Here is a 138582-nt window from a genome sequence, read left to right as displayed (position 1 = left end):
TATAATACTTGGAACTATTTCGTCTCAGGGTGTTAAAAGCGTTGAAGTAAACGAGCCTCTAAAGCCAAAAAAGATCAAAGTTTCTAGCAGTAGGAAGAGAAAGAATGCACCTGCGATCAAGAAAAAGATAACTGGGACAAATACTGATCATTATATGAGGCTTGTATTCGAGATGCTGGATGAAATGGACAAGTTTCCAGAAATGGAAAGCTTCTACATTATTATGGATAATGCTACTATCCATAGACTTGGAGACGGTATTGATGGAACGATAGAACGAAGGGGATATAGAATCATTCACCTTCTCCTGTATTCTCCTGAACTAAACTCAATTGAGCAGCCCTGGGCTTTACTCAAAAGCGAAGCCAATTCAGCAATATCGAGGACTTAAATACAAGAATACGTAAAGCAGTCAAGATAGTCCTGTTGATATTCTTCAAAATATTATTAGACACTCTGTTGGAAGGTTCCAAAAATACTTAAAGGCAACCTTTAACAATCAGAGTGCAACTTCAGCAAAGCCACTGATTAGACATTACGAAACCGTTGGTTTGAGTACCGCCGTTTGGCACTGGCAACACTGTACTCCATTTTGGCGATCGAAATATTTTTTTTTTTTTTTTTTTTTTTTTTTTTTTTGCAACCAAAACAATAGCATAGTATGAATTTACTTAACAAACTTGATCACCATTTATATCGAGTTCGGCAGCAATACTCTGGTTCACTTTTTGGTATTTTCCGTCTTCAAGCTTTTACATACCTTCAAATAAGATCAAATGGGTTTGAACATTTTCTTTGCCTCGAGGAGAACAAAGCTAGAAGTATACAAAGCCTGTATCACATTTGGTCTAAGAGATATCAGTGCTACAAAAATGTAAGTTTTGTTGCCCTTTCAGTTTGAAGTAGCTGCGACTTCCTTACACCAAAATAATGATTGCTTCAAGTAAAAATATATGAATGTACCAAAGCTAATTTTGCTTTGTGATATTTTATTACATCATTTCTTGCCCTGATCAGTTCTGGATGATAAAGGTAGCTAAAAATCTCTCTGGGCTCGAGGGTAAAAATGCTGTGGCTGAGAGGATAGTGGAACAAGTGTTATGTATATAGTTGTGGGGACCTAGACAGCCATTCAAGCAGTTACTTTCCAGGATTTGTTGGTGGCGGTGGCTCTATTTGGTGATATAAGTAGTCGAGTTCCTGCAAGGTAGTACAGATTATGGGCCATCTGGACATCCAAAATAGTTTTTTATGACAGGAGCGTGGTTTACGATTAGATAGCTTATTGAAAAGGAAAGATAGGGGATCAATTGTAGTCCCCGGTGTCTACAGGCGGTGATGTATGTCGAGGCAGTAGATAGTACGCTGTTTTATAAAGAGCTGCGATAGGTGGCGAAGACGAGGAGGCACTTTATAATCGGATAGCTAACCAAAACGCCAGCGTATACATCGGTTTCTTTCAATTTGTGACGTCTGCAACAAGAGGATTGGATCTAAAGAAAGATTAGGACGGCACAGAGAGAGAAGGCTATAGTTGCGCGTAGCACCCCGCTGTTCCAAGTTTTCTTATAAAAATTGTAGACGTATGCTCTTTAATAGTCGTTTGTCTAGAGAGTTAATATATTTTGTACATCATTTCCACAGCGGTTCAATTCCATCTACTCTATTTTCAGGAATGAATGTTCATTCCAATTAAAAAATCCTCAAGGTCAGAAAAAATATTTACACTGTTTCTTTCTTACACTTTAAATCATACTAAACATCAAGAGTTATAACCAGCATCAGTAATACTGTCGAAAAAGACCTTCTAATTTGCGGATAGTACAGGGTATTCATGAACGTGGAGGACTGTTTACTCTGGAGTGTGGACTCCTATATTTTGCTTTAGAAAGGAGAGACTAGCTTGATTTATGTTTGCTGCGTTTTCGTGGTGAGCTTTTGCTACACGGCATCTTTGTATAGGCTTGGATACCAATCGCACAAACCTCATTCGGTCAACTTTATCTATCAATAACTAGAGCTATGCTTCTACTTACTATGGTCCTTATCAAAAATATAATACTTCTACTTGTTTCAATTGGCTATACATTACTTTACGGAATAAGAATTTTTTTTATTGCCTCGATATATTCTTAACCCAAAAATGACTCAAAGATAACCCAAATTCAATCAAATAAAGCATTTATATGTGGATTCAAGTAACAAATGTATTCTAAGTATGACTCTTGAGAGTAGTCTTAAAGCTCTTCTTGGAGAATAGCAAAGGAAATGAGAGTACTGTTAGAGCCAGTGGCAATCCATTTATGGCTCACTTTGAATTTGAAGAAGAAAAGACAACGACGCGTACTTACACACATAGCTACTACCGTGAAAGATTTGAAGCTTTTCTTGCACATTTCTTCATGATGTCCTTATGTAAGAAGCTCCTTTTCGAAGAAGAGTTCATGCATACATTTAAGATGTTTCTGTTCGTTAATGCAACTTATTGAAATGTATCAGCTGTGTTGAATTTCATTTTTATTGACCTTTTATCTAGATATAAAAAATGTTAACATATGAATAGATAAATGTCGAATAAGAACGTTGCTATTTGTGTAATGCAAAACGTGGCCTCTTTTGCTTGTATCAAACAAAAGCATATTGAAAATTCTCTGTATTCTTCCTTGAACTATTATGATCTTTTTATAGGAGTACGAATAAAATTCTTTTTACATTTGCATAAAAAGTACTCTATATGTCCAAAGTAAAATAAAGAAGAATTTAGATATAAAGCCACTAACACTATAATAAGTTTGTTGGTGGACTTTGTCTTTCAGATTAGCAAGGAATGTGGATCTTTTGCTCGCAGTCGTGTCATATTCTGATTGTATTTGCTAGACGTATCTTATCTGAGCTGTTTAGCTCCATGCCGATAGTAACTAGAAGTACTTATATGAAGCCCAACATCTCTACTGAGCATCCTGATACAAAGTTGCGCCTATCTAGTAGGTACCGTGTCCGGAATCAACGACCTTGCTATTTTGAGATAACTACTCAACTGGCTTTCGTAGCCTCTAAATTTCGCCGTTCTCTATTTTAGAAAGAAAATATACTCACTCATCATTGACAAGCAACAAAAAGTACAGAAAGGCATGTGAGGATCAATTTATTAAAAAAAAAAAAAAGAAAAAGAAAAAATCAAGCAACTTATTTAAAAACATGCCATTGAAGCACTATATGTGAAAATTAAAAATACAAAGGATGTCTGCTTACTGTTTCCTTGCTATAGATATTATAATATTTCTTATTATCAAGCTTAAACCATCCATACTTGTCAGCCGCACCTTCTTCAACCTTCTCTTGCTCTGGTTACTCTGCCAACGTATTTGTCTCATCGGTGAATATTGGAGTTGGAGGAGGAGGGCCAAAGCACAGGAGTGGCACTGCTGAGATTTGGTCTCGAGGAGGAGTATACCAGGTACAGCGAAGCCAGATAAGCTTATCATTGATAACAGGCATTTTTTGTCGATTAAAAGAGACTTCTGCAGTGTGTCTTCTTCCTTGCTTTGATTATTTTGTCTGCAACTAATTGAACCTCTTTTTTCATTGTCATTAGTTGGGTTAAGGCTTCTGGTAGGCTAAAAAGATCATCAAATCTATGCGGTATGCTAAATGTATATCTATGTTTTGTAACGTACAAACCATTGACAGCAAGATGCATGGTGGAGAGAGCACAGGAGAAGCCAGTTATTTGTATCATATACGACATGGCTTCATCATTCGTGTTTTTTAGATTGTTGACTAATCCGTCAATTGTATCTTTACACTCTCGAAGCAGCTTTGCATTATCTTTGATTGCTTTGTTGTCGTCGCTCTTCTTGGCGCATTCGACAACAGCAACATCAATTTCTTCTTCTTCTATTTCTACTACAAGCCTTATATCAATCTTGAACCCGTGTACTGACTTTGCCTGGGGGTATTGTTCCTTCTTGCTTTCAGTAGAATATGCATTTTCACCTTCGCCAGTGATAACATATACTATGCCATTAGGTAGGAAGAGCTGCTCAAATATAGAAGACCAAATTAAACGCAAGTACTCGTTTTCTCGGATAATCTTTTCATTACAATGCAGTAGATAACTATGACTGTCCATGATTTTGAGAATATGCTTTATGATCTTATAAATTGTTGCTTTTATTTTACCTGACTTGCTGTACTTCTGCTTCAACTTATCTAAGTATTCAACAACACGTTCATAATCATTTGAGAGGTTCAATGAATTCTGCACAATATTAATTGTATTGCAAATATCGTCGCCAAGTACATATAGTTTGATTCCAAGTTTTCTTTCAAAATAAGCGTTGATATAATCCCATTAATCTGCAGTAAAGGTTGATCTTTGCCAGCCAAAATACTGGTCTGTCAGATCGAGGACTGAGGAGAAGCCAGCAGATATGATTTTTATTTGCCTCGATGTGAGGTCTCCAGGATCCAAAGCAAACGTCTCGTGGCACTTTACAGCCTTTCTTTTTATGATTGTTGCCAAAGAGATATCCGAATCAGGCACAGTAATACCATCATACTCGATTTGCTCAACTTCTTTATCAATGTCTTTTTTTTCTTTGAGGGCTTGGAGGAGGAGGAGAAACTACAGTAGCCGCTCTATTTAAGGGTATTTTCTATTTATGGATGTATTTCTAAAGAACGGCATAGGTCCCCAGCATAAATACCACTATACCACTATTTTATTTAAGGGTGCAAACCAAATATTTTTACCACTAAATAGAAAAATTTTTATAAGTAATAGTTTTTTGGAGTACTCCAACAATAAATTTTTTACTTTGTAAAATAAGATCAACCTGTTTACTCTTTTGAATTATTTAATTCAGCCAATCTCATCCGAATTCGGCGATGTAATTTACGATTAAGATCGTCCAAAGGAACTTCGTACATGAGAATAGCTTCATAGGCTTATCTCAACCGTTTTTTATACTCTACTATATCGACACACTGCTTATCTTGCTCTGTATTATCATTTTCTTACATTTCATCTACGCTGCATTCTGCTGTTTCTTCATCATTAGTAGTGCTTGTTGTATAACATACTATCATCTAGCTTTCATCTGCTTCAAGGTTCAACTGGCTAACATCAGTAACTTTGTTGCCAAAGTTCCTGGGGAGATCTGGGAGCACTCCATTTATTGTTTCTGGTTTTACTTCAAGACATGCATTAGCTAGAGAAAACATAGCCTGAGCTTGATCCATTTTGTAAACATTCGGATTATCCAACTTTTTACTGATATACAGACACAAAGCACGGTCGTACTGCTGGGCTCGGAAATATGCCTTAAAGTTGGCAATAATTCCTGTGTATACAAAATATTAATGAGAAAACTGTAAAACAAAAAGACATATTATATAGCATTTTGTCAACAAATAATAGGGTACCTGCATCAAGAACATGTAGCTTGCTAGTCGTGTTTGCTAGGAGAAATATAAATTTGATATTGTTGAGCGGAATTCTTATTTTATGAACGGATGCATTATCCAAAAGAAGAGCAATTTTTCGATTCTTCTTCCAAAGGCAACATTTAACTTTTTCACATATGTTGTCATCCAAGCATTAGTAGAATAATGATATTCAACTTCATGTTTTTTTTTCCAACTGCAGTCATGGATAACAAATTAGCTCTTGCTTTAAAACATTGGGGCTCTTGTCTTGTGCGATAATAATTGATTGCTGGTAATATAAGCCTGTTTCATCAAAGCTCATGATATCTGTAGGATCATATGGCCCAAGGAGTTCTGCTATCTTCCTCAATTCGTTCTGAATGTTTTCAGAAGTGATGTCTACCGAGGCACTTTCACTATGCATTGGCTTGTATTTTACTCCAATTCGCTTAAAAAGTTTGGAGAGCCATCCAGAAGAAAATGAAATTTCATTTTCAGGGATTCTATACTTTACTCAAGCAACATGTCTTACATATCGAAAGATTGAGTCTCGACTGACTGGCAGATTGTTATTGTTCATGTCTGCAACGAACTTTACTACTTCATCATCAAGTTGAGGATAGTGTGTTGTTTTTAGACTTTTGCCATTATTGACAACATTACCCATTCACCTAATTCTGTTTTATTAAGCTGGCCAGTAGCATTTTGATCTAAAAACTCAATTTTTTGAGAAAGAAAGGCGTACAGGTTTATTATTAGACATTTTTTATAGATAGAACCTAAACAAAGAAAATAACTTTATTATGTGATATATTTATTCCCATCAAAATTATTTTGAGTCTACGGCTCGTATATTATCCTTCCAGCAACTTTGATCAAGTCTTAAGCAAGTTTTGATTTGTTAATGGCCTTACACAATTACCAAAACTATACCAACCGACAGTGGCCTATGTGGAAACATGTTGTACAAACATGTCTATAATGTAGCTACAATACATATTAAGTGTGTTCAATTTTTTAACAGCTACGAATTTCGATTTAAGGGTAGATATTCCAAAAATTTTGGCCACCCTTAAATAGAGCGGCTACTGTAGCCTGTTTCCTTTTGTGGGTAGACCTGTTAATTGCCTTTTCTTCAAGGATGGCTTGGGTCTTCCTGACATACGATTTGTGGTCAAGCGAAGTTATCTTTAAACTTGAAGAGTGCTTCTCCCAGAATGTGGAGATTACATAATTCTTCTTTTTTATGAGACTTATCATTGTAGTCGTCTTGTTATTTACTTCAGATACATGAATTAAAGCTGCTTGACAAGTTCCAAATCTTTCATGATATTTGTTGTCGCTATCTTCCTATCTATTGTCGGTTCTTCCTCCACCAGTTTCATGTAGTGGCCAATGACACTCCAGTCGTTGATAGTCTGGTTTACCTGATATGCTATATAGTTTATGTTAGAACGTGTGCTATTTCTTTTCTTCTTCTTCTCCCTGGGCCTTACTAGATAAATTGAGCTTGTCTTCGACACTCTTCCAAGTAATCTCTTTACTGATGTTAGCCATAGTTGCGTGTATGTATAAACTTGAATGAGGAAGGCAAAGATAAAGAGTATTTTATTCACAAAAAAATCAAGGTTTTAATTAATCAAGATTAATTCAATGGTTTTATTTAATAATAGATGTCTGGAGTTTATATATTTTCACAGTGTAGATGTTAATACAGTGTTTAAGCACTTGCTCCTCATTCACCAGTCTATTTTAATTGGTGTACATACATATTAGTAAGTCTATATATCCATATAGCCACACTATTAATCGTTAATAATGCCTGATTGCTATACAATGATTATCTTTGGAGCACAACAATTGTTATCTTTATCATTACCTTACCAGTGTTCTGTTCATTATCTGCCCTTAGGGCATATTCCTTAATTGCAAACAAAACCCTTAATTTAATAAGATGGATTATAATTCACATTCCTCATAATAGTATAAATATCCACTTATTTTATTAATAAAAACATCAGCCAACTATCAAGTATTATTCTCTTTATTAGACTGTCCATCTATTTCTATATTTACTTATTTTTGGCTCGTTCTTATTTATCAACTTATTTATCCAGAGAATAAAAGGAATAAGAGAGGGCAAGGCTCGATAAAGAGATTGTTTTTATTTAATAAGAAAATGATACTCTATTTATACTTTTCATACACCGATAATATTTCATGTCATGGATTAATAATTAATGAATATGATATAACTGACGACAAATAGGTAGGAGTTACGTGTTCTTCCATTGTTATATTTGCCATCATAAGCACTTATTCATAGAATACTCGTTATATGATTGACTGCGATTGATTGTGATTTAGTCCCTGGATTTAATATAATTTAACCGTGCAGATACGCAGCATTTTATCCTTAATGAAGATTATCCGAATTAACCTGTAGCCTATCTATTGAATATATTTTACATGTAGCTTATTAATACTGTTTTCATATCGAGTTATGAATGATGGATACATCATGAACTATTGTAAGTCCTAATTGCAGTTTACAACTTCAAGCCCTTAACGCTACCCTCTCTTGTCCTCTTTTAGCTGTCTATCTAAGCTTCTTAGTTCCTATCTGGTTCTTTCTTTCTCTCTCTCTTTCTCTCCTCTCTGGCTTGACAAAACAACACATTGCAACCAGAGCATAGCGGAGATTGTAGCCCATCAAACTCAAAAGAATAATTGAAGCTATCTGTTTGCAATTCTCTATGCTAATATCCTTCATATTGCTATAACTTGCTATTCATATACTTGCATCACTCTTAACCATTATATTCTTTGATAAAAAAAAAAGGAAAACACAGTATGTGTGAGTAATTCTAAACACCGTTCATCTTTATCTTCAAAATAAATAACTTTTTTGGAATTATTCGTTCCCTATATTTGCGCACAAACTAAGAACTGTTCTTTTCAACTATTAGGGGCGTTAACCAGGTACTGGAGCGTAGAAACGAGGGGAAAAAAGCGGGAAAAGAGAAATATGTCACGTGATTAAAGCAGCAGGCGTTTTTTATTAAAGGTCAAAATATAACGAAGGTCCTGTGGTGTAATGGTTAAACACTGCATTTGGGCAACTACTTGTATTCCGAGTTCGAATCTCGGCAGGACCGTTCCTTTTTTCTACTTTTGAATGTATCCCGCCTTTCATTCTACTTTTGGTATGTTACATCGTACTTCTTTTGGCTATTCAGATGCAATCTAGCAACCGCAGTCTTCAACACATATTCAAACTAATAGAATCACTACCGCAGCACATAAAAATAATACACATACTCCTCTATTTTGGTTAAATAAAAAAGGCCAATCTTTAACTAATCATTAATTACTGTATTTCATTTAAATTTCATAAAGAGAACTCTCTATGATCAACCGCAACAATTGTCGGAAATTAGACATAATTTAAAGTTTAGGGGCTGTGCCATCCAACTTGTTTTTATCTTACGTATATTGTGAGCTTTAATTTGTTAAATGGTTTTGATATTGGATATATTTTTAGTTATTAACTAGGCTTAGCTTTTTTTTTTTGATAAACTGCCTTAAATACTTTAATTTTGAGCTTAAAAGATGCTTTATGTAAGATGATTATAGCAAAGGTTATCTAGTTTTCATCTCATAGCTTTATATTAAATATATATTAATGCATAATATACTACAGATATAAATTTAAATACTAAATAAGTTGGGTATATATTTATATAGCGTATATTAAAAGACATATAATGTGTATTAAATCACCATGCACTCGCTTTTCAAATGTTTAATTATTTTTCTTTTTGCATGAATCAATTCATACTCTTTTAGTCGGATTTTGGTTATTGTTCCTTTTTTTTTTTTTGCTTTACTGAATCAACAAGGTCAAGATTAACAAACTTCCTCAAGAGATACTAGAGATAGTCTTTCAAAGCCTTAAGAAAAGTGAAGCTCTAAGGTGTAAGCTAGTATGTTTAGGTGATACTCTCTCGGTACACAATATTCATTTGATGAGCTTCTGATTACAGACGATCACCATCTTGAAAGCTTTTTGAATTTAAAAAGCAGTTTCAAAAAACATTTGTTAAATCCTAAAGATCATAACTGCAAATTAATATTTCAGAACTTATCTACGCATAGACTATCCAAGTACTATATCTTACATTATCATGACAATTTCACGATCTATGAGTTTTTTGCTACAATTATCTGATTTATATGGAGAACCCACAAGCATCAGTTCTTTTAACAGACTCCTCTCTTAGATGAAATTACCATCCACCAAATCCAGAAAGAACTAGTGAATCTATCTGCTTGCAATTCTCTATGCCAATATCTTTTATACTGCTATAATTCACTGTTTATACGTTTAAACATTTATTTTATTTACAAATAATATTAAATACCAACTGGGCGCACAATAATTTGGTTTTCATCGATTTCGCCCGGGTCAGACCAAGAAATGAATGGAAGCTAAAAACCCCTTATAGGATCAAGGGTAAAAATTTTAGGGAGGAGAGAAACGGTGGCAAGTGTAAGAGACATTAATGAGAGAAAATGGGAAGCCAATCAAGGAATCTTTGTCCAAGATGAGGTGGCGGAGAAGGCGGAACTTTTTCTTGGAATGAAGTAGAGGATGCTTTCTTTCTCATATGCATTTGATTCTACATACCCTTAGTCCAATCTAGTCAATGCAGACGTAAGAGGATTTTTTAACACAGCTTCAATATGTAAATTACATTTGAGAACAAACGCATATGAGCTAAGCTATTGTGATCTTGTTGTGTATTGACATCAGCACTGGTAGAGAGTCTCATTTTATCTGAGACAGCAACAGTAAAGTTATGCAATCATTAATTAACTGGTTGCAATGAAAAGTCTAATGCTTTTTAATCAATTTATGAATCATTCTGTTATGTATAGGACTAGTTGATTGCAAAAAAAAAGAAAAAAAGAATAGAAAGTCTTGAGAATATGTCTGTTGATTTAACAGTTATTACAGAGATTTAGCTATTCCTTTTCGCTTAATCTTTTACTTTCTGTTTGCCTTACTCTTTAATCCAAAGACAATATAGAAGGCCGACTCAATACACTGTACTATTGGGGGTTCAGCTTTTTCGACTTTAAAATGAGGTATAGCTAAAGAGAAAAAACACATAAAAAATCCCTATCAGTATTTGGTTATGAACTGCTGTAAAAAGGGAGGTAGAAATAAGCTTTTCACTCACTGATACTAAATTACTTGTCCATAGAATTACAAAAAGCAACCATCTGTTTCTTTTCTTCTCGTTTTTTTCTTATAATAATAATGAACACATTTCGTTCACGCCCTCAGTACACTTTCTCTTATCTGCCTTCCTATCAACAAGTCTTGATGGAGCCTCCACCACCTGTTTATGTAAAGGCTTCTTCAAAACGACTTAAATGTTACGGACGGCCCTATATATCCGATGAAGACCAGCGCAGATGGTATCATGAAAGACAGCAAGAGCGTCTTTTATATGAAGAGGAAGAACTTACACCAAATCCTCGATACTATTTAAAAGCTACTTTATGGATAGTTCTTGTTGTATGTTGCTTATTCCTTTTAGACAAGTATCTTCGTTCCGAATATAAAAGGTTTTGAATCCTTTATTTTATAATAATAAAAAAAAAACATTACCGCAAATGAATTTGCATTTCATGCTACATAATATTGCAACCTGCTATAGCTGCTGTTGTGCTTATAGGATCTGCTCCTCCAAACCCTGCAGACATAAAATTAGCAGCAGTTCCTACAGGATCCACACCAGAATTCATAAATGTGTTTGCCATTGTGTTTAATGTGTCATTTCCGAATTGTCCATTCAAAGTGTTTAAAATGTCCGAGGTTGGATCATATCCAAACTGGGACGGATCGAATGACGTTTGCTGACTCATATAGCTGGTAGGGTCGATGTTATAGTCTGACGCATTGAATTGGAAACCATTACTACCTGTACTATCTGAGGGTGAGTAATTACTAAAAGTAGGGGATGCTGTATCACTCGAACTACTCATGCTGCCCATATCAAACTGATGGTGCTGCTGCTGCTGCTGTAAGTGTTGTGCTTGTTGTTGTATTTGCTGTAAAAATTGTTGATTCTGCTGTTGCTGTTGTTTTATTATGTTTTGCCAATAGTCATCGCTACCAAACTGGTTCAAGTATGATTGATTCTGTTGAAATTGCTGCTGCTGCTGCTGCTGCTGCTGCTGATGCTGTGTGTAGGAGCTTTGATTATACGGAGAAGAGCTATTATAAAATGAAGGCTGTGGCATACCTTGGAAGCTGGCTGGACGATGACTTGGTTGATAGGGATGATTTACGTTATGAGTATGGGAATTAAAAGGTGGTATTGTGGAAGCTCGTTTATTCTGTGGTCTTTGGTGTTGCTGATGCTGCTTCATCTTCTGTTGCTGTTCTTTAATATGACTTGTTTCAATCTTTTTTACATAGTTTGTCAAAAGTTCATTTTGTTCCACCAGTGAATAATTCACAAATTTATTTGTCACCAACATGACATCGTTATCTGGTACTTTAACACCTGCTCCTTGTTCATAGCTCATTAAGAGCGTCCTTCGAAAACTGGCATTTTCTGCTATTTTAAAGTAGGTATCCGTTGACAAAAGATTGAAAACGATTGCATATCGTGCATTAGGTGTATAAAGATACTTTTTGATGACTCTCATCATTTGAAGATCGGCACTTTGGATACTTTCCAAATTTAAGGTGACAATGAAGCAAATGATATAGGGAGCAGCCAAAAAATTTAACTGTCGAATGAGATCACTCACATTTTGTTTCGTCGTATTTTCATTTACTGAATCATATAGACGATGGGCATCTGTAATATGATAAATCCCGCTATCCGTTGTCAATTCAACTATCCTTGCCTGTTGTCGGTGTGGGCCAAACGTGAAGGCGTGTACGGTTCTTGTGCTAAATGCTTGTGATAAAGTGGATTTACCAACCCCAGCATTACCAACCAATATTATATTAACCTTTGGCTTTGGACAGCTCATGTTAAAAAAGAAAAGTAGAGAGAAAAAAGAGATGAAGTCCTGTATAAAAAAAAGAGGCGCAAGATGAAATATCAATTTATTCTTTGCGTAACAGAGAGCATGGGATCATTTTAAGAATATAAAAAAGGTATTTTTTGTTTTAGGTTTCTCCTTTACTGATTCATTATCAACTCTTCCTTTCTTTTAATAACAAGGCTTTAAAAGAGTGTACAGAACAAGGCATTATATAACAAAACATATCGTCAGTCGGAGAGGTATAATATGTTACTTTGATTGCTGTTTTAAGTAGTTTTTGTTTTCCCTGGAATACAATTCTGACTTTGATTTATCAGTCAAATGGTAGGAAATTCGATCGCCCATTTTTCAGGAGCAGGAACTTGAAACAAATAAGCAGATAAAAAAGAAATACGTATTATGCAAGCAAATCATCTTTATAGCATCTCCTAGGACGCATTTTTATGTAACATAATAAAAGATATTATAATGATGTGAGTTTAATAATTTAATTACGTCTATTTAATTCAATCTGTGCTCTTCAAGAGTTCAATTTAATATTATACGTTTTTAGGTATAGGTTGAGTTTCAACTCCATAATGGTCAAGAGCCAGAGCTTCAATTTGCTCGACGACTTCACTGCCCAAAGCGTTGCGCTTACGTTGCATGTCTTTTGGCTATATTCAATGATTTTAAAAAAAAACCTTTTTTTTTTTTTTTTTTTAATACTTACATTCATTTTCATCCAAGGATGATCCTGTAAAAATGATTTAGTCCTTTACTAAAAATAAATACCAAAAAACTAAGCTTACCAATATCTCATCACATTTAATTCTTTTCATGGGATCTACTGTCAATAACCTTTTAATGAGTGCTATGGCTATAAATAAGTATTAGTCCCAACTACCATGGACAGATTTTTCTACATTTAACCTTGTGGAGAAATATCGTCCCAATAAGGTGACTGAAAACTATACATTCCCTGTAGAATTTGTTCTTTCATTGAGGGTCCTATTTCATCTAGTAGATATTAGCATAAAAGAAGAAATTCTAAATATTAGTGTTTACCGCCAAAAGGAGGGTATCCGCATAAACAAATGAAAAGTGTGACGCCCAAACTCCACAGATCGCATTCCACTCCATAAGAACGCGTCTCAGTTGGTCTCAGTATTTCAGGAGCAACTTTTTTAAAAGAGGTTAATGAATATCATAATACACTTTTTATGCAACAACTACCATAGTTTGGAGTTCCACACTGGCTATCCAATCCTTTTCCTTTTGGTAAAATCTTTGCTAATCCAAAATCAGAAATTTTGACATGCAGTTTCTCTCTACTCGCCAATAAAACTATAGCAAATTTTGTTCTTAAAAAATAGGCAAGTAAGGAAGTAGAAATGTATCTTACTATTTTCTGGTTTTAAATCTCTATGAGCAATGCCATTGTTATGAATCCACTATAAAACTGAATTATATCCTGCTATTTTATATTTCTTTTTGTATATCCAACCTGAATCGCTTTGAATAATTGCCAAAATATAAACCGTGTTTCATCTTCTGTTAATTTATGTTTGTCTGTAACAAAGTTGAACAGATCACCGTCACGAACACTACAGAGTTTTGTTAAAGGTGTTGTTTATAATTATGTATCAACAATAAATTTACTATTCTAATACTATAAACATTTGCTTGTGTTCATTATATATTCTATCGATCCCTACAATACCAGGCTTTTATACTATATTAGAAACCTATCTTTTCAGCTTGTTCAATTCTTACATGACGCTGCATGGACATCATGACAACTATTTCATCAATTACTGATTTTAATAACCTTGGTCTACCAACAAGCCTTGACTTATCAATGATTTTAATGGCCACAATTTTGCCATCCTTTTTCGGTTTGGCGCAAAATACAGAAGCAAAATTTCCTCTTCCGAGAAAGCCTTGTATGTCATAATCATCCTGACATATCTAATATAAAGAAAGATAAGTCATTATGTTTTCTTTGTAGGAATCTTCTATTACATTTGCGTTATAAACACTTGGGAATAAGATGCGGTAAACTATACATGATGTGTTGAATTAAAACGCGTTTCTAAATTAATTTTTTTTTATAAAAAAAAAAAAGCTTACATGAGTGCCGTATATCATTATCTTTCAAGTGTTCATACATGATTAATTGAATGATATCGCCTGATCTTAAAAGACGACGTTGATTTGTCCCCACCAGTTCCTTATTCACATATGTTCCATTCGAACTAGATAAGACATGCAAAATAAAGCTTATATTTTAATTGATGAGTTTTATTAAACTTACCTTAAGTCCTGAATAAATATTCTAATACCTTTTGCTTTTGCATTGGCACCTGTTTCCTTAAGTAAAATTGTTAGATAGGCGATTGCGGACTTTATATTGTATACCATGTATATCAAACAGTGTTTTTTACTAATCTTTTCTTGGTCAAAGCTATATCGAAAGTTAAGAAAGAAAGAGCATTTGATTTAAGCTCATACCAAATGTCACAATCTGATCTTCTTCCTAATAAATATCCTTTTCTTTCATGTTCTTCTGATTTTTTGACTAAATATTTTGATTCATATTTTGGCGTTAGACTTTGTAGATAGGCCCAAGCCTCTAAGTGACTTTCCCAGTCAGGAGCAATGGGCTTAAATGTCTCTGATACTTGTTGTGTAGCTGAATATTGACTTGAGTCTTTCATTGCTTATAAAAAAAAAAGGGGGGGGGGAATGTATTTTATTAAAAGGGGGGAGAAAGAAAAAAGTGAAAAAAATTGATTTTTTTTGACAACAAATCTTCATTGGCGTTCGTGTAATGCAGTCACATTAAACTGTATTTTGGTTTTTAAAAAAAAATCAAGAGTAAAGAACAAAACAAAGGAGTATGATTCCTCTTATTAACAATGAAGACTCTTGTGGAACATCTTGTTTACTTGTATTCCGCAAAAAAAAATGAGTTTTTTTTTTGTATAGCGTTTGGACTATTTACACCTCCGCAAGCATTGTTACCCCTCTTCTTTTAATGATTTGAAAAAGCTCTCTTTCTTTACGTCAAGCATTGAATGTTTACATACAATTTATCTTTCAGGCTTTCTCTTTTTCATTTTTTTTTTTGCTGGTAACAAAAATTACTCATCTTTTGAGAAATCTATTTGGGATTTTTTTCGGCAAATCTCAATTTTTCCTTCAATAATTTAAAATACCGCGTTCAACAATCATGAATGGTATGCGTGAGTTGATCCCTTTCAATTACTTGATAAAATCTTTATTATTATTCTTGTTTTAATAGTGTTATAGTAGTCCGATTTGTAATTGGCTATATTGTACCTCACAATCATCAAGTTCAATGCATTTTTAAATTCTTTTTTATCTGTACTTGATTTTATGTGGTTAAGTATTATTTATAATTTGCTTAAACAATATATCAAAAAAGAAAAGCTAAAATATCAACATATAGCATTTTGTCACTGATTCCCATCACAGTGTATTGAAATTAGAGCGCATATGTATTTATCTCGGTCAAAAGTTAAGGAATTTAAAGAATGCCATATCAAAGACATTTTATTTTTTAAAAAAAAATAATGATATACTAAGGGAAAACTGTTGTATTTAAAAGGGTAGTCAAAATGTGACATTCGTTAGGGTACTTCTTGAGATTAGTAATGTTTCATCAAATTATTCAGGGGCATTTTGTCACTGGTATTGATGAAAATTTCATCTTTAAAAGTTCATAACATTCACTAATCTTTTTTTTCAAATTTATTAAAGTAATTTTAAATGTGATAATCAAACAGTAGTGATTATCATACACAAGACATATTTACCCTAAAAATAAAAAGTTAATAACAAGTATGATTTTAATAATGGAAAAAAGAAAAAGGGCTCAGTGTAACTATGACTAAATAATAAAACTAACAGTACGCCCGGTCCACCAGAACGGTTGACCTGAATATAAGCGTTATAGTACATTGGGATAAAGCTATCATCATCACCCTTTTTTTTTTCTCCCATAAAATATGAAATACTTACTTTTTTTTTACAACAAAAAGAGAGAGAGTAAAAATAAAAATAAAAAGAATAGTAAATGATTCTTGTTTTATCTTGTAAAAAAAAAAAAAATTATTTTTTGTGACCATTTAAATTTTCAAAGCGAGCTCCTTGTCAATGTCTATTAACCTCAATTTTAATTCATCTACTTGCTTTAACTTTTCTTGTAAAGTAGCCAATTCCTTTTCAACAGACTGCAATTGTTCTTTGGTACCAATAGTTTCCCATTCCCATTCACCATTATTCCCTGTAAGACGTAATAAGAAGGTATGGTATTTAAATAATGCAGGACGGTGTGATATAGTGATGAGTGCTATTATTTAATTAGTATGCCATTGGTATGCGTATTTCATTATCTTACTAATGCCCATATCTTTAGCATGAGAGTACATGAGCCCTTCTACATCGGTAGATACAGCACTTGTACATTCATCTAATACTGCGAATTTAGGGTGATGATAGAATAGACGAGCCATACCAATCTTTTCTAAACATGTTAATCTTTTTTCTTTCTTATTTTTCCATTAGACTACTTTACTCTTTGCTTTTCACCACCAGAGAAAACATCTTTCCATTCTTTCACTGTTTCCCAGCCACCTTCTCTATCTGGAATGTAAGCTAAATGAACAATCTTGAGGATATCCATCAATTCATCCTCCGTACGACCTGCTTGGATCATGTCGCTCTTTGTATGAGGATAGATGACTCTAGAGAAGAAAATAAGTCACTGATTGAGTCTATCTTCTTTGTTTTCTTACTGATCACGCAATGTACCAAGACTTAAATAAGGTCTTTGTGGAATGTAAAATATATCACGATCAACAGGTCTGGTTAATGTACCCTCTACACAAAAAGATAAATAACCCACTTAAAAATACATAAATCTGCAATACCAAACACGGGCCATAAAGAAGCAATGACTCTAGCGACCGCTGTCTTTCCTACACCATTGGGACCCGTGATCAACAAATGCTCTCCTGGATTGACCTTGACGTTCAAATCACTAACAAGCACTTCACCCACACGTCCGGGAGCGGGTGTCACAATCGGAACATGGTCAAATTGGATGCGATGATCATAGGCAACCTGACCTTGAATACGTGAAAGCGAGTATTTCTGATCAGGGGAATCGTATTGATCATCGCGAAGGGCATGAAGAACAGAGAGTAGATTATAGACACGAGAGGTATAACCTGCCAATTCTGCTAATTCCTTATAAGAATACATCATACGACCACCAGCATCAGCCAAGGATAACATCAATCGTTTGTTGGTAATGAACCCTTTAGTTCTTGATCCAACAGGATCGTCATCTCCTCCTGCAGAAACAGTATTGCTGACAAGATGTGGTGTAAAGACAGGGATGGCACACATGAATAGACCAAATGCACTCCATGCATATTTGATTAAAAAGTCTTCAAACATGTTGTATCCTATACGTATTTTATAAATTGAATTGATATGCTTAATTAATTTAAGGTAAGTCTTGTTTAAGATTGAATGTTCCAAGTCAGCACCATTATAAAAAGCAATCTCTTCGGCATTGGTGATTAAACGAGTATGAGCCGCGCGGAAATCACCCTGAAGGAAATAAGGTATAAAAAGAAAGATACAGTCATCATCATCACATACTTACTTCCAATTTGGCTTCAATCGCAGCCAGTTTACCAAAGGATGGAGTAACTGCACGCAATAACCTTGCGGTAATTATATAATTCACAGTGAGACCAACAAATCCAGTGAAGCCAATAGATTTTGTGAGTTGATAATTGAAAATGATAGTATCGAGAATAGGTTTAGCGAGATTGGAATAAAGAGAAGATAATGTCTCGCAAAATTTAGCTACATCTGTAGTAATAAACCTATATACAATAATCAGTCATCCATCTTGTTCATCTGTCGAATATACTTTACTGGTCTGCACCTTGAATTCGATTATCAAGATTGAGTACTTTATAAAATGTCTTTTCTTTATCAAGATAAAGGTTATGAATATAATTTGTTAACCTTGTTCTAAATCCAATTGATAACTTGGATTGTAAATATCGAATCTAAAAAAATAAAAAGAATGAGTACAGTATAAAATCATCCCTATTTTAAATGATTACCATGCTGTTGGTATAAGTAGCAGGTATAGCAATAGCAAACCAATAGATGAGACCCGTTAAAAACCTCTTGCCGTGTCCATTGACCTATTATGCTACTAGTTAATATACCTGATATATCAGCTTATTTTACTTACCAAATCTTTTACAATTCTACCATCCAATCTAGCGACGACAACACTTAGATATGTTCTCAAGACTAAGAATATAGAGTGTAAAATGAGCAATAAGACTTCCTTTGTGTACCAATTTGGAAATAATATAGTTGCTATGGATTCCAGTTGTTGTAAGAATTGTTTATTCACTCCCAATTTTTGTTGTTGTTGTCTGTCCATCACTGGAAATAAATCATCCTTTGTTTTCTTTTCTCGCTTTATATCAACATAATGCCTTTTTATTTCATATAAACTTATGATGATTATAGTCAATAAACTTGTACTGAGAACTTTGTTTTTTCTAAACCATGAAAGACTGTCAAGTGGTTTAGAAAACGTATGCATATTGTATAAAGAAAAGAGAAAGAGAGAAAAAAGGAGAAAAAACAAATAAATAATTTTTTATTTTCACATGAAATTTTAACGCATGTGATAATATTGTCTTCTTAAAGCTGCATCTCAAACAATAGTTGATTTATTCCCATTTGAGAGTAAGCTTCTTTAAATGTGCACCCTTCTGCCTTGTCATGATCACAACTCTTTTTATAAAGAAATAAGGCCAAGAATTCCATCATAAGCTAACAAATATCAACTAATAATGTCATGACAGCTGAGTCAATACTTGTCAGTGAATAATATAATCAATAATATCAAGCCTACACCCTCCCCCACTATAATAGAAATTATGTGGTCGCAACATCAATATGTTTTTTTTTTTTTTTTTTTTTCAAAGAGCGGTTTAGATTTCTGTGTCTTTACTAACATTGCTCAGGAACCACCACAAATGTCGATAGCAACGGATTTGAATGCGAGAATGCAAGATGTTGTAACTCTTGCAAAAATGGTTACAAAACAATCGAGTCACTACTGTGACTATAACAGTGAACAAAATTACTCTTTGTTTATTATAAGCAACTAGAGTTCTTTAATGCTGCAAAATCTGGATTACCGTGCGCTCAGCTAAGTCTTAAATAAAAAAAATTTAGTCGTAACACACGTCTATTTTATATTTTCTTTCTTTTAATTATTATTAAGATGACACGAGCCACTGAAGCATTCATAGCTGGTGCTATTGCAATTATTATTTATTTTATTCTCTTTTTTGGTTTTGTACCTTTGCCTGAAATTGTTCAAGATAAAATTGTCCCTGTGGTAAGTATTTTGTTAATGAAAACCATCTTTTCTTATTCTTGACCAATTTATTTATTAGCTTCCTTGGTGGGTACTAATGACATTTGGTTGCTACTGTCTCAATAATATTGGCTATGCTTTATATACCTTCCGCGATTGTCCTGAAGCTTACCATGAACTGATGAGTGTAGGTCAAAGCAATAATGATTTATATGCTCATCTAAATGCATTTTCTCTAATTTAGGAAATACAACAAGCTAAATCAGATTTATCAGCTAAAGGCATTCAATTTTAACATTCTTTAGGAATGCAAATCTATGACACGCACATGTACACAAAATAAACACCCTTGTTTTACATTTTAAAAGACTTTAATTTTTTATAAAGAAAAATTACTTAAGCAGAGGCTTCAGCTTGAGCACGGGGAGCACGAGGACCACGGTTGTCACGACGACCACGACGGACATCAGCTTGAGCAGCAATGGGGTTAGTGACTTGAACACCAGGAAGGTTTTCAAAGTTGATAGCCTTCAAGAGCTCCTTAGTCTCAGGGTCAACTTCGATAGCAGAAGTGTCCAAAGCAGAGAATTCGGGAACGTAGTTGTCACGACGTTCACGTTCTTCTTCTTGCAACTTGAAGGAGATACCGCGGACGGGACCACGAGAGATACGCTTCATCAAGTGGGTGGTGAAACCAGCAATCTTGTTACGAAGACGCTTGGATTGAATGATGGTGACTTCGTCAAGGATCTTCTTGTTGACTTGGAAGTCGAGAGTGAGACGAGGATAGTACTTTTCAATGACAACACGAGAAGCCTTCTTGACAGTCTTGGTTCTACATTAAAAAAAAAAGTTAATTCCTTCCATCCACATCTATCCACGTATCATCCTCATTACCTAACACGACCCTATATACAATTCATCCGTTAATCAATCAATGTTCATATCCGTACGAGTGCATTAACTTACCATTGTGAATTAAATCTAAAAAGAGGAGGATTTATTCAATTGAAGTCTCTCCTTGTGCTTTCTACCTTCTCTCATGGAGCGATGCTTCAATATCAATTTCCGGACCGGACTTGGTGCATTGCGGAATCAGGATACACAATAGATCCAATTTGCATAAAAATAATACATGCATTGTTTATATATGTTTTCTATTTCTTTAATTTTATTCAAGATTCTATATAAATACAAATGAGCTGATCTACAATAAGAGACATGTGGGCTCTTGCACTATAGAAGAGCATTTACAGTAATCAAAGAGATAATAGTTATAACAATGAAACCAAAAGAAAAAGGAGCTGCCAATGTCGCAATCGAGATAGCTCGAATCTCAGGTGTTGTGCTAGCAATCATCGAAGCAGTGCTTGAGGAAGCAGAACGTGAAGTGGTAATAATTCGACTAGATGAATTAGAGGTGATTGATGGTGCGGCTGTAGACAAGATAGCTGAGGCAATAGATGAAGCGGTAGTAGATGGAGTGGTGATTGATGAAATGACAAGGCTGTCAAGAGGCGATGTAGTTATACTACTAGATATCGTATTAGAGGCTGCTGATGACGTCGAAGATAAGTGGATTGATAAAGTAGTATTCTTAGAAATCTCTACTGTTGTTCCAGAAGACTAATAAAACACAACCTTATGAGCTTTATATATATATATCGTAAGCTACATACACATGGTCTGGCTGTACAAACACAGTATGGTTTTCCAATGTTAAGGTTATCACAGTCCTTATTTAGAGTAATTAGTTCATAAGGGGTTCGTATTAAAGGAGTTTTTACCTGTTGAGCAGTGTGATGAAGGTCAGGATTCTGATTTTAGACAGTTAAAATCCTACAACTATTATGAATTTTTAGCTTACCATAGCATAAAAATCAGTCTCTGTGATTTGAAACTGGGTTGCTACTGATGCACAAGTGTCATTTACAGCAACTATTATAAATTGTATTAATTGATGTTGTTTGGCTCTTTTTGATATATTTACTGATGTGAGTTTGAAAACATCCATTAATAGACTCAGTAAAGACTTGATGTATTAAATTATAATAAATAGTTGCAAATAAAATAAATCTCATTGTAGTTTGAAAAAGAGAAAAAGACAAAAATAAAGAGAGTAAACGAGATTTTCGCTGATTTCTACTGTTGTACATTCCCTCGTGTATTTAAGATTTCAGTTACTCAAACAGGATTTTGCTTTTGACATGAGCAGTATAGAGTCAGATTTATTTTATTTCATTAAATGACATATAAATGAGTAAAAAAAGATTTCTTCTATTTGTTCATTGTGTGTGTGTATATGTGTGTGTGACTAAATAGAAAAGAGGTAACTAAGTTTTGCCTTGAGTTGTCATTCAGGAGGTGTAACGTTGTACTTGGTAACACAATTTTGTTTTGCCAATTGAGATAGTTTACTAACAATTCTCTTCTTCTAATCACCAATTAAAACTTATATTGGCATAATTAATACCGATACGAAAGATATTTGCACCTTACTTGAATTCTTAAATACCTTATTCTTGAGCTTGGACAAGAGTCTATCCTATAATTCTACTGCTAATTTGGAGCCTTCTGCAAGCACTATTTAATCAAAAGCTCATAGACCAAACTTGCTAGTATCTGTAAAAAATCCAGCGTTCATCTTTCAAGTGATAAACAGCTCCAAGCTCCTTACATGGTTTCATGATAGATACCGTGTTACCTTAAACTAACATGTTGTAGATGTTAACAGCCCAATAGCCAATATCTGTACTTGGTTTCAGGAACCAAATTTGATTATTTAGCCATAAAAGACTCACAATGATGCTCAATTCGATGAAATGCGTTTATAGAAACACCGAGTGTTTTCTTCACTCTAAAAGCATAAATATTTACTCTTTTTATTCATCACATCCTGCATTCTTTTCTCTAGTATTTCACGAGCTCTTTCCGCTTTGACTTTCCGTCTTGTTTCATCTTCCAGCTCCTTTTTCCTTTGCTCAATTTCAATTTGTGCCATTTCTAATTTTTTACTTGACAAGGCTTGCTGTTCTAATAAGCCATCGATCTCTTGCTGCTGCTGCTGAATCTTGATTTCAAGATGGGCTAAGCTATCCTCCCTGATGGAGATGGGCGTTTTGTTACGATCTGGTTCTGGGCTTGTAGGAGGTAAAGGGGGGATAGGTTGAGAGGGTGGATTGGATGGAGGAGGAAGTACACCTGTAGAAGACGGCCGTCTAACATCAACAGGAATCACCGTATCAAATGAATCCCTGTCTTTGCTGCGTGGATGGGAAGAAACTGAGCTTGCTCTTGCTGACCTTGGTCGACTGCAAAGTTCGACAGAATGTTGACTATTTCTTTGGCTGCTGATAGTACTTAGGGTTATAATATCTCTCTCTAATATTTGTATTTGCTGACGCTGTATTGCCATTTGCGACTCTGTATTTGCCATGACAGATTTAAGATTTGAGTTCTCCATAGAAAGTCGCTTGATGATCTCTTCTTGTTCGATCTTTTCTTGTATAACGGCTAAATTGGCGTCGCCATAAGTTGAGACAATACTGCAACCGCTGTTTCGTCTTGTCATATTTCTTTCGGTGCTGTCATTGAGTTGCTGATGTAGTAACCTGGTAGCTGATTGCAAGCAAGTGATGGTCTCTGTTTGCTGATCAATGACGGTCTTCATTGACTTGATCTCGTTTAACGCACGTTCATAACTTGTCTCAAATTCCTTTTTCTCTACTTGCTTTTGATCCATGATCCTCTCGAGCTCTCGTTCGAGTTTCTGAATCATACCCGAGGTATCTTGCTCTTTGAGAAGCTCTCGGCTGATGTTGAGTTCCTTTTGCAACTCGTCCTTTTCTTGTTCGAGGTTGGTACATTGAACTGTCTGCGATTCCAATGCTTGTTGTGTCTTTTCAGAAAGTTGCAAGTGCTGCTTCCACTGATGATAAAATCGATCTCTCTGTGACCTCAAGAGTTCAATTTGCTCAATATCCTCATTTCTGTTATTGTTGCCATTATGATCAAGCTTCTTGATGAGCTCCTGCTTTCTCCAATCAATCTTGATAAGCTCCAGCTCCTCCAGAGCCTTTTCTGTATGACGATCATTCTTAAGCAATCTTCCTTCGACAATAGAAAACATTTGTGTCAACTGATGTCGATCCAAACTCAAGTTATCCAAATCGCGAATGAGGTTTCTTAGTCCATCCTCAAGTTGAGCTCGGCGCCTCTCCGCTTCTTGCCAATTCTCCTCCAAGACACCAACCAACTCATCCTGTGCACACTGGACTGACATAAGATGTTCCACAAGATTTGTGTGCGCTTGATGTCTAACCACCAACTCTTGCTCAACATGTGCATTACGTTCTTTGGTGGTGATTAACTGGTTTTGAAGTTCTTCCACTTGTCGATTAAGATCCAGTATGTCGTCATCAGGAATAGTCAGATGTGTATAATTAGAAATGGACGAGAATGTTGAATGGTCCTTTGGATCGGGCTCTCCTAAAGAAGAAACAGGAGATGTTGATCTGTCATGGTAAAGTTCTTGTGTTGTCTTTAAAATTGTTTGGCGCAAAAAGCTGTCTACTTTTGACGATATCTTTTTCGAGTTGGATATGACTTCAAGCATATATTGTACCGAGTAAATGTCCTTAAGATGGCCAATAGAGACTAATAGTGTGGTTGCGGTTTCCTTTGGAAATATGTCATTTGGAAATGAGTTTGGTGGACTACCAGAGATATCTAATATGTTGAGTTGGTATTGTTTATTATCTTGTTTGATAAGAATAGAAAATAAAGAGATAGCCGATAGATTATGATGGGTTAAACCAAGCTTATGAAATCTATACTATGTAAGAACCACTGTTATACAACATGTATTATACTTACTTGATCAGATCATTGATGGTTGCTATTTCTGGTGCTTCATTATCAAGTATATTATGAATAGTATGATTTAATATGTCAATGTATTTTACGTGTATTTCAGATGTGCTGTCAAATAAATTAGATAAAGCCAAGATGAGTTTGGTTTTCAACAAATCATTCGCATCTAACGAAGGTTCCTTTTTTGGTACTTTAGTGTAACTAATATCAGAAGAAGGAGAAATTATGAACTCACATAAATAATAATGCTAGAGTTTTGCCCTGTTACAGAAACGAGGGTTAAGACAAGGGCAGTAATAAAACATGAAATATACCTTTTAATAATTCTCTTATAAATTTATCCATAAAATAACAACTGTCAGATGGATCCTCAAGTACATAATCAAACATATAAATTGGTACAGTTGGTAAAGAAGGTAAAATGACTTGTGTGTCATTTATTTTAACCACATTATTATCATTATTTGATGAAAGTGGTGATAAACGTAATCCTATTTTAATGATATATTAATAACAAAAGCTATAGCAATAATAAAAATATTACCAATTTGTAAATTATTTGTCATTTTATGTAAAGAGAACAATGGAGAGAAAAGAAGAAGAAAGAGCGTAAAAGAAAAAGAGATTTTTTTTTCTATTTTAAAAATGGAAATGTAACCAAATCCAACAATTAAAGATTTTTTTTTTAATATTGTTTGCATTGTACTAAATCATTGTAACCCCTTTTAAAGTCATATTTGGGAAATGATTTGTGTCTTAATTTATTTCCCAAGAAGGAATAGCTCTAATACTGAAAACGTGTTATTGTTCTGGTCAATAGTGATTATGTCTTCTTTTTATTAATAGTATTTTGTATGAATAATTATTATTATTTAGTAGTAGATGATTTCCAAAACATCCATGATTTACGTGACTTCAATTTCTTTTCTGGTTTCTTTTCTTCTAAACTAGGTACAGGAGGTGGAGCCACAGTATTTGCCTAAGTGTGGATGTTATAAAAAAGAGCCTTTTTTTCTCTTTCTTTTTTACCTTTTCTCCGCTTCCACGTTTAAATAAGCTCACAATCTGTGATTTTCTTCTTGTCAAGTTCTTTTGTGACATTATACTTTTACTTCTCTTTACAACAGATTTGCTTCCTTCTGAAGCCGTACTTGACATGACAGTAGAACTTGCTGTCAACACACTGTTAGATTCCTTGATGGATGATTTCCTTTCAACAAGTTGAGAAGCACTGGGCTCGATCGTGTTCTTGCCTTCTTCCTTTAATATCTTCTTTTCTTGGTTACTTTCTTTTTCAGATATAGCCTCTTCTTCCTTCTTTTCAGTAGAAGGAGCATTGTCTGCTAAATTAGATTCTTTAGCTTGAGCTGATCCGACGTCTTTAGTCAGGACTTGCTCTGTCTTGATTTTTTCGTCTGCAGACTTTGATTGTTCAGTTTGAACTGATTCAGTCTTGATATCATTGATCTCGGCTAGATTGGGATTGGCTTCATCTTCTTCAAGACTTTCAAGCTCGATTGGTCCAGATTTAGTTTCTTCAACCTTGTCTTCAGCCTTGGCTTCTTTTGTCTCAATCGCTTCGGCTTGAGCCGCTTGGCATTTAGCTTCATGTTCAACTTCTTCAGATTTCTCGTCTTCAACCTTGGTTTCTTCGTATTCAACTGGCTTATTGTCGTTTGCCTTTTGGAGATTGACGACTGTCTCAGACTTGTCTTGTTCTTCTATTTCTTCAGATTCAGTTAATTGTGGCTCTCTGGTTTCCTCCTTGACTTCTTCGACCTTGTCATTTTCAACTGTTTGTTTTGGCGTTTCAGATTCGATCAATTCAGGTTTATCTTCTTCAACATTGGGATCAGTCAGCTCGATTGGTTTTAACACTTTCGTATCTTCAGGTTCAATTATTTCAGCTTTCTTTATCTCTTTAGACAATTGATGCTTTATTTCTTCCGTTTTGAGATTTTCAGATTCAATTGATTCAGTTTGCTCGGTATTTTGAGGTTTAGCTGCTTCAGGCTTGGATATCTCAGCCTGGGGTTCATCTGTTTTTTGAGTTGCTGGTTCTTCTAAATGCTTGACTTTTTCGATCGTTTCGATCAATTGACTTTCACTTTCTTCTTTAGCAATCTCGTTGGTTATCTTGATTTCCTCGTGAGATATTTCTGTCTGTTCCTCTTGGTTTTTATCTAGCGCCTCTTTTGACTTGCATTCTTTGGTCACCTCGCTTGGCGCGATGGCTTCAGGAACAGAGGTTGTGATGGACGCGTTATCTAAGGTCAATTGTTCGGTTGAAGGATGATTGGAAATAGGAGGTGTCGACTTTTTTGCGTTATTCTTGCGATTATTTTTATTCTTTTTACTTCCACCGTTTTTCTTAGCCATGACTTTATGTGTGAGAAAAGAAGAAGAAAAAAAAAAAAAAAAGTAAAATAGTACTATTTTAAGGAGGAAGAGTAACACAGGATATTGTTCATTTTCAAATGTGTGTAACATCGTTTTTTGTTTCCCGTTTTATTGATATTCACATCACTTTTGTTTCCAAAATTAGCTATGTTGAGATATTCACAGTCGTATAATTAAGCTAAATTGGCTTATTTAACCTTATAAATTAAATGAAAATCAACCTTCTGATGAATTAGGTTCAATATTCATTGATGTCTTCTGCTCACTGATCCAATGAGCTAATTACAAGCTTAAGCGATTTTGGTTGTCTCTAGTATAATGAATTCCATCATCATAAATACCAATACTTTGATGGTTACATTTTGGATATTAGCTGTTTCGCCTGAAATTTAGTCTTTATGGATCATAAATTCTATAGTCAATCGCTTTTCTCAAAATTGGGTAATGGTTTGACCTCTTCATGTTGCGACTCCTGCTCTACTCTGAGAATCTACAACACTTCTTTCTGCGGTGTCTTGAGGAATGGAGGGTATGGACAGATGTTTTCAATTCTTTTAGTCCACTTCTTTGTTTTTTTTCCCAAGAAGATGTATGTCCACTGATTTCTAGACTCTCAGCTGCTGTGTTTTCTCGATTATCTGGAGATCTACCTTTGATGGCTTTCGTTTCGTTGATAAACAAGTTACTAGTATTATATCGCATTGCCACTCTCAAAAGGGATAGATTCAACCTTGATTAGTATCCTCAGTCGACAATACTTGTTCTTTTTGGTTCATACCATCCTCAGACGTGCGACTGCTTTTTAAACAACTAAAATGTTGTACTAAAGATTGACTTCATGTGAAAAAAAAGTTTATAGACTGCTTCCGGAAAATAAAGTCGCACCTGGTGAAAAGCAATATTGAACTTTGTTTAGAGTGAATGATCTTTTTTTTCACATGAAGTCAATCTTTAGTGTTATCAAGATGCGCCTAAAGATTGATGAAGTTGTATTATTATTGTTCCCTTGAGGGACCATGTTCATTATTTAAGCTCAAACACAATAAAGTACAGAATTACTATTGTAAAGAGGTACTATCTCTCCTCTCACGTATGACAAATCTTTTTTAAATAACAGTGTACATGCATGTATTAGAAAGTTTTCACAAATCCTGTCCTTTCTTTAATTAAATAATACGATAAACATCATAGTAAATATGAAGTCTTTATATGAATAGCATACATGTCTTTAATGGTTGTCTAAATGGCTAATAGACGCGTAAGTTTATACGAGTCATAACCATCATAAAAAGTCTAGACATGTCTTTTGAAAAAGAAGGAGATGAATGTATTAAAAATTGATGATTTATCGTCTAGTTTATGTATTTGTAGGACCTCTTAAAAAGAAAAAGGGGCCTAATTTCCAGACTGTGCTATCTAATGCCTTCAAGATTGATTGTTATCTTTCATTATTATCAAACAGGGTTTTTTCTTTTAAAAATACTCTTATAGAGCACAAGCAGACAAGTACATGGATCACGATTTGTATCATGATTTTGCAGAGAAAGAAGACTTTTACAACAGATTTTTTTTTTTTTTTTTTTGTAGAACACGGGTGATGTCCTGTGTTCAATAAAGAATAACAATCTTCACTTTTCTTCACATCAGCATAGTTTCTCTGTAAAGTACATGTATGCTTTGAAGAAAAAGCGACAAAGTGAAGAGAAAGCAAAGAATGTCTTTACTATGCTTGTTATTTGTAAAGGATGCCAAAGAAAAAGAGAGCCTGAGCATTCCCTCTGAATGATTCACAAAATATTAGAAAAAAAGAGTAGAGTGGCTAAATTCTTCCCGCCCCCTTTTTTTTTTTTTTTTTTTTCCAAGACCGGAATGATCGAATGTGGCTTATGTACCCTTTTGAGACAAAGGGCCATTGAAGGTGAGTCATAATTTCTTTTTTCTTTTTTTGTAACTTTTTTTTTGTTTTTGCAATGTCCCTTACAGTCGAACAAAAATATGACTTGATTACTCGCAATCTTCAAGAGGTGCTTGGTGCTGACGATTTAAAAAAAATATTGACTGAACGTGATTTAAAAATGTACTGGGGTACTGCACCCACTGGTCGTCCTCATATTGGTTACTTTGTTCCCATGTCAAAGATTGCTGACTTTTTGTCTGCTGGTGTTGAAGTAAATAAGACGAATAGGTTGATGATTGTATGCTAATGTTTATTAGATGACTGTCCTTTTGGCTGACCTTCACGCCTTTTTGGATAACATGAAAGCACCTTTAGAACTTGTTCAACACCGAGTCAAATATTATGAACAGATGATCAAGACCGTCTTGTCCTCTCTCGGTGTGCCTATCGAAAAACTCAAGTTCGTGATCGGTTCCAGCTATGAACTCAGTAAAGAATATACAATGGATAACTTTCGCCTTTGCGCCATGGTGACCGAACATGATGCTAAAAAGGCAGGTGCTGAAGTTGTCAAGCAAGTTGCTTCACCTCTTTTGTCAGGCCTCTTGTATCCAGGCATGCAAGCTTTGGATGAAGAATACCTGAAGGTAGATGCACAATTTGGTGGTGTTGATCAACGCAAGATTTTCATCTTGGCCGAGAAATATATGCCTCAATTGGGTTACAAGAAGCGTATTCACTTGATGAATCCTATGGTTCCTGGTTTGGCAGGTTCCAAGATGTCTGCTTCTGATCCTGATTCCAAGATTGATTTTTTGGATAGTGCAAAAGATGTACAAAAGAAGATTAAAAAGGCCTTTTGTGAAGAGGGAAATATTGAGGAAAACGGTATCTTGTCCTTTGTGAAGTCTGTTTGGTTCCCCCTCAAGTCACTGAATGGTAACAAACCTACGTTCACTGCCATTCGTCCTGAACAATATGGTGGTAACATGGTCTATGATAACTATGAAGATTTAGAAAAAGATTTTGCTGACAAAAAGGTGCACCCGGGTGATTTGAAGGCTGGTGTGATTGCTGCTATTAACGAATTATTAGAACCTGTGCGTAAAGCTTGGGAAGACCCAGAACTCAAGAAATTGGTAGAATTGGCCTACCCTGCACCTAAACCTGCTGAAAAGGTCAACCCAAAAAAGGAAAAGAAAGAAAAGAAGAAAGCTGAAAGAGCTGCTGCATTGGCTGCTAAGGCTGCTGCTATCGAAAATGGTGAAGCACCTGCTCAAGCAGAAGAAAAGAAGGAAGAATAAATATTTTTTTCAAGAGTATTTAAAAAGAACAAAAAAAAGTCTTTATTATTCTTGCTACTTGCAGTCAATGAATAAGGATTGGATTTAGAAATGAGCATTTATATTTTAGGAAATTTAAAGCTCAAAGGGATTGAGATAAACAGCGGCATAAACAATTAAAGCGCGCGCATATGAAAAAGTGTGTCTACAGGCTGCAAAGAAGAAGGAAAAAAAAAAAAAAAAAAAAAAGGGGGTGGGGGTGGGGATGGGATTACTGGCTGCAGTTTTGTTGATTACCTTTTTTTTTGCAACACTAAAGATCTGGTCGCGTAAGATTACATCTACCTGCGTCTATAACCAAACAAACTGTCATTATTAAAAAAAAAGGGGGGAAATAAAGATGAATCAAGAAGGAAAAAGTTTATTGTTATAGGTTGCAGTAAGGAATCTATGAAAAGAGAAAAAAAAATTTTAAAAAAGAGTGGTTGAAATGATATCATTTATAAACATCGAGTGCAAAAAAAAGGGGGAAAAAAGAGCAAGGAATAAGCTCATAGAATATAGGAGTGATTATTAATTGTTGTACAATTTATTGATTAATTGTTATTCACTTGTTTATAAGAGGAGTCAAATTCATCACCTTTGTTGATCTTGCTTCTTTACATTGATAACAAAAGGATCACATGAGTCCCCTCACTTCTTAAAACTACATTTTACATGTACTTTTGTTTTTTCACACAAACTAATGACAATAAAACAATTTTTTTTTTCTTTTTTATTTTGTTTAAAAAAGTTTTTTTTTTGTTTTTTTTTGTTTTTTGTAGTACAGGAAAAAAGGAGAATCATTTGTTTATTTTTTATTTTTATTTTTTAATTTAAACAAACAAAGTAAAGAGAGAAAAAAAAAAGACTTTAAAAATAATACCCGGTAAGAATGCTTAGCTTTTGAATATTCCTTATTTCCTATGTGATCATGCTTTATTCTTTCATATTTAATCAATACTTTTCTAGACTCTTTTTATTCTCTTTCATTTCCTTCATTGTCATTTTAAACCTTTTCAATGCTCTTTAAACGGCGCTTTAACTCGGCTTTATGCATTCTTTTGTACCACGACTTTTTTACACTCTTTAAGGATTTTTGTTTCAAAATAAAAGCAAAGAAACAAGATTGTAAAGCATGAAAATAATAAAATTAAAATAGACAAAGTGAGAGAATAGTTAATAAAAGAAATAAATAAAAATAAAAAAAAACAAAACAAAAAAAGAAGAGAAACCCATAGACTCGGATATATACTATAAAATGTATCATTTCCCCTTTTTTTTTTTTTTTTTTTTCTTCTTCTTCTTTATTTAACACCCCTTTTAATTTCCCTTTCTTCTCCTTGTTTCGCTTTTTCTTCTCTCTTTTCTTCTTTAATCATACTTTATACAAGCAAAATGTTTAGTCCATCTCCTTTAAAAAGAGAATTTGAAGATGATTCTGATATAATGTCATTAGACCAATGTCAATTTTCACCTTATTCAGCTTACATGGAAGAGATGAATAATAATGCTTATAAAAGAGCACGTCATCATAATTGGACCCTTGATCATTTATGTACACTTCCATACAGTCCATTAGCAACAGTTGATTTACAGGTAATTGTGAATATCAACAAGTGTTCATATCTAATCATTCTATAGTCTATATTTAATTTATCTAATTTTCAATTATTATCACAAGAAAAGAAAGATGAACTTTGTCAACTATTACCTATCGTAGACACTACTCCTCAATCAAGTACCTTAACCGTATCTCCTTCACTTTTTTCAAAACAAGAAAATCCAATCTTTTGGAGTACTCTATCAGAATGGCAAACATTATTAAGTCAAGGTGAACTCATCATTGATCAACCAGAAACAGCATTACAGTTAAAACCAAAATCAAAAGTGAAGAAATCTAAAATGGCTTATCCTAAAGTAAATAAAGTCCTTTAAAGAAAGAGAAAGCTAATCATGAATATAGGATGATAGTTTTGAATCTTATTGGGGTGAACTAATAGATAAAGAAAAGGCACATAATGTAGCAGGGTAAATTAGAAATAAACAAAAGAAATAACGCTCAATAAACTGACTCTTTTTACTAGAGATTCTAAAAATATCACATTAAAAGATATGTGTCGTAAAGGATTAATACGAGAAGAAGATGTTATTGTCTATAAGCGTAACTTTAGTGCATCTAAAACTGTAGTTTGTAAATCCATGACAGTCGTCAAGGCAAGTGGTCTATCAGGTATCTCCATTCAGCTAGATGGCGAAATCTTTCAGGATTTTGAAACACCGACTGCTTTAGAAACCAAAATATTAGATCATCACGGTAAAGTGGCCAAAGATAAACGTCCTAATGGAAACGCATTCAAGAGTATCCGACTGATTCGTGCAGGGAAAGATTTGGGAAGATTGTTTGATATTCGTAAAGATAGTTTTGAAGAATTGTAGATTATGTACACATGTTTAATAACACAAATGTTAATAAATTTTGATATACGCGCACATGTATTTTTTTTTTTTTTTTTTTTATTTCAAAACACTATATTACTGCTTCTACAAACACACAAAAGATTCTTTTATTATTGTTTTGCTTCCATATCGATCACAATAAAACATTGTCGACAGTCTCTCTTTCTTGTAATCATACAATGGATTGCTGCATATTGAGTGCCTTTGACTCTATTTTTTCACTTTGCCCCTATCTCTTGCAAATCTCAACTTGCTATTTCAAAGTACAAAGCATCATGATTCACTTATAAAGTAGATGAATGAAATACAAATTCTTGTTTTCTTTTCTTATTTTCACTTTTTCTTTTCCACAAGTTCACTGATATCAAATGGTTGTGAGTGGCCAACATGATTTTACATTTACAACATCCTGTCGAAATCAATCGATAAATAGCCAAGACTCGCGCAAAAAAATAAAAAGTCATTAAAAAAATTTCCACCAAGCTCTTGTGGACGATAGACTGCCCTTTTCAAAGAACAGTCGTATGATAACGACAGTGATTGAGTACAATGATAGAGTAATCTGAAGTTGAACAAGGTAATAGAGTCGGTTGATCGGAGCTCATATGAAGCGGATCTATTTGGATTTACCAATTCGTTGAAGGAAATACGCCAAGTGATGGGATGAATAAGGCACCTGCTATTAGCGTCGGTCCAAACTAGAAATAGTACGCATCCAGTGAACACGATCATATCTAGTCATGAGCACCAACTTATCATCGTTTCAAGTAAATCCAAAAAGGAACAATAAAAAACCATTCATGTTCTTTCTGGCACAATCCATTCAATCCAGTCTACAGAGAACATGTCTTTGCACTGCCAAACACGTCGGGATTCTTCCCAAATAGTAACAAAGTCATTCTTACCAACAAAAAGAGAGGGCAAAGTTATTTTATTCGTACTTCAGCATTATGCATTCAAATAATGAAATAACAATGTTTTTATTATACATTTTTCCTTTTACACCGATGTTGAAGACTTGAGACTGCTTTCAATATCAGCAACGACCATTTCAGTCACCAACTCATCAAAGGTGACCTTACGTTTCCAGCCCAATTCGGTATTAGCCTTTGTAGGATCACCCAACAAGAGATCAACTTCAGCAGGACGAAAGTACTTGGGGTCGATACGCACACGAACCTTACCAGTCTCGGCATCTTTACCAATCTCATTCACACCTTCACCTTCCCAAACGATCGTACGTCCAGTGACCTTGAAGGCTTTTTCAACAAAACTTCTTACAGTATGTGTTTCACCTGTAGCCAAGACAAAGTCTTGAGGCTTTTCTTGCTGGAGCATGAGCCACATGCCTTCAACATAATCACGGGCATGTCCCCAATCACGCTTGGCATCAATATTACCCAAGTAAAGACAGTCTTGACGACCTAAATGGATATCAGCTACAGCACGCGTGATCTTGCGAGTAACAAAGGTACGACCACGACGAGGTGATTCGTGGTTGAAGAGGATACCGTTACAGGTATACATCTCGTACGATTCACGGTAATTGACCACAATCCAGTAACCATAGAGCTTGGCGACACCGTAAGGAGAACGAGGATAGAAGGGTGTGGTTTCCTTTTGAGGTGTTTCGACAACTTTACCGTAAAGTTCAGAGGTAGAGGCTTGGTAGAAGCGAACTCGATCAGTTAAACCACACGTACGAATGGCGTCCAAGAGACGAAGTGTGCCGAGAGCATCAACATCACCAGTATATTCGGACATGTCAAAGGACACTTTGACATGAGATTGAGCTGCTAAATTGTAGATTTCGGTAGGTAAGACTTTAGACACAATATGAACCAAGCAAGTAGAATCGGTCAAATCACCATAGTGAAGGAAGAACTTGACACCTAATAATAAAAATTTAATACTCATCAGATGAGGTCCTTTTTGTTTGGTCATTACCGGTTTCGTGTCTATCTCTGTAAATATGTTCAATACGGCCTGTGTTGAAAGAAGAAGATCTGCGAATAATACCATGCACTTCGTATCCCTTTTCTAGTAAGAACTCAGTGAGGTAAGAGCCATCTTGACCAGTAACACCTACATTGAATTAACGTAAATAAACAAGATGGAAATTCTTTATGTTTATTACCTGTGACAAGAGCAACTTTACGTGCTCTATATTCTTCAGGAGACATAGTTTTAGCTAAGCTCAAGGATTCAGCGCTGGCAATGACACTTTCAGACATACTTCAAGATGGAGAAGAGAAAGAAGCGGAACTGTGATTTGGTTCTTTTTTTTCGCTTTTTAACTCAAAATAAATAACCAACCAATAAAAAAACTTGCGAATATTATTTCAAACTGATTGGCTAAAGAAAATTGGTGATTTATTATTAACAAAGTAAAGAACTTATACTCATTTCTATCCTTGTACGAGAAGATATTCCATGTGTATGTCTCATGGACGATCCAAAGAGACTATATCTAGATTCACTCTTTGCCGCTGACGCTGCTGAGCTAAGTGTACTATTTGAAGTCTGTAAGAAATATTGTGCAGGATGCATCACTTTAGAAGATAAAGTGACTCGATTGAATAAAGGACTGAACTTGTTTGAATTGATCGGACAATTGGTTCCAGGCGCTGTGTTAAGCTTTGGTGCCCTAAACGACGACGGTGGAGATGGCTGTTCTTGTTTAGACTTAGACTCTTGGAGGTTGGTTACTGTGGTATGTGTGAGCCAATCATCTTCAATATGTGTAACATTAACCATTGGTAAGTCGTCGGCTACTTGGTTTATTGCTGGAGGAGTAACAGGGTATGACATTGGGGAAAATACAGCAATAGGATTTATGTAATCTAGCACTATCTGGACAGACTCTTCTATTGTATTGCTTTGCTCCTGGTTATACTGACACCTTCGAAAGTTAGCAACAATGTATTGCTTAGATAATGTTGTTTGATCAAAAAGGTCAGCACCTAGGCCACCTCCAATATAAGTGACAACTTCATACAGCTCATATCCACCTAAACTCGTCTTAATATTTATCATGTCTGAATATATTTTTGATCCTCGAGCAATCTGTATCAATGTCGCTTCATCAGCAGTATTAAACATTGATGATGTACTTTTTTCAGTGATCAGGGCACCGCTACTGTTTGATACCTCCATGATATGTTCGAGATGTTGGCGGTGTAGTTTTGATAGGCGATTTGCATCACTAGGTAAGATAAATTCATACAAAGAGTGGTGTGCAAGTTCTTGCGGATAATATCCCCAAAGTGAGTATACTTCTTTAGACACTGTCACACAGCATATTTCCATGGACAAAACCATGCTGATAAGCTCATTGTTTTCCTGCTGTTGCTTCAGTACTGGTACAAAATCGGATCCGTTAATCAAATCTGTATTAAATAGCTCAAGTCTATCCATCATAATCTTGGGTTGCTTTTGTTGAAAGCCCGAGTATATAAGTGGCATGTCACTAAGAGTCTGTTCAGATGTATGCACTTTCTCAAGATTTATATCTTCATTCAATTGCGGGTTTCTTTGAAATGATTCATATATAGGAGGCATAGTTTGATTTACTTTATGCTGATCTGATATTGTGTTGTCATAAATAATTTGATTGCTATAGTCATTGTTTGTATATAACTTTTGCCCTTGTCCTTTTGGTCTACCTCTCTTTCTCTGCGATATGTCCTTGCAAGTATTTGCCTTGTTTTGAGAAACACATCGTTTGCATGGTCGAGAAACTAGATCACAAAATTTATTAATCCATATATTACATAACTTCCACTCGCTTTTCTGTTACCATCACAAGCTGCATGTGCCGCTTTACAGTTAATACCTGTGATAATGATATCTTAATATGGAAATCTATGATTTTTTATACAATTACATGCGCTAAGAACATTTGAACGGAATCTTCTTTTTTTAACACCTTTGTTGCGTTTAGGCAATCCTATCACATGTACTTGATCAACACAAGTACTTAATTTTCCAAATGAAACACAATTTACACACGGACGGGAACGTTCTAAAGCCAATAATAAGATTTCTCGTACTAATAAATAAATAAATAAAAAATACCATAACAAGGTAAATTTGCTATTGTACAATTTACACCTAATTTATAATTCAATTAAATAAAATCAAAACAAGTCTTTTATCAATTACAAGCATTCAAATCTTTTGGTGTCAAAAAAGGAGCATCAGTTACAATGGATGACATCGATTGCTTGTTCTAAAAAAAAAATACAGAAAATCAGTGTAAATAAACAAGCCTGTGAACAATACTGGAAAAACTGGAAAAACTGGAAAAACTAGAAAAACTAGAATAATACATGTAAATGGAAGTGCCCAGTTTCCTTTGAACCAATAATTTTATTGCTTCAATTTGAATTGTTCCAATTGTTAAGTAGTATATGTTGATAGACAAGTTTATTTGAACTGGATTGAATTTATTGTTGCCTTTTTTTTAATAACGCTCCAAATTATACGTTTTGCCTTGCTATGAATACATATACTTTATCTTTAAAATAAAAAGAAGATGCTTTAACTTCTTTTAAATTTTTCAAACAACTAATTCATTTATATGACCGGGCATGGCTCTTTCGCATTGTTGTATAATGGTAATAGCAATTGAAAAAGAGGTAGAAACAAGAATAAAGAAACAGTTTGGTTACTTTTTGAGAATGATCTTTATTTCAGTTTAAGTTAAAGTATTTTTTTTAAGGACAAACTTTATTATATTAAAATTGCAAAATTTATAGTCAAGAGGATGTTGAGATGACAGTTATCATCTGAGGGATCTTCCAACTTTTCGTATTAATCAAGTAAATCTGGATTGAGTGTGTCGAGATGCTTCTGGACTAGCTTGATAACATCAGGAAGAGCAAAGCGAGAATCAGAGAAGGTGAAGGATCAGTGAGAAGACCAAATTGCAAGTAGGGTGCAGGCAAAGAACTAAAATGAGGATGTATTTTCGTAGATGGGTTTGACTGTTGGCATATTGAGCGAAAAGATTGCGCTGTGAAGAGCTGGTTAACTAAATGGAGTGTCGATATATGTGTCCCAGATATATTCCCATATTGGATGTTTGTGATGGCATGAGTAAACAAAATGGGTGGAGCTTTCAGCGGTTGAGGAACAGATCTGACAAACCAGGTCGGCAAAGACTGACGGAAGAATATTGTGCAGGGCTGAACGACAGGGGAGTTTATCGTGCAATAGGCGGTACCAAACATCGCGCGCTTTAAGCGGGATACCTTCCGTCCAAAACATATTCCATTGACGTCGAGATATAGTTGGATTAAAAATGGGCAAGGCATAATGTGGAGATAGTACAGATCTTAGGCGAGCAGTGGTCATTTTGACAGAGAAAAGAACGGGTGGTTCCAGGCCCTCTAGAAATGGAGTAAAGTCTATAGTACCCACCAGGACACAGAGTGTAGAGTTGTGAGGTATTACGTAGTTGCGCAGAAAGAAGGGTTTGAGTCAGATATCATTTTTTTCAAGGGCTTTGAAAAACCTATCGATCAGAAACGGAAAAGAGGTGGTGTCCTTACGACGTTTTTGCAGAGGCAACCTCGGTGAGAATCAAAGAAAAAAACATCAGATACTTGAATTTTGCTCCAACTACGAAGACTTAGTGTTTAGGAAAGGGGGAGTTTTAGGTAAAAGTAGTATAACAACAAAGATAAAGAAATACTGTTAGAACTTGGTATCTCTTTATTAAGTTAAGATTGTTGTATAATGGTTTAAGTAGTAAAAGAAAAGGTAAAAACAAAGATCAAGAAACAGTTTGGGTACTTTTTGAGACTGATCTTTATTTCAGTTTAAGTTAAAGTAAAAATTATTCTAATTGAAGGCAGGTATTTATATCTTATTGAGTGAGTGGCTTGATATCTTCTATTGTTATCGTTCTTCTAATCTTCAGGTACTTTAGCAAGTGTTATCTATAATTATGATTATGAAAACTTTTCATTTGTTCTTTTGTATGTCTGTCATAGATTATCTTTTATTCTGGGAATTCCTCACTGAATTGAATAACGTTATTTTACGCGTTATTTCAATTATGTGAAAGATTAGCAATATTCCTGACATTGGATTGGATTTGGTTATTTTAGTTGATACGTCTTCTTATCAAAGAACTCTCATGAATGCAATACATATTCTAAAAGAACATGTTTAATTGGAATTGATTGTATGATCTTATTTAAATAAACTTGTATTTTATTTTATTTTAATTATGATCTTGTATTAAGACTTATATTTATTAATGTCAACTACAATCAGTTACTGTTCTACAACAAAGATAACTAAGATTGAATATGATAAATTCTACATGTAAAAAGTGAGAGTATTTATAGACATGATACGGATAAAGAATTAGGACAGGTTTATGATCAATTCGACAGAATAGATGATTACTATTTCTAATTATTAGTTTAGCCTGTTCCTAGCTTGTATTGTCAATTATGCTATTGGGATGGTTTCAGATAACTCTGGACGTAGGACTATTTAGGAGACGGTACGGATGAATATAAAATCCTCTAGTTCCGTGATTGGATATTATGGCTAATAATAATATCTCAGTCAGGATAAATGTTTTCATGATTAAAGATGATCCGGTAAGTAATTGTCATTCCTTATTCAACATGCTCATATCATCAATAAACTATGTTATGTTCTGGCAAGGTAATTATCAAAATAACAAAGATAAACCAAAAGAATACTTTTTGAGACTGAACTTTATTTAAGACAATCTTAATTGTTAAAAAGAAAACATTACAAAGTCTACTATTTATATTCTTCTATCAATTGGCGGGTAAATGAGTAGTTATGAGCGTAGATCCAATCATTGACACGTTTGATTGAATAGTGATCACTGAATCGATTATGAAAATTTTTAATTCGTTGTTTTTATAGATCTTATTGTTCTTTAACTGATCTGGGAGAGTTGTCCCGTCTTCATTGAGAGGAAAGATATATTTATATGAAATGCCTCCAGTCAGATCAAAGTTGACTAGGTACCTGATCCATTATTATTCATTTACAGAAATGATGAATAGTGAAGATCATGACTTATTTAGTGTTCATGTATACTTCATAAAATGAATCTAATAGTGATAGTTTTATATAAAAAGAAGAAGAATATATTTTATTTAATAAAGATTTAAATTATTATCTTTTATCAATTTTAATATACTTCTTTTAGTTGTGATTATTCAATGTCCGTTATGATCAGACTCTGTTCTACAACAAACTATATTACAACCATGTCATCTTATTTGACTATGTGAAGTTAATATGAATAAAGCTTAATATAAAAATCTAATCAAGGTCTTTTATTGATCTGTGCTGGGAATAATGTTATAAATGATTCCAAAGTTATGTCAACATATTATTTAGGATCATATGAGAATCCTTTTACTAAAATAAAGTGACTATAATCTTATGTATTCTTGTCAGGATTAATTATAGATCCGTACACAATATTAGAATCCCTTAACATTCTTTAGTTGAGAGCTTAATAAGTCGAGTTAATTCTTTTATTAAATTACATTCCTCATAATAGTATAAATACCCATAATCTTTATTAAATAAACATCAGTCAATTATCAAGTATTATTCTCTCTATTAGACTGTCCGTCTATTCCTGTCTTTACTTATCTTTGTCTCGTTCTTACTTATCAACTATCGTAAGTCCTATTTGCAGTTCACACCTTCAAGCCCTTAACGCCACCTTCTCTTGTCCTCTTGTAGTTGTCTATCCAAGCTTCTTAGTTCCTGTCCGGTTCTTTCTCTCTCTCTCTCTCCTCTCTGGCTTGACAAAACAACTTCATTACAATTCTTAACAGTTGGACCAGTCGAAATTGTAGTACTTCATAGTATCACGAAGCGTAGTGTTCAAAATATGCTGGTAAATACCCGAGTTCAAGTTTCCATCGTAAATTTAGCAAGCATATCCTGGTCCTTCAGAGATTATACAACACCAGGACATCAATTTGCTAGCTTCATGCTGGATTACAAAATGCAGGTCATGATGTTGAAAAAGGTCACTTGGCCGTTTCCAATAGTGATCAGCATCATCAAAGCCCTATACGCTGAGCTTGGTCTCATTAAAGTACACTGTTTGCTGTCAGTCACTCATTGCCTAATCCTGATGCTCCTTATTCCATTTTAACTGATGCTACGTATGCACTTTTGTCTGAAATGGCTTCTTTTTTTCTATCAGAAAATGGAACTCCATTGATTTCAGTACGTTAATTTCTGACTGGTATGAGATATCATAGCCGAATCCAAACAGCTCCCGGTATACCTCTTTGGAAGTCTTTAGAACCCCTTCCATGACTTTTCTTTTGATTAACCGCTTCGTCACTTTGGAGACTACTGTAGGTCTACAACCTGTGCTCACTGTCCTGCTTGAAAACAACGTTATAAAGTATCTACTAACAGTTGATTCGTGTAATCTAGTCTCCTTAGCAATATCATATTTTGATGTGGATCCGGTTAATGTCTGTTTGAGATCGTTTACTTTCTCCTCTGACAGTGATTTACGCATGCAATTGACGAGAGGGTAAAAAAGAGAAATAATTTAAACAAAGGAATATAAAATTTGAAATAAAGGAATTGTAAGCACTCTTAAATACAGATAGCATTCTAATCACGTCAAAAGTGATAAAAATTATGATGACAATCAGTTGGGTCGTATTAAAATTCATTATTTCAAACATATGCAAACAGTAAAAAATACCGCATGTTTAACATACTACCTTTAGCAGTATCAAAATCCACCAATAACCATTGCCCATATCCGAAAATTGACGAATAAATGCACTTTCTATTGTGGCACTGATAGTCAAAGTTTGAGATAGTTTGGTGCAGTATCCATGGACAAGCAGCTGTAAAACATGAATTTTGCAATTCCTTGCAGCATTTTTTTGACCTATGATTTATCCAAGAATAAAAAGGAACAAGAGAGGACGAGACTCGATAAAGAGATTGTTTTATTTAATAAGAAAATTGTACTCTATTTATACTTTTCATACAAGGATAATATCTCATGTCATGGATTAATAATTAATGAGTATGATATAACTAATGACAAATAGATAAGGGCTACGTGTTCTTCTATTGTTATATTTGTCATAGAATACTCATATATGATTGACTGCGGCTGACTGTGATTTAGTTCCTGGATTTAATATAGTTTAACCGTGCAATTACGCAGCATCTTATCCTTGATGAAGATTATCCGAATTAACCTGTAGCCTATCTATTGGATATATTTTACATGTACAGTAGCGGACAAAACTGGTGCACAAAACTTTTTTTCAGCTTTTAACTACCATTACTTGCTCATGGTGATTGTAATAGCTATGAAAATATATTAGAAGGAAGATATACTAGCCATTGTAATTTACGTGTATTCCTAGCATGACATTGTTAAAACTGAGCGAAGAGCATGCTTTTCATTTATAAAAATCTATATTTTCAAAAAACCGCAAAAGTGGCTAAAATCTAAGACTTTGTATAATCATCTCACCTCTTGATATTATCGAATATTCTTCTTGGCATATGCTAGTAGTATGTGTGTACATCATTTTTAATAAAAGAGCCCAGCTCTTTAACTATTCTTTTCCAAAGATCATCTATCCTTTTTGGTCTAGTGTCGTATCTGTTGTAGAACAGAGTCTGATCATAACGGACATTGAATAATCACAACTAAAAGAAGTATATTAAAATTGATAAAAGATAATAATTTAAATCTTTATTAAATAAAATATATTCTTCTTCTTTTTATATAAAACTATCACTATTAGATTCATTTTATGAAGTATACATGAACACTAAATAAGTCATGATCTTCACTATTCATCATTTCTGTAAATGAATAATAATGGATCAGGTACCTAGTCAACTTTGATCTGACTGGAGGCATTTCATATAAATATATCTTTCCTCTCAATGAAGACGGGACAACTCTCCCAGATCAGTTAAAGAACAATAAGATCTATAAAAACAACGAATTAAAAATTTTCATAATCGATTCAGTGATCACTATTCAATCAAACGTGTCAATGATTGGATCTACGCTCATAACTACTCATTTACCCGCCAATTGATAGAAGAATATAAATAGTAGACTTTGTAATGTTTTCTTTTTAACAATTAAGATTGTCTTAAATAAAGTTCAGTCTCAAAAAGTATTCTTTTGGTTTATCTTTGTTATTTCTTTTACTTTACCAGAACATAACAGTATCGTCATAGCTTTGCCTTCAATTGCCACCGAGTATGCTTAAGAAGAATTAGGCCGGGATTAGTTGCGACTAACGTCTTAGCACAGAAGCCCTGTTATCAAATATTGAGTTTGTGGCATGCCTTGGCTTGTGCTTTGTGTCATTGTCATGCTGAAACGAGAGATTACGATATTTTAGACCATTATACCCTAGGCTTTTGTGGTATGTAGTAAGCAAAATACATGTGTATACCTATGACTTTATTACAGCATAGTATACTTGACACAAATATCCTGGTCCTCAATATCTAATACAGCCTTAAAATGTAACGGAGCAACCAGCATGCTTCATTGTTTGATCATCGTGAAAAGATCGCTAAGGTTGCTCGACGTGCTTTCAATATTAATGTATACTATCTGCACTCATAACATTCATGTTTTTTTTATTGCTAAATATGATGGACTTCCAGCCCTCTATAGTACGCGATGGTTTGTCGTGATACCACTTTCATCTCTTTTTCTGGCTTATACAGATAATGAAAATCTTCAATTCCTTAGTTCCAGACTCAAAATCTAGCTTCCTACAGTGCCTTCTGACTGACAGTTTGCTAATACTGTATCCTAAGGACCTCAAAAAGAGCTGAGCATCAGAAGCTGTGCGTAAAGGTCCTTATCGAAACTTTAGGCGGATGATTGCATTAGTTATTTTGCTGACTACGACCGGTCGACTACCACGGTCACAAGCCTTGATGTTTTTTTCTTCCTTTCTTATCCTGTTGATTGTCCATTTGGAGATTCTTGCTACCCTAAAAAGATCTGCTGCCGTACGAACTAAGTGTATTCGAAATCACAGAGCTTCGCTTTTACAGTTGCTTATTTTCTTAAGCATATAAGGCTAGTACTTTGTCATAGTGAATAGGGTGAAAACAAAAGGGGAAATTCAATGGGAAATACAAAATAAGCATGGGTTTATGTATTTTTCAAGAGCTACTAAAGCTCACTAATATACTGTGAAATCTGAAAGCAAACGGGAGAGATATGAGGAAAATTGAAGGAAGGCTAGACAAGTACTATATTTTTGGCGAAAATTGAAATATTCAAAAAATCACTAAAAATGACCTTATGCCTGAGGGATGTCCAACACAGTTCCCGTTTACATACAGTCATTGCAGAAAGTAAAGTCGCTGATTTTGAGTTTAATGTCGTGCAAAAAAAAATTGGGTGCAACAACAAAGTCGGTTGATCCAGCAATGAAGTCGTGATGAACTTTGTCTATTTTTACTTGTCGCTTAGTCATTACCTGATAAAATTCTTGGCATTTTATTTGGGTATAAATTAGTGACAACTCTTTATTCTTTTAATTCTTTTTCTTTTTTGCAATTTATTTTACAGACATTTGAGATGAGTATGCAATTTTTGTACGAAGATGGGTAGGGACATGTTGTAGATGAGCATGGAGTTGAGCCTATGGATCTTGTTGTTGACGAGGAGTTGTTCGCTATCGAGACCCTTAGTTCTCGTACACAATTCCTTAAGAATAAACCTCCAGAAACACTTTCCAATCCTGAACTGCATGCAGCTGCAGTTGAGGAGAACAGTGAAGATGTTGATATGGAGTTATGCAGTAAGCGACGCTATACAGTTTACTCTGAAGACGAGAAAACTCGTTTTTTTCATTTATTTTTCAGTAAATGCTTGAGTGCTTCAGCCGCTGCGAGACAGTTAGGTATTCATGTTCGTGCAGCCCAGAGATGGGTTAAACGTTATTACGAAGATCCTGAAAGCATTTTCGAAAAAAAGAAAAAATCAGGTCGACATCGTATTCTTAGGGAAGAGCATAAGCAATGTCTTTTAGAATATATTGATCAGAATCCTTCTGCCGTTTTAATTGAAATAATGGAATATTTACTGCAGAACTTTGCAGATCTCACCGTTTCACGTAGTACTGTTTATAACTTCATGACAACTCAATGTAATCTATCCATTAAGCAAGCACAATTCCAGCCTGTCGAAAGAAACAGCGAAGAAAAGATTCAGCAAAGGTATGATTGGGTGCAAAAGTGGCAGCAAACTGACTTGGACTTCACAACAAACTGCGTCTTTCTTGATGAATCAGCCTTTCATATCAATTTGAAACTAGGCATGGCTTGGTCAAGGAAGGGAACTCCTGCAATAGTAACAGTGCCAACAACTAAAGCGAATTCAACATCGATTTTAGGTGCAATATCTGCCACCGGCTTAATTAATGTTAGTCTGAGAGTTCCAAAACGTATCAAAAAGAGAAAGCTTGGGCATGACACTAACCGTTATAGTATAGGAACGGTGACAGGGCATTATCTAAGCTTTTTAAAAGCGACTCTTGACGAAATGGACAAGTATCCAGAAATGAAGGGTCATTATCTCGTCATGGATAATGCCCCTATTCATAGCTCAACAGATATTGGAAAGTACATTCACTCTCGAGGATATCGATATGTCTATCTTCCTCCATATTCTCCTGAACTGAATCCAATTGAGCAATTCTGGTCAGTTGTTAAGAGTAAAATTAAACGGAACAAGTTCCTTGAAAAAGAATCGTTAATGACTAGGATTAGTGAAGCGTGTGACAGTCTACATTTTAGCAATTTCAAAGGCTTTGTTTCTCATTCGGCAAAATGCTTTAGAAGGTGTCTTAACAAGGAACGGCTGTGAAAGTTTCACCGTTCCATCGAGTAAAAAAAAAAACCAAGTTTGATCCTCCCATCAACAGTCGCAAACTCCCATCAACAGGCGCAAACTTTCGTTTTTTTTTTATAAGCATTTTCCATCGTAAAGAGTGAGCAACGGTCAGCCTGTAACATAAGTGGCCAGCCTGTAACATAAGCGACCAATCTGTAACAAAAGCGGTGAGGTAAAATGCGGGTGCTGCGGGTTAAGGGAGAATAAACCGGCCAATAGGAATGCTTGTCTGATTTCACGGTAACATTCAACGACTTCTGTTTTCAATCAACACACTTTTTTTTTCTTACCAACATGGAGCCGTTCATCACCAAAGGACGAGCATCGTGCATGGTATTAGGAGAAGCAGTTACCGAATCAAACAGACTGAAATGCAAAGCCATTATTGAAGAGACTCCTTTCCAAGTGGTGTACACAATTGCTGAGGGCAAAATGAGACCTGTTGCCGTTGGGAAACAGGTTGTTGAATGCGGTCCATTTACGTACCAAAAATATCCTGTAACTCCTCCATCCTCTCCAACGCTGTCTTCTATTGATATCGATGAAGCAGAGTTAACAGGTAGATTGCTCGAAATAAAAAGAATTTAAATTGATGTATTAGTTTCTCAACTTTTTTTTTCGCTTTGTTTTCTTAGAAACGTCTGATTCGGATAATTCGATTGATTCCAGTAAGTTTTTTTTATTTTGGTCAGGGTGCGATAGACTAAAATTGAAATGTTTTATTCCATATATTAGGCATCAAGCTCACTAAGGATAGTGTTCTTGACTTCTTTGCTTGTATTGCCTCGAAGACAAAGCCGGTTGCCAATGAGGAGCAGTTTATTTACAGAAATTGGTCAATGGAAGAACTAGTTGACTTGCTCAGTGGATATCTGACAAACGTCGAAAGCAACAATTTAAAAACAAAAGTTGCCGACTGGTTAGCAAAAAATGGCCGTTTTGGTCGTTCAACGATGTGTAGGGCTGGTGCCGCGACTGTCCGGATGAGAAGTTTATGGGTGCTCAAAGAGGAACATCGACGTAAATGACCTGACTGTAATATTTACCTTTACGACAATAATCCCTATTTTTTTTAGGTGATGCTTTGAACAAAGTCTTTAATACACTCTCCTACAGGAAAAAGGTGCGCGAGACAAGTGGTAACTGGCTTACAGTTGGGTACTGTCGCAAATCAAAATGCAACGTCTCACATGAACAACGAGTAAAACTGATCCAACGCATGGTGGAAATCCTGAAAGTGAAATGTCTTTGTGAAAAGGTGTATGTATCCCCCATTTGCTCTGCCAGCTCACTCTTGCTTGAGCGTGATTTCAGCAACAACACTGCAACTGTGATGGACAAAATTAAGTACAAAGATAGTCATTTTCAAGGTAAATCATCAAAAGACAGGGTGCTGCCTTCATATCTCATAAAAAATTCCTAGACTTTGTCATGCTTGCCAAGTCATCAAGTGCGAATATCAGATTAGTCATCCTTGATTATGCTGGACTCACAACCAACCCCGAGGATCTTCTAAAGCTCATCAGGTATACATCAATTATCTTGCATTTGATATTCAGAGGAGTATTGATTTTTTTTCATGGTGTGTGTGTGTCGTGTTTGGTCATTAATGATGTCTTTATTCATTATTTTATTACTGATCTCAGTCCAGCCTACGTCAGACTATACAATTAATAGTCAGACGATATAATCCAGGGTTCATTCTAAATTATTAGTTCCTCTCCTTTTTTTACTCAATAAATAGTAGTTGTTAGCTATTGACTTCCTAATGTTTTCATATTATACAGTGAGCGACAAAACTGTCCCAATGTTTTGTAGTTTTCTCTTTTATGGCCTGTAGCGTTATGGTTATCAGATTAATTTATGGCTTGTTGTATATCATTCGATAGCCAAAGTCTTGTAGAAGTAAACAGCATATAGCAAAGACCGATTAAAGTGCCGCAAGTGGAGATAGAGGGGATGGAAAACAAGCGGTGCATTGGGACAGTTTTGTCGCATTCTCAAAAAAATATAAAATGGTTTATTTATTTGATATTAATAGTCAGTCCAGCGTCCTTTGTTCTTGATACATTGCTTTATACGCTTAGGCATTGATTCTATAACCTTTTGACACTCTTCTGGCTTCATTAAGTCGTACCAAACTTTAGTTACTCGTTCGTATAATTCATTCATGCCTTTTGGTGCTGTTTCATAATCATTCAGCCTTCTCTTTAACAATGACCACATATTTTCAATTGGATTGAGGTCAGGGGACTGTGCAGGCCACTCCAGGATGTTGTAGAACTGCTGTTTAAGATATTTTCTACTAATTTGATCGAATGCTTAGTATCATTCTCATGTTAAAAAATCATCTGCTGACGTTCCAATTCTAATTTATCGATGTTAAACTCGGTAGTACGCTCCAATTCATCTTCCAAAATCTCTCTGTACAATTCTTTATCCATATTACCATTGACCTTGCACATCCAACCGACTCCTGCATAGGTAATGGCGCTCCACAGCATAATACTGCCTCCACCATGCTTAACAGTCATCTTGACATGATGAGATTTCAAGCTTTCCCCTGATCGGATCCAAGCCCAGGTGCGTCCATCTGAATTGTGTTATAGGTAGACATAATAAAATAATAAATTATGCTATAAACCAAACATCTCCAACACTAGCATAGTTGAATCATAAAGATCTGACGATGAATTATATCATAAAGAGTAATGAATGTCTTGCATATATAATACCAACTTGTTATAGTAATGAGTCTTTGCATAATCTCTTTTATGATCCAATGTATTAAGTTGCATTGAGACTATGTATGTCAGAATAGAATATTGTTTTTCTTGCATAGTAACTTTATTGATCTAAACGAATGATTGAGAAATAATCCTATCGATAATCCGATTGGTGCCTTAATAGCTCCTGTTGTCTCCATTATTAGGTTTCAGTCTTTCTGTACTTATTTAGTAACCGAGTTTACTCAAACCCAATAACCATTCAGGAACAAAATACAAGTGCCGTCTTAAACAACGATTCCATGGATGACTATTTATAAATGCAACACTAGTAGCTTAGAACAACGATTTATAATATAATTATACAAGATAAGATTCCATGGAACAAGATATGATGACAATGCCCCAATCCATAATGAAACATCAAGAAAGAACCAATTGATTTAACTCAATCGTCCCCATGAATTATCATTCAAAAGAATATAAATATCCCACCTAAATCCTGATTGAAAAAAGGATAACTTTTAACTTGGATATAATCAAGAATAAAAAGTATCTCAAAGTAATTATCGTTTTGGTGCTTTTTTATTTCTTTTTATCTTCGTTTATTACAAGGTCGTCCGCCAGTATTATCGGGTCTTTGGATATTCCATTTTTTGCAATATCGATGAACAGTGGCTTTAGAGAGAGTCAAGCGATCAGCAATTTCTTCATAAGACAAATCGGTATCTAGCAGCACTCTCAAATCATTTTGAGTGTCTTGGGAAATAGAGCGAGTCATTTTTAATAAAGATTGGGTTGAAAATGTTAAATGAAAAAGGACAAAATTTGTTACGCGTTTATTAATAAAATAACGTGTTTATATACTTGTTTTTTTAATAAATGCAAAGCAGAATACTTATCTCCTGGCTTCATGTACATTGCATAAATGAAAAATGAGGTTTGCGTAATTGTTATTGGTATTTATGTTTTTTTGAATGGAGTTAAAAAACCGTTTCAGTGCACCGACTGTAGTAATTTTATAAGGTTTAGTGAGCAAATATTGAAAAAGTAATACTATCTCTATATTTTATGATACACCAGGACTAGTGCTTCCATATGATGTATAAAATATAGCATTTTACTAAGTATATCGGTAGTAGTGGTAGCAAAACCATATTTAGGAAGAACACTGAAACGGTTTTTTAACTCACTGTAGATACATTGAATAAGAAATTGAAATTAGCAAACAAAGGTAAATGAATTAACACATTTCTAATTGACATCTCAGTTAGATTTTTTTTTCTTGGTTGAAAAAAAACATTTCCAATTTCAGTGCAATTTCTAAAACCGCTTTCTAAAACCCAAAGTAAATCTTTGTATACTGTTTAGGATAGGGGGGTTTTAGGTAAAAGTAGTATAACAACAAAGATAAAGAAATACTGTTAGAACTTGGTATCTCTTTATTAAGTTAAGATAACTAAGATTGAATATGATAAAAAATAATTCTACATGTAAAAAGTGAGAGTATTTATAGACATGATACGGATAAAGAATTAGGACAGATTTATGATCAATTCGACAGAATAGATGATTACTATTTCTAATTATTAGTTTAGCCTGTTCCTAGCTTGTATTGTCAATTATGCTATTGGGATGGTTTCAGATAACTCTGGATGTAGGACTATTTAGGAGACGGTACGGATGAATATAAAATCCTCTAGTTCCGTGATTGGATATTATGGCTAATAATAATATCTCAGTTAGGACAAATGTTTACATGACTTAATGATGATCCGGTAAGTAATTGTCATTCCTTATTCAACATGCTCATATCATCAATAAACTATATTACAACCATGCCATATTATTTGACTATGTGAAGTTAATATGAATAAAGCTTAATATAAAAATCTAATCAAAGTCTTTTATTGATCTGTGCTGGGAATAATGTTATAAATGACTCCAAGTTATGTCAACATACTATTCAGGATCATATCCGATTCCTTTTACTAACATAAAGTGACTATAATCTTATGTATCCTTAACATTATCCTCCACCAGATTCAACAACGCCTTGTTGATTCGGCATAAAGGTGAATAGGTATGCGTTATGAAATGTCTAATCAATTTGGTAGATCATTTTCATGTTAAATTGTGGGGTAATTTACCGTGACTATCTTTGTCCGTGATCTTTTTTTTTTTTTTTTTTTTTTATATATATTATTATTTTTTCTCCTTGTTAAGCCTTCTCTTTAACAATCTTTCTTCTCTACTAAGCTTTGTAGGAAGAGTTCTTTTCTTTGTCTCAACAGAGTGTACTTTTTTCTCATCACTCACTTTAGGTGTGGAACTTCTATTGGACTCATTGTATTTGGAATTGGAGGATGCTTTATTTACAAGTTGTTCAGCTCTCTCATGTTCCAACTTTTTCAGTTCGTCTTGTTTATCCCAATATTTCTGTATGATAGTTGGGTCTGTGAAATCACCAGCCTTTTGCCATGTGTTAGCACGTTCGCCATAACCAGCCCATTTTACCAAATACTCTCTATTGCCAGAAGGTCCACGATGATCTCTAATGGCTTCAAGCTCATAGTATTCATCTTCAATGTTAGACTCATCTATATGCACTATTTTCAATTCAGACGGCGTATAGTTACGATGCATTAATTCATTCTGCTCATCTTTTAATTCATATGATCCTCCTTTGTTCTTTCGAACCACTGTATAAGGTCCTTCGTATAGTGGTGCAAGTTTCCCACTTCTACTATTTAGTCTAACCATTACATGTGTTCCACTGGGGATATTTACAAGTATATTTTTATCATTGTATCTCTTACTGTACTCCTCATTAATCTTTTGGGTTCTTTCATTTATGGCAGGAAATATAACATTTTCCATGTAATTGACTCGTTCTTCAAGCTCTTTGATGGTCATTACATCTTTAGGGAGTGGATACTTTTCTTTGTTTGTATAGTCGTCAGGTAAGTTTACTCTGCGAGCATACATGAGCGAGAATGGAGAGCTTAGTGATTTATTTTTTATGTATCTGTTCATACAGAGTTGCACAATTGGAAGATAATGATCCCAATCTCTACTATTGGATTGTACCATCTGGACAATTGGCACTTCAGGCCACGATGGATAAATCATGATATTTACGGTTCAATCGGTGCTATAACTACATTCCAAATATGGAAATATATATTTTTGGCCATTGCGCATTGATTGGTACCATTTTCGTTTTCCAATTCCGACTATTTGTTGTAGATATCTGCGCTTGAAAATAGGCGGTATGCAATTTTTTTGGGCACGCTCTATATCAATGACTTCTTCACAGATTTTAGTAAGACTTTGAACATTTGTGTAACTATATGGTCCAACAATAGGCGTTATAACTTTGCTAAAATATCTGTATTTGATGAAGAGAAATATGTTAAAAACAGCAATAAAAAAATAAAAATGTCGGAGATTTTGTCGGATATTTTGCACAAATACTTTAATCAGTTAGAACTTATGGTATGCAAATTTTTACTAAAAACCATCGAATAGAAACAATTTTATGTGACCCTTAAATTTATAGCATGTCTGCACTTTTTTTATGATTGCGGAGCGAATATTTGCTTTCACACTCCGATATTTTGGGAAATGACTTATCCAATAGTACGCTATATTGGGTAAAAGTTTGAATGGAATCTGAAAAATTGAATTTTGGAGCTCATCTGGCACTGTAAGCATCTGATTTCCTCAGCTTGCCCTCATTTACTTTTGTGAAGGATTAGCAATCGCCAACTCCTTTGTATGTTTCTTGAATTCTAACATTACTGATGTATGGCAGTTATATGAAACATCGATATGGCCGCCAAAATTTTTGCAACCGATTTAGGGTTCTTAGCGTATATGCTATAACAAGGATTTCTTGCAAAGTGGCATCATCCACTGTCCGAGTATGCATACCAAATGGAAGCTTATTTCTAAGCATCTTTTGATGAATGTAATATAGATACTAAGTTTTTTAACTAAATAACATCATTGATATTATGTAAGAATCACATTGCTTCCTCGATTCTTAAAATATCGTTATTTCTTCATTATGGTTCAAACATTAGTCGTAAAAAAACTAATTGTAATTGTTAAGATAATAGAAAACAAGAGGTAAAAACAAAAATAAAGAAACAGTTTGTGAACGTTTCGAGTCTGATCTTTATTTCAGTTTAAGTTAAAGTAAAAATTATTCTAATTGAAGGCAGATATTTATATCTTATTGAGTGAATGGCTTGATATCTTGTATTGTAAACGTTCTTCTACTCTTTCAGGTGCTTTATCAAGTGTCATCTCTATTTATGATTATGAAAACTTTTCATTTGTTCTTTTGTATGTCTGTCATAGATTATCTTTTATTCTGGGAATTCCTCACTGAATTGAATAACGTTATTTTACGCGTTATTTCAATTATGTGAAAGATTAGCAATATTCCTGACATTGGATTGGATTTGGTTATTTTAGTTGATACGTCTTCTTATCAAAGAACTCTCATGAATACAATACATATTCTAAAAGAACTTGTTTAATTGGAATTGATTGTATGATCTTATTTAAATAAACTTGAATTTATTTTATTTTAATTATGATCTTGTATTAAGACTTATATTTATCAACGTTAACTACAATCAGTTACTGTTCTACAACAGTAATAACCTATATACTGTTATATAATATCGTGATATTATTCTTGAATATCATTTAAAAATATTAATGCTTATCGTTTTTATAATGTTTTGTTGATTACAAATCTATTCTTAGTTAAATTTTAAATGTTCTAATAAAATGTGTTATTCTCATTATAATTTGAATTAAAAAAAAAAACTGTAAATTATTTTTTATTGGATTTGGTACATTTCTTTGCTACTTTTTTTGTTTTTCGATGTGTGTTTATAGTTCATAGTGTTATGTTCTGGTAAAGGTAATAACAAAGATAAACCAAAAGAATACTTTTTGAGACTGAACTTTATTTAAGACAATCTTAATTGTTAAAAAGAAATCATTACAAAGTCTACTATTTATATTCTTCTATCAGTTGGCGGGTAAATGAGTAGTTATGAGCGTAGATCCAATCATTGACACATTTGATTGAAGAATAATCACTGAATCGATTATGAAAATTTTTAATTCGTTGTTTTATAGATCTTATTATTCTTTAACTGATCTGGGAGAGTTGTCCCGTCTTCATTGAGAGGAAAGATATACTTATATGAAATGCCTCCAGTCAGATCAAAGTTGACTAGGTACCTGATCCATTATTATTCATTTACAGAAATGATGAATAGTAAAGATCATGACTTATTTAGTATTCATGTTTACTCTGTAGAATGAATCTAATAGTGGTAGTTTTATATAAAAAAGAAGAAGAATATATTTTATTTAATAAAGATTTAAATTATTATCTTTTATCAATTTTAATATACTTCTTTTAGTTGTGATTATTCAATGTCCGTTATGATCAGACTCTGTTTTACAACACATAGTAGGTGCAGTGAAAAAATCACAACAGTGAGTACTTTTTAGGCAAAGAAAAATTATAATTAAGCAAGAGCACATGATAATAGCGCTTTTGCTTTGCAAATTAAAGTTAGCATATAGTTATGCTGCTATTTAAGGTTGTCTTTCTGTAAGTGAGTTAATTTGAGTTAAGTTTGCTTGTAAAGCTTGATTTAAGGTTGTGATTGCCTTGTAAGTTGTTGTTTTATATAGAGTTTAAGCAGATGTTTGATAAGTAGTGACCACCAGATCTTATGTGTAAGATCAATACGATGTTTCTTGATAAAAGTTAAAGTAGAGTAAAAAGTTTAGGTAAACAGGGACTTTTTTGTTAAAGTTTGTTATTTACTGCGTAAAAACATATGATTTATTTAAACTGACCAACAATTTCTTCACAAAAAGATGGGATATATACATATGTATAATTTTTTTTTTCTTTTTTGCTTTTCTTATTTTTTTGACCATTTTTATATTTTCAACATTTTTTGTCTTTTTAACATTTTTTATAATCTTTTATCTTTTAATTTTTTCTATTGCTATTTTTTGTTGGTTTGTGTTTTGAGTTGAGTGTTTTATAGAAGTTTTTTTTGAAATTTTGAAAGAAAGATACTGTAGCGACCACCAGATCTTTTATTTAAAATCAAATAAAGGTAAAGATAAAGAAAAATAAAGGGATCAGGAACTTTTTATGAGAAGGTTGCCTGTTTATTGAATAAAATATATAAAATAAAAATGTGAGTAGAACTGTACTGTCCTTTTTCTTCATCTAAATAGTTGGGATATTTATATTGTTAATTTTTTTTCTCTTTTTGACTTTTTTCATTTTCTTGACTTTTTCACTTTTTTGACCTTTCACATTTTCTTGACTTTTTTCATTTTTTGACTTCTTTGTTACACCATTTTTTTTGACTTCTTTATCACAACATCAAGCCTCAAAAAGAAGTTCTTGTGACCTACAAAAACATTTCAGCTCTAAAATAAATAAAAGGGAAAACTTAATTCGTTATCGCAAAAGTATAAAATGGTCATTGGGTGGATTGAACTCGTGACATCAAGATTCAAATGAGCCATATTTCCAATTAAGCTATTTTGTAATTTCTGAACAAAAGTGGTTTATAAACATCCTATGGACTTCCATAAATATTTTGAAGACACTGCAAATAATGTAGGGGCTTTGACGTAGAATTTTAACAGACCTATCAATCATCAATCCGGAGATTTTATAATTTTTTTATGAGAAACCATTATATCTTGCTGTATTGCACTTTTTTTAATTTTGAAAAAAGATTTAGGTGCGAAAAAAATAAAGAAATTTATTGATATTTTTGTTTTTTTTTGTAGGGTAAGTATTCATAGAGTTATTCATGTTTTAAAAAAGCGTCTTTTTTTTTCAAATGATCTTTTTTTGGAAAGCCTGTTCCCCTCTATCGTTTAAAGACCGATGTCTTCTTTTTTTTTATTTTGCTCAGAAAAATACATATTAGGAAGGCAGTCTGTGGTTTTTAGCTTAGATCATTAGAAATGTGTAACAGAAAGTAACAAAATAGTCGTGTTTGGGAAAAAAAAAGACTTGGTTAAAAAAAAAGACTTGGTAAAAAAAAAAAGACTTGGTAAAAAAAAAGATTTGGTAAAAAAAAGTTTAAGTAAAAAACAGTTTAAGTAAAAAAACAGTTTAAGTAAAAAAAAACAGGGTCTAGCAATAGAAAGTTCATTGTTCAAATGAATACAATAATCTAAGAGCGAATATACTTTATAGAAATGCAAATACTTTTACATTATAAAAAAAGAATACGTGTATATTCTAAAAGAATAAAAAAATAAAGAAGCTCTGCTGACATTTTGTTACAAGGCAGTTATAATTAACAAATACATACAAAACTTTTTGTTTATCAAATAAATATATTGCTTTATTATTTTTTATGACAAATATTGTAAAAGAATATATGCTTTTAAGCTTATACTAGTTTATTACTTACTTTATGTTTGCACATGTGCGTAATTTGCCATTAGCCATTAGCCATTAGCCATTAAAGATGTGGGGCAATGACAACTTTCTTTACCAAAAAGAACTTTTTAGCAACAGGCAACAATATAAGTCTGTTATTCTTATAGTTTCTTTAAGTTGGAAAGAACAACTTTGCTCATGAGGTTCATGTTCGTCATCCGAATGTGTCCCATTAGGAATTTCTAATGTAAAAAAAAAAGGACATTAGTTTTAGTCACTATTTTTTTTTCTTATAAACTTACATTTGGCCAGTGCTTGGTCTTTTCTTTTTATCTTCTTTAATTTTGGCATCTAGCCTATTCCATGAAACAAAACTAGGGAGAAAAAAAAAGTTATTTTACTGCCTTATTTCATTGTTTAAGCACCGACTGTTTTTGCAAATTTAGTATTCCTTTTTTATCAGGCACGTTTTTTTTTCTTCCTTATTTCTTTACAAAATACTAAATTCTTTAAAATGAACAACATGAACAACACCAAAATCGCCTGCACTTGTACCGAATGCAGCATGCATCCCGGTGGATTTAGAAGACTCACCAAAAGAACTGTTCTTAGCCATAAGCGTTTAGACAGAATCAGAGGAAGAGGTTTTAGTTTTATTTTTTTTGTATAAAGGCACTCGTGTTAATGTAAAAAAAAAAAAAAATAGAGTCTGGAAGACAATCAACCGAAGTCATGCAACAATCAGCAGCCATCCATGAAACCGAAAGTGAGCATACCACCTTTGAAGGTATATTTTCAGTCAACAAAGCATTTTATATTAGAAAGATTTTATTTATTGAAGTGTATTTTGCAACTTGTTAGACCACATGAATGTTGATGGAGAGGAGGAATTGAGCCACGAAGATCAGCTCAAGCATCTTTTGGTGCTTTACGTGGTTCTTTTCCAAGCAAAGCACCTCTCTGTGCAAGCTGGTGAAGAGTTATTAGCCTTTCTTTCTTTCTTTGTTCGTGCTCTTGGCCATGGCATGGAGATTCCAACAAAGATCTCCACAGCTCGTGCCATGGTCAACTACTCGTCTGCCATCAGTGGTGTCTCCCGTTTTCTTGTCTGTTCCCTCTGCAGAAGCGTGTACACCATGGGAAGTTTGCATGCCCGACAATGCTCCTACGTCAGGTTTGCAAACAACCCTCACCGCCAAGAACAACCATGTGGTAATCCTCTTTATGTTGGAAGCACCGTCAAGCCTGCCCTTGAATATCCTTACAACTCAACTTTGGAAACCTTAAAGAAGTTTTTTGCTCGTCCTGCCTTCGAGTTTCAAATTGAGCAGTGGAGAAGTAGATCGGTGGAAGAGGATGTTCTTTACGACATTTATGATGGTAGAGTTTGGGGCCAGCTTGCTGACTCAAATGCTCAGCCATTTGTCAACAAAGAAAGGTCGCTGATGGTGTCGTTGAATGTGGACTGGTTCCAGCCTAGTGACGGTATGCACTACTCTTGTGGTGGTGTATACCTAACTATCAACAATCTCCCTAGAAGTTCGAGGATGAAGACTTCCAACATTATCCTCGTTGGCATGATTCCTGGTCCTGGCGAACCCACGGATGACCAAATTCAAAACTTCTTGCGGCCAATGGTGGATGAGTTGATTGTCCTGTACGATGGTGCGGTTATACCCACCTATCAATGCCCAAATGGTGTGCTTGTTCGTGTTGCTTTAATGTCAGTCAACTGTGACATACCTGCAGCACGTAAAGTAGCCGGGTTTATGGGGCAGTCAGCTCATAAGGCTTGTAACAAATGCTCAACTGTCTTTCCAAGAATCAGTACTGGCGCCAATTCATCCAAGCCTGATTTCTCCAACTTTGATGATGAGCATTGGGTAATGAGGGACAGCACCCAGCAAAGACGAGAGGCGTATGACTGGCTGAACGCGACCCATATCACCCAGCAAAAGGCATTGCAGACAAGTACGGGGAGTAAATGGAGCGAGCTTCATCGACTTTGCTATTTTGATGTGGTAAGATTGACAACTGTGGATCCAATGCACAACTTGTTCCTTGGTACACCAAAGAGGATGATTGAAGTTTGGGAAAGCCGTGGTTTGCTTACAGTAAATGATTTCAAGGCAATGGCTGATGAATCAAATTCAATTCTCATTCCTTCTCAATACTGCAAGATCCCTAGATGTATGTAACAAATATAAAAAACTTTAATTTATGTTCAAGCTAACAATTTTTTTTTTTAAAAAAAAAAGCCAAGGTTGAAAGTTCTTTCAGCAATATGAAATCTGACGAGTGGAGAACGTGGTGTGTTGTGCTTTCGCCTTTTCTCTTGAAACAAAAGCTGACAAGAGAGCACTTCGATGTTTGGATGCAGTATGTTGAAGCTGTGAAGTTGGTCACCGGCCCCTTGATTACAGTTGAAGACATAGAATGGGCGCATTCACTTTTTAAGAATTTTGGAAGTCATGTGTTCAATTGTATGGAAAACTCTATGACAACCCCAAATATGCATATGCACATGCATCTGAAGGAATGCTTTTTGGACTTTGGTCCTTCTTATGCCTTTTGGCTTTATGGTTTCGAACGCCTTAATGGTAATATAAAAAATATTAATATTAATTTCAAGACAGGCTTCGAAACAACCTATGCCATTATGTTTACACAAAATGTTCATACGCAAGACCTCATACATTCATTACATTCATTCATTAACACAAACAACGAAGATATGCTCCTATTGGTGAAATCGATAGAAGAGATAGGCGGGGTTACGAGTGACGAGAGTGGTTTAACGCCATTTGACTACTCTCGTTTCATAGACGGGCCTAGTTTATTCAATTCGACGATCACTGGTAGTGAGCCTCTACCACCATCATCCTTTCCTTTAAAATTCAACAAGAAAACAGAACTTATATGCCATGAGCATTGTGATGCTTTAAAAAATTACTATATGAACACCTATGCACCTATGATAACAAATACATACATTGATACCACCATACACTCATTCAAAAAAATCACTTTGCTTGGACAGCTTTATCAGCCAGCAAGTGCAAATTCATTATCATCATCACCATCATCATTCATTCAGGCCATTGTCGACAATCAACTGCGCATTGGTCAAATATCATATTTTTTTACTCATTCATTTGGTAACAACACTCATTACTTTGCATTTGTCAATTGGTACAGTCATGCGTCCCAACATTTCCCCTCCTTTGATGGTACTGGCATCCAAGTGTGGAAGAACCAGTATGAACCTGTGTCAAGACAAAACATACTTCCGATTCATCGCATTTACAATCCTGTTGCTGTCAAGCCTTACATTGACAATCATATTCTCACTCTCTCTCTTCCAAGAAAGATTTATATGTAGCAAATATGAAAAACAATTCAATCATTTATCATTATTTTTATCATTATCATTATTATTATTTTATATATTTTACTAAAGAATCATTCAATAGACTAGTTTTTTTTTAACAAATGTTTATTCAATTTGATAAGAGGCAACAAAACAAGAAACAAAAAAAAAAGGAAACAAAAAAGCGGATGCCTATGGCATTGGGTTCGCAGCAGCAGAGGAGGAAGGACCAGAAACAGAAGTGGGGAAGCCAAGAGCAGGGGAAGAAAAAGCCCAGGAAGGGTAGTACTCATGATCAAGTTTATCTGGGAACTCCATTTCAACATATTGTACTCTTCTTCTAATTGTTGGTGGAGCTCCCTTTTTCTTTAGTAGTTCTCTGTGCCCTTTCTGGAGCTCTTTGTGGAATTCCACTACCTGTAGGCAATTAAGGTATATTAGAAAATGAGATTTATTGATATGTCATACTTACTCTTTCACTTCTGAATGATGGCCGTTTGACAATAAACGTACGGCCATCTTCATCTTCTGGGCCATTCTCCTCATCAGAGGTCCAATCAACCGTCAAGATCTTTTCGGCAAATGGGAACCGTGCTTGGTATGCAGCTGCGTTAGCGTTGTAAGCAACCCTCCTGTTAAGGAGTTTCTATTATAAAGTATTGATGTAAGTATTATAGGCATTTTATATTACAATTTTTAAATATCAAGTACTTACTGCATTTACGCGGCTGCGGCAGGCTGACGTTGGTGTCGTCACAGCTTTCCCATTTGCCTTATCCACCATGTAATAGAACTTGCTTCTAATCATGGTGAATACTTGCGAATCAGTCAGGCCATTGAAGCGTTGGTGCTTCCTGACTTCATCGCGCAACAGATTTTTTACTTTTCTGTTGGCCTTGTCGGTGATGGACTTGAGTGTATCAAACTTGATGCCACGGCCAACCAAGTATTCACGGTAATGATCAGCTATGTGATCCTATAATGTAAGTAAGAAACAAAGTTATTAAATTGTATTTGCTAATTGATACTTTAATTTTAAACTTACACTACACTGCTTTTTGATCCTGTTGATCTCAGCCACATCAACATACTGCTGCCCTTGCTGTGGCTGTTGAACTGGGTGCTGCTGCTGCTGCTGCTGCAGTTGTTGCTGTTGCCACATTTGAGCAAAAAACTGCATTTGGGCAGCCATCATCTCTGGTGTGAGAGCAGAGGCTGCTCCAACGGCCTCTGCACCAGTATGGCTGCCAAAGCTTGCAACGGAAGCAGACACAGGGACAGGAGCGGACACGGGAACAGGAAAAGGAACAGAAGCAGAAGCAGAAGCGGAAACAGGAGCAGAAGAAAGAGAAGAAGAAGGAACAACAGTGGATGATGATCCAGCAATATTTGAAGAAACTCTTGCCCTTTTGGGGGCATTGCTGGGAACGTTGATGGGAGTGGCGACGCGTCTGGACATTTTTTAAAATAAAGTATAAAGAGGGGAAAAAAAAGAAAAACGTCCTACATTGTTTTTTTTTTATATTCTTTAGTTTAGTTTGTACTCTTTCTTTTTTTTTTTTAAAAAAAAAAACTATTGGGGTTGAAGATGTTAAATTTAAATGAAGAATAAGTCTAACAATATATAAACAAGCTTTTTGAATATTTTAATAGCTGTTCTAATTTCAGAAATGGTGTTAGAATGAGCTTTCATGGTTATTAGATTTGACTGATGCTGAATAGTTGTAACACTAGTAAAATGAGGCTATAAAAAAAGTATTTTTTTTTCCCTTTTTTCTTTTTTTTTTTTTTTTAAAAAAAAAAACAATCTTCATAAAAGGTAAGTTCTTCATATTATATATACTATATTCCTGCTCTAATGGTGCTTTTACTTTAGTAAAATAATATCGGTTGCTTTCTTGATGTTTGAAATGGTCTTTATAAAGTCTTTTTCCCAGGATTATCGTTGCTTCCTTTACTTGTTGGTATAAGCTTAACTAGTGTCTTTTTTTTTTCTTTTTTTTTCCTGTTCCATCTAAAGCAAGGTACTATTACTTTTACTATATACTCGATTGCTAATAGCTATTATAGATGCGTGTTGCTTCCCTTTTCTTTACTTATTGGTATAAGCTTAGCTAGCTTTGTTTTTTCTGAACCCATCTAAAGCAAGGTACTATTACTTCTATTACATAACCTATATAGCTAATAATTATCATAGATACATGCTGCTTCCTTTTTTATTTGTTGGTATAAGCTTAGCTAGTCTTCTGGCCTATCTAAAGAAAGGTACTATTACTTCTACTACGTATACTCAATAGCTAATAATTATTATAGATACGTGCTACTTTGCTTTGGCCTTTACTATTTCTTTCTCGCCCTTGCTTTGGTTCTTGAGTACTGATGTCTTTCCTTCTTTTGCTTTGAGTGCTCAAGCCCTTGAATCCTTGAATCTTTGAATCCTTGTGTCTTTGCATCCTTGAGCTTGGCTTTTTTTTTTTTTTTTTTCTCATGAGAACCTTTTGAGTTCCACGAGATTAATTGATGTATTTTTAGATTAGATGATGCTATTTTGGTGACAATAGGTAAGTCAAATAAGCTTTTAAAGCACTACAAGCAAAGAAATACTCTATATTGTTATTATTATTTTATTTGAATAAAAAAAAAGCTATTTTTATAAACCAAATCCCTATTTTTTTGTGTATATAAAGCAATATAAGTGGTTCATAAAGAAGTATATAAAGCAATATGAGTGGTCGATAAAGAAGTTTATAAGGCAATATGAGTGGTTTATAAAGATCAAAAAGACAAATAAAGCATTGATTTGAAAAGTATCATTGGTCCCCAATTTTTTTCTGACGTAGAAAAGACTATGAAAAGCAGCTACCAAGATAGACGTCCTCGCACATTAAGGATTAAATCTACTTAGAACTCTGAATTATCACTCCCGTCAGTATCTGCATTAGCAAAACGCAGAATAAATAATAGAATCATAGGTCAATAAACGGTGCAGATGTTGACGTCGGCATAAATATGCATTCAATCACAGATTTTCATATCGCTGAACATAAAAGCATATACCTAACAATTAACGGTTCGCAGAGTTTGCACGATTATTTCCAGTGAGACCGTTAAACATGTTTGAAAATATTATATGGTGCTTACTGTTTTTGAAAATTACCGATGTACCAAATGATATAAAACTAACTGGGAACAAAGGTGCTTCACATAAGAAACGCCCCATTATTCTAGACTAAATCGGGAAATATTCGGAACTTCAAAAATTAAACAGCGCCATTCGATTCTGCTTGCCTTATAACCTTAGTTTCTATTTTTGGATTGTTATTCTAGCTCCGCTATAGCTATAGATATTATGATTTATCCATCGTGGCCTGAAGTGCCAATCACCCGTACCATCTTTCTCAATGTATTCAATGCAATTTTTACACTAGCTTCAGCACTTCCATTACCTTGTGGATGATATGCAGTAGAGTATCTACGGTCTATTCCAAGGTTTTTTGATAGACTTGTCATTAAAGCATTTCTGAATTCAGTTCCATTGTCACTTTGGATGATTCGTGGAAATCCATAATCTCCAAAGATACTAATTAGCTGTTTTGCAATGGTATCTGATTGTTTGTTTTTTAAAGCCCTGATTACAACGTATTTTGTACAAATGTCTGTGACAACTAATAAGAACAAGTAACCCTCATCCGTCACTGGAAGTGGTCCTGCAAGATCAATAGCTATGTGATCAAACGGTCTATTAGCCATAACGTTAGTCAAAGGGTGGTAGCCTCTCTTGCTAATGTTATGTTTCTGACATTCGGTACAGGAACTCATAATACTCTTTGCTTCATCATAAATATTAGTCCAATGCATGCCTCGACTATGAATGTCTCTGACTATTGCTTGGTATCCGTAATGTCCAAAGGAATGTGTTTCTCTAAGTATAGCGTCTCTCTCTTCTTCAGGAGGAGTCATGTAATCGGTACGTTCATTTTTCGTTTCTACCAATTTTGTAGCAAGAACATTAATAATTTTGTCTCTGCTATATTTCTTTCTTTTAGCAATAACTCTTTTCTTGTTACGGTTATTTAATTTGCTTGGCACATTATCCTCCACCAGTTTGTAGCTATCCTGTAAAGGTGGATACAAACGGCTTAACATGTCAGGAAGCTTATTCAATATACCAGGGATATGGACTACATCAAAATCAAAGTCAAGAAGTGTCTCAATCCAGCCGATCATCATAGGATTGGCAATTTTCTGGGTATGTAGATAAACTAAGGCTTTATGATCACTATAAACGGTAAAGTGTCTGCCCCATAAGAATTTCCTGAATTTGTTGAGTGCTAATACGATTGCATACAACTCTCTTTTAGTTGTACTCCAACGTCTTTGCGAGGGTGTCAACGAAGAGGAGATAAAACTGATATACTTGTCACGATCATGTTCATCTTTTTGATAAAGAACTGCCGCAACACCATATAACGATGCATCTGTAGCCACAAAAAATTTTTTATTTAAGTTGGGATAATGCAAAATCATGTCTGACTGCAAGATCTTTTTTAAAGCATAGAAACTGTTTGTTTGCTCATCAGTCCACAACTCTTCCACATTGGCAGCGTTACTCAATCTTGTGATTGGTTCAGCTACTCTGGAAATCATTGGGATGTATTCTCTAAAATAGTTGATCAAACCCATAAATTGTTGGATTTGCTTATTACTTTTATTAGGAAGTGGCCAATTTTCAACATTTGTTAGCTTTTTACGATCCACTTTAGTGCCTGTCGTATTTACAACAAAGCCTAAAAGTCGAACTGATTGTTGAAACCATACACATTTTTCTGGATTTATTATTAAATTCACAGAGGTCAGCTTATCAATCACCAATTTCACATCTTTTGCATGCTGTTCATAGCTATCACTAGCAATAATACAGTCATCAACAAAGTTTTGTACACAGTCGATCCCATCAAATAGGGTTGCTAAGCACTTTTGGAATTGGGAAGTTAGCATTTTTACTCCAAAACATCCTTTAATGAAAGAATATTGGGCATTGTTATGTGTGAAGGTCAATTTATGCACATCTTCAGGTGCAACTTTGAATCGATGGTATGCATTAGACAAATCAAGTGTTGTAAACACCTTTTTACCAGCCAGGTTATCGAAAATATCTCTAATCAATGGAACAGGATAATTAAAACTAGGAGGTAAAATTTTATTCAGCAGTCTCACATCCAAGCACACACGATGATTAACAATTTCACCAGCTTTGTTTCTCTTAGGAACGAGAAGGAGTGGACTATTAAAAGATGTGTTGATTTTGGACTTGATAATGGTACCAGTCTCCAACCATTCTTTTATTTGCTTTTCTAATACTGGTCTTAAAGCGTGCGGAATTGGATATTGCCGTCTATAAGCCGTAGCGCCTTCTTTAGTGGGAAGGTGGATAATGGACTCAGGCATTGGACATGAAGATTCAATAGGAATACTCTGGTTCTTATCAATGGCCTCTTTAATTATTTTGAAAAATTCTGCCCTTTGATTGGAAGTACCAGCTGGCGAATTATCAGGCTCATGTTTATTTTCACGATCAATATTGATATTATCTAGGATTAGATTATCATTGGCTGTAGTATCAGAGTGTGAGTGTTCACCATCAAGTTTAAATGCTACACCAGTTAAACCAATATTCATTTTAGGCAAGATATCAGTTCCAAGAAGAATATCAAATTCGAATTCTTTGTTAAACTTCATTACTTCTAATGAATGTTTAAACTGAATACCATTTGCGTATTTAAATTGCAACGGATCAGTTATACCAATTCGAGATATTTCATTATTATGAGACAAAAAATTATAGGAACCAGTAATTTTGTTAACTTTATTGATTTTTAGCTTTTTATTTAAAGAAATGACATCAATGAAACTTGCATCGCTTCCAGTATCAATCAAACCAATAAGTTTTATGTTCTCTATAAAGATAGGAGTCAATAAGTTAAATGCACTGTTATCATTACATGCTTTATTCTTGTTTTTACTTGGATACTTACAATCGTAACTCAAGTCCTCCATCATCACCTCGACTTCAGCAGTGGCCTTGTCAATTTGACTCTCTTCTTGTTTCTCTACCTTGGAAACAGCAAGAACTCTTCTAGGCTCATCCTTTTTGCATACATGGCCTTTGAACCATGGTTGGTGGCACTTGTAACAATTGTTTTCTTTTTTCTCCGTATTCTTCTCAGCTCTATTCTTCAGGCTGTAACAATCCTTGGAGTTATGAGTGCCATTCTTTCCATGATGGGAACAGAAGAAAGACTTGGCCAACTTGTTTGCCTTGATAGGCTTGCTAATGCGATGCTTGTTTGCAAGCCCATGATCTACACCTTCTTGCTTCTTTACCCGATTTGCACCAGGAATCATAGCAGTGGCTTCAGCATACAGACTGTTATCATCACCAAGGACATCACGTCCCACTTGCGATAAGTACTCGACAGTCCAATTGTGTGGTCTGCTTCGTTTTCCTTCCACTCTTGTCACAGTCATTCGGATGATAGTTTGGACAGGTAGCGTCAACGATGCCAAAAAACGATCAGCGATACGTGGATCATCCTTAGGAAGTCCCGCATAAAAAACAGCTTGCAGAAATTTCTTAGAGTAATCACTAATAGATTCCTTGCTGCTCATCGTCATCGTAAAAACCAAGTCATTGTAATAGCTACTTGACATGCTTGATCCATGATGACCTACGAATGCTTGTCTTGCTTCGGACCAATTACGACATCTCTTAAGCTCGGTCTCTACCCAGGCATTGTCACTGTAAGGTAAACAAAGTGGTAAAAACTTTTTCCAAACATGCTCAACACTCTGATATGAGGAACCCTCAATGATGTTTTCAAATTTTGTCAAGAAGTGCTCCACAGATTCAAAAACCTCTTCATTTGGAAAGGGTCTGATAACACTGGTAGCCAACTGAAACTTAGGCAAATCCCTATGAGACAAGGAAAGCCCAGCAGAAACCGCATTGCTACCTCCAGTGGGGTTTTGATGCATGTCAAGTTTCTTGTAAAAGGATTGACATTCCAACATTGCTGCAATTCTGCGCTTTGTTTTGTCTATTCCTCGAAGTGCTTCATCAATGGCTGCATCATCACCTGAAGCCCTTACATGACAAAACATCTTCAATTGCTCATCCATCTCACTGCGCAGTTGCGTGAGGTTAATGGCAACATTGTCCTTCTTCTTGTTTGACACCACAGAAGAAGATACAAAATCGGAACCAGAATCAACCACCATAGCGGAATCATCTTGAATAGACATACCAGCAGAAGACAAAGAAGAACCTTCATTGAAGTCTTGAGAGTAATCATTGGAATCATTTGCTGCGCCCATAGAATTCATTTCAGCAGTATTAGCACCAGAGTTTTCAACAGTAGAATTCATTTGCAAGTAATTAACAGTAAAAAATGTTTAGGATAGGGGGGTTTTAGGTAAAAGTAGTATAACAACAAAGATAAAGAAATACTGTTAGAACTTGGTATCTCTTTATTAAGTTAAGATAACTAAGATTGAATATGATAAAAAATAATTCTACATGTAAAAAGTGAGAGTATTTATAGACATGATACGGATAAAGAATTAGGACAGATTTATGATCAATTCGACAGAATAGATGATTACTATTTCTAATTATTAGTTTAGCCTGTTCCTAGCTTGTATTGTCAATTATGCTATTGGGATGGTTTCAGATAACTCTGGATGTAGGACTATTTAGGAGACGGTACGGATGAATATAAAATCCTCTAGTTCCGTGATTGGATATTATGGCTAATAATAATATCTCAGTTAGGACAAATGTTTACATGACTTAATGATGATCCGGTAAGTAATTGTCATTCCTTATTCAACATGCTCATATCATCAATAAACTATATTACAACCATGCCATATTATTTGACTATGTGAAGTTAATATGAATAAAGCTTAATATAAAAATCTAATCAAAGTCTTTTATTGATCTGTTCTGAGAATAATGTTATAAATGATTCCAAGTTATGTCAACATACTATTCAGGATCATATCCGATTCCTTTTACTAACATAAAGTGACTATAATCTTATGTATCCTTAACATATACTCTATGAATAAAACAAGGATCCTGTATGTAGGCTTTGTTCAACTTAAGGCAATTTGTAAAAGTAGGTATTCGTTTGAAATGTCATTTTTAACATTCTTTTTTTTTAACATGCAAGTAATTCCAACATTGCTTTTTTTCACATGCAAGTAATTCCGACATTGCAATTCTCTAATTTCAACATTACTTTTTTTTTTTTTTTTTCTAAATCTCTTAAGATGCACTATTTTATTTCTTTAACAATAGCTCTTTTTTATAGTCTCTGCTATAAGGAATCTCAAAACATGTAAATTCGTTTGATGTTAATAATTATTGTTTCTTTTTGCAGTTAAAAGTAAAAATGACTACCAAACCCATTCCTCCTTATTTTCTGCTTAGCTTTAGTCGTTTAAACATTGCCTTATCATCTGTGGTAGAAGTTATTTTCCTTGGGGTCAAAAAAAGGAAAATTGAATTTCTTTTTTTTTTTCTTTTTTCCTTGGTCATTTTTATTTTATCTCTTATTTAACATGTGGAGTTATTACTTCCTATGATATATTCTGTTGTTCCAATTGTAATCAATTAATTTTACTCTTCGTTGGATAAAATCATTGAGCCTATGTTCCCTTTCGCAACTTAAGAAATGTTGTTCTTTATCTTTTCAGTGTAAACAAACAATTTTTTTTATCTTTTTTTTTGGGTACATAAACTAAGCATACTTTTCTTTTTTCTTTTTTCTTTTTTTGCAGTATAGCAAATTCAGTATGCTTGATAAGAGAACGTCGCAACTCAAATAGTTATATGTCCGAGCTTACAATCCAATAGATATACTTTATTGGCCTTTGTTGAAATTAAAAAATCATACACTGGTTTTGAAAATTTTTCATTTTCCCAATTTAAAAGTTGCCATGGATTCATGTAGTACAAAAGAGACAAAAAATTTTTTACAAGAAATACAATTTCATTTTATTCAGTATGCAGAGTGTAAACATATATACAGTAGGTCAAAAAACTGCTGCAAGGAATCCATTTTTCTTGGTTTTTGTAGCGCACATCCTGTTACAATGGCACAAACTGCCTCTGTTCCCACATAGTAAATCTTCTACATGTCTTGAAAAATCCGAAAGAGTTTAAGCCCTATTGGATAAGTATTGAAGGAAGTATGAGATGCGCAATTTGAAAATTTGGAAAAACGAAAATTTGAACGGAATGAATTTATTTATTAATATTTAGTTGAACCTCCTTTTCTATTAATAATCTCTTGAGTTCTTCTCAAAATGTTATCTACATGCCTTTGGCAAAGTTATTTATCGAAGTCAATTCATATTTCATCAACTCGTTCCCAAAGCACATCTGTGTTCTTTGCTCTACGTTCGTAATAATTGAGCTACAACTTCAATGGATGCCATACGTGCTCGATTGAATTTAAGTCCGGGCTCTGAGCTGGCCAATCGTTAATATAGCTCTCTTGGTTACTACATAACTAGGCCATTGTAAATTATGCCTTGTGCTTTGGGTCATTGTCATGCTAAAATTAAATGTTGGACCAGTCGAAATTGTAGTACTTCATAGTACCACAAAGCGTAGTGTTCAAAATATGCTGGTAAACACCCGAGTACAACTTTCCATCGTAAATTCAGCAAGCATATTCTGGTCCTTCAGAGGTTATACAACACCAGAACATCAATTTGCTAGCTTCATGCTGAATTACAAAATCCAGGTCATGATGTTGAAAAAGGTCACTTGGCCTTTTCCGATAGTGATTATCACCATCAAAGCCCTATACGTTGATCTTGGTTTCATTAAAGTAAACGATTTGTTGTCAGTCAACCATTGCCCAATCCTGATGCTCCTTGTTCCATTTCAACTGATGCTACGTATGCACTTTTGTCTGAAATGGCTCCTTTTTTTCTATCAGAAAATGGAACTCCATTGATTTCAGTACGTTAATTTCTGACTGGTATGAGATATCGTAGCCAAATCCAACAGGCTCCCGGTATACCTCTTTGGGAGTCTTTAAAACCCGTTCAATGACTTTTCTTTTGATTAACCGCTTCGTCACTTTGGAGACTACTGTAGGTCTACAACCTGTGCTCACTGTCCTGCTTGAAAACAACGTTATAAAGTATCTACTAACAGTTGATTCATGTAATCCAGTCTCCTTAGAAGACTAATCCAAATTAACAGGTTAAGGCTTCATATTTAATATAATTAATTATATGTAATATAAATATTATATTTTACATTTTATGAATTAAAAAATTGAATTTACATACACTACCTCAAAAAATTGTTCATTTTGAACCGCCTTTTACACATTTCGTACTGAATCTGCTTCGCATAATCTCCAATCAGCACTCAGCACAAACCATTATGAAGCACTGTTTCTCAGCTATTTACTACACCGTAAGCATATCACGTGCTATGCGTAAAGGCTGGAAAATATCCAATCGAAAATCAAAATCAAAATGAACAATTTTTTGGGTTTTTTTGAATATGAACTAAATTTACGCCTATATTCCCAAATAACATAGGACTAACTCGTGACTGCTATCATAATTTTTACCCGTGACTACTTCTGCTATTCCAAGGCAGCCCTGGTCGATTTTGGGTTTTTTTGTTTTCCCATTGTAATCTCTCATTGCTCCATCTCGACATTTCAAGTAATGGTAAATTGCGAAATTTCAGAAACCCAACGAAATGCAATTATTTCTGCTTTAAGAAGAGGAAAGTCGTACGATGCTATCAGCAACGAGTTACATGTTTCTAAAGGGTCTATTTCGAACATTGCGAAAGAAGTAGACCATCACTCCGTATGCAAAGCAGGTCAACCCAAGAAACTTAACATATACGACGCGCGCCTTGTCTTGCGCAGGTTCAATGCTGGTGTGTACAAGACCGGAGAGCACGCTGCCAGAGACTTAAGTGGCTTAGGTTCGGATATTTGCAGCCAGACCGTGCGAAACCTTCTTAAAAGCTCCAAATTTAAATCTCGACGAAAACCAACAGCTCTTCCTTTAACGCGTTCTGCCAAAAAGGCACGCCTTCAGTTTGCCAAGCAGTATAAGGATTGGACAGAGGAAGCCTGGAAAGGAGTAGTCTTTAGCGACGAAACAAAAATCAATCGCTTTGGTTCAGATGGTAAACAATAGACTTGAGTACAGGAAGGAAGGCCTCTGCAGGATCACAACTCCAACCAAACTTATAAGCATAGAGGCGATAGTACACTAATTTGGAGCTGTTTGACAGCAAACGGAGTTGGATATATCGCTCAAGTGCTCGGAGGCTTAGATTCAGAGCTGTATTGCAAGATTATGACGGGGGATATGCTCCCTTGATTAGAAGAATACGATATGTTAAATGATGACATTATATTTCAACATGATAACGATCCAAAGCATACATCTAGATTAACACAAAAATGGTTCGTAGATACTAAGGTACAGCTACTGAATTGGCCAGTATATTCACCTGACTTAAATCCTATAGAAAACTTATGGGATTACTTAAAAGTCCGGCTGTATGCTTATGAAACTGCACCCTTAAGTATGAAAGAACTATTTGAACGGGTTGCAGATATTTGGTACAATGAAATTACAAAGGAATACTGCGAGCAGTTAGTATGCAGCACGCCGCGAAGATTACAACTTGTTCTGAAAGAAAAGGGTGGCGAGATTAATTATTAGCTAATAAAATAAAAAATGCCGACAAAAACCCAAAAAATTGTTCATTTTGATTTTGATTTTTGATTGGATATTTTCCAGCATTTACGCATAGCACGTGATATGCTTACAGTGTAGTAAATAGCTGAGAAGCAGTGTTTCATAATGGTTTGTGCTGAGCGCTGATTGGGGATTATACGAAGCAGATTCAGTACGAAATGTGTAAAAGGCGGTTCAAAATGAACAATTTTTTGAGGTAGTGTAAATAAAATAAGAACTACAAAAAGAAGATACACTGTATTAATTCTATATTGTATACAATGTTGATTTTTGTCATTCTATGTTTATACTTTTTGTATATATAGTGTAGTAATACTAAATGCTTTGGATTTATGGGGCGATAAAACAAAGATATACCGGGCAATCGTTGAATGATGTCCTCACCATACGTTAGTATTTATTACATGGCCATCTATGTATACAAATTGGACTTTTGTAGAATTTGTATATTATATTATTTAAAATATAAAAATAAAAAAAATAAAAAAATTATAATAAAACCCGTTCCATGAAACTCTTTATAGCGCTGTGGAGAGTATCATGTGGTCATTGTATATGTTGTATATATACTATGATAACAAAATTAATTATCAAGTTTTAGCTTAATATTGAATGAAGGCCGTTAGATTGTTGTGTAATTATATTAATTTAATTATCTGTTCCCATACAAGTCCATAAGGACTATTTTTTTTTTATTTTTAAATAATCACGTGATATATTAAATTTATTTCACAAAATTGAATTTATAATATAAAATAAAAATAACATAATAAAACATAACTAAACATGGATTCAGATATAGATATTATGGATGAATATGTCAACAAAAACGATGAAAACATTATACAATATAGAAAAGATTTAAAAATAGAAATTAATAAGCTAATTTTGAATGAATGGAGTTTTTTAAGTGAGGATTGGAAAAAAATTATGAATAAATATAAACATAGGACTGAATTAAAAAATGTAAAAAACATTACAGAAATTAAAAATGAACTAGTAAATAAATTAGGTTATATTTCAGTATTCTTCTTTCTTAACGTTTTGTATACAAATAAAGAATACCCTGGTCCATTCCTTGAAGTTGAAAAGGGATTATTACTTTTATACCAATTAACATCAGGTTTTACATCTAAAAATATTAAAAAATATATGCCACATACTACATTTTATGCAGTTTATAAAGAGTTTTGGATCAAGAATTATGAAAATTTAAATAAATACGTAAATTATTGTTTACTAAATATGTTTAGCAATATGAAAATAAGGATATTATCTGCATTAATAAAAAACCCTAAACACTTTAAAAATATAACACTAATGCTTGATGGTCATGATACAACAATAGAATACGATAAACCTGATATTGACAAACAAAAAAGATGGAGTTACAAATTAAAGTCGTCTGGTATAAGAACACAGGTATTATGTGATGTTAATGAAATGATTATAAATATATCAAAAAGTGAACTTTGTGGTATTACTAGCGATGGAGGTATGTTTTTAAACATGAAATTATATAATAAAATCAAAGAACAAGATTGTGTTGCTCTCGATGGAGGTTATACATTATTTATTAAACAATTTGAAGAATTATGTAAAAATAAAAATATCAATTTAAATGACAAGAATTTCTTTTATCCAATAAGAAAAGAAAATGGTATTGCATTAAATGCACAAGAGGAACATTATAATAAAGTATTTGGGAGTTTTAGGTCCATTGTAGAAAATCAATTTAAAGATTTATATAATAAATTTAAACGTTTTAGTAATAATAATTCCATATTAAAAACAGACGATATAAAATATATTAATTTACAATTAAAAGTTGTATTTTTATTAAAGAATATTCAAAATTTTTCTGATAAATTTAATATAATAACCCAAGAGCAACACAAATTATGGATAAATGAAAACTTTGATTTTCCTAATGATTTAAGATTAATAGATATTGTATATACAAATCAAATGGAACAAATAGGGAAACTAAAAGATTTGGATAAAATACAAAAAGAATTTTTAAGAATAGATATTAGCTATGACAATAATAATATGTTAATTGATGAAGATGAAAATGATAAGGTTATTAATAATAATACTACTGGTATTGAAAGTGACATAGATTTTCCTGAATATATAAATCCAACTAAAAAAAGAAAAAAGAAATCTAAAAGTAAAAAAAATAATTTAAATATTTATAATATAAGAAATGTAAATAAAGATGAAAATATATACGAAGTAGAAAAGATATTAAATCATAAGATTGAAAACAAAAAATATATATTTTATGTTAAATGGAAAAATTATGGTGATATAGATAATACTTGGGTTAACGAACAGGATTTTAATCAAAAAGATATTATTATGGAATATTTTAATGAAAAAAATATATTATACAATGGATAACAAAATATAATATAATATATAAATTTTAAACTATAATAAATATCATTATATTATGTATAGAATATAATTAATAGTAATAGATTATTCATCTTAGCAATATCATATTTTGATGTGGATCCGGTTAATGTCTGTTTGAGATCGTTTACTTTCTCCTCTGACAGTGATTTATGCATGCAATTGACGAGAGGCTAAAAACGAGAAATAATTTAAACAAGGGAATATAAAATTTAAAATAAAGGAATTGTAAGCACTCTTAAATACAGATAACATTCTAATCACGTCAAAAGTGAGAAAAATTGTGATGGCAACCGGTTGGGTTGTATTAAAATTCATTATTTCAAACATATGTAAACAAGTAAAAAATACCGGATGTTTAAAATACTACCTTTAGCAGTATCAAATTCCACCAATAAACATTGCCCATATCCGATAATCGACGAATAAACGCACTTTCTATTGAGGTACAAACAGTCAAAGTTTGAGATAGTTTGGTGCAGTATCCATGGACAAGCAGCTGTAAAACATGAATTTTGCAATTCCTTGCAGCAGTTTTTTGACCTACTGTATATCTTTACAGATATAGTATATACTTTTTTCTAGCTTTTTTTTGGTACAAAAATTACATCTCTATTCTGAAAATTCAATTTCGTATTATTTTACACGATGTTCCACTGTTAAAATACCCGATGTATAATAATTTAGAATATAGGGTTTGGGTGCAGTGCACGTGATTAAATGCAGGACGAAGAGATGGATTTAGCCACATATCACAAACTGAGACAATTGGTACTTAGGTGTTATAATATTACTGATTACGATATGTATTGTTGTTGCTCTACTGCTGCACGTAGTGATTGATTTGAATATAGCAATAATTCCACCAATTCCTTCTGAGTATATTATTGTAGTATATTCGTCAAAAATAATCTCTTCCTTCAGATTAAGTCAGCAAACTTCTTCACGAGTAGTAATAGAATAAAAGTAGTAATTAGGGATTGTTCAGTTAAAATATATAATAAAGATTATATATAAATTTAATGAACGTGAACACAAAGGATCGAGACAATAAGTATTTGCTTGTTACAATAATCCAAAAATGGAATTAAGGTTTAAGTTTATATAAAATAAAGTTAAGGATAAAAACGCCCCCTTCTCATCAATCTTCCATTCAGCACAACTTATAAGCACACCTCTGCACTCAGCAACGTGATGACGTCGGCAACATCTATCCCAAGGCGCACTCCACCTACTATACCAATTCACAAAACTGATATGTGTGTTTTCCCCAACTATGTTTACCTTGAATAATACGACTTTCAATTGATAGTATGGGAACCTCTTTAGGCAGTAAGACTTTTAAAAGCGTAAAGTAAGTATATAAAAAAAAAGGGAAGAAGACTGTATCTCGTTTATTATTATCACATCAACACTATTTATAATAAAACTCTTTTTGACATTCCGTTACTTCTTGTTCTTCTAGAACAATTGAGTTCTCGATCTTGTATATATTTAGACACCATAGAATCTTCATATCTAACTTGTCTTACGGGAACTCTAATATCTTTCGCGTCTGAGCTAAAGGGGCGATCTGTGTAACTTGACACTATTTCCCAATACAGCCACAAAAGCACCAAACAATAAGAAAATATTACCCGGTCCGCACAACAACAATCCGAGCCGCAAAACACGTGATTAAATACAGGACGAAGAGACGGATTTAGCCACATATCACGTACTCCCCCCCTAGACTCTTCTTCCTCTTTTAATTGCGTTTCCACCAAAAACGCTGGATTTTTCTTTGTATTTAACCAACTTCTAAATTGCTCCGTAGCAGCAGCAGCAACCACATCAGGCACCATGTGTTTAACATCATTATTAAACAATTTCAAACGATCCCCATTCACAGCGTGTTTCAACCTGAGACTATTCTTGCCAACTAATAAGTATGTCCCGTTCTTATTCACTTGCGACACCGTATACGGACCCAACCATTTATCTGATAACTTTGTTGAAGGTGTAGTATCACGCAACAAGACTTTCTCTCCAACTTCAAAACTTTTCCGATATACCACCCGTTTATCGTACCTTTTCTTTGCTTTAAGTTTATTTTCATCCGACTTCTCCCTTGCTATTTTTCTGACCTCTGCCATTTTGTCTTGAATCTTGATCACCCGATCTTTAAGAGCTTCCATCTCTTCTCCAAGCACAAAATCTTCCTTAGGTGCTACCCAAACAGCAGGAGTTCTTAATTCATAACCAAACAACAGATACCCTGGGCTATAACCAGTAGAGCTATTCACCGTTGACCTGAGAACCATCAAAGCAGCGTCCAAATACTTGTCCCATTGAAGTATATCATCATTATCACGCGCAATTTTAGACATCGTTTGCACCAGTGATTGATTTAATCTTTCGCACATGCCATTTACTTGTGGTCTATAGCTAGTAGTCATGATGTTCTTGCAACCAATTTGACGGAGGAAGTAATGTACATAGGACGATATAAAATTAGCTCCCCTGTCAGACAAGATATACTGAGGTACACCAAAATTTTTAACAATAGCACTAAAGAAAAATTCTGCAGTAGTTTCTTCATCAATATCCTGAACGCACATCGCCATAGGCCATCTTGTTAAATAATCAACCGCAGTCAATATATAACGATTTCCCTTTTCTGTGGGTTGCAACGGCCCCACTGCATCAACACCAACCATAAAGAAAGGATGAAGAGGAGTCTTCATAATCACACCAGGATTAGACCTAACTGCCTTGATCCTAGCACAAAACTGACAAGCCTCACAAGAGTGTACTACTGCCGTAACCAACTTTCTGCATTCAGAAACCACATAGTATTTGTTAACCTTTGTCTATAGTATTTCAGTATACCAAAAATGACCCTCTTGGGTGTATCCTTTTAACCCACTTCTAACGCGTCGGCTTTCGTGATGTAATCTTCTACCTGTTCTCTTTTTCCAACAAGGAACCATCATCAGACCGACACCACTTCTTTGCTTGATACCTTATACGTTGCGCCGTCTTCTTATCACAATCTTCAGGCAGCGAACCATCAGCCAAATAGTGATAGATAGTCAGAAACCAAGCGAAACTAATAGCCATTATATTTGATACCAAACGCAGAAACATACGATTAAAGACCAAATCTTGTAAGCAGAAAGGATATTGAACTTTAAAAGGACCCAATTACTCTTCTTTTATAGCAACAGTAAACTTTATTATTTATCACCCTTTTCCAAAGTAAAAAGCGAAGTAAAATTTTTTTGTAAAGAGAGATAAAGATGTAAAAGTAAAGATAAAAAGATAAGTAAAAGAAGATGAAAAGTAAAAAGATTTAAAGCAATTCACGATATAAAAAGTTTTTCCAAAATAATCTTCATCAATTATTACAGCATTCAATCACCACGAGTAACACCAGCAGCAAAAACCATTTTCTCATCATTCTTCGATTCATTAGCAACCGATCCATTTTCATATCCCACCACCGATTGATCACTATCCTCCTTACTACAGATTCTAGACAACGCATCCGCAGGATTACATTTACCCGGACGATAACGCACTTCATAGTCATAATCTAACAAAGCAGCAGCCCATCTTGACAACTTAGGCGTAATACGACTTGGCTTGAAAATGTACACCAGACTCGAATGGTCAGTGATCAATACAAAAGGTCGCCCTTTCAGGTAATGTTTGTAGTGAGTAACACCCCAAACAACAGCCAGAGCCTCCAAATGCGTAATCGCATAGTTCACTTCACTTCCACGCAGACTTCTAGAAGCATAGGATAACACCCGCTCATTCGCCATGGTTTCAGCATCATCCACTTGAGACAGGATCGCACCCAGACCTTTCAAGCTAGCATCCACAGAGAGCACTTGGATCTTCTTTCGATCAGGGTAGGATAATATTGGCGTTTGGGTAAGAGCTTTGATAAACTGATCAAATGACGATTGTTGGTCTGGACCCCAGCTAAAAGGCACTGTTTTCTTTAATAAACGCGTCAAAGGTTCAGCCATCGTAGCGTACCCAGGGACATACTTGCGATAGTACCCGGTCAGACCCAGAAAAGAACGAACATCATCCACACCAGCAGGAGTTTCAAACATCTTCACCTTGTTGATGTTATGATCACTAGGCAGTACACCATCAGCAGTAATGACATGACCCAGATACTCGACTTGACTTTCTCCAAACTTACACTTCTTGCGCTTCAACTTAAGATTCGCTTTCGCACATGCTTCTAACAACAGAGACAAATGGTAACGATGCTCTTCTACAGATTTTGAATACACCAAAATATCATCCAAGAAGATCAGCACAAAGTCACCCACGTATTTCGACAGAATCGAATGCATCATTCTTTGGTATTGACTGCACCCAGTAGTAATCCCGAAAGGTAATACATTAAAAGAAAAGGTCCCTCGCTTAGTGACAAACCCAGTCCTTTCTGCATGCTCTTCATTTAGCGGAAGTTGATGATAGCCTGACGTACAATCTAGAGTAGAGAAGATCGTAGCACCACCTACAGAGTCCAACAATTCATCGATATGAGGAAGAGGGTACGCGTCTTGTTTGACCATCTTGTTCAATTTACGATAATCGATCACCAAACGCAACGACCCATCCTTCTTTGGTATGAAGAAACAAGGGCTAGCCCAAAGACCATTAGATGGCTTGATTATATTTAGATCCAGCATTTCTTGTAAGTATTGATCTAGGACTTCTTCTTCTTGCCAGCTGATCCTAAAAGGTTTCGTTCTAATAGGAGTCGCGCCATCTACCAGCGGAAGATCCATTTTATACCCAGTGACACGACCCAGACCAGAGACCTCAGAAAAACATTCCTTGTATTTTTCTACTACATCTGCTAATTCAGGTAAAACACCAATAGTAATATTATCAGCATTATACTTAAATTCTTCTTCCAACGCTTCACCATCTGGAATCAACACATCTTCATAAGCATCCACATGATTTTGACTATTTTGCACCATATAGACCCGGCGATCATCATCAGAACCCACCGTAGCTTTAATTGACGCACTCGCATCCAACACCGAAGGAAGCATAACATTTGAATTCAATAGCGACCGATCCTTGATATGAGACGTGTAACCCTGCAATTTAACCATCCCAGTTGTCGTAGGTATTTTAACCACGGAATTAATTAAATCCAGTTCGATACCATAGGCTTGAAACCACGTAATCCCCAGCAGACACAGATCAGTATTACCCGAATCATGGATACACATGTGCTCCGGACGTATCTTACCCGCGATGCATATGGGCACATCACTTACAATTGGACTGTCATCACCTTGCTTATTCTCCAGACCAGTCAACGCCAAAGTATCACCATTAGGTCTTAGACCCAAAGAAGCTGCCAACGCTTTCCCAATGACACTAACGCTTGCACCAGTATCAAAAATAGCCACCACCGACTTGCCATTAATATTTACCACTCCCTTCAAGGGAGAACCTTGCTTCATCTGATTTAGACTGTAAGGATAATGATAGACAGAAACACCATCATCCCAATCTTCACTAAAGTTTACGCTATCATTCGAACCATCTGAAAGCGAAAATGTAGACTGCCAGTCAGAATCGTCATTAGAAACCAAGTCATCACCAGAAACAATGCTAGAATCACTACCATAACCGTCTTGATCCACCACATTGATCACCATAGGAACAGCACTAGAATTTTCTTCGATCCTACGCCCCTTTGTAGCTACCTTTTCGTTCGATCTAAGGGATGCTTGCTTTTCTCGTAAGAAACGAATGCCATCGATGACATCTCTTTGAATACCACGATCCATAGCAATTAGACCCGCTACAGACAGACCAGCATTCGTGCCATCCAGCACCTCCCAGACGTTTCCTTTTTTTTTAATTTTGACAGGTAAACGACGAGCTTTCCCACGTGTACGTTTCTTGACCACCCTTTTAACCGTAGGTCCACCTTGAAGACCAGGCAATGTACCCATTTGAGTGTTTGAAGGAACACCACCACCAACGGGAGCACCAACAACCACAGGAACACCAGCACCAAAAGGTTGACTTGACGACGTAGCTTGTTGCAAACCTGAGTACACTTGACCCGTACCCGCCACTGGTCGTTTATCCACATGGGCATCTGAAGCAGAGACCGAAGGAGGAGTATCCATTCTTCTTTTGGACACGTACACCTCAGCCAAACCATCACCACTATCTTGGCAGATTGTGTCCACCAAGTTGACGTCACCAAAATTTTGAGGATTTTGATTAATTTTATGAGCGTCAGTCACCTCTTTTACTGACGCTCCAGGCCTTTTCCCTGGTTCACAGGAATAGCATTAGACCCAGTAGCCGGCGTTTGATTTATGGCCCCACCGTTTTGGTTCTCCAAGAACTTAGGACATTCAAACTTGCGATGACCTTCTTCGTCACAAAAGAAACAGACCAAACCTCGACGAACTGGCTTAGGGTTTACAACCTGAGGAGCAACCCTCTCTTGACCCATGACAACATTGCTCAATTGCACCAAGTTAATCCGCAATTGTTCTAGCCTTTCAGCCAAAGATGAGACGGTCGATGAAGAGGAGTTCCAGCCATGCTGAGAACCAACATTATCATTCTCCACAATAGTACCATTACTAAAGCCACGAGTACCCATCACGCCATTAGCACCATACTTTGCTAAACTTCTTTCAATCTGTTTAGCCTTCTTTTTGGCAGCAGAAAACGTGTTGGGAGTTTCATCCTTTTCAACTTCAAACGCAATAGCAGGATTTATAGCACCCAAAAACGTTCTGACCTGGAAAGCATCACTCATCGAACCCAGAAGACCAAAGAGTTCCTCCATTTTCAGGGCCACATCGTCGATACTGTCCTGAGGACCTTGCTTCATAGTTTGAAGTTGACGCCACCACTTGTCTTCCTGGTCCACCATATACTGTTTCTTGAACAGCTCAGAAAACTCTTTCCAAGATTCAGACTTAGAACCAACGACATTCCACCAGGTTTCAGCTTTCTCTACAAGGTGATCACCCACAATGAAAAGAATTTCTTTGTCTGATAACTTTGCAGTAGCTTTTAAACGCGACATTCGGTTTAACCAAGTGTAAGCTTCCGTACAGATATCACCACCTGGATATTTGGTATAACCAGAGAAGCTCTTAGGCTCATTAACATAACGCATCATCTTGTTTCCCTGTTGACTTTCACCTGTCAACGCACCGGAAAAGACTTGATTCTCTTGATTTAAGCTTGACATTTTAATATAACCTTGAATATACATCACCGATTAATATACTTTATCTGGTAGGCCGGACCACTTGATATGTGTGTTTTCCCCAACTATGTTTACCTTGAATAATACGACTTTCAATTGATAGTATGGGAACCTCTTTAGGCAGTAAGACTTTTAAAAGCGTAAAGTAAGTATATAAAAAAAAAGGGAAGAAGACTGTATCTCGTTTATTATTATCACATCAACACTATTTATAATAAAACTCTTTTTGACATTCCGTTACTTCTTGTTCTTCTAGAACAATTGAGTTCTCGATCTTGTATATATTTAGACACCATAGAATCTTCATATCTAACTTGTCTTACGGGAACTCTAATATCTTTCGCGTCTGAGCTAAAGGGGCGATCTGTGTAACTTGACACTATTTCCCAATACAGCCACAAAAGCACCAAACAATAAGAAAATATTACCCGGTCCGCACAACAACAATCCGAGCCGCAAAACACGTGATTAAATACAGGACGAAGAGACGGATTTAGCCACATATCAAAACATCCTCGCCTTCTTGGCTCAGATGGCAGAGCGTCTGCCTAGTAAGCAGAAGGTCGCCAGTTCGATTCTGGCAGAAGGCATTCCGTTTCTTCTCACCTTGTGTGAAAGCTTTTCAAGTACTTTTTGTCATGTTGTGACGCCGTGAATATGTCATATCTTTTTATTCTATATATGGATATTTGTGTTGCTTTCCTTTTAATGAAGTTCATGTTCAACAAGTTACAAGCTATGACTCACAAGAGAGTTGTTTATATTCAATATCAACATGACTCATGAATTATGACAATACTTGTATATACCTCAGTTCTGTAAAGTAATATAAATAGACCCAATAATTATTAGAAATAAAAGGACAATTATCTACTACTTAATCTTTAAGACCATATACTTATATTTCCTTTTACATACATTACTATAAAGAACACGACAATTGGTAGCATCTGTTGTAAACATTCCAATTGCAACAGAATTTATTTATGTCAAGTAGCAAGCCAACAATATCGCAAGAACAAAGAATTTTTGAAATAGAAGAAAGAGTTTACAGATTACTAGCACCGGAATTCAGAACTAAATACCTTGCTTACAGAAAAGTGCCAACATACCCTGAAGATCAAAGAATCAATTACGGAAGAAAAACAGCAGAATATTTTGAGACAATAGCAAGCAAATTCGCATCAGATTTTATACTTAATAACAACAGACAACTTATTATAGAAGAAGATATTAATTTAGAAGAATCGCCTATGAGCTACAACAACAATATTAACATGGAAAACTTAGCACAGCTGATCGCGTCAGCAATAAGCTCAGCAATGCCAAAAAACACAGAGAGCACAAACAGCCATATCCGGATCCCAATTCCCTCGACATATGCTGGAGATAGAAATGCTGCAACAATCAACATTTGGGTACAAGAAGTAGAACGATATTTGCAATTTTACAATGTACCCAGCAATCAATGGATTCCGTACGCAGTCACCCTTATGAGAGACAGAGCCCAAAAATGGTGGAACCGACTAACAGAAAAGAATGAACAATCAACTACTTGGGAAAGATTTAAATTAGATATAGAATATGCTTTCAAACCCTCCTACTCTCAACAATCTGCAAGAGATAGATTAGCTAACGTCAAACAATCGTCATCGGTTATTGAATATGTAGATGCTTTCCAAGACATTTTACTAGACCTCCCAAATATTTCAGATGATGAATCCTTGGATAGATTTGTTAGAGGATTGAAAGACAATGTTAGAATTCATGTATTGACTAAAGAACCTCGAACACTAGAAGAAGCTAGTAAATTCGCTATTGCATTTGAAAGCGCACAACAAATAGGGATAATACCTGCAAAAATCCAACAAGATAGATATGTCAATGATCCTATGGATTTGTCTGTATTGTTACATCAACTCAATGCAATGGTAGCCTCTAACAAAGACAACAACAATTTTCAACAAAACAGACAGAACAATGGATATGCAAGACGATCTACTATAATTTGTCATTGGTGCAATAAACCTGGACATATGGTAGCTGATTGTAGAACAAGAATACGTGATATCAAAGAATTTGAACAGTCAAGAATAAGACAAAACCGACAATACAAGCGAACAAGGCCATTTCGGAACTAACTAGTCAACAATATTGATTCTATGGAGCTTCACACAAGTAATAATGATACTTTACCTAAACGAAATAGTGATTGCTCTTTTGATAGTGTTAATAAAGATTCTTTAATTGACCTTTCCCCTTATTCTTTTGACTTTTCACAAGATCGTACCTTTTTGTTGAATACCAATGCAAAAAACTCAACTTTGCCCACATACAAAATCTACATAAATGGTCATGCATTCAATGCTTTGATTGACAGTGGAGCTAGTGCAAATTATATTCATCCGAAGGTACTCAAAGTTGTAGAATCTTACCATCCAGTCAAGAATCAAGCTGTTGAGACTGCTAATGGCGAACAAACGATTATTCATGGTGAAGCTACATGCAAGATGGAAATAAGGGGAGAGGAAAAGAACTTTATTAGCACTTTCAATGCCTTCATTTTTGAATCGAAGTTTGATATCATTCTGGGGAACTCATGGTTAAAGCAAGTAAAGCCAAAACCTGATTGGTTTGATAGTACATGGACAATCGCGCTTCCTGATGCATCAATGGTGGTACTACATCCAGTTAAAGAACTAACATCATTTATAAAGAAGCAGAATGAAATCAACTATCTGATATCTGCCAAACAATTAGAAAGACTTTACAAGACCAAACAAATTGAAGAATGCTATTTTGCTCAAGTACATCTTAAAGAAAATGAAATGGTATATCTAAACAATATAAATGATATTGATGCTTCTTGGTCTACAGAATTTAGCAAGGAGTTCCCTGAGGTGTTTAAAGGCGAAATCACAGGATTACCTCCAATGAGGGACACTCAAGATATAATTGTAACAAAGCCTGACACTGTACCGGTATCAAGACCACCATACAAAATGTCACCTTTAGAACTTTCTGAACTGCAAAAACAACTGAAGGAACTGCTAAATAAAGGACTAATTGAACCATGTGCTTCTGAATGGTCAAATCCTGTACTTTTTGTTAGAAAACCAAATGGTGATTTAAGAATGTGTTGTGACTATCGTATGCTGAACAAAGTTACTTTAAAACAAAAGATACAACTACCAAGGATAGATGAATGTTTAGAAAGACTACACAATGCTAAGCATTTTACCTCTTTGGACTTGACTAACGGATTCCATCAACAGAGAATAACCGAAGCTGACTCTATCAAAACTGCAATAAGTACTCGGTATGGTCAATTCTGTTGGAAAGTGGTGCCTTTTGGTTTATCTAATAGTGGACCTGCATTCCAAAAGATGATGAATTCGGTGTTATCGGAATACATTGATAAGTTCGTAATGGTCTATCTTGATGATATTCTAATATTTACAAATGGAGATGAAGAACAACATAAGGAGCATGTACGCTTAGTATTGAAGAAACTGGATGAAGCTAAGCTTATTATAAACAAAAAGAAATGCAAATTTAATCGAAAAGAACTAACCTTCCTTGGATTTACTATCAATGAAAAAGGTATTCAACCTGACAACAAAAAAGTTGAAGCGATTCAGTCATGGCCAGTTCCAAAGAATGTCCAACAGGTTAGACAATTCATTGGATTAGCACAACACTATAGAAGGTTTATTCCGGGCTTTGCAAGTATTGCTGCATCCTTGACAGATTTGACAAAAGGTACTGGTCACAAATGTCGTGCCATCACATGGAATGATGAATGTCAAAAGAGCTTCGATTTAATCAAGAAAATGATTTCAAGTGCTCCAGTCTTGATGACTCCTGATATGAACAAACCATTTAGAATTGAATGTGATGCAAGTGATTTTGCGATTGGTGCTGTACTCATGCAAGAAGAATCTGAAGGAATATGGAAACCAGTGGCTTTTGAATCAAAGAAGTTGTCGCAAGCGGAAAGAAACTACCCTGCACAAGAGATAGAGCTACTCAGTATATTGTATGCTCTGAGAACTTGGAGGTGCTTTATCGAAGGTAATTCTTATCAAATATTTACTGATCACCTGCCCTTAAAGTACCTACGGTCTCAAAACAAGCCGGCTCCCAGATTGGTAAGATGGCTAAGTGAAATTGAACTGTATGACCCTGAAATCTTGTACAAGCCTGGTTCTGACAATCAAATTCCTCATATATTATCGAGAAGAGATGGCCCTGACTCAAGTCCTAACCCTAAATCTATACAACCGAAATATGTCTATCATATAACTGCGGCGCTCAAGTCACTTCCCATATTAGAGCAAGATCCCATACAAGATTGGCCTCTGCATTACTTGGGTGATCAAGATAAATGGCCTGAGAAGCTAAAGGATAGTTTAAACAAGTTGAAACACCATTTCGTGATTAAGGACAAGCAGGTTTATAGAATTGAAAAGATACAAAAGACTGACAATCATCTCGAACTTAAGTTTATACCCTTTTCAAGAAGAGCTGACTTAGTAAATGATTTTCATACTGGGTATGGTCACTCTGGTCGGACCACAATATATCATTTGATGAAGACACGAGTTTGGTGGCCCCGTATGCAAGAAGACATCAACGCTTGGATATCTAAATGTCCAAAATGTCAACTGGCTGCTTCTCCTGATAAAAATAATCACCATGCTCCTATGAAGCCTTTGGAAGTACCTCCAGCTTTCTCAAGATGGCATCTTGATTTTATAGGTGAACTGCCTAGCACAAAGAATGGAAACCGATGGCTTCTGATGGCTGTAGACTATACCACCAATTGGCCTATTGCTAGAGCACTGAAAAACGCAACAGGTGAAGAAATTGTAAAATTCATTTATGAAGAAATAGGAATTCCTAATGGGACACATTCGGATAACGAACATGAACCTCATGAGCAAAGTTGTTCTTTCCAATACGATAAAACTATAAGAATATCAGACTTATATTGTTGCTTGTTACTGAAAAGTTATTTTTGGTAAAGAAAGTTGCCATTGCCCCACATCTGTAATGGCTAATGGCTAATGGCAAATTACACCCATGTGCAAATATAAAGTAAGTAATGAACGAGTATAAGCTTAAAAACATATATTCTTTTATATTATTTGTCATAAAAAATAATAAAGCAATCTATTTATTTGATAAACAAAAGAGTTTTGTATGTATCTGTTGATTATAACTGCCTTGTAACAAAATGTTAACAGAGCTTTATTTTTTATTCTTTTAGAATATACACATATTCTTTTATTATAATGTAAAGGTATTTGCATTTCTATGAAGTGTATTTGTTGTTAGATTATTGTTTTCATTTGAACAATGAACTTTCTATTGCTATACTCTTTTTTTTTTTTTTACTTAGTCTTTTTTTTTTACCAAGTCTTTTTTTTTACCTAGTCTTTTTTTTTACCAGGTCATTTTTTTTCCCAAATACGACTATTTTTTTACGTTCTGTAACACGTTTGTAATGATCTAAGCTAAAAATCACAAACCACCTTCCTAATATGTATTCTTCTAAACAAAATAATCCAAAAATGCTTTTGATTTCCGCATTTTGCCCTCAAAAATAAAAAAAGAAAACATCGGTCTTTCAACAGTAGAGGGGAACAGGCTTTCCAAAAAAAGGTCATCTGTAAAAAAAACAGATACTTCTTTAAAACGTGAATAACTTCATGAATACTTACCCTACAAAAAAAATAAAAATATTATTAGATTTCTTTATTTTTTTCGTACCTAAATCTTTTTTCAAAATTCAAAAATGACCAATACAGCGAAAGCTAAATCTTTTCTCCAAAAGCCATAAATATCTGTTAACCAAAAAATGTTCAACCTTGCGATATGCTTTATCCAATTGGAACGATTATTTGCAGTGTGGCAGTGGTTGTTTTCCAAAAGGCATAAATAGTTGTTGGCTGACAGCAATTGTGAAAAGCACCAACAGATAATATCAGATAGAGATAGACAGTATTAGCAGGTAAGTCAACTAGTTCTTCAAGACTTTGACTTAATACACAATAAATAAAATAATTTAAAGGTTAAAGAAGATGATGCTTTATTTCATGAAAGTGTAAATGCTATTTATACTAATGGATATTCAAATATTGTCTAAGGGATATATTTCATTCTTTAATTTTTGCATTCTTTGCTTATGTCTAAGGTACAGCTGGTACAGGCGCGCCTTTTTCCTTTCCCGATTTGGTACTGTAGGTTTGAACTTCCGTTTGTTCGGTCGGTACCTGAATGGAAGGTTATATTCAATTTCTATTGGTTGATTTGATGGTCCGCTGGTTGGTTGGGTTTCCTCTAGGAAGGTCGTGACACAAGTGTCGTTGTAAACAATGGAACCAACCAATAGTAAATTAGAATAAACAGTAAAATAGACTTGAACTTGTGAACAAAGCTGAATCCTTATTTATTACAAAACAATACAACTATTTATATGTTTTCATGATGAGGTCCAGAAATCTCTCGAATTTTCTTAATTGTCCCCGATAGCGGGGTTGCGACGAGAACAGGGTCTCAGGGACATCAGGGCCTTAGTGATGTTCGGTCCGCACAACACGTGCCGTCCGCACTGCAAATAATTGTGCAAACTCTGCGAATCGTTAATTGTTAGGTATATGCTTTTATGTTCAGCAATATCAAAATCTGTGATTGAATGCATATTTATGCCGACGACGATATCAGCCATACTTTACGGGCCTATAATTCTATTATTTATTCTACGTCCTGCTAATGCAGATACTGACGGGAGTGATAATTCAGAGTTCTAAGTAGATTTAATCCTTAATGTGCGAGGACGTCTATCTTGGTAGCTGCTTTTCATAGTCTTTTCTACGTCAGAAAAAAATTGGGGACCAATGATACTTTTCAAATCAATGCTTTATTTGTCTTTTTGTTCTTTATAAACCACTCATATTGCCTTATAAACTTCTTTATTGACCACTCATATTACTTTATACACTTCTTTATAGACCACTCATATTGCTTTATATACTTCTTTATTAACCATTCATATTGCAATAAATATTGCTTTATATACACAAAAAAATAGGGATTTGGTTTATAAAAAATAGCTTTTTTTTTTATTTAAATGAAATAATAATAACAATATACAGTATTTCTTTGCTTGTAGTGTTTTAAAAGCTTACTTGACTTACCTATCGTCACCAAAAAAGCATCAACTAATCTAAAAATACATCAATTAATCTCGTGGAACTTAAAAGGTTCTCATGAGAAAAAAAAAAAAAAAAGGCCAAGCTCAAGGATGCAAAGACACAAGGATTCAAAGATTCAAGGATTCAAGGACTTGGGCACTCAAAGCAAAAGAAGAAAAGACATCAGTACTCAAGAACCAAAGCAAGGGCGAGAAAGAGATAGTAAAAGGCCAAAGCAAAGTAGCATGTATCTATAATAATTATTAGCTATTGAGTATACGTAGTAGAAGTAATAGTACCTTTCTTTAGATAGGCCAGAAGACTAGCTAAGCTTATACCAGCAAATAAAAAAGGAAGCAGCATGTATCTATGATAATTATTAGCTATATAGGTTATGTAATAGAAGTAATAGTACCTTGCTTTAGATGGAACAGGAAACAAAAAGAAAAAAAGACACTAGTAAAGCTTATACCAACAAGTAAAGGAAGCAACGATAATCCTGGGAAAGAGACTTTATAAAGACCATTTCAAACATCAAGAAAGCAACCGATATGATTTTACTAAAGTAAAAGCATCGTTAGAGCAGGAATATGGTATATATAATATGAAGAACTTACCTTTTATGAAGATTGTTTTTTTTTAAAAAAAAAAAAAAAAAAAAGGGAAAAAAAAATACTTTTTTTTATAGTCTCATTTTACTAGTGTTACAACTATTCGGTATCAGTCAAATCTAATAACCATGAAAGCTCGTTCTAACGCTATTTTTGAAATTAGAGCAGCTATTAGAATATTCAAAAAGCTTGTTTATATATTGTTAAATTTATTCTTTAGTTAACTTTAACATCTTCAACCCAAATAGTGTTTTTTTTTTAAAAAAAAGAGAGTACAAAAGAAACAGAAGAATATAAAAAAAACATTGTAGGACATTTTTCTTTTTTTTCCTTCTTTATACTTATTCTAAAAAAATGTCCAGACGCGTCGCCACCCCCATCAACGTTCCCAGCAATGCCCCCAAAAGGGCAAGAGTTTCCATGGGCATTGCTGGATCATCGTCCACTGTTGTTCCTTCTCCTTCTTCTTCTCTTTCTTCTGCTCCCGCTCCCGCTCCTGCTCCTGTTTCCGCTTCTGCTTCTGCTTCTGTTCCTTTTCCTGTTCCCGTGTCCGCTCCTGTCCTCGTTTCTGCTCCTGTTCCAAGCTTTGGCAGCCATACTGGTGCAGAGACCTTCGGAGCAGCCTCTGGTCTCACACCAGAGATGATGGCTGCTCAAATGCAGTTTTTTGCTCAAATGTGGCAACAGCAACAACTGCAGCAGCAGCAGCAGCAGCAGCAGCATCCAGTTCAACAGCCACAGCAAGGGCAGCAGTATGTTGATATGGCTGAGATCAACAGGATCAAAAAGCAGTGTAGTGTAAGTCTAAAATTAAAGTATCAATTAGCAAATACAATTTAATAACTTTATTTCTTTTTTTTTCTTTTTTTTTTTTACTTACATTATAGGATCACATAGCTGATCACTACCGTGAATACTTGGTTGGCCGTGGCATCAAGTTTGATACGCTCAAGTCCATCACCGACAAGGCCAACAGAAAAGTAAAAAATCTGTTGCGCGATGAAGTCAGGAAGCACCAACGCTTCAATGGCCTGACTGATTCGCAAGTATTCACCATGATTAGAAGCAAGTTTTATTACATGGTGGATAAGGCAAATGGGAAAGCTGTGACGACACCAACGTCAGCCTGCCGCAGCCGCGTAAATGCAGTAAGTACTTGATATTTAAAAATTGTAATATAAAATGCCTATAATACTTACATCAATACTTTATAATAGAAACTCCTTAACAGGAGGGTTGCTTACAACGCTAACGCAGCTGCATACCAAGCACGGTTCCCATTTGCCGAAAAGATCTTGACGGTTGATTGGACCTCTGATGAGGAGAATGGCCCAGAAGATGAAGATGGCCGTACGTTTATTGTCAAACGGCCATCATTCAGAAGTGAAAGAGTAACTATGACATATCAATAAATCTCATTTTCTAATATACCTTAATTGCCTACAGGTAGTGGAATTCCACAAAGAGCTTCAGAAAGGGTACAAAGAATTACTAAAGAAAAAGGGAGCTCCACCAACAATTAGAAGAAGAGTGCAAAATGTTGAGATGGAGTTCCCAGATAAACTCGATCATGAGTACTACCCTTCCTGGGCTTTTTCTTCCCCTGCTCTTGGCTTCCCCACTTCTGTTTCTGGTCCTTCCTCCTCTGCTGCTGCCAACCCAATGCCATAGGCATCCACTTTTGTGTTTGCTTTTTTTTTTTTGTTTCTTGTTTTGTTGTCTCTTACCAAATTGAATAAACATTTGTTAAAAAAAAGTAGTCTATTGAATGATTCTTTAGTAAAATATATAAAATAATAATAATGATAATGATAAATGATTGAATAGTTTTGCATAATTGTTACATATAAATTTTTCTTGGAAGAGAGAGAGTGAGAATATTATTGTCGATATATGGCTTGACAGCAACAGGATTATAAATGCGATGAATCGGAAGTATGCTAAGCCTTGACACTGGTTTATACTGATTCTTCCACACTTGGATGCCAGTACCATCAAAAGTGGGAAAATGTTGGGTCGCATGGCTGTACCAATTGACAAATGCAAAGTAATGAGTGTTGTTACCAAATGAATGAGTAAAAAAATATGATATTTGACCAATGCGCAGTTGATTGTCGACAATGGCCTGAATGAATGATGATGGTGATGATGATAATGAATTATCACTTGCTGGCTGGTAAAGCTGCCCAAGCAAAGTGATTTTTTTGAATGAGTGTATTGTGGTATCAATGTATGTGTTTGTAGTCATAGGTGCATAGGTGTTCATATAATAATTTTTTAAAGCGTCATAATGTTCATGACATATAAGTTCTGTCTTCTTATTGAATTTTAAAGGATAGGATGTAGGTGGCAGAGGCTCACTACCAGTAATTGTCGAATTAAATAAGCTAGGTCCGTCTATGAAACGAGAGTAATCAAATGGCTTTAAACCACTCTCGTCATTCGTAACCTCACCTATCTCTTCTATAAATTTGGTTAGTAGGAGCATGTCTTCGTTTGTTGAATTTATAAAGGAATGTAAGGAATATACTAGATCTTGTGTGTGAACATTTTGAATGAACATAGTAGCATAAGTTGTTTCAAATCCAGTCTTAAAATTGATGTTAATATCTTTCATATCGCCATTAAGACGTTCAAAGCCATAAAGCCAAAAAGAGTATGAGGGACCAAAGTCCAGGAAGCTTTCTTTCAAATGAAGATGCATATGCATGTTTGGAGTGGGCATAGATTCACCATACAACTCGACACAGGTCTTGCCAAAGTTTTTCATCAATAGATGTGCTGTATCTATGTCTTCTACTGTGATGGAAGGTCCAGTGACCAGCTTCACAGCATCGACATACCGCAACCAGTTCACAAAATGTTCACCTGACAGTCTTTGTTTGAGAAGGAAAGGTGACAGCGCAACAACCCAAGTTCTCCACTCATCTGATTTCATATTAGCAAAAGCACCAGAGATTTTTCCTATTTTTTTTTAAAAAAGAAAAAGTAAGTATCTTGCCCCATCATACAATAAAGTTTTATTTTGCGTATATATAAGCACAATCTAGCAGTATTACATACCTTCAGATAGCTTAGTGTATTGCCGAGGAATGATTATGGTAGTTGACTCTGTTGCCATTGCTGAAAAATCAGTAGAATCAAGCAAACCAAAATCCTGCCAAACTTCAATCATTTTTTTTGGTGTTCCAAGAAACAAATTATGCATTGGATCGACAGTTACATATCTCACCACGTCAAAGTAAGGAAGTCGGTGTACTTCACTCCATTTTGTACCAGAACTTGCTTGCTTTTCTTCTTGTTGTGCCTTGTGCGTAGCAGTCAACCAGTCGTACGCATCAACTCTTTGCTGCTCCCACGTTCTTTGCACCCAGTTTTCATCATCAAAATCGGAAAAGTTTGGCTTTGAAGACCTGGTACCGGTTGACAAACGACCAAAAGCAGTTGAGCACTTGTTACATGCTTTAGTAGCCATGGCGCCCATGTATCCAGCTACTTTTCTTGCTGCAGGCATATCACAGTTGATGGACATTAATGCCACACGAACTACTTCTCCGTTAGGATTTTGGTAAGTGGGCATTACAACACCATTGTACAATACAAGCAATTCATCAACCAATGGCTTTAAAAAGTTCTGGATTTGATCATCATTTGGTTCGTGGGGTCCAGGAATAACACCTACCAAAACGATGTTGGAAAACTTCATGCGCGTATTTCTTGGCAAGTTGTTAATTGCAAGGTAAATAGCACCACTAGAATGCTTCATATTGTCACTTGGCTGGAACCAATCCACATTCAATGATACCATTAATGATCTTGGCTGGCGGGTAAAGACTTGTCCATTTAAATCCACAAGCTGATTCCAAACTCTGCCATCATATATGTCGAACATGACATCTTCATCAACTGACCTTCTTCTCCATTGCTCAATCTGTTGTTCAAAGCTGGGTCGCATAAAGAACTTTTTTAAAGTCTCAACAATTGAGCTGTAGGGATACTCAAGCACTGGCTTTAAACTGCTGCCTACAAAAAGAGCATTTCCACATGGTTGTGCTTGTCGATAAGGGTTGTTAGGGAAGCGTACATATCCACAGGAGCGAGAATGCAAGCTTCCAGAAGTGTAAACGCTTCGACAAGCAGAGCAAACAAAAAAACGGGACAAACCATCGGTGGCCTTGGAATAATTGACCATAGTACGGGCAGTAGAGATCTTTGTTGGAATCTCCATACTATGGCCAAGAGAACGGACAAAAAAGGAAAGAAAGGCCAACAAGTCTTCACCGGCTTTCACCGAGAGGTGCTTTGCTTGAAAAAGCACAATGAACAACAGCAAAAGGTGACGAAGCTGCTGCTCATTACTCATTCCCTCCTCTTCGTCAACATTCATTCCGTCTAACAAGTTGCAAAATATATTTCAATAAATAAAATCTTTCTTATATTAAATACTTTGTTGTTTGAAATATACCTTCAATTACTGGCTCAGGAATGGCTGACGAGTATTCGACAGTTTCCTCCCCGTTGTCGTTAGCTTCAGATACTCTTCTCGATTCTATTGTTTGTTTGTTTTTTTTTACATTAGCACGTTTGTATTTCCACTGAAAAATAAAAAAAACCTCTATTTCTATATCTATCCATAAGAACATGAGTTCTAACAGTTCTCTTTGCAAGCATTCTGTATCCATTGGGTTGGCTGCTGCATTCAGAACAGGTGCAAGCAATTTTCATGGCGTTGAAGTTGTTCATGTTGTTTATAATTTTTAAATTTAGAAATAGCAAAAAAATAGGTAGAAAGAGAAAACGTGTCTGATAAAAAAAAGGTTAAATTTCAAAAAACAAAATCGGTGCTTAAAGTAACATTTTTTTTTTCCCTGGTTTTGTTTCATGGACTATCATTAGATGCTCAAGGTACAAAAGATAAAAAAGAAAGCTCAAGTTCTGGTCAAATGTAAGTTTATAACAACAAAAATAATAACGAAGTCTAATGTCGGTTTCTTTTTTTCTTACATTAGGAATTCCTAATGGCACACATTCGGATGACGAACATGAGACTCATGGGCAAAGTTATTCTTTCCAACTTAAAGAAACTATAAGAATATCAGACTTATATTACTGCTTGTTGCTAAAAAGTTCTTTTTGGTAAAGAAAGTTGCCATTGCTCACATCTCTAATGGCTAATGGCTAATGGCAAATTACACCCATGTGCAAACATAAAGTAAGTAATGAGCGAGTATAAGCTTAAAAACATATATTCTTTTACAATATTTGTCATAAAAAATAATAAAACAATCTATTTACTTGATAAACAAAAACGTTTTGTATGTATTTGTTAATTATAACTGCCTTGTAACAAAATGTTAGCAGAGCTTCTTTATTTTTCTATTCTTTTAGAATATACACGTATTCTTTTTTTATAATGTAAAAGTAGTTTGCATTTCTATGAAGTGTACTTGTTGTTAGATGATTGTTTTCATTTGAACAATGAACCTTCTATTGCCAGACTCTTTTTTTTTTTTCACTTCGTCTTTTTTTTTTAACTTACTTTTTTTTTTACGAAGTCTTTTTTTTTTACGAAGTCTTTTTTTACCAGGTCATTTTTTTTCCCAAACACAACTATTTTATTACGTTTTGTAACACGTTTGTAATGATCTAAGCTAAAAAACACAAACCACCTTCCTAATATGTATTCTTCTGAACAAAATAATCGCAAATTGCTTTTGATTTCCGCATTTTGCCTCAAAAATAAAAAAAAAGAAGACATCGGTCTTTCAACAGTAGAGAGGAACAGGCTTTCCAAAAAAAGATCATCTGTAAAAAAAACAGATACTTCTTTAAAACGTGAATAACTTCATGAATACTTACCCTACAAAAAAAAATAAAAATATTATTAGATTTCTTTATTTTTTTCGCACCTAAATCTTTTTTCAAAATTAAAAAAGGTGTAACACAGCAAGATATAATGGTTTCTCATAAAAAAATTATAAAATCTACGGATCTATGATTGTCAGGTCTGTTAAAAATCTACGTCAAAGTTTCTATATTATTTGCAGTGCCGACACTACAAATAATCGTGCAAATTTGTTAACAGATATATTATCAACCTTGCGAAAGAGCTTAGAATCGTGTGACATCGGGTAACTGATTGTTGATCGCACTGCCTCCTGTCTCTGCCACAAATCGTTTAAACCGTCGTTAATCTTTTGGTTAAGAGATGTTACAAGATTTGTAGCAGAGACAAGAGACTGCTAGTACATTTATTCGTTAACTGATCTCGCAAGACGCAACTTCCATCAGTTATGTTATGGCTCCTGTTTATTATCCATTTGATATCTAATGGTGCTCGGCAGCCAATGATACTTTTCAAATCAATGCTTTATTTGTCTTTTTGGTCTTTTATAAACCACTCATATTGCTTTATATACTTCTTTATAGACCACTCATATAGCTTATATACTTCTTTATTGACCATTCATATTGCAATAAATATTGCTTCATATATACAAAAAAATAGGGATTTGTTTTATAAAAATAGCTTTTTTTTTATTTAAATAAAATAATAATAATATACAGTATTTCTTTGCTCGTAGCGTTTTAAAAGCTTACTTGACTTACCTAATGCCATCAAAATAGCATCATCTAATCTAAAAATACATCGATTAACCTCGTGGAACTCAAAAAGTTCTCATAAGAAGAAGAAAAAAAAAAGCCAAGCTCAAGGATGCAAAGACACAAGGATTCAAGGAATTGGGCACTCAAAGCAAAAGAAGAAAAGACATCAGTACTCAAGAACCAAAGCAAAGGCGAGAAAGAAATAGTAAAAGGCCAAAGCAAAGTAGCACGTATCTATAATAATTATTAGCTATTGAGTATACGTAGTAGAAGTAATAGTACCTTTCTTTAAATAGGCCAGAAGACTAGCTAAACTTATACCAACAAGTAAAAAAAGTAGCACGTATCTATAATAACTACTAGTTATTGAGTATACGTAGTAAAATTAATAATACCTTGCTTTAGATAGCCCAGGACAACTAGCTAAGTTTAAAGCAACAAGTAAAAAAAAGAAACAGCACGCATCTATAATAACTATTAGTTATGAAGGATATTTAGTAAAAGTAATAGTACCTTGCTTTAGATGAACCAGGAAAAAGAAAAAAAGAAAAAGAAAAAAAAACGTCATCCAAGCTTATACCAACAAGTAAAAGAAGAAGAAAAGGTAGTCCTTAGAAAGAGACTTTATAAAGACCATTTAAACCACAAAAAAAAGCAGGCAATACGATTTTACTAAAGTAAAAGTACCATTAGAACAGAAATAGAATATATATAATATTAAGAACTTACCTTTTAGAAAGAATGTTTTTTTTTTAAAAAAAAAAAAAAGAAAAAAAAAGTACTTTTTTTATAGCCTCATTTTACCAGTGTTACGATTACCTACTATCGATTAAAAACAAGTTTTTTTTAAATATGGTTTAACTATTGAAACACTCAGAAAGGGTATTCATAAACAGTTTAAAATCTTTTTTATTATTATTATTCAAATGTAATATCTTTAACTGCAAAGGCTTTTTTCTTTTCCTTTCTTTGCTTTTCTTTTTTTTTTTTTGTAAAACAAATAAAGTACTACCTTGCTTTTGTATACATCTTCAATTTATTTTGTACTCTTGTTTTTTCTTCCTTAAAGTTTATTTTAAAAAATGTCTCGTCGCGTCGCCACCCCCATCAGTGTCCCCAGCAATGCTCCCAAAAGGGCAAGAATTTCTATGAGCATTGCTGGATCATCATGCACTGTTGTTCCTGCTTCTGCTCCCGCTTCTGTTGTTCCTGTTCCTGCTCCCGCTTCTGTTTCTGCTCCTGCTCCCGCTCCCACCTCTGCTTCTGCTCCTGTTCCCGCTTCTGCTCTTGTTCCTGCTCCTGCTTCTGCTTCTGTTCCTGTTGCAGGCTTCAGTAGCTTTACAACTCCTCGCTTGGAGAGCTCTGTTGGTGCTGAAGCCATCCGAGCAGCCTCTGGTTTCGCACCAGATATAATGGCTGCTCAGATACAGCAATTGACACAATTGCTGCAGCAACAGCAACAACAACAGCAGCAGCGAGCTTCAGAAGCTGAGGTCGACCAGGCCAAAAAAGAATGTAGTGTAAGTCTAGAACAGATTTATCAAATTAGTAATTGTAATTTAATACCTATATTTTATACCTTTCTTTGTGATGTAGAGCTATTTAGCAGAATACTACCGTGATTACGTTGTTGGTCGCAGAAGCGAATTTGACTTGGACGTGACCTTCGCCCACAAGAACAACAGAAAGGTCAAGGCCCTGTTATGTGAGCAAGTCAGGAAGCATCGTCGTTATGATTTGCTCACCACTTCGCAAATACACACCATTATCAGGAGCAAGTATTCCTATTTGATGAGCAAGGCCAAGGGGAAGACAGTTGTTTCAACAAAAACAACCTGTCGTAGCCGTGTAAATACGGTGAGTATTTAATATTTAGAAGATTATATTATAAAATATAGAAAATGCTTACATTAACACCTTATGATAGAAACTCTCTAACAGGAGATCTATTTACATGGCTAACCCTTCAGCGTTCGACGCCCGTTTCCCGTTCGCTGGCAAAATTCTGACTGTTGAACTGGACGTCAGATGAAGAAGATGGGCCAGAGGACGCGAACGGTCGTACGTTCGTGGTCAAAAGGCCATCATTTAGGAGCAACGAAGTAAGTAAAATGTTGGTAACAAATTTCATTTTCTAATATACCTTAATTAATCTACAGGTGGTGCAATTCCACGAAGAGCTGCAAAAAAATACAAGGAATCCATGAAGAAAAAGGGGGCTCCACCAACTATTAGAAGAATAATAGAAAATGTTGAGGTGGAGTTCCCTGACAAGCTCGATGATACTGATTTTCCTTCCTGGGCTTTTTCTTCTCCTGGTCTTGGTTTTCCAACCTCTGTTTCTGCTTCTTCTTCTTCCTTTGCTGCTGCCAATCCAATGCAGTAGGCATTTTCTTTCTTTTTTTTTTTTGTTTCTTATTTTGTTGTCTCTTCACAAATCGAATAAAAATTTTTAAAGAAAAAAAAAAAGAAAAAACTATTGCATGGTTCTTTAGTAAAATATATAATAAAATAATAATAGTGTTTTAATGGCTTGGTATATTTGTTACATAAAAATTCGTCTTGGCAGAGCGAGAGTAAGAAGGTGATTATCAACATAAGGGCATACAGCAACAGGATTGAAAATTCTGTAGATTGGAAGTATATTGTTGCTTGAAACTGGATCAAATTGATTCTTCCACACTTGGATGCCAGTACCATCGAAGGTGGGAAAATGTTGAGTCGCATGGCTGTACCAATTGACGAATGCAAAATAGTGAATGGAATTGTTGAATGAATGTGAGAAAAAAAATGATATTTGGCCAATTCGTAGTTGGTTGTTCATAATGGCTTGAAATATATGATGATGATGATGAATGATTGTCGGATTGTTGGTAACGTTGTCCAAGCAAGTTAATTTTTTTAAATGATTGTATATTTGTATTGATCGTATTAGGCATAGGTATTTCATAAGTATTCATATAGTAGTTTTGTAAGATTTCATAGTGTTCGATGCATAAAGTTTGTTGTTTGATGTTGATTTCTGAATGAAGGGCTTGTGGTGGCAGAGGCTCACTACCAGTAATTGTCAGGTTAAATAGACTTGGTCCGTCTATGAATTGAGAGTAATCAAATGGCGTTAAACCACTCTCGTCATTCGTAACCTCGCCTATTTCCTTTATGAAGTTGATCAGTAGAAGCATGCCTTGATTGTTGGTGTTAATGAGGGTTGGTAATGAATGGATAAGGTCTTGTGTGTGGATAATTTGTGTAAGCATAGTAACATATGTGGTTTCAAAGCCTGTCTTGTAGTTGATGTTGATTTTTTTGACATCGCCATTCAAGCGTTCAAAGCCATAGAGCCAAAAGGCATAGGATGGACCAAAGTCCAAAAAGCATTCTTTCAAATGCATGTGCATATGCATATTTGGTGTTATTGATTCTTTTCCATATAGTCGAGTACAAGTCTTGCCAAAGGTCTTGAATAAGGAATGTGCAGCATGTATCTCTTCTGTTGTAACTACAGGACCAGTCACCAATCTTACTGCTTCCACGTAGCGCATCCAATTGGCAAAATGCTCACCAACTAATCTTTGCTTCAGCAGAAAAGGCGAAAGCACAACACACCACGTTCTCCATTCATCAGCTTTCATATTACCAAAGATACTTTCAATCTTGCCTTTTTCGTTTTTTTTTTTTTTTTTTTATAACAAAAAATTAGTGTTCAGATTCATCATAGTACAAATTCTTTTATACTTGTATACCTTTAGAGATTTTACAGTACTGTGAAGGGATAGCAATTGAAGCTGATTCATCAGCCATGGCTTTGAAATCAGCTGTTGTAAGAAGCCCGTGATCTACCCAAACTTCAACCATTCTTTTTGGCGTACCTAGAAATAAATTGTGCATGGGATCAACGGTTGTCAATCTCACGACATCAAAATACTCTAGTCGGTGAAGTTCACTCCATTTACTTCCTGTGTTCGTCTGCAGGGTTCGTTGTTGCGTAATGTGAGTGGCATTTAGCCAAGCATATGCTTCTTGGCGCTGCTGGGTATTGTTTCGCAGAATCCAATGCTCATCGTCAAAGTCTGAAAAATCTGGCTTCGTTGAATTTGCACCAGTACTGATTCGCGAAAACACAGTCGAACATTTGTTGCAGGCTTTGTGCGCGGATTGACCCATGAACCCAGCTACTTTGCGAGCTGCTGGTATATCACAGTTAACGGACATCAAAGCAACACGTACCATTTCACCGTTTCTGTTCTGGTACGTTGGCATCATTATACCTCCGTACAAGGTATTCAGCTCTGCAATCATTGGTCGCATGAAGTTCTGGAGCTGGTCATCCGTGGGCTCGCCAGGCCCAGGAATCATACCAACCAGGATGATGTTGGAAACCTTCATCCTGGAACTCCTTGGAAGGTTGTTGATTGTGAGATATACACCACCACAAGAGTAGTGCATACCATCACTAGGTTGAAACCAATCAACGTTCAATGAAACCATTAATGATCGACTTCTATTTACGAATGGTTCTCCAGCCGAATCAACAAGACTGTTCCACACTCTACCATCGTAAATATCGTAAAACACGCCTTCTTCCACATGCCGATGTCTCCATTCTTCGATTTCTGTTTCGAATGTTGGACGAACAAAGAACTTCTTCAACGTTTCGACAATTGAGTTGTACGGAAACTCGAGGACAGGCTTGAGGCTGCTACCAATAAAAAGTGAATTGCCGCATGGGTGCTCTTGTCTGTGAGGATTGTTCGCAAACCTAATAAAAGGGCATTGCCGGGTATGCAAACTTCCTGTGTCGTAAACACTTCTACAAAGAGAGCAGACAAGGAAACGGGAGACACCACTACTGGCAGAGGAATAATTGACCATGTTACGAGCAGTGGAGATCTTTGTAGGAATCTCCATGCCATGGCCAAGAGCACGAACAAAGAAGGAAAGAAATGCCAACAAGTCTTCACCGGCTTTCACCGAGAGGTGCTTTGCTTGAAAAAGCACAATGAACAACAGCAAAAGGTGATGAAGCTGCTGTTCATCACTCATTCTTTCCTCTTCGTCAATGCTCATTCCATCTACCAGATTGCAAAATAGAATTCAATGAATAAAAACTTTCTTATATAAAATGCTTTGTTGACTAATAATATACCTTCACTTTCTGGTTCAGGAATTGCTGAAGAGTATTCAATGGTTTCCTCCTCGTGGTCATTAGTTTCATTTGCTCTTCTTGATTCTGTTTTTTTTTAACATTAGCACGGTTGTATTTCTGTTGGAAAATAAAAAAAAAAAACCTCTGTTTCTAACTCTGTCGATAAGTACATGGCCTCTTACAGTTCTCTTTGCAAGCATTCTATATCCATTGGGGTGTTTGATGCATTCAGAACAGGTGCAAACAATTTTGGTAGCGTTGAAGTTGTTCATGTTGTTTATAGTTTTTAAATTTGGAAATAGCAAAAAAATAGGTAGAAAGAGAAAACGTGCCTGATAAAAAAAACATGTTAAATTTCAAAAAACAAAGTCGGTGCTTAAAGTAACTTTTTTTTTTTCCCTGGCTTTGTTTCATGGAATACACTAGATGCTCAAGGTACAAAAGATAAAAAAGAAAGCTCAAGTTCTGGTCAAATGTAAGTTTATAAAAAAAAATAATAGCAACCAAGTCTAATGTTGGTTTCTTTTTTTTTCTTACATTAGGAATTCCTAATGGGACACATTCGGATGACGAACATGAACCTCATGAGCAAAGTTGTTCTTTCCAATACGATAAAACTATAAGAATAACAGACTTTATTGTTGCTTGTTACTGAAAAGTTATTTTTGGTAAAGAAAGTTGCCATTGCTCACATCTCTAATGGCTAATGGCTAATGGCAAATTACACCCATGTGCAAACATAAAGTAAGTAATGAACTAGTATAAGCTTAAAAAACATATATTCTTTTATATTATTTGTCATAAAAAATAATAAAGCAATCTATTTACTTGATAAACAAAAGTGTTTTGTATGTATTTGTTAATTATAACTGCCTTGTAACAAAATGTTAGCAGAGCTTCTTTATTTTTTATTCTTTTAGAATATACACGTATTCTTTTTTTATAACGTAATAGCATTTGCATTTCTATAAAGTATATTTGTTGTTAGAGTACTGTTTTCATTTGAACAATGAACTTTTTATAGCTATACTCTTTTCTTTTCTTTTTTTTTAACTTCGTCTTTTTTTTTTAACTTAGTTTTTTTTTTTAACTTAGTCTTTTTTTTTACCAAGTCTTTTTTTACCAGGTCATTTTTTTCCCAAACACGATTATTTTTTTACGTTTTGTAACACGTTTGTAATGATCTAAGATAAAAAACACAAACCACCTTCCTAATATGTATTCTTCTGAACAAAATAATCGCAAAATGCTTTTGATTTCCGCATTTTGCCCTCAAAAATAAAAAAAGAAGACATCGGTCTTTCAACAGTAGAGGGAAACAGGCTTACCAAAAAAAGATCATCTGTAAAAAAAACAGACACTTTTTTAAAACATGAATAACTTTATGAATACTTACCCTACAAAAAAAAAAAAATATCATTAAATTTCTTTATTTTTTTCGCACCTAAATCTTTTTTCAAAATTCAAAAATGACCAATACAACGAAAGTTACATCTTTTCTCCAAAACCCATAAATATCTGTTAACCAAAAAATGTTCAATCTTGCGATATGCTTTATCCAATTGGAACGATTATTTGCAGTGTGCGAGCCGGAATATTGAGTGAGGACTTACCTCTTTTGGCTACGACACAATCATTCGGCGGATTTGGCGGAGTGGTTAACGCGTGACGTTCAGGTCGTCATCACGAAAGTGGCGCGAGTTCGAATCTCGCAGTCCGCAAGTCTTTTCTATTTTTACTGAAAGATATACAGTCAAGTTTTTTTTAGTACCACGCCAGTTAGAAAATGAACTTTTGCGTAACAACCTATTGTAACGAAAACGGCAATGAAGATGCACAGAGATTAGCCGAGTCAAGTCAAAAAGATAAAAAAAATTAAAAAAATGAAAAAGTTAAAAAGATAAAAAATGTTGAAAATATAAAAAAGGTCAAAAAAATAAGAAAAGCTAAAAAGAAAAAAAAAATATTATACATATATATATATCCCATCTTTTTGTGATGAAATTGTCAGTCAGTTTAAATAAATCATATATTTCTACTCAATAATTAACAAACCTTAACAAGAAAGTCCCTGTTTACCTAAACTTTTTACTCTACTTTAACTTTTATCAAGAAACATCGTATTGATCTTACACATAAGATCTGGTGGTCACTACTTATCAAGCATCTGCTTAAATTCCATACAAAACAACAACTTACAAGGCAATCACAACCTTAAATCAAGCTTTACAAGCAAACTTTACCCAATTTAACACTCAAACTTACAAGCCAACCTTTAAAATAACACTATTTGAAAACGGAGTATCAACTCTTTTGCTTGAAAACCAAAAACAACATAAAATTATAAAAACCAAAAACATATAAATACCCTTATATCTTATCCCTATTTTGACTTCACTTCACTTCACTTTACTTTACTTTTGAATTTTATACTCTTTTTATATTTTCTTTATTTTATAAAACAATAAATCCATCAAGCGTTCAATTGAAACCCTTTGGTCTGTGTTCTATTTTAAATACTGAAGTCCCTTGAAGTCAATAATCTTCATTGTAAACCTATTCCTAAACCTCAAGAGTGTTGTAGAACAGTAACTGATTGTAGTTGACATTAATAAATATAAGTCTTAATACAAGATCATAATTAAAATAAAATAAAATACAAGTTTATTTAAATAAGATCATACAATCAATTCCAATTAAACATGTTCTTTTAGAATATGTATTGTATTCATGAGAGTTCTTTGATAAGAAGACGTATCAACTAAAATAACCAAATCCAATCCAATGTCAGGAATATTGCTAATCTTTCACATAATTGAAATAACGCGTAAAATAACGTTATTCAATTCAGTGAGGAATTCCCAGAATAAAAGATAATATATGACAGACATACAAAAGAACAAATGAAAAGTTTTCATAATCATAATTATAGATAACACTTGCTAAAGTACCTGAATATTAGAAGAACGATAACAATAGAAGATATCAAGCCACTCACTCAATAAGATATAAATACCTGCCTTCAATTAGAATAATTTTTACTTTAACTTAAACTGAAATAAAGATCAGTCTCAAAAAGTACCCAAACTGTTTCTTGATCTTTGTTTTTACCTTTTCCTTTATTATTTAAACCATTATACAACAAAGAGTTTAACCTATTTTAACAAGTTTGATCTACTATTAACAAGATCTGGTGGTCACTATCGACAAAACTTACATACTTAAAAATCTAGACCCGCAAACAAGCAATATATTAAAGAAAATTACAGTACCGTAACACTGTAGCACAAATGATGAAATTTTAGATCAAGAGAACAATGCTGATCACAAGAATAATTTTGATGTCCAGCGACATTGATGTCGTTCGACATAGATGTCAAACAACACAAACAATAAGCCACGCCAATTTTTATATAAATAAGATGAATATTTTTAAACAAAATAACATTATCCAATAAATTCAATAAATCAAATCCTCTTGCGCTTAAAAAGCAATCTTTTCTTATTGGATCACAATAACCTTTTCTTTTCTTTTTATTTTTACTTATTCTTTCTGATCTGATACCCGAGTTATCACAAATCAAGAAAGATCCCTTTTATTTTTATCGTTTATCAAACAATCTTATTCTTAACCTTATTGATCTAAAAAGATCTGGTGGTCACTACTCAAAGACAATTTATTCTAAAGAACTGTTAAACGTTCAATCAAGTTACCTAAACTCAAGTCATTCAAGACTTCAAACCTCAATTTAAACAAATCTACATCACTTTAACACAAGCCAAGTCCCAAGTACTAACAAGTTACAACACAATGCAGCAAACTTTGGCAGCATTTGTCGTGCCTGATCACAGATATTCTTTTTATGGTAATTAACAGAGACACAGATAATTTAATAAGTAGTAAAAAGATTGATTCTCTTTATTTAATCAAAATAGAGGAATATTTATACTAATTCTATATACTGCGGTTGTGTGTTTATCAGATTAATATTGCCTGTATGGAACTGCGGTTTATACTGCGGTTGAGCTGCGGTTGATAGGTTGAATTGAATAGCCAAAAGAAGTACCAAGTAACACATCTAAAAATGGAATGAAAAGTATGACATTACCCCCTTTCGAAAATGTTGATAGCCCTCAATCAACCATGAAAGCAGATAGACCAAGCAACCCAAAAAAAAATTAAGTTGGTGTAGCAAGTTTGACAGCAGATTCGTTTCGAGCAATTCGGGGAATATACCAAGACTTGTTAATCGAGGATCCATCGTATTTTACAGGATGTAGTCGATCAGTGTGTACCCATGAAGTATACATTTTTCCATTTATCTCTTGAATCTGGTATGTGTTGAAGTCCAAGTTTCTATTAACAACTTCATACCGTCCCATCCAGTGAAATTCTAAGCCAGTTTTACTTTCATGTCGAAGTAAAACATAATCACCAATATTGAAGAGTTGTATTTGATTATTCTTGAGTATAGCATCCCATCTAGTTTTATTAATTTCAGCTTGTCGCTTGAGTCTATCTTCAGCCATATATCGAGCTTCTCGTAGTTTCCTCAAGTGATTTAGTGCATCTTGCGATAACAATTCAATATCTTGCTCAGTAAATTCAGACATAAACGGTCTATGAGGATCACCCGGAATTCTTGGTTCGACACCATAGGTAAGGTAAAATGGACTAAATCCGGTTGTAGCATGTTTTCTAACGCGGCAAGCAAACAAGGCAGTATCCATGTGTTCATCCCAACTGTGAACGTCACCATTTACATACTTGATTAGCATTCGTTTAAATGTCTGATTTAATCTTTCACATTTGCCATTGGATCTTGGGTGAAAAGCACTGGTTAGATTGTGTTTGGTTTTTATCTTTTTAATATACACTAGGTGAAAAAATAGGGACAACCTACCCTAAAATAATCTTTAACTTTTTTTTTTCTCCTCCACTCCGTACGACATCCAAGCCATGCCTATAGAGCGTAACCTTAGGTAGTGAGTATTACGTTTCCCGCATATAAAACTAATCAGGATAGCATATGGTGGAAGAAAAGAGGAAATAGTTGCAATAATTTTATAAGCGTTACATTATAAAATTCGTAGTATTTATTTAATAACGAGTAAATCTCCCTTTTGATTTGATTACCGCTGCTATGCGATCAGACATGCTATCAATGTAACTTCTACAAACATCTTTATCTAGCTTGTTCCATTCAAAGTCAACTCGTTCCCATAGCTCGTCGATGTTTCTTGCCTTTCGTTCATAAAGACATAATCTAAGTTTCAGCAAATGCCACACATGCTCTATAGGATTCAAATCCGGACTGTTAGGTGGCCAATCGGTAATGTACCGGACCTTGTTTTGTTGGAGCCATGACATTGTTGATTTGGACTTGTGCTTTGGGTCGTTATCTTGTTGAAGGTAAATGGTGCGCTTGTTCATACCATAGTACTTCAGCGTTTCCATGTAAGTTGTTCCAAGAATATGCTGGTACACCAAGGAGTCCATGGTACCATCGTATACCTGGCACGCATATCCTGGTCCCTCACTGGTTATACATCCCCACATGATCAATTTGCCGCCACCATGCTTCACTGAAAGATCTATGTGGTGTGGGTGAAGAACATCACCAGGCTGGGTCCAATAGTATCTGCAGCCATCAGATTCCCAAATGTTGATCTTCATTTCATCGGAGAACACTACTTGATGCCACTGTTGTATGGACCAGCTTTGATACTTTTTTGCGCATGCTAATCTCTGCTTGCGGTGGTTATTATTTAAAAGAGGCTGCTTCTTTTTATGCCTAGCATGAAGACCCATTGATACAAGGGTGTTTATTGCTGAACGGTAAGACATAGAATACCCAAGTCACATGAGCATCCGATGTACATCCTTGGCTGTCTTTAGGGCTCCTTTAATCAGTAATACCTTGATATATTCCTTCGTAGCAGATGACACAAGTGTATGCCTACCACGTCTTGCGGGTACCGTTGGCCCAAATAGCTTGTTTCTATATCTCCTAACTGTCTTGGGATGGATATCAAATTCATCAGCAATATCCTTTGGGCTTATATTGCTCATCAGTGCAGACTTGATGCTGTCTTGCGTGTCTTGAGGTAAAGCGCGAGGCATAAGTAAGAGAAATGTCGCAGAAAGTAAGAAGAATATAATGAAAAAAAAAATTGTATGAATGAAGGAAAACAGCACCCATTTTATATTATTAATTATAGGAATGTGCTTAGCTAAAACTAAAATTGGTTTGCATTTTAATTGTAACTGACATTCCAGGTCAAACTAGAAGAGTACAAAATATGGTCTAAAACTGAGCTATGGAGTATCTAAAATTCGACCAATTATATACGCATTACTCCCTCATTTTCCATAATTGGCTCATCATATTTTGATGAAATACTTTACACATTAACCTCGCTTTAACATATTGCTAGCGACACGAGGCGACTTTCTCTTAATGCTATATGCTGCATGAAATGAAATTTTCAAAAAGGTTGTCCCTATTTTTTCACCTAGTGTATATCCCCTAATTTGAACGGTGGTTTCAGCTCCTTGCGTTCATCGAGTATCTTATTTTCAATCTGCTTTTTCTGCGATTCTTGAGCTCGTTGTATGTTCTGCACGGCCATATCTCTTATTCTGTTAAGATTGTATATTTGGTGGATTGTCCGATGTCGTAGAATAGCGTCAAATTTGGGTGAATTCCGTTCATACACATGATGATCCATGTCGAATGGTGTTTTCGGTTCGTACCCATATAGTAAGAAAAATGGTGTATTCTTCGTTGAGCCTTGTTTAATCGTTCGATAGGCAAACAGAGCGGCTGGTAGATATGAATCCCAATCATCCTTTTCTTCTTTTGTACGCTTTTGTAAGATTTGTCCTAGAGTTCTGTTGAAACGTTCAATCAATCCATTGCTTTGATGATTGTATGGTGTAGTGGTCTTGTGAATAAGCGAAAAATTCTTGCATACTTGTTGTATCAGCTTGCTAACAAATGGTTTGCCATTATCCGAAACTATAATTGTGGGACAACCATGTCTACATATGATTTCTTCGTATAAGAATAAAGCAATTTCTGATGCAGTTTGGAAACGAATGGGTCTTGCTTCCACGTATTTAGTAAGGTAGTCGATTCCTGCTATGATATATCTGTTTCCGGATCGTGAAGCTTGCACATGTTTAACGTCTAAAGCGATGCGATCAAAGGGTTTTACTGATACTGGCACAGGGTATAATTCTTCTTTTAGCGACTTTTTCCCATGTCTCTGACATCTGTGACATTTCTTCACGTATTCCATAATGTCTTTGGTCATATTTTCCCAATAATAACGTGATGCGATTTTATGCAGAGTGTTGTTATATGCCAAATGTCCACCAAGAGGGTGTTGATGATATGAATACATGATTTCTTCAGCTTCTTGCTTGTTTAGCACTTTTCGTATTATTCCGTTGTCGGTGTTGTATCTATATAGATTATCCTTGTATATGGTAAATTTGTGAGCTTGCTTCTGTAAGTATCTTTTCTGTTTGTGCGTGATGTCTTCTGGTAGTCTCAACTCTTGCAAATATTGTTTCACAAGATCAATTTGCTGTTGTTCCATTTTTGGTAATATAAGGTTCTTGATATGTTATTGTTTCAGGGTCTTGATTTTATGTATGTTATTTCCAATTATAGTGTTGTTAAGGTTTTTCTTCTCACGATTGTTTGTTTTCTAGGCCGTCCTTCCTTCTCTTATGATTTTTGTATTTTTCTATTGTTTTTGATGATTTTGTACATTTTGTTTCAACTTCCCCTCCCATCCTCCATGTAGTTGATAATATGATTTTTTTATGCGTGCTTTGAGTTGTTTTTGGATTTTTCTTAAGTTTATGTATCATCTACCCTCCCTTTCTCCATGTAGTTGATAATTATGTAGATGTATATATTAATGTTGTAAATTCCAGTGTTGTGTTGTATGTTATTTAATATCCAAGTCTTGATAAGAAATCTGCACTTTCGTTGACACGTCCAGGTCGATATTTGATGTCAAAATCATATTCTGATAATGTGACAATCCATCGGGCTATGATTCCAGTTGGGTTTGGTGTCTTGAGAAGTCCAGTTAAGGCTGAGTGATCTGTAATGATCATGAATTTCTTTCCAAGTAAATAAGTCTAAAGAGTTTCACTGCCCAAATAACTGCTAAGCATTCTAATTTTGTGGGGGCATAGTTGGATTCGTTTGGTTTGAGTCCACGGCTTGCATATATAATGGGATGTTCTTTTCCGTCGTCATCAAGTTGGGTTAGGACACATCCTAGTCCTAGTTTAGAGGCGTCTGTGACCAAGATAAAACTTCGGTTAAAATCGGGTCTTGCCAGGACAGGTGCAGTTGTTAACAGTTTCTTGAGTGTTTCAAATGAAGCGGTTGTAGCTTGCGTCCACGGAATTTTCTTTTTCGTTTTGGTTTGGTCATGCAACGGTCTTGCAATAACTGCAAAATTCTTTATAAATCTTCGATAATACGATGCTAATCCTAGGAAAGATCTGACTTGCGTAATAGTTGTTGGTATCGGGTATTCGACAATCTTCTTTATTTTGTCCGGATCGGTTTGTATGCCTTGGTTGGTAACGATGTATCCCAAAAATTTCAAATGGTCTTTAAAGAAGAAACATTTCTCTGGATTTAACTTGAGATTGGCATTCTCTATACACTGAAATACTTGTTCTTGTTTAGGATAGGGGGGTTTTAGGTAAAAGCAGTATAACAACAAAGATAAAGAAATACTGTTAGAACTTGGTATCTCTTTATTAAGTTAAGATAACTAAGATTGAATATGATAAACTCTACATGTAAAAAGTGAGAGTATTTATAGACATGATACGGATAAAGAATTAGGACAGATTTATGATCAATTCGACAGAATAGATGATTACTATTTCTAATTATTAGTTTAGCCTGTTCCTAGCTTGTATTGTCAATTATGCTATCGGGATGGTTTCAGATAACTCTGGATGTAGGACTATTTAGGAGATGGTACGGATGAATATAAAATCCTCTAGTTCCGTGATTGGATATTACGGCTAATAATAATATCTCAGTTAGGATAAAGGTTTACATGACTTAATGATGATCCGGTAAGTAATTGTCATTCCTTATTCAACATGCTCATACCATCAATAAACTATATTACAACCACGCCATACATTTGACTGTGTGAAGTTAATATGAATAAAGCTTAATATAAAAATCTAATCAAAGTCTTTTATTGATCTGTGCTGGGAATAATGTTATAAATGATTCCAAAGTTATGTCAACATATTATTTAGGATCATATGAGATTCCTTTTACTAAAATAAAGTGACTATAATCTTATGTATCCTTAACAGTTCTAGATGTATTATATGTTCTTGTTCGTTATGGGAGTATACATTAAGATCGTCTATATAGGCTACTAGGCATTTGTTGATTAGCGGGCGGAAACATAAATCTATTAAACGCTAAAAGGTTGCTGGCGAATTTACAAGTCCCATAGGCAAAGTATTATAGTGATATGTTCCATATTTGGTAGTAAAAGCAGTGAATTCCTTGCTATTCTCGTCTAATGGTACTTGATGAAAACCAGAGCGCATGTCAAGTGCTGAAAATACTTTGGCTTTTCCTAGGGTGTCCAATAAGTCGTCTATTCTTGGTAATGGATATGCATCTTTCTTTGTCTTTGCATTTAGTTTTCTATAATCAATGACCATTCTGTAATCACCATTCTTCTTCTTTACTAGTATTACTGGTGCTGCCCACGGACTATTTGATGGCGATATAACTCCTAGTTTACAATATTTGTCCAACTCTTTTTGAAGGTGTTCTGCTTCCAAACGACTGATTCTGTACGGACGGTGACTAATAGGTAATGTATTTTCTTCTATTATACTCTTGTGGTTGATTAAATTTGTACGTCCAATAGTATCATTATCCCAGTCAAATATATGTTGGTATCTTTTTAGTAACTTAAGCAGTTCTTCTCTCATTGATTCGTTTATATCTCCTATTTCCAACTTTTCCAATAGCTGTGGCTTTAGCGTATCTTGTTCTTGCTTGTTCGGATTTTGTTTAATATTATCGTGTTCCAAAGTGCATAATGTTGAGTGTTTGTCCATTTCGTATGCGTTGATTATTGTATCCTTGTTTGGATCAAGAATTCCCAATATTCCTATTTCTTCTCCAGGTTTTAGATAAATATCTTTTTCTGTGCGATTATATAAGCAAATGTCTAATGACTTCTTGTTGACTATGAATGAAGATGACCGATCAAAGTATCCTGAAGACTGCATTAACTTTGGATGTGTGATGTAAAAGTCATATAGTATGTTCTGAGTGTCTTCTTTGGGTTTGTCTAGGCTGATATGTTTCGACGAATGAGCTTGCATCAACAATCCTGTGTCTGTTGACTTTATCGAATACATCTCTTGTGAGTTTGTAATAACTACTTCTTCGTATTTGTCATTTTTCAAAACTTGCAATGATTCTTGTTCATAGTTTCTTTCTAAGGCTGTTACTTCCATTTCAATATCATCGTCACTTTCTGTTTCAGACTCGTCTTCTTCTTTGCTTGATGAATAACTGCCTTCTGAATCACGATCTTCAAAATGTACGTGCTTTTCGGAATTTGAGTTTGTGAGGCTTATAGGATGTTGATAGTCTTGATGAAATGTTTTCATTTTAGGTAACGGTGTGCTTTTGCGTATGAAGTGTATTGGTAATTCTGCCTTCTGGTTTTTGTATTTTACTTTTAATGAAGAGCTGTTAAAATCAATCTTGGCTTTAGCGCGGTTTAACCAATTGCTTCCTAGTATGAGATGTGAAGGGCAGGATGGTAGGACTTCGATTGTACAGGGTATGACCATGTCTTCCTTGACTTCAATTGGAGCGTCGTATATCAATCCGAGAGCAGGTTGCTTGGTTCCATTTCCTAGTGTGAATACATTTTCTGATGCTGAATCTATTTCTAATTCAAGAGCGTCTGCTAGAGCCTTTGATATACATGTCTTTGATGCTCCACTGTCTACTAGGGCTTTAATATTTTTGTCTCCAATACTCACAGTTGAGTAGGCTGCAGTGGTATTGATTTCTTCATCTTCGATTAGAGCCATTGTTTGTTGAGCTACTTGTTGACTTTGTCTAGATTTTCTCTTAGGTCGACATTCATCTACAAGCTTTTTGCGTAAAGATGGAGCTACTGTGATCAAATCTCCAATTTCTATATCGGCTTTTTGTTTTAACACATCTGAGATTATATCATATTTGATATCTGGCTCTATTCTTCTGGTTCTTGGTTTATTTGATTTCTCAGTAACCTTGCGTTGAATAGGGAGATCCGTATCCATAGCCTCAGTTCGAGTGGCTTGCATTTGTTGTACAGGTGTGGGATTTTTCACTTCTTCGATATGACTTCGTGTAGTGACTTTTCTGGTTATGGTAGGTTTTGCTACTTGTTTTCCTTTTTCTTTGTTTGTGGGTCTAGAATTTGGATAGGGTGTAGTTGTGGCAACGTCAGGAGGTCTTTCTGGTCTGATTGCTGCATAGAGATCCTTTTGTTTACTATTATATTTATCTGTTAATATTGCGTTGAGCTGTTGTTGTTGAAGGTTGTTAATGGGTTTTGTATCTTTTTGGGTGTTCAGTTGACCATTTTTCTGTGAGTTATCAAAAGCAACTGACCCTAATAGTTTTTTGACTGTTTATTTTGTTGATTGTTATGTTGGTTGATGGGTTGATTATTTGGTTGTCGTTGATCCTGACTTGCTGGTTGGTCATATGATCTCCTTTGATTTGACATATAATTTTTGTTGCTGTTATCGTATCGTCCATTGTTGTCGTTATTTCCATATCTTCCAGACCTATTATAATTATTGTTATAACCATTATACCTGTTACTTCTAGTAGGTTGCTGTTGATATTGTTGACTATTAAGCTCTTGGCGAATAGCTTGTTGTATAAGACCAATAAGATCTTGTTGTTGGTTAGGACGTATACAGTGGCCGTCAAAACTGGTCGCATGTTTTCATATTTTGCCTATACGCACTATCTTCTTCTTCATTTCTTAGTCTATAGCAATGAAATATACTTCATTCGAAAGAGCAAACTCTGGACAATTATATGGTAGCACAGATATCACAGTAGAGCCAGTATACTGGTAGTAATTGGCACTTAAAGTTCGATGGTACATGCGACCAGTTTTGACGGCATTTATAAGTCAACATTTTTGCACACTTTATTTAAAAAAATCAATATTTAGTCCAACGATCTTTTGCTTTAATAACTGCAACGTACCTTTTCGGCATACTTTCGATGTATTTTTGGCATTCTTCTTTGGAAATGGCATACCAGGTCTGACCTATACGCTCCCATAGCTCATGCATACTACTTGGTGGTGCCTCATAGCTATGAAATAGCTCTCTCTTTAAATGAGCCCACGTATGCTCTATGGGACTTAGGTCCGGTGATTGAGGAGGCCATTCCAATGCTTCGAGTGGCTGCTGGCTAATCCATTCTTTCACTACCTTCGACGTATGCTTCGGATCATTGTCCTGCTGAAACACCATTTTGGAAGAATCCAAGCCATAGCTTTTCATTGTCTTGAGTAAGTCGCCTTTTAGGACCTCAAGATAGCCTTCGCTATTCATACGATGACCTACATCAACTATCCATCCAACACCTTCCCATGTAATGCAGCTCCAGACCATGATGTTGCCGCCTCCATGCTTGACGGTTTGCTGTACATGTCGCGAGTTCAATTCCTCATGGGGTAGTTTCCATGCATAAGCCTTTCCGTCGGATGCAAAACGATTTACTTTGGTCTCGTCAGAGAATATGACCCGTTTCCAGTCATCCACAGTCCAATGCTGGTGCGATTTGGCCCACTGAAGGCGTTTCACGATGTTTTGGCTGCGCAGCAAAGGTTTTTGGGGCTTGACAAACGCTATAAAGCCAGCTTTTTTAAGAACGCGGCGCATGGTACTGTCACTTACAGACATTCCAAATTCTTCTTTTAGAGCTTTCTGGATCTTTACAGCATTATTTTTTCTTCCTAAGGTGACTAATCTCCGGATGTAGTTCACCATGCGTTGGCTAATTAGAGATGGGCGACCACCTTCATCAACATTTCCACTCATCTTAAGAGATGAGCGGTACTTCTGAACAGTGGTACGACTAACACCAACTTGTTTTGCTATTTTGCTGTTTGACTTCTTGGATCTCAACAATGAGTAGATGTTGTTTGCTTTGTCATTTGAAATTGCACGCATGTCGGATCTGCAATGGTATAATGTCTTAATGGCATGCTGCAATTTAACAAAAAAACACTTACATGTAAATGATATTACGATGAAAGAAGAAAGAGAGAAAAAAAATATAAAAATATTATTATTAAGCCACATTTTTGTCACTATATTATATTAGTTATAAACGCCGTCAAAACTGGTCGCATGTACCATCGAACTTTAAGTGCCAATTACTACCAGTATACTGGCTCTACTGTGATATCTGTGCTACCATATAATTGTCCAGAGTTTGCTCTTTCGAATGAAGTATATTTCATTGCTATAGACTAAGAAATGAAGAAGAAGATAGTGCGTATAGGCAAAATATGAAAACATGCGACCAGTTTTGACGGCCACTGTATGTTGATTTCCAATGTATTGGGCTTGATGCAACTGATTACGGTTTCTTGATGTATCCATTGTTGTCAATTGATTTGTACCATGTGCATTGTTGTAATAGTAATTACTACTAGGTTGAGCATTGTTATAATGTATTTGGTTATATGCTAGTGCTGGCATGGCATGGTCATTTGTGTCAATTAAGTCAATATTGTGGTTGCTTGATGGATGATGTTGATCATAATTTTCATTATGATATATCAAAGCTTGATTGGCGTTCCTTGGTATGAAGGGATTATCAACCATAGCAATCTTTCGAGGTCTATTGGCATTCCACCATCCTTCGGCGTGATTGATCCAGTCTTGTAAGTTTTTAGAACTACTCTGTATACAGAACTGTTTGATTTCTCGTAAGAGTCCTGCACGAAATCGGCTTTCGATGACTGCATCATTAGTTATGTTAGCAAGGTCTGCGGCTTCTTTTAGTCTGGCTAAGAATATTTGTGGGTGTTCCTGTTCGCCTTGATACATTTCATTAAATTCTAATTCGTAACTCTGTATCAATTCTGGAGTTATGTAATAATTTTTCAAGAGGTCTACGGCTTGTTCGTAGTTGATTCCAGGTATTCTTTTGAGTATTTCTTTTTCGTAATACACTTTGGCGGCTCCTCTTAGTTGTGCCTTGAGTATAATAAGCTTGCGTGGTTCTTGAGTAATATTATTAATAGCAAAGTAAGATTCCAAACTTTCTACAAAATGACGGAAGTCTTCTCCTTCGTAGCCATGGAAATCAATTAAAGCAGGTCGGTAATTTGCGTTCATATTAGCATTAGCCAACGCGAAGTGTCCATTTATATAAGCCATTTCAGTTTCAGATAGATTTGATAGTTTTTAAAGTTTCGTTTTTTTTTTATAAGTTTTTGTTGAATTTATAGAGTTGATTGAGTTGTTTTAATTTCTGATCGAAGTTGTTTGTGTTATATATTTTTCTGTGATTTTTTGATTTATTTGGTTTATTCCCTCGTAGTGACCACCAAATGTTATTTTAAAGGTTGGCTTGTAAGTTTGAGTGTTAAATTGGGTAAAGTTTGCTTGTAAAGCTTGATTTAAGGTTGTGATTGCCTTGTAAGTTGTTGTTTTGTATGGAATTTAAGCAGATGCTTGATAAGTAGTGACCACCAGATCTTATGTGTAAGATCAATACGATGTTTCTTGATAAAAGTTAAAGTAGAGTAAAAAGTTTAGGTAAACAGGGACTTTCTTGTTAAAGTTTGTTAATTATTGAGTAGAAATATATGATTTATTTAAACTGACTGACAATTTCTTCATAAAAAGATGGGATATATATATGATAATTTTTTTTTTCTTTTTTTTTTTTTTTTTTTTTTATTTTTGCGGCTATTGTTATTTCTTTGACAATGGTTGTTAAAATAACTTAAGTTATTTTAACAATCCATGTCGGAGTTGTTTCGTACTTCGTCCAAAAAGAGACCATTCTCACAGTAGATAAGCCTCTTTTTCGGAAAAACATTCTTCATCTACAACAAATATAAAGATTCAAAAAGGGGTCCTCCGGGGTTTGAACCCGGGGCCTCTTGCACCCAAAGCAAGAATGATACCACTTCACCAAGAACCCTTTTTTATTTTTGTCAATACTTTCTTCAGAAGAGCCAAGCCAACGAGTGGTCCTGCCACTGGAAATAATTGGTGATTGTCAACATCTACAGTCAGTTGTTGCATCTAAAAATCAACGTTTTTGACGTCTTTGATTAAATGAAAAAAGTTAACGCTCGCTGTATTGGTCATTTTCGAATTTTGAAAAAAGATTCAGGTGCGAAAAAAATAAAGAAATTGAACAATATTTTTGTTTTTTTTGTAGCGTAAGTATTTATAAAGTTATTCATGTTTTAAAAAAGTGTCTTTTTTTTTCAAATGATCTTTTTTTGGAAATCCTGTTCCTCTCTATCGTTGAAAGACCGATATCTTCTTTTTTTTATTTTTGAGGGCAAAATGCGGAAATCAAAAGCATTTTGCGATTATTTTGTTCAGAAGAATACATATTAGGAAGGTGGTTTGTGATTTTTAGCTTAGATCATTACAAACGTGTTACAGAACGTAACAAAATAGTCGTGTTTGGGAAAAAAAAATGGCCTGGTAAAAAAAAAAGACTAAGTTAAAAAAAAAGACTAAGTTAAAAAAAAAAGACGAAGTTAAAAAAAAAAAGACGAAGTTAAAAAAAAAAGACGAAGTTAAAAAAAAAGAAAAGAAAAGAGTATAGCTATAAAAAGTTCATTGTTCAAATGAAAACAGTACTCTAACAACAAATATACTTTATAGAAATGCAAATGCTATTACATTATAAAAAAAGAATACGTGTATATTCTAAAAGAATAAAAAATAAAGAAGCTCTGCTAACATTTTGTTACAAGGCAGTTATAATTAACAAATACATACAAAACTTTTTTGCATATCAAATAAATAGATTGTTTTATTATTTTTTATGACAAATATTGTAAAAGAATATATGTTTTTAAGCTTATACTAGTTCATTACTTACTTTATGTTTGCACATGGGTGTAATTTGTGATATTGGTGAGTAGTTTGTAGTCGATTAAAAGTAAAAATAAAGTGTAAACAGGAAACTGATAATCGATGAGACTCTTGAACCTCTTTATTGAGTGAAGACAGGAGAGAGAACTCATTAAATACAAACTACGTCTGATTTTATAAAATTAATAATTGAAGAACCGAAGTTGCGCAATGTAAATTACTAAAGTTGTTTATGAGTACTGATGGCTATATAACACTACGTGTTATATAGAGGTAGTTTTAAATTATATGACATGGAGATCTTGAGTAATCTCACACGACATTTGAGTATTTAATAAGGAAAATACGACATAATTTGCCATTAGCCATTAGCCATTAGAGATGTGAGCAATGGCAACTTTCTTTACCAAAAATATCTTTTCAGTAACAAGCAACAATAAAGTCTGTTATTCTTATTGCTTCATCATGTTGGAAAGAACAACTTTGCTCATGAGATTCATGTTCGTCATCCGAATGTGTCCCATTAGGAATTCCTAATGTAAAAAAAAAAAAAAAAAAAAAAAGAAACCGACATTAGACTTGGTTGTTATTTTTTTTTTATGAACTTACGTTTGACCAGTGCTTGAGCTTTCTTTTTTATCTTTTGTACTTTTGGTATCTAGTGTATTCCATAAAACAAAACCAGGGAGAAAAAAAAAGCTGCTTTACTGCTGTAGTCCGTTAAGACCGAATTTTTTTTAACCTAAAATAAAAAAAAAAAGAAAAAAAGAATACTCTCCATGTTAAAGATATTGCACTCAAGTAATAAAACTTGCTCAAACAATGTATAAGTTATCTTTTGAGACATAATTAAATATAAACTACATGAAAAGTAACTGTTTTTGATTTCTAACATGGATAGACAGTGAATAAGTGTAACATTGGTAAAAATAAGGCTACAAAAAAAGCACTTCTCTCTTTTTTTTTTTTCTTCTTCTCTTTTTTATAAAAGGTAAGTTCTTAATATTATATATATTCTATTCCTGCTCTAATAGTACTTTTACTTTAGTAAAATCGTATTGCCTGCTTTCTTTATGGTTTAAATGGTCTTTATAAAGTCTCTTTCTCAAGACTACAGTTGTTTCTTCTTTTACTTGTTGGTACAAGCATGGATGGCGTGTTTTTTTTTCTTTTTTCTTTTTTTCCTGGTTCATCTAAAATAAGGTGATATTATTTTTACTACATATCCTTCATAGCTAATAGTTATTATAGATACATGCTGCTTCTTTTTTACTTGTTGATAATGCTTAACTAGTTTTTTTCCCATGGTCTATCTAAAAAAGGTACTATTACTTTTACTATGTATACACGATAGCCAATAATTATAGATGAATGCTGCTTTGCTTTGGCCTCTTTCTATCTTTTTTCTGGTTTTGCTTTGGTTCTTAAGTACTGATATCTTTTCTTTTGCTTTGATTGCTCAAGTCCTTGAACCTTTGTGTCTTTGCATTCTTGTGCTCGGCTTTTTTTTTTTTTTTTTTTCTTTTTCTTATGAGAACTTTTTGAGTCCCACGAAATTAATCGATGTATTTTTAGATTAGATGATGCTATCGTGATGACATTAGGTAAGTCAAGTAAGCTTTTAAAACACTACAAGCAAAGAAATACTGTATATTGTTATTATTATTTTATTTAAATAAAAAAAAAAAGCTATTTTTATAAGCCAAATCCCAGTTTTTTTTGTATATATGAAGCAATATTTATTGCAATGTGAATGGTTAATAAAGAAGTATATAAGCAATATGAGTGGTTGTTAAAGAAGTATATAAGGCAATATGAGCGGTCGATAAAAGAACAAAAGGACAAATAAAGAAATGCTTTAAAAATTATGATTCGTTGCCCAAACGTTGGCAAGTATTGAGTAAAACGTGTCGACTGCTCTGGTAAAAGAATGCTAAATGACTTCCACTTGCTCTCTTAATGAATACTAAACGTTAACTGCACTGCCGCGAAAAACGTTTAAAACATCCATAAAATATCGTGTGTTTGCATGATCTTTGGCGTGTTTGTCTTCAATTATTCTAAAACTGAACGCTTACTTTCTCCAGTCATTTGCAGTGTGCCACTGGAAATAATTGGTGATTGTCAACATCTACAGTCAGTTGTTGCATCTAAAAATCAACGTTTTTGACGTCTTTGATTAAATGAAAAAAATTAACTTTCGCTGTATTGGTCATTTTCGAATTTTGAAAAAAGATTCAGGTGCGAAAAAAATAAAGAAATTGAACAATATTTTTGTTTTTTTTGTAGCGTAAGTATTTATAAAGTTATTCATGTTTTAAAAAAGTGTCTTTTTTTTTTCAAATGATCTTTTTTTGGAAATCCTGTTCCTCTCTATCGTTGAAAGACCGATGTCTTCTTTTTTTTATTTTTGAGGGCAAAATGCGGAAATCAAAAGCATTTTGCGATTATTTTGTTCAGAAGAATACATATTAGGAAGGCAGTCTGTGGTTTTTAGCTTAGGTCATTAGAAAATGTGTAACGGAAAGTAACAAAATAGTCGTGTTTGAAAAAAAAAGGACTAAGTAAAAAAAAATAGATTAAGTGAAAAAAAAAAAAAGAGTATAGCAATAGAAAGTTCATTGTTCAAATGAAAACAATAATATAACAACAAATATACTTTATAGAAATGCAAATGTCTTTATATTATAACAAAAGAATACGCGTGTATTTTAAAAAGAATAAGAAAATAAAGAATCTCTGCTAACATTTTGTTACAAGGCAGTTATAATTAACAAATACATACAAAACGTTTTTGTTTATCAAATAAATGGATGGCTTTATTGTTTTTTATAACGGATAATATAATAGAATATATATTTTTTAAGCTGATGCTAGTTTATTACTTACTTTACGTTTGCACATGGGTGTAATTTGCCATTAGCCATTAGCCATTAGTCATTAGAGATGTTAGCAATGACAACTTTCTTTACCAAAAAGAACTTTTCAGCAATAAACAACAATGTAAGTTTAATATTCTTATAGTTTCTTTAAGTTGGAAAGAACAACTTTGCTCATGAGGTTCATGTTCGTCATCCGAATGTGTCCCATTAGGAATTCCTAATGTAAAAAAAAAAAAAAGAAACCGACATTAGACTTGGTTGTTATTATTTTTTTTTATAAACTTACATTTGACCAGAACTTGTGCTTTCTTTTTTATCTTTTGTACCTTTGGAATCTATTGTATTTCATGAAACAAAACCAGGGAGAAAAAAAAAGCTGTTCTACTGCTGTAGTTCGTTAAGATACCGACTTTTTTTTTTTTTTTTACCTAAAATAAAAAAAAGAAAAAAGAATACTCTCCATGTTAAAGATATTACACTCAAGTAATAAAACTTGTTCAAGCAATGTATAAGTTATTTTTTGGGATATCACTGAAAGTAAACTACATGAAAAGCAACTGTTTTTGACTTATATGTTCAGACAGTGAATAAGTGTAACATTGGTAAAAATAAGGCTACAAAGAAAGCACTTCTCTCTTTTTTTTTCTTCTTCTTCTCTTTTTTATAAAAGGTAAATTCTTAATATTATATATATTCCATTCCTGTTCTAATAGTACTTTTACTTTAGTAAAATCGTATTGCCTGCTTTCTTAATGTTTTAAATGGTCTTTACAAAGTCTCTTTCCCGGGATTATCGTTGCTTCTTCTTTTACTTGCTGGTATAAGCTTGGCTGGTGTTATTTTTTTCTGTCTTTTCTTTTTTCTTTTTTTTTTTCCTGGTTCATCTAAAGCAAGGTACTATTACTTTTATAAAATACCCTTCATAACTAATAGTAATTATAGATGCATGCTGCTTCTTTTTTTTTTTTTACTTGTTGGTATAAACTTGACTAGCGTCTTTTTTTTTTACCTCGTTCATCTAAAGTAAGGTGTTATTACTTCTACTTCATGTACTCAATAGCTAATAATTATTATAGATGCATGCTGCTTCCCTTTTCGTTATTTGTTGGTATAAGCTTAGCTAGTCTTCTTCTGGTCTATCTAAAGAAAAGTACTATTACTTCTATATATACGCGATCGCTAATAACTGTTATAGATGAATGCTGCTTTGCTTTGGCCTCTTTCTATCTTTTTTTTTTCTGTGCTCGCTTCGGGTTTTAAGTACTGATGTCTTTTCTTTTGCTTTGAGTGCCCAAGTCATTGCGTCCTTGAATCCTTGTGTCTTTGCATCCTTGAGCTTGGCTTGCACTACGGCGCAAAAAATCTCCGCATAATGCTAGTTTCATCCATCTATCAGCAAAATAAAAACGCTAAAAATGTCGAATTTAGCGAAATTTTGTTGCCTCTGTAGGCAATATTAACACGAGAACTAGCATATTAATGCTTGGTCTAGCATAATTAAGGCCGAGGAGTTTGAAAACAAATTCATTATAAGCTCTCAAACACTTTCACACAACAATGTAATTGGATGAGGCAGACTTTAGTCGTTCTGTACATCAGCAGAGTATGGCTACGTTTAAGCATGTATATCCAGTAAAATGGGCAGGTTTATTATTGTATAGGGTAGTATAAATGGACAAATTTAAATGATTTAATAATGCGATGCTTTATTTATTTGATTATATATTCAATAGTGTACATTTTTCATTTAATATGCACTTGAATAAAAAAAAAAAGTAATTAAAAAAAGTAATAAAAAAAGTAGTACAAAAAAGTAATAGAAAAAAGTAATAATAGAAAAAGTAGTAATAAAAAAAAAAGGAATAATAAAGAAAAGGAAATAATAAAAGAAAAGGAATAATAAAAGAAAAGGAATAGTAAAAGAAAAGGAATAAAGAATGAACAGAAATAATACATAAGTCATTACTTACCTGACCTCGACATCCCATTCAATGCAATTCATTTAGCAGATTTAATTACATTCAACAACCCTCATTGCAATCTACATTCAACAGGATGATTAATATTTAAATATTTGAAATTTTATTACTGTTTACCAAATTATTTTTCTTTTTTCTTTTTATCGTGATGAATAATTGCCTTATACAGCAGCTGTTACTTTTTCTCAAGTCCATGCTCATATACTCTATAGGGTTTCATAATACTCTATCATCATTGCTGTTATCATTGGTATCATCACAGTCAATTCATACACAATCTTCATTGCAGAATAAAACGAAATATCAAAATCTAATAAATAAAGAACATCAGTTAATAAAAAATAACAAGCAAAAAAATTATACCTTTTGTCTTGTTCAAACATACTATCTATACAATATGTTTTTAGTCAAAGTTCGATCTATCTGAAGCCGCATAGAGTATAATTTTACCTAATATGAACAGCATACACGATATGAAACCATACACCAAGCACAGTATACAAAAGCAGAGGATGAGTAGTTGCGACAAACCGGTCTACAGTATGATATGATACTGATTATACATCTAGGTTGCACACTATAAAGAGAGTCCGTAAGAGGTCAATGTAAGAAACGGAAAGAAATACAAATAATGATATAAAGAAGAGCAAGGGTTATTGCATGTTGTAATGTAACCATAACCAAGTTTTTTTTTTTAATTAGTGAACCATTCGTTAGAAACATCTTGACTAAAGCACTCACAATATTTAAAGTAAAAGAATACTAGAACTTACTATAAGCAAAGATAAAAAAAAATAGTTAAAAAGAATAAAACATTCAACAACTTTATACCCATGCAACAAAATGATTGTTTTTCTTTTGCTTGTAATGAGTTAACTTTTTGGGTTGATTTAGTTTTGGTTATTTTGTTTTCAAGACATGGTGCATATCAGCAATAGTTAAAAGTATCAAAAGCTGTTAACAAAGTAGAGTAATGACAAAAATACAAAGAAAAAAGGAAAAAAAAAAAGAGCAATGAGAAAAAAAAAAAAACCTTTAAAATTCATGCAAGCTTATTTCGTTGAGCTAACGTCATAGGACCAATGACATTGAAGAATAGCAACTTATATAAAAAAAAAGTGCTAACATTACCATCGTGAAGATCTAGTCATGACAAGACAATCTTAAACGACATTTAACAAATAATAATATAATTTGTTTAAACAATAAAAGGAAAAAGAAATAATTATACTCTTCTCTTTTTATTTTGACGACGAGAAGTGGGACGAGTGCCAGAACGGGTACGACGAGAAGAAGCAGGAAGGAGAGAAGAAACAGCAGAAGACGAGAAAGTAGTTGAAGAAGTTGCACTAAGGTTAATAAAATTTAATCGTTATAATGATAGAGTATATTTGTTTTTAAAATTAAACATACATGTTAAGTTCATTGCTATATCCTTCTTCTACTTCGTTCGAGGCGTCCAGATCAGGTAGTAGTTCAAAATCAAGGTTTTCCTCAGGATGTGCATCATCTATTTGCTCTGTTACGTAGGTGTTTGGCTCTACTAAGTTACTTGCAGCCTCTGGTTGTTTATTTTTCAACTAATATAAACATAATGGTTAATCAAATGAACGTTTTTGTAGAAAAAGAATACCTTCATGTTGTGGTAATTGTTGTATGACTTTGCTAGCAAAACTTGAGCTCCCCAGCTATTGATGCATCTATTTAAAGGGATACTTGCTCGTAAAGCAAGTTCTTCAAGCTCTGTACATGCTGTATTCTTATAAACAGCTGGAATATCCTTCCATGATAGCTTGTTTTTATCGATATGCGCATCCGCAAGAAGCTTATTGCTTAAGCTCGTACAAGTTACTTGGGTGAACCTGTTTAGTTGAGAGTGATACCTTTTGGTTAAGAGACGTTTATGATCAAGTGTTTCGTCAGAATCCTCTGGATCGTCTACAAGGCCCATTGTTTCTCTTAAAAATGCGTCTATACAGACTGCGTTAGTATGTCGCCCATTACCCAAGCTTGCTGGGAATCTTGGAACATCTCTACGAACGCTGTCAAATGTTGGTAGATTTAATAAGGAAGGTTGTGGCTGATAAATAGCTACTGTAATGTATTTTAAGTAAAAAACATCTCAATCAACTTCTTTTTTTTTTTTTTTTTTTTTTTTTTTTTTTTTTTTTTTTTTTTTTTTTGCCCCCCTGCAACTAAAATTAATCGTCTTTTTTATTTAAAAAAGGCTGGTTTTTTGGAAAATATGACATGAGAGCTGAGGAATGCTAAAAAAGAGAACGCCCCGACTCAATCACTTGGATTTCCGAGCTTATACGCCAATAGAAATGCTTTTTGGATCTTTGTTGAATTTAAAAAACCTTGCACTGAAGTTGAAAAAGGATGGTCTTCCCAGTTTGTAATCTTGTATGGCATCATGTAGCACAACAGAAAAACATTTATTTTTTAAAAAAAATACAATGTCTTTTTATTCAACAAATATATTATATACTTTTGTTTATTTTTATAGATTTAAAATCTATTTTTTTCGAGCTTTCTTTTGATATAAAAATCAGGCTTCTAACATTGAAATCCACGTTCTCATTCCTTTAATAGAATTACCACTATTAAAAAAGATCACCTTTATCAATTTGGATAATCATGTTTGGGTGCAGTGTTCCACTGCAAATAATCGTGCAAATTTGTTAACAGATATATTATCAATCTTGCGAAAGAGCTTAGAATCGTGTGACATCGGGTAACTGATTGTTGATCGCACTGCCTCCTGTCTCTGCCACAAATCGTTTAAACCGTCGTTAATCTTTTGGTTAAGAGATGTTGCAAGATTTGTGGCAGAGACAGGAGACTGCTGGTACATTTATTCGTTAACTGATCTCGCAAGACGCAACTTCCATCAGTTATGTTATGGCTCCTGTTTATTATCCATTTGATATCTAATGGTGCTCGGCAGCCAATGATACTTTTCAAATCAATGCTTTATTTGTCTTTTTGGTCTTTTATAAACCACTCATATTGCTTTATATACAGGTTTTATTGTCCACTCATATTGCTTTATATACTTCTTTATAGACCACTCATATAGCTTATATACTTCTTTATTGACCATTCATATTGCAATAAATATTGCTTTATATATACAAAAAAAATAGGGATTTGTTTTATAAAAATAGCTTTTTTTTTATTTAAATAAAATAATAATAATATACAGGTATTTCTTTGCTCGTAGCGTTTTAAAAGCTTACTTGACTTACCTAATGCCATCAAAATAGCATCATCTAATCTAAAAAAACATCGATTAATCTCGTTGAACTCAAAAAGTTTCTCATAAGAAGAAGAAAAAAAAAAGCCAGCCTCAAGGATGCAAAAGACACAAGGATTCAAGGAATTGGGCACTCAAAGCAAAAGAAGAAAAGACATCAGTACTCAAGAACCAAAGCAAAGGCGAGAAAGAAATAGTAAAAGGCCAAAGCAAAGTAGCACGTATCTATAATAATTATTAGCTATTGAGTATACGTAGTAGAAGTAATAGTACCTTTCTTTAAATAGGCGAGAAGACTAGCTAAACTTATACCAACAAGTAAAAAAAGTAGCACGTATCTATAATAACTATTAGTTATTGAGTATGCGTAGTAAAATTAATAATACCTTGCTTTAGATAGCCCAGGACAACTAGCTAAGTTTAAAGCAACAAGTAAAAAAAAGAAACAGCACGCATCTATAATAACTATTAGTTATGAAGGATATTTAGTAAAAGTAATAGTACCTTGCTTTAGATGAACCAGGAAAAAGAAAAAAAGAAAAAAAAAAACGTCATCCAAGCTTATACCAACAAGTAAAAGAAGAAGAAAAGGTAGTCCTTAGAAAGAGACTTTATAAAGACCATTTAAACCACAAAAAAAAGCAGGCAATACGATTTTACTAAAGTAAAAGTACCATTAGAACAGAAATAGAATATATATAATATTAAGAACTTACCTTTTAGAAAGAATGTTTTTTTTTAAAAAAAAAAAAAAGAAAAAAAAAAGTACTTTTTTTATAGCCTCATTTTACCAGTGTTACGATTACCTACTATCGATTAAAAACAAGTTTTTTTAAATATGGTTTAACTATTGAAACACTCAGAGAGGGTATTCATAAACAGTTTAAAATCTTTTTTATTATTATTATTCAAATGTAATATCTTTAACTGTAAAGGCTTTTTTCTTTTCCTTTCTTTGCTTTTCTTTTTTTTTTTTTTGTAAAACAAATAAAGTACTACCTTGCTTTTGTATACATCTTCAATTTATTTTGTACTCTTGTTTTTTCTTCCTTAAAGTTTATCTTAAAAAATGTCTCGTCGCGTCGCCACCCCCATCAGTGTCCCCAGCAATGCTCCCAAAAGGGCAAGAATTTCTATGAGCATTGCTGGATCATCATCCACTGTTGTTCCTGCTTCTGCTCCCGCTTCTGTTGTTCCTGTTCCTGCTCCCGCTCCCACCTCTGCTTCTGCTCCTGTTCCCGCTTCTGCTCTTGCTCCTGCTCCTGCTTCTGCTTCTGTTCCTGTTGCAGGCTTCAGTAGGCTTTACAACTCCTCGCTTTGGAGAGCTCTGTTGGTGCTGAAGCCATCCCGAGCAGCCCTCTGGTTTCGCACAGGATATAATGGCTGCTCAGATACAGCAATTGACACCATTTGCTGCAGCAACAGCAACAGCAACAGCAGCAGCGAGCTTCAGAAGCTGAGGTCGACCAGGCCAAAAAAGAATGTCGTGTAAGTCTAGAACAGATTTATCAAATTAGTAATTGTAATTTAATACCTATATTTTATACCTTTCTTTGTGATGTAGAGCTATTTAGCAGAATACTACCGTGATTTCGTTGTTGGTCGCAGAAGCGAATTTGACTTGGACGTGACCTTCGCCCACAAGAACAACAGAAAGGTCAAGGCCCTGTTATGTGAGCAAGTCAGGAAGCATCGTCGTTTTGATTTGCTCACCACTTCGCAAATACACACCATTATCAGGAGCAAGTATTCCTATTTGATGAGCAAGGCCAAGGGGAAGACAGTTGTTTCAACAAAAACAACCTGTCGTAGCCGTGTAAATACGGTGAGTATTTAATATTTAGAAGATTATATTATAAAATATAGAAAATGCTTACATTAACACCTTATGATAGAAACTCTCTAACAGGAGATCTATTTACATGGCTAACCCTTCAGCGTTCGACGCCCGTTTCCCGTTCGCTGGCAAAATTCTGACTGTTGACTGGACGTCAGATGAAGAAGATGGGCCAGAGGACGCGAACGGTCGTACGTTCGTGGTCAAAAGGCCATCATTTAGGAGCAGCGAAGTAAGTAAAATGTTGGTAACAAATTTCATTTTCTAATATACCTTAATCAATCTACAGGTGGTGCAATTCCACGAAGAGTTGCAAAAAAAATACAGGGAATCCACGAAGAAAAAGGGGGCTCCACCAACTATTAGAAGAATAATAGAAAACGTTGAGGTGGAGTTCCCTGACAAGCTCGATGATACTGATTTTCCTTCCTGGGCTTTTTCTTCTCCTGGTCTTGGTTTTCCAACCTCTGTTTCTGCTTCTTCTTCTTCCTTTGCTGCTGCCAATCCAATGCAGTAGGCATTTTCTTTCTTTTTTTTTTGTTTCTTATTTTGTTGTCTCTTCACAAATCGAATAAAAATTTTTAAAGAAAAAAAAAAGAAAAAACTATTGCATGGTTCTTTAGTAAAATATATAGTAAAATAATAATAGTGTTTTAATGGCTTGGTATATTTGTTACATAAAAATTCGTCTTGGCAGAGCGAGAGTAAGAAGGTGATTATCAACATAAGGGCATACAGCAACAGGATTGAAAATTCTGTAGATTGGAAGTATATTGTTGCTTGAAACTGGATCAAATTGATTCTTCCACACTTGGATGCCAGTACCATCGAAGGTGGGAAAATGTTGAGTCGCATGGCTGTACCAATTGACGAATGCAAAATAGTGAATGGAATTGTTGAATGAATGTGAGAAAAAAAATGATATTTGGCCAATTCGTAGTTGGTTGTTCATAATGGCTTGAATATATGATGATGATGATGAATGATTGTCGGATTGTTGGTAACGTTGTCCAAGCAAGTTAATTTTTTTAAATGATTGTATATTTGTATTGATCGTATTAGGCATAGGTATTTCATAAGTATTCATATAGTAGTTTTGTAAGATTTCATAGTGTTCGATGCATAAAGTTTGTTGTTTGATGTTGATTTCTGAATGAAGGGCTTGTGGCCATGGATGGTTGTGACTATGATTGTAGTTATGCTTGTGGTAGTGAATATGGCAGTGGCTATAGTTATGGTTGCGGATGCAGCTGTGATTGTGGTTGCGACTAAGGCTACATTAGTGGTTATGATTATGGTTAAACGGCATATTCCTGTGGTTGCCCGCTTATTTTCAGTGTTGTGGTAGAAACACTAATCGCACCCCATTTCATATCAATCAGGATAAAGGTCGTATAGATATGTTGCAACTTTGTCCACTGTCGGATTCGAACTCTTACCTAATGGCTGAGTTGAATGCATTGTTGCCAGTAGGTTAAATAAAAAATAAAGTCTGCTAAGAAATAGTAATGTAAAGATGAAGATGCAGAATATTTTCAGCCAAAAAATTTATTTGGAGCATGTTACGATTTAAAAGCTTCGTTTGATTGTAACAAGAGACAATATTCAATATTCTTCTCTGGTCTTCGTGTGAGGAAAGACAAAATGCAATCTGTTCAAAGCTCTTTATGTGATTGCGTATAACGTGCGAAGTTTCCCTATATTGACTTTAGTAATTGCTGTGTTGGTCAAAAAAAAAAACAGAATGTCGTCTGATATATATGGATTTGTAAAGCAAAATCCATAATTCGAACATTATGCATGCATTGTATAAAAATTTCAGTTTTGTTAGTCATAGCTGCCAGGTTAAGACATTTGGTCATTATGTATATGAGGTGAGGAGGTATGAACAACCTCTGCTGGATTTGCCTAATGAAAAATAGTAGCTGACTGCGGGTTGACATTGACATACATAGTTCTTAATACACGATTATCATGAAAATAAAATAAAAGCCGATCTAAATAAGATTATATAACTAGCTCCAAATAAACATATTTCAAAGGAGCTTTTAATGTATTAATGATGGATATTTGAAAAGAAATGACGCCTGAAATAACAAGACCTTTTCCTATTGTCAGAAATCCAATCCAATGCCAGGAATGTTTCTAATTATTCACATTATCGGAATAACGCGTCAAAGAACGTTATTCATATTGTTAAACAGTAACTGATTGTAGTTGACATTAATAAATACAAGCATTAATACGAAATCATAATTAAAATAAAACAAAATATAAGTTAATTTAAATAAGATCATACTGTTGTAGAACAGTAACTGACTGTAGTTGACATTAATAAATATAAGTCTTAATACAAGATCATAATTAAAATAAAATAAAATATAAGTTTTGAGATATTTGCAGATAAAAATTTGAGAATTAAAAGGAGATAGTACTTGAAAACTAGTGAATGAGTCTCTATGTAACCTCTTTATTAGATTTCAAGACGAGAGAGAGAACCCATTTAATCAAACTACGCCTTTATATAGGAAATAAAATTATTCAGGGACCGAAGTGAGTTCAAGGTCAATTTTAGTATTGAACTTGAATAATATAAATATTGTATATGGTTAATATTGTAAATGAGTCTTAGAGAATATGTAATATATAATATTATGTATTCAGTACTTGTTATTTTTTATATAAGATTTGAGTAATCTCATACGAATAATAAGTATTTAATGGGGTAAATACGACAAGTTTATTTAAATAAGATCATACAATCAATTCCAATTAAACATGTTCTTTTAGAATATGTATTGTATTCATGAGAGTTCTTTGATAAGAAGAAGTATCAACTAAAGTAACCAAATCCAATCCAATGCCAGAAATATTGCTAATCTTTCACATAATTGAAATAACGCGTAATGTAACCTTATTCAAATCAGTGAGGAACTCTCAGAATAAAAAGATAATCTATGACAGGCATACAAAAGAACAAATGAAATGTTTTCATAATCATAATTATAGATAACACTTGCTAAAGTACCTGAATATTAGAAGAACGATCACAATAGAAGATATCAAGCCACTCACTCAATAGGATATAAATACCTGCCTTCAATTAGAATAGTTTTTACTTGAACTTAAACTGAAATAAAGATCAGTCTCAAAAGGTACTCAAACTGTTCCTTGATTTTTGTTTACACTTTTTCTTTTACTACCTAAACCATTATACAACACATACAACCAATTCCAATTAAACATATTCTTTTACCTAAAAGAAATTAAATCTCATAAAAGAGTAGCCCTTTGCTTACAGTCCATATTCTATCCTTTGCAATTTTTGGGATAAACTGAAAGTTTTCATAGATATACAGTGGGTGGACTAATTGTCCCAGTGTTTAAACTTTTTTTACTTTCGACTTCATAGCTCAACCAATTCTCAGGCTATGCGGATAGTTCTATGCTCATTAGAAAGGTCTCAGTCCGTGCTACATCATATCAAGCACTCAGTGTTCGGAGATTACACAGTCTGAGGTTATCGGCAATAGAAAAAAACCACCGCACTGGGACAATTTTTCCGTTTGAACATAAATTTTATTTAATAGCGGGTATGTCCCCCTTTAGCTTTAATAACTGCTTTGCAACGGTCAGGCATGCTATCTAGGCGCACCCCATTTGATATGTAAATGAGACAAAAAGACATTTTCACACATTGTGATCTATGCTTATGCTTATGCTTATACTCATACTTATGCGCTTATACTTGAACTTATGACTAAGATTAGGCTTACGCTTATGCTTATTATCATATACCAACATTCTTTAAAGATTATTCATATTGAATTTATAAGAAATCAGAGTAATGAGTAGTTAGTGAGTAATGAATACCTTACAAATATTGATTATAGACCTTTTTTCACTATTATTCGGGTGATAAACTAAATTCACACATTTAACACGGTTTACAAGTTGGTTTTGAATATAGCATAAAATAAATGAAAAAAATGAGACATGAATGAAAAAAAAATGAGACATAAATGAAAAAATGAGACATAAATGAAAAAAATAGAGATCTACTTACAGAATAATTATAAATAATCTACTTTTGCATAAGCAGGAACAGATATTCATATTACAGCTATAATTATAAAAAGTATGTGTTAAAAAAGGATTTAATTGAAGTTTGATGAAAAGAATATAAATAGCAGCAGATATGATAATATTAAATAAAAAAGATAACTTTTTAAGTCTGATTGAATTTTACAGTCTTTTTATTCTTATGAGATTAAACAAATAAACTGGATTGCTAATAACTAATAACTAATGACTTTTTACAAAATATATACTATTTGCAAAAGATACGTGTTCTTATAAAAGGATTGAGTTCATTTCAAACTATTTTCAATCTACTTGTAATGAAATTTGAACAAAATGTCATATTGTTAAGAAAGCAATATTTTGTTTAAATATGAAATGGGGGATGAGATTCTCTTTTATGAATAAAGATGAACAAATATAAGATTAGACTTGATGGATTGATATGAAGATAATATTATAAGCAATTATGATAAAAAAGTAAAAGAAAAGAAAATAATCCAATGCTTGACTAAAAATACAGATTTATATATAAAGTAAATATTAAAAAAGAACAAAAATGAAACAGATACTGTATTTTGCGGTTATGGCCAGTGACCGTGACCATAATTGTGACGGCGACCGTGGTTATGATTGTGGTTGTGGTTATGGTTATGGTTAAACGGCATATTCCTGTGGTTGCCCGCTTATTTTCAGTGTTGTGGTAGAAACACTAATCGCACCCCATTTCATATCAATCAGGATAAAGGTCGTATAGATATGTTGCAACTTTGTCCACTGTCGGATTCGAACTCTTACCTAATGGCTGAGTTGAATGCATTGTTGCCAGTAGGTTAAATAAAAAATAAAGTCTGCTAAGAAATAGTAATGTAAAGATGAAGATGCAGAATATTTTCAGCCAAAAAATTTATTTGGAGCATGTTACGATTTAAAAGCTTCGTTTGATTGTAACAAGAGACAATATTCAATATTCTTCTCTGGTCTTCGTGTGAGGAAAGACAAAATGCAATCTGTTCAAAGCTCTTTATGTGATTGCGTATAACGTGCGAAGTTTCCCTATATTGACTTTAGTAATTGCTGTGTTGGTCAAAAAAAAAAACAGAATGTCGTCTGATATATATGGATTTGTAAAGCAAAATCCATAATTCGAACATTATGCATGCATTGTATAAAAATTTCAGTTTTGTTAGTCATAGCTGCCAGGTTAAGACATTTGGTCATTATGTATATGAGGTGAGGAGGTATGAACAACCTCTGCTGGATTTGCCTAATGAAAAATAGTAGCTGACTGCGGGTTGACATTGACATACATAGTTCTTAATACACGATTATCATGAAAATAAAATAAAAGCCGATCTAAATAAGATTATATAACTAGCTCCAAATAAACATATTTCAAAGGAGCTTTTAATGTATTAATGATGGATATTTGAAAAGAAATGACGCCTGAAATAACAAGACCTTTTCCTATTGTCAGAAATCCAATCCAATGCCAGGAATGTTTCTAATTATTCACATTATCGGAATAACGCGTCAAAGAACGTTATTCATATTGTTAAACAGTAACTGATTGTAGTTGACATTAATAAATACAAGCATTAATACGAAATCATAATTAAAATAAAACAAAATATAAGTTAATTTAAATAAGATCATACTGTTGTAGAACAGTAACTGACTGTAGTTGACATTAATAAATATAAGTCTTAATACAAGATCATAATTAAAATAAAATAAAATATAAGTTTATTTAAATAAGATCATACAATCAATTCCAATTAAACATGTTCTTTTAGAATATGTATTGTATTCATGAGAGTTCTTTGATAAGAAGAAGTATCAACTAAAGTAACCAAATCCAATCCAATGCCAGAAATATTGCTAATCTTTCACATAATTGAAATAACGCGTAATGTAACCTTATTCAAATCAGTGAGGAACTCTCAGAATAAAAAGATAATCTATGACAGGCATACAAAAGAACAAATGAAAAGTTTTCATAATCATAATTATAGATAACTCTTGCTAAAGTACCTGAATATTAGAAGAACGATCACAATAGAAGATATCAAGCCACTCACTTAATAAGATATAAATACCTGCCTTCAATCAGAATAATTTTTACTTTAACTTAAACTGAAATAAAGATCAGTCTCAAAAGGTACTCAAACTGTTCCTTGATTTTTGTTTACACTTTTTCTTTTACTACCTAAACCATTATACAACACATACAACCAATTCCAATTAAACATATTCTTTTACCTAAAAGAAATTAAATCTCATAAAAGAGTAGCCCTTTGCTTACAGTCCATATTCTATCCTTTGCAATTTTTGGGATAAACTGAAAGTTTTCATAGATATACAGTGGGTGGACTAATTGTCCCAGTGTTTAAACTTTTTTTACTTTCGACTTCATAGCTCAACCAATTCTCAGGCTATGCGGATAGTTCTATGCTCATTAGAAAGGTCTCAGTCCGTGCTACATCATATCAAGCACTCAGTGTTCGGAGATTACACAGTCTGAGGTTATCGGCAATAGAAAAAAACCACCGCACTGGGACAATTTTTCCGTTTGAACATAAATTTTATTTAATAGCGGGTATGTCCCCCTTTAGCTTTAATAACTGCTTTGCAACGGTCAGGCATGCTATCTAGGCGCACCCCATTTGATATGTAAATGAGACAAAAAGACATTTTCACACATTGTGATCTATGCTTATGCTTATGCTTATGCTTATACTCATACTTATGCGCTTATACTTGAACTTATGACTAAGATTAGGCTTACGCTTATGCTTATTATCATATACCAACATTCTTTAAAGATTATTCATATTGAATTTATAAGAAATCAGAGTAATGAGTAGTTAGTGAGTAATGAATACCTTACAAATATTGATTATAGACCTTTTTTCACTATTATTCGGGTGATAAACTAAATTCACACATTTAACACGGTTTACAAGTTGGTTTTGAATATAGCATAAAATAAATGAAAAAAATGAGACATGAATGAAAAAAAAATGAGACATAAATGAAAAAATGAGACATAAATGAAAAAAATAGAGATCTACTTACAGAATAATTATAAATAATCTACTTTTGCATAAGCAGGAACAGATATTCATATTACAGCTATAATTATAAAAAGTATGTGTTAAAAAAGGATTTAATTGAAGTTTGATGAAAAGAATATAAATAGCAGCAGATATGATAATATTAAATAAAAAAGATAACTTTTTAAGTCTGATTGAATTTTACAGTCTTTTTATTCTTATGAGATTAAACAAATAAACTGGATTGCTAATAACTAATAACTAATGACTTTTTACAAAATATATACTATTTAAAAAGAGATACGTGTTCTTATAAAAGGATTGAGTTCATCTCAAAAGGATTTTCAATCTACTTGTAATGAAATTTGAACAAAATGTCATATTGTTAAGAAAGCAATATTTTGTTTAAATATGAAATGGGGGATGAGATTCTCTTTTATGAATAAAGATGAACAAATATAAGATTAGACTTGATGGATTGATATGAAGATAATATTATAAGCAATTATGATAAAAAAGTAAAAGAAAAGAAAATAATCCAATGCTTGACTAAAAATACAGATTTATATATAAAGTAAATATTAAAAAAGAACAAAAATGAAACAGATACTGTATTTTGCGGTTATGGCCAGTGACCGTGACCATAATTGTGACGGCGACCGTGGTTATGATTGTGGTTGTGGTTATGGTTATGGTTAAACGGCATATTCCTGTGGTTGCCCGCTTATTTTCAGTGTTGTGGTAGAAACACTAATCGCACCCCATTTCATATCAATCAGGATAAAGGTCGTATAGATATGTTGCAACTTTGTCCACTGTCGGATTCGAACTCTTACCTAATGGCTGAGTTGAATGCATTGTTGCCAGTAGGTTAAATAAAAAATAAAGTCTGCTAAGAAATAGTAATGTAAAGATGAAGATGCAGAATATTTTCAGCCAAAAAATTTATTTGGAGCATGTTACGATTTAAAAGCTTCGTTTGATTGTAACAAGAGACAATATTCAATATTCTTCTCTGGTCTTCGTGTGAGGAAAGACAAAATGCAATCTGTTCAAAGCTCTTTATGTGATTGCGTATAACGTGCGAAGTTTCCCTATATTGACTTTAGTAATTGCTGTGTTGGTCAAAAAAAAAAACAGAATGTCGTCTGATATATATGGATTTGTAAAGCAAAATCCATAATTCGAACATTATGCATGCATTGTATAAAAATTTCAGTTTTGTTAGTCATAGCTGCCAGGTTAAGACATTTGGTCATTATGTATATGAGGTGAGGAGGTATGAACAACCTCTGCTGGATTTGCCTAATGAAAAATAGTAGCTGACTGCGGGTTGACATTGACATACATAGTTCTTAATACACGATTATCATGAAAATAAAATAAAAGCCGATCTAAATAAGATTATATAACTAGCTCCAAATAAACATATTTCAAAGGAGCTTTTAATGTATTAATGATGGATATTTGAAAAGAAATGACGCCTGAAATAACAAGACCTTTTCCTATTGTCAGAAATCCAATCCAATGCCAGGAATGTTTCTAATTATTCACATTATCGGAATAACGCGTCAAAGAACGTTATTCATATTGTTAAACAGTAACTGATTGTAGTTGACATTAATAAATACAAGCATTAATACGAAATCATAATTAAAATAAAACAAAATATAAGTTAATTTAAATAAGATCATACTGTTGTAGAACAGTAACTGACTGTAGTTGACATTAATAAATATAAGTCTTAATACAAGATCATAATTAAAATAAAATAAAATATAAGTTTATTTAAATAAGATCATACAATCAATTCCAATTAAACATGTTCTTTTAGAATATGTATTGTATTCATGAGAGTTCTTTGATAAGAAGAAGTATCAACTAAAGTAACCAAATCCAATCCAATGCCAGAAATATTGCTAATCTTTCACATAATTGAAATAACGCGTAATGTAACCTTATTCAAATCAGTGAGGAACTCTCAGAATAAAAAGATAATCTATGACAGGCATACAAAAGAACAAATGAAAAGTTTTCATAATCATAATTATAGATAACTCTTGCTAAAGTACCTGAATATTAGAAGAACGATCACAATAGAAGATATCAAGCCACTCACTTAATAAGATATAAATACCTGCCTTCAATCAGAATAATTTTTACTTTAACTTAAACTGAAATAAAGATCAGTCTCAAAAGGTACTCAAACTGTTCCTTGATTTTTGTTTACACTTTTTCTTTTACTACCTAAACCATTATACAACACATACAACCAATTCCAATTAAACATATTCTTTTACCTAAAAGAAATTAAATCTCATAAAAGAGTAGCCCTTTGCTTACAGTCCATATTCTATCCTTTGCAATTTTTGGGATAAACTGAAAGTTTTCATAGATATACAGTGGGTGGACTAATTGTCCCAGTGTTTAAACTTTTTTTACTTTCGACTTCATAGCTCAACCAATTCTCAGGCTATGCGGATAGTTCTATGCTCATTAGAAAGGTCTCAGTCCGTGCTACATCATATCAAGCACTCAGTGTTCGGAGATTACACAGTCTGAGGTTATCGGCAATAGAAAAAAACCACCGCACTGGGACAATTTTTCCGTTTGAACATAAATTTTATTTAATAGCGGGTATGTCCCCCTTTAGCTTTAATAACTGCTTTGCAACGGTCAGGCATGCTATCTAGGCGCACCCCATTTGATATGTAAATGAGACAAAAAGACATTTTCACACATTGTGATCTATGCTTATGCTTATGCTTATGCTTATACTCATACTTATGCGCTTATACTTGAACTTATGACTAAGATTAGGCTTACGCTTATGCTTATTATCATATACCAACATTCTTTAAAGATTATTCATATTGAATTTATAAGAAATCAGAGTAATGAGTAGTTAGTGAGTAATGAATACCTTACAAATATTGATTATAGACCTTTTTTCACTATTATTCGGGTGATAAACTAAATTCACACATTTAACACGGTTTACAAGTTGGTTTTGAATATAGCATAAAATAAATGAAAAAAATGAGACATGAATGAAAAAAAAATGAGACATAAATGAAAAAATGAGACATAAATGAAAAAAATAGAGATCTACTTACAGAATAATTATAAATAATCTACTTTTGCATAAGCAGGAACAGATATTCATATTACAGCTATAATTATAAAAAGTATGTGTTAAAAAAGGATTTAATTGAAGTTTGATGAAAAGAATATAAATAGCAGCAGATATGATAATATTAAATAAAAAAGATAACTTTTTAAGTCTGATTGAATTTTACAGTCTTTTTATTCTTATGAGATTAAACAAATAAACTGGATTGCTAATAACTAATAACTAATGACTTTTTACAAAATATATACTATTTGCAAAAGATACGTGTTCTTATAAAAGGATTGAGTTCATTTCAAACTATTTTCAATCTACTTGTAATGAAATTTGAACAAAATGTCATATTGTTAAGAAAGCAATATTTTGTTTAAATATGAAATGGGGGATGAGATTCTCTTTTATGAATAAAGATGAACAAATATAAGATTAGACTTGATGGATTGATATGAAGATAATATTATAAGCAATTATGATAAAAAAGTAAAAGAAAAGAAAATAATCCAATGCTTGACTAAAAATACAGATTTATATATAAAGTAAATATTAAAAAAGAACAAAAATGAAACAGATACTGTATTTTGCGGTTATGGCCAGTGACCGTGACCATAATTGTGACGGCGACCGTGGTTATGATTGTGGTTGTGGTTATGGTTATGGTTAAACGGCATATTCCTGTGGTTGCCCGCTTATTTTCAGTGTTGTGGTAGAAACACTAATCGCACCCCATTTCATATCAATCAGGATAAAGGTCGTATAGATATGTTGCAACTTTGTCCACTGTCGGATTCGAACTCTTACCTAATGGCTGAGTTGAATGCATTGTTGCCAGTAGGTTAAATAAAAAATAAAGTCTGCTAAGAAATAGTAATGTAAAGATGAAGATGCAGAATATTTTCAGCCAAAAAATTTATTTGGAGCATGTTACGATTTAAAAGCTTCGTTTGATTGTAACAAGAGACAATATTCAATATTCTTCTCTGGTCTTCGTGTGAGGAAAGACAAAATGCAATCTGTTCAAAGCTCTTTATGTGATTGCGTATAACGTGCGAAGTTTCCCTATATTGACTTTAGTAATTGCTGTGTTGGTCAAAAAAAAAAACAGAATGTCGTCTGATATATATGGATTTGTAAAGCAAAATCCATAATTCGAACATTATGCATGCATTGTATAAAAATTTCAGTTTTGTTAGTCATAGCTGCCAGGTTAAGACATTTGGTCATTATGTATATGAGGTGAGGAGGTATGAACAACCTCTGCTGGATTTGCCTAATGAAAAATAGTAGCTGACTGCGGGTTGACATTGACATACATAGTTCTTAATACACGATTATCATGAAAATAAAATAAAAGCCGATCTAAATAAGATTATATAACTAGCTCCAAATAAACATATTTCAAAGGAGCTTTTAATGTATTAATGATGGATATTTGAAAAGAAATGACGCCTGAAATAACAAGACCTTTTCCTATTGTCAGAAATCCAATCCAATGCCAGGAATGTTTCTAATTATTCACATTATCGGAATAACGCGTCAAAGAACGTTATTCATATTGTTAAACAGTAACTGATTGTAGTTGACATTAATAAATACAAGCATTAATACGAAATCATATTTTAGATAAACACAATATAGTTATTTAAATAGATCTACTGTGTAGACAGTACTGATGTAGTGACATTATAATACAAGCA

At 34.1% G+C, this 138582-nt stretch overlaps 49 protein-coding genes and 4 non-coding genes across 53 annotated transcripts in view; 24 read left to right on the top strand and 29 right to left on the bottom strand.

The window, feature by feature from the left end:
* The window catches only part of RO3G_15924 (uncharacterized protein), a gene marked incomplete at both ends in the record, with an annotated part of 861 nt that extends 470 nt beyond the window's left edge, over positions 1-391 (top strand). Inside the window, one exon of the mRNA XM_067670508.1 lies at positions 1-391. This exon is cut by the window's left edge and continues 470 nt beyond it. Within this exon, the coding sequence (XP_067526609.1) occupies positions 1-391 (391 nt within the window).
* Positions 392-776: 385 nt separating this feature from the next.
* Positions 777-1183, top strand: RO3G_15923 (uncharacterized protein; the record flags this gene model as incomplete). The annotated part of the gene is made up of 2 exons (XM_067670507.1): positions 777-874; positions 1111-1183. The coding sequence occupies 2 exons, from the start codon at positions 777-779 to the stop codon at positions 1181-1183; spliced, it is 171 nt and encodes a 56-aa protein (XP_067526608.1).
* Positions 1184-3190: 2007 nt separating this feature from the next.
* RO3G_15922 (uncharacterized protein) lies at positions 3191-3498 on the bottom strand (the record flags this gene model as incomplete). Its single annotated transcript, XM_067670506.1, has 2 exons — positions 3191-3212; positions 3353-3498. 2 exons carry the CDS (start codon positions 3496-3498, stop codon positions 3191-3193), a joined length of 168 nt encoding a protein of 55 aa, XP_067526607.1.
* A 3227-nt stretch (positions 3499-6725) lies between these two features.
* On the bottom strand, positions 6726-6987 carry RO3G_15921 (uncharacterized protein; the record flags this gene model as incomplete). Its single annotated transcript, XM_067670505.1, has 2 exons — positions 6726-6865; positions 6975-6987. 2 exons carry the CDS (start codon positions 6985-6987, stop codon positions 6726-6728), a joined length of 153 nt encoding a protein of 50 aa, XP_067526606.1.
* Positions 6988-8513: 1526 nt separating this feature from the next.
* On the top strand, positions 8514-8588 carry RO3G_19204. Its single transcript has one exon. It is a non-coding gene; the product is annotated as a tRNA-Pro (tRNA).
* A 1404-nt stretch (positions 8589-9992) lies between these two features.
* RO3G_15920 (uncharacterized protein) lies at positions 9993-10265 on the bottom strand (the record flags this gene model as incomplete). The annotated part of the gene is made up of 2 exons (XM_067670504.1): positions 9993-10112; positions 10188-10265. 2 exons carry the CDS (start codon positions 10263-10265, stop codon positions 9993-9995), a joined length of 198 nt encoding a protein of 65 aa, XP_067526605.1.
* Positions 10266-11133: 868 nt separating this feature from the next.
* RO3G_15919 (uncharacterized protein) lies at positions 11134-12489 on the bottom strand (the record flags this gene model as incomplete). The annotated part of the gene is made up of 1 exon (XM_067670503.1): positions 11134-12489. One exon carries the CDS (start codon positions 12487-12489, stop codon positions 11134-11136), a length of 1356 nt encoding a protein of 451 aa, XP_067526604.1.
* A 554-nt stretch (positions 12490-13043) lies between these two features.
* RO3G_15918 (uncharacterized protein) lies at positions 13044-13325 on the bottom strand (the record flags this gene model as incomplete). The annotated part of the gene is made up of 3 exons (XM_067670502.1): positions 13044-13160; positions 13217-13240; positions 13296-13325. 3 exons carry the CDS (start codon positions 13323-13325, stop codon positions 13044-13046), a joined length of 171 nt encoding a protein of 56 aa, XP_067526603.1.
* Positions 13326-14223: 898 nt separating this feature from the next.
* On the bottom strand, positions 14224-15203 carry RO3G_15917 (uncharacterized protein; the record flags this gene model as incomplete). The annotated part of the gene is made up of 5 exons (XM_067670501.1): positions 14224-14454; positions 14509-14546; positions 14617-14741; positions 14801-14856; positions 14931-15203. 5 exons carry the CDS (start codon positions 15201-15203, stop codon positions 14224-14226), a joined length of 723 nt encoding a protein of 240 aa, XP_067526602.1.
* A 1434-nt stretch (positions 15204-16637) lies between these two features.
* RO3G_15916 (uncharacterized protein) lies at positions 16638-18988 on the bottom strand (the record flags this gene model as incomplete). Its single annotated transcript, XM_067670500.1, has 9 exons — positions 16638-16861; positions 16910-17030; positions 17087-17255; positions 17307-17391; positions 17442-18129; positions 18185-18410; positions 18463-18599; positions 18657-18740; positions 18791-18988. The coding sequence occupies 9 exons, from the start codon at positions 18986-18988 to the stop codon at positions 16638-16640; spliced, it is 1932 nt and encodes a 643-aa protein (XP_067526601.1).
* An 855-nt stretch (positions 18989-19843) lies between these two features.
* Positions 19844-20234, top strand: RO3G_15915 (uncharacterized protein; the record flags this gene model as incomplete). Its single annotated transcript, XM_067670499.1, has 3 exons — positions 19844-19960; positions 20019-20126; positions 20184-20234. The coding sequence occupies 3 exons, from the start codon at positions 19844-19846 to the stop codon at positions 20232-20234; spliced, it is 276 nt and encodes a 91-aa protein (XP_067526600.1).
* Positions 20235-20335: 101 nt separating this feature from the next.
* RO3G_15914 (40S ribosomal protein eS17) lies at positions 20336-20617 on the bottom strand (the record flags this gene model as incomplete). The annotated part of the gene is made up of 1 exon (XM_067670498.1): positions 20336-20617. The coding sequence occupies one exon, from the start codon at positions 20615-20617 to the stop codon at positions 20336-20338; it is 282 nt and encodes a 93-aa protein (XP_067526599.1).
* A 604-nt stretch (positions 20618-21221) lies between these two features.
* Positions 21222-21569, top strand: RO3G_15913 (uncharacterized protein; the record flags this gene model as incomplete). The annotated part of the gene is made up of 1 exon (XM_067670497.1): positions 21222-21569. One exon carries the CDS (start codon positions 21222-21224, stop codon positions 21567-21569), a length of 348 nt encoding a protein of 115 aa, XP_067526598.1.
* Positions 21570-22791: 1222 nt separating this feature from the next.
* RO3G_15912 (uncharacterized protein) lies at positions 22792-25377 on the bottom strand (the record flags this gene model as incomplete). Its single annotated transcript, XM_067670496.1, has 5 exons — positions 22792-22796; positions 22955-24654; positions 24815-25001; positions 25126-25302; positions 25356-25377. 5 exons carry the CDS (start codon positions 25375-25377, stop codon positions 22792-22794), a joined length of 2091 nt encoding a protein of 696 aa, XP_067526597.1.
* A 302-nt stretch (positions 25378-25679) lies between these two features.
* RO3G_15911 (uncharacterized protein) lies at positions 25680-27190 on the bottom strand (the record flags this gene model as incomplete). The annotated part of the gene is made up of 2 exons (XM_067670495.1): positions 25680-25790; positions 25841-27190. The coding sequence occupies 2 exons, from the start codon at positions 27188-27190 to the stop codon at positions 25680-25682; spliced, it is 1461 nt and encodes a 486-aa protein (XP_067526596.1).
* A 1991-nt stretch (positions 27191-29181) lies between these two features.
* RO3G_15910 (tyrosyl-tRNA synthetase) lies at positions 29182-30412 on the top strand (the record flags this gene model as incomplete). Its single annotated transcript, XM_067670494.1, has 2 exons — positions 29182-29379; positions 29426-30412. 2 exons carry the CDS (start codon positions 29182-29184, stop codon positions 30410-30412), a joined length of 1185 nt encoding a protein of 394 aa, XP_067526595.1.
* Positions 30413-31828: 1416 nt separating this feature from the next.
* RO3G_15909 (uncharacterized protein) lies at positions 31829-32869 on the top strand (the record flags this gene model as incomplete). Its single annotated transcript, XM_067670493.1, has 4 exons — positions 31829-32029; positions 32075-32350; positions 32397-32461; positions 32518-32869. The coding sequence occupies 4 exons, from the start codon at positions 31829-31831 to the stop codon at positions 32867-32869; spliced, it is 894 nt and encodes a 297-aa protein (XP_067526594.1).
* A 1020-nt stretch (positions 32870-33889) lies between these two features.
* On the bottom strand, positions 33890-35124 carry RO3G_15908 (GDP-mannose 4,6 dehydratase; the record flags this gene model as incomplete). The annotated part of the gene is made up of 3 exons (XM_067670492.1): positions 33890-34782; positions 34838-34975; positions 35028-35124. 3 exons carry the CDS (start codon positions 35122-35124, stop codon positions 33890-33892), a joined length of 1128 nt encoding a protein of 375 aa, XP_067526593.1.
* A 145-nt stretch (positions 35125-35269) lies between these two features.
* Positions 35270-36451, bottom strand: RO3G_15907 (uncharacterized protein; the record flags this gene model as incomplete). The annotated part of the gene is made up of 1 exon (XM_067670491.1): positions 35270-36451. One exon carries the CDS (start codon positions 36449-36451, stop codon positions 35270-35272), a length of 1182 nt encoding a protein of 393 aa, XP_067526592.1.
* Positions 36452-37749: 1298 nt separating this feature from the next.
* RO3G_15906 (uncharacterized protein) lies at positions 37750-38124 on the bottom strand (the record flags this gene model as incomplete). Its single annotated transcript, XM_067670490.1, has 1 exon — positions 37750-38124. One exon carries the CDS (start codon positions 38122-38124, stop codon positions 37750-37752), a length of 375 nt encoding a protein of 124 aa, XP_067526591.1.
* A 2971-nt stretch (positions 38125-41095) lies between these two features.
* Positions 41096-41834, top strand: RO3G_15905 (uncharacterized protein; the record flags this gene model as incomplete). Its single annotated transcript, XM_067670489.1, has 5 exons — positions 41096-41140; positions 41176-41324; positions 41433-41459; positions 41559-41625; positions 41742-41834. The coding sequence occupies 5 exons, from the start codon at positions 41096-41098 to the stop codon at positions 41832-41834; spliced, it is 381 nt and encodes a 126-aa protein (XP_067526590.1).
* Positions 41835-44588: 2754 nt separating this feature from the next.
* RO3G_15904 (uncharacterized protein) lies at positions 44589-45812 on the top strand (the record flags this gene model as incomplete). Its single annotated transcript, XM_067670488.1, has 1 exon — positions 44589-45812. One exon carries the CDS (start codon positions 44589-44591, stop codon positions 45810-45812), a length of 1224 nt encoding a protein of 407 aa, XP_067526589.1.
* Positions 45813-46271: 459 nt separating this feature from the next.
* On the top strand, positions 46272-47513 carry RO3G_15903 (uncharacterized protein; the record flags this gene model as incomplete). Its single annotated transcript, XM_067670487.1, has 6 exons — positions 46272-46398; positions 46475-46507; positions 46575-46859; positions 46916-47209; positions 47263-47365; positions 47486-47513. The coding sequence occupies 6 exons, from the start codon at positions 46272-46274 to the stop codon at positions 47511-47513; spliced, it is 870 nt and encodes a 289-aa protein (XP_067526588.1).
* A 665-nt stretch (positions 47514-48178) lies between these two features.
* Positions 48179-48373, bottom strand: RO3G_15902 (uncharacterized protein; the record flags this gene model as incomplete). The annotated part of the gene is made up of 1 exon (XM_067670486.1): positions 48179-48373. One exon carries the CDS (start codon positions 48371-48373, stop codon positions 48179-48181), a length of 195 nt encoding a protein of 64 aa, XP_067526587.1.
* A 787-nt stretch (positions 48374-49160) lies between these two features.
* Positions 49161-49346, bottom strand: RO3G_15901 (uncharacterized protein; the record flags this gene model as incomplete). The annotated part of the gene is made up of 1 exon (XM_067670485.1): positions 49161-49346. The coding sequence occupies one exon, from the start codon at positions 49344-49346 to the stop codon at positions 49161-49163; it is 186 nt and encodes a 61-aa protein (XP_067526586.1).
* A 1181-nt stretch (positions 49347-50527) lies between these two features.
* Positions 50528-51481, bottom strand: RO3G_15900 (uncharacterized protein; the record flags this gene model as incomplete). The annotated part of the gene is made up of 3 exons (XM_067670484.1): positions 50528-50556; positions 50716-50737; positions 50885-51481. The coding sequence occupies 3 exons, from the start codon at positions 51479-51481 to the stop codon at positions 50528-50530; spliced, it is 648 nt and encodes a 215-aa protein (XP_067526585.1).
* A 4778-nt stretch (positions 51482-56259) lies between these two features.
* On the bottom strand, positions 56260-56643 carry RO3G_15899 (uncharacterized protein; the record flags this gene model as incomplete). Its single annotated transcript, XM_067670483.1, has 3 exons — positions 56260-56269; positions 56330-56401; positions 56522-56643. The coding sequence occupies 3 exons, from the start codon at positions 56641-56643 to the stop codon at positions 56260-56262; spliced, it is 204 nt and encodes a 67-aa protein (XP_067526584.1).
* A 116-nt stretch (positions 56644-56759) lies between these two features.
* Positions 56760-58225, top strand: RO3G_15898 (uncharacterized protein; the record flags this gene model as incomplete). Its single annotated transcript, XM_067670482.1, has 2 exons — positions 56760-56814; positions 56889-58225. 2 exons carry the CDS (start codon positions 56760-56762, stop codon positions 58223-58225), a joined length of 1392 nt encoding a protein of 463 aa, XP_067526583.1.
* Positions 58226-59589: 1364 nt separating this feature from the next.
* On the bottom strand, positions 59590-60856 carry RO3G_15897 (uncharacterized protein; the record flags this gene model as incomplete). The annotated part of the gene is made up of 4 exons (XM_067670481.1): positions 59590-59814; positions 59870-60043; positions 60113-60373; positions 60443-60856. 4 exons carry the CDS (start codon positions 60854-60856, stop codon positions 59590-59592), a joined length of 1074 nt encoding a protein of 357 aa, XP_067526582.1.
* A 1895-nt stretch (positions 60857-62751) lies between these two features.
* RO3G_15896 (uncharacterized protein) lies at positions 62752-66822 on the bottom strand (the record flags this gene model as incomplete). Its single annotated transcript, XM_067670480.1, has 1 exon — positions 62752-66822. One exon carries the CDS (start codon positions 66820-66822, stop codon positions 62752-62754), a length of 4071 nt encoding a protein of 1356 aa, XP_067526581.1.
* Positions 66823-70845: 4023 nt separating this feature from the next.
* RO3G_15895 (uncharacterized protein) lies at positions 70846-71558 on the top strand (the record flags this gene model as incomplete). The annotated part of the gene is made up of 2 exons (XM_067670479.1): positions 70846-71112; positions 71520-71558. 2 exons carry the CDS (start codon positions 70846-70848, stop codon positions 71556-71558), a joined length of 306 nt encoding a protein of 101 aa, XP_067526580.1.
* A 1038-nt stretch (positions 71559-72596) lies between these two features.
* RO3G_15894 (uncharacterized protein) lies at positions 72597-74355 on the top strand (the record flags this gene model as incomplete). Its single annotated transcript, XM_067670478.1, has 9 exons — positions 72597-72622; positions 72681-72709; positions 72749-72811; positions 73244-73387; positions 73436-73542; positions 73681-73693; positions 73884-73975; positions 74092-74202; positions 74323-74355. 9 exons carry the CDS (start codon positions 72597-72599, stop codon positions 74353-74355), a joined length of 618 nt encoding a protein of 205 aa, XP_067526579.1.
* A 1225-nt stretch (positions 74356-75580) lies between these two features.
* RO3G_15893 (uncharacterized protein) lies at positions 75581-76361 on the bottom strand (the record flags this gene model as incomplete). Its single annotated transcript, XM_067670477.1, has 2 exons — positions 75581-75623; positions 75706-76361. The coding sequence occupies 2 exons, from the start codon at positions 76359-76361 to the stop codon at positions 75581-75583; spliced, it is 699 nt and encodes a 232-aa protein (XP_067526578.1).
* A 669-nt stretch (positions 76362-77030) lies between these two features.
* RO3G_15892 (uncharacterized protein) lies at positions 77031-80893 on the bottom strand (the record flags this gene model as incomplete). Its single annotated transcript, XM_067670476.1, has 3 exons — positions 77031-78755; positions 78939-79845; positions 79935-80893. The coding sequence occupies 3 exons, from the start codon at positions 80891-80893 to the stop codon at positions 77031-77033; spliced, it is 3591 nt and encodes a 1196-aa protein (XP_067526577.1).
* A 535-nt stretch (positions 80894-81428) lies between these two features.
* Positions 81429-81501, top strand: RO3G_19203. Its single transcript has one exon. It is a non-coding gene; the product is annotated as a tRNA-Thr (tRNA).
* Positions 81502-83073: 1572 nt separating this feature from the next.
* RO3G_15891 (uncharacterized protein) lies at positions 83074-85938 on the top strand (the record flags this gene model as incomplete). The annotated part of the gene is made up of 1 exon (XM_067670475.1): positions 83074-85938. One exon carries the CDS (start codon positions 83074-83076, stop codon positions 85936-85938), a length of 2865 nt encoding a protein of 954 aa, XP_067526576.1.
* Positions 85939-89075: 3137 nt separating this feature from the next.
* On the top strand, positions 89076-90133 carry RO3G_15890 (uncharacterized protein; the record flags this gene model as incomplete). Its single annotated transcript, XM_067670474.1, has 3 exons — positions 89076-89519; positions 89609-89869; positions 89939-90133. The coding sequence occupies 3 exons, from the start codon at positions 89076-89078 to the stop codon at positions 90131-90133; spliced, it is 900 nt and encodes a 299-aa protein (XP_067526575.1).
* A 428-nt stretch (positions 90134-90561) lies between these two features.
* Positions 90562-93084, bottom strand: RO3G_15889 (uncharacterized protein; the record flags this gene model as incomplete). The annotated part of the gene is made up of 2 exons (XM_067670473.1): positions 90562-91685; positions 91785-93084. The coding sequence occupies 2 exons, from the start codon at positions 93082-93084 to the stop codon at positions 90562-90564; spliced, it is 2424 nt and encodes an 807-aa protein (XP_067526574.1).
* A 2352-nt stretch (positions 93085-95436) lies between these two features.
* On the top strand, positions 95437-95825 carry RO3G_15888 (uncharacterized protein; the record flags this gene model as incomplete). The annotated part of the gene is made up of 4 exons (XM_067670472.1): positions 95437-95532; positions 95624-95654; positions 95733-95768; positions 95809-95825. 4 exons carry the CDS (start codon positions 95437-95439, stop codon positions 95823-95825), a joined length of 180 nt encoding a protein of 59 aa, XP_067526573.1.
* Positions 95826-96409: 584 nt separating this feature from the next.
* On the top strand, positions 96410-97196 carry RO3G_15887 (uncharacterized protein; the record flags this gene model as incomplete). The annotated part of the gene is made up of 2 exons (XM_067670471.1): positions 96410-96847; positions 96924-97196. 2 exons carry the CDS (start codon positions 96410-96412, stop codon positions 97194-97196), a joined length of 711 nt encoding a protein of 236 aa, XP_067526572.1.
* Positions 97197-97990: 794 nt separating this feature from the next.
* RO3G_15886 (uncharacterized protein) lies at positions 97991-100370 on the bottom strand (the record flags this gene model as incomplete). Its single annotated transcript, XM_067670470.1, has 3 exons — positions 97991-98892; positions 99071-99196; positions 99281-100370. The coding sequence occupies 3 exons, from the start codon at positions 100368-100370 to the stop codon at positions 97991-97993; spliced, it is 2118 nt and encodes a 705-aa protein (XP_067526571.1).
* A 1743-nt stretch (positions 100371-102113) lies between these two features.
* RO3G_19202 lies at positions 102114-102194 on the top strand. Its single transcript has one exon. It is a non-coding gene; the product is annotated as a tRNA-Leu (tRNA).
* A 4304-nt stretch (positions 102195-106498) lies between these two features.
* RO3G_15885 (uncharacterized protein) lies at positions 106499-106711 on the top strand (the record flags this gene model as incomplete). Its single annotated transcript, XM_067670469.1, has 2 exons — positions 106499-106581; positions 106696-106711. 2 exons carry the CDS (start codon positions 106499-106501, stop codon positions 106709-106711), a joined length of 99 nt encoding a protein of 32 aa, XP_067526570.1.
* Positions 106712-106989: 278 nt separating this feature from the next.
* Positions 106990-108081, bottom strand: RO3G_15884 (uncharacterized protein; the record flags this gene model as incomplete). Its single annotated transcript, XM_067670468.1, has 1 exon — positions 106990-108081. One exon carries the CDS (start codon positions 108079-108081, stop codon positions 106990-106992), a length of 1092 nt encoding a protein of 363 aa, XP_067526569.1.
* Positions 108082-109960: 1879 nt separating this feature from the next.
* On the bottom strand, positions 109961-112514 carry RO3G_15883 (uncharacterized protein; the record flags this gene model as incomplete). The annotated part of the gene is made up of 2 exons (XM_067670467.1): positions 109961-112191; positions 112385-112514. The coding sequence occupies 2 exons, from the start codon at positions 112512-112514 to the stop codon at positions 109961-109963; spliced, it is 2361 nt and encodes a 786-aa protein (XP_067526568.1).
* A 1490-nt stretch (positions 112515-114004) lies between these two features.
* Positions 114005-114937, bottom strand: RO3G_15882 (uncharacterized protein; the record flags this gene model as incomplete). Its single annotated transcript, XM_067670466.1, has 1 exon — positions 114005-114937. One exon carries the CDS (start codon positions 114935-114937, stop codon positions 114005-114007), a length of 933 nt encoding a protein of 310 aa, XP_067526567.1.
* Positions 114938-115679: 742 nt separating this feature from the next.
* RO3G_19201 lies at positions 115680-115751 on the bottom strand. The gene has a single exon. It is a non-coding gene; the product is annotated as a tRNA-Pro (tRNA).
* A 1334-nt stretch (positions 115752-117085) lies between these two features.
* Positions 117086-117971, bottom strand: RO3G_15881 (uncharacterized protein; the record flags this gene model as incomplete). The annotated part of the gene is made up of 4 exons (XM_067670465.1): positions 117086-117198; positions 117275-117305; positions 117709-117858; positions 117939-117971. 4 exons carry the CDS (start codon positions 117969-117971, stop codon positions 117086-117088), a joined length of 327 nt encoding a protein of 108 aa, XP_067526566.1.
* A 4780-nt stretch (positions 117972-122751) lies between these two features.
* Positions 122752-123165, bottom strand: RO3G_15880 (uncharacterized protein; the record flags this gene model as incomplete). The annotated part of the gene is made up of 3 exons (XM_067670464.1): positions 122752-122875; positions 122940-123106; positions 123160-123165. The coding sequence occupies 3 exons, from the start codon at positions 123163-123165 to the stop codon at positions 122752-122754; spliced, it is 297 nt and encodes a 98-aa protein (XP_067526565.1).
* Positions 123166-125854: 2689 nt separating this feature from the next.
* RO3G_15879 (uncharacterized protein) lies at positions 125855-127139 on the top strand (the record flags this gene model as incomplete). Its single annotated transcript, XM_067670463.1, has 5 exons — positions 125855-126118; positions 126205-126273; positions 126350-126610; positions 126681-126854; positions 126912-127139. 5 exons carry the CDS (start codon positions 125855-125857, stop codon positions 127137-127139), a joined length of 996 nt encoding a protein of 331 aa, XP_067526564.1.
* Positions 127140-131503: 4364 nt separating this feature from the next.
* On the top strand, positions 131504-131744 carry RO3G_15878 (uncharacterized protein; the record flags this gene model as incomplete). Its single annotated transcript, XM_067670462.1, has 2 exons — positions 131504-131534; positions 131578-131744. The coding sequence occupies 2 exons, from the start codon at positions 131504-131506 to the stop codon at positions 131742-131744; spliced, it is 198 nt and encodes a 65-aa protein (XP_067526563.1).
* Positions 131745-134597: 2853 nt separating this feature from the next.
* RO3G_15877 (uncharacterized protein) lies at positions 134598-134838 on the top strand (the record flags this gene model as incomplete). The annotated part of the gene is made up of 2 exons (XM_067670461.1): positions 134598-134628; positions 134672-134838. 2 exons carry the CDS (start codon positions 134598-134600, stop codon positions 134836-134838), a joined length of 198 nt encoding a protein of 65 aa, XP_067526562.1.
* Positions 134839-137689: 2851 nt separating this feature from the next.
* Positions 137690-137930, top strand: RO3G_15876 (uncharacterized protein; the record flags this gene model as incomplete). Its single annotated transcript, XM_067670460.1, has 2 exons — positions 137690-137720; positions 137764-137930. 2 exons carry the CDS (start codon positions 137690-137692, stop codon positions 137928-137930), a joined length of 198 nt encoding a protein of 65 aa, XP_067526561.1.
* Between the last annotated feature and the right edge of the window lie 652 nt (positions 137931-138582).

This window comes from Rhizopus delemar, genomic scaffold (genome assembly GCF_000149305.1).
Source record: "Rhizopus delemar RA 99-880 supercont3.18 genomic scaffold, whole genome shotgun sequence".
Classification (NCBI taxonomy): Eukaryota; Fungi; Mucoromycota; class Mucoromycetes; order Mucorales; family Rhizopodaceae; genus Rhizopus; species Rhizopus delemar.
The sequence above is the reverse complement of the archived record's forward strand: the minus strand, read 5'-3'. Positions and strand labels throughout refer to the sequence as shown.